The following is a 130,848-nucleotide window of genomic DNA, read 5'->3' on the forward strand; positions in this document are numbered from 1 at the left end:
TTTAATAGAGATGAATGTCAAGTCTTACACTTGAGTTTAAAAAATCAACTTCTCAAGTACAAGACGGGCAGCCATTGCCTATAATCTAACAAAATATTAGACAGCAAGCAATTTGTCTGAAAAATATCTTACAGAGGAAAATTTAGACCTGATATAAGGGAATCTTTCCTAGCTATGAGAGCTATCCAAAAGTGGAATGAGCTGCCTTGAGAGATAATGAGTTCTCCTCCACAGGTAGTCTTCAAGTAAAGGCTGGATGACCACTTTTCAAGTGTGTTGTAGTGAGAATGTATATTTAAAGGGATATAAATTTTTATTTTAGCTATATCCTGGAAATTAGGTATGTTTTCTCACTGTTTTTTTCTTTTGCATTATTAATTATTTCTCTGATTTGTTCTTTGATCACTTAGGTCAGGATTTCATTTGTAAGTCTACGTTTAGGTTGCATCTTTTGTTTGTGTTCCCTAAATTGAATACTATTTAAATTTCATTATACTCTATAAAGGATGTGTTTAGTATTTCTGGTTTTTTTTTTACATTTGAAATTTTTTTTGCTCCCCAATAAATGGTCTATTTTTTAAAATGTCATAGCACTAATCTAATCTAATCTAATATAATGTAGTAAGTATATACTATCTAGTGATCCTATTTAGAATATGCCATCTTTTGTTAGTTCTAAATTCCCCAACACTTGGTTCAATGCTATATTTTTCCATTTTGTTTAGCTTTCTGTTAGATTTGTCCAACTCTGGAAGAAGAAGATTAAAGTCTCCTACTATTATTGTGTTACTTTATTTTTTAAAAATTCAGTTAATTTTTCCTTTATTAATTTAGATGTTATGCCAAGAATGGGGATGGGAATTAGGATGGGGATGCAATTGCAGATTAAAATGAAGATAGGGATGAAGGAAGGCTGGAAGCATTGTGTAATGAGAAGAGCACTGAATAATGAGTCAGAAGACCTAGGTTTAAATGCTGTCTCTTCTGCTTACTACATTTATGACTTTGGGCAAGCTAATTAATCTTTCTGTGCCCTAGTTTCCTCATCTATAAAATGTGTGAGTTGCAGAAGATGGTTTCTAAGATCTCTTCCACCTCTAAGTCTATGATCCAGGACGGGATTGAGATGCAGGATAGAAAGAAGGATGGGGATGGGGATGGCAAGTGGAGGTAGAGACGGATATAAAGAGAGGGGTATGGGGATGGAGATGGAGGATAAGAAAAGAGTTATGGAGATAGGTTTGGGCTTGGGCCTAGGGATAAAGATGAGAATGGAGATCTGAAGGGGATAGGGAGGAAGACATGAATGGGATGCCAATTATAATGGGCTTCCAATGAGTGAGAAACAGAGATGAAAGAAGAGTGGGTATTGGACATAACTGGGAGGAACTGATGGAGAAAGAAGCCTGGGTGCCTCCCGGGATCAGAGACCCTCCTGAGAGTCATTGGTTGCCTCTTCCATCTCTTCCTCTACACTGTCCTTCCTCCTCCAACTCCATGACTCTTCCTAGAACATGACAGCCACTCAGAATTAGGGTCAACCTGGGACACAGCCCCACTTAAGTGGGGGCACCTAACCTAGTACAACCAACTTAGGGCCCAAGACCCCGCCCCCAGACCACAAGCCCCGCCCCCCTCTGTGCTCCCCATCCCCCACCCCTTCTCCCAGACCCCGCAGTCACTTCCGCCGCTGCGCTGCTGGGGCAGATTAGGGTGAGGATGGCGGCGGAGAAGGAGGCGAGCCAGGAGAGCGCCTTGGGCGCGTACTCGCCGGTGGACTACATGAGCATCACGAGCTTCCCGCGGCTGCCGGAGGACGAGCCAGCTCCTGCCGTCCCTCTGCGCTGCCGCAAGGACGAGGACGCGTTCTTGGGGGACCCAGACACAGGTGAGGGAGGGCCCCGCGGAGCCAGGACTGACCACGACCCACCGCGGCTGACCTGGACCGACTGCAGCACCGCGGGCCCATCTCTGCATCCCTTCCCTGGTTCCATCCATCCTCCCACCATTCGCTCTCCCCTAACCCTCTCTCTCCGTCTTGTACCTCTGTGTCCCTTCCTCTCGGCTTCTCCTTCATCCTCTCTGCTTCCATACCTATCCTCGATCTGCCCCTCCATCCCTATCCGCATCCCCTCCCTGTCTCCCTCTGATCCAACCCTCCCATCTCCCTTCCCCTCCTCCTCCCCACATCTCCTCCCATCCCCCTGCCTCCACACTTCTATTATGTATCCAAGAGCAGAGAATTGCAATGTTGGAGGGGGGAGTGCAAGGGGAGAAGTATGTTTCTACCGTCAGAGATAAGCTAAGGAGAGTGCCCAGATTTTTATCTTACCCCAGGACAGAGCAGAGCAGGGGAAGGAAGGAAGGGACCAGAACTGTAGCAGGAGAAAATAAGGGCTGGGAAAATTAGGTCTGGGAAAATTTGACAGCAGGTTGTGAGTGGAGATGGGGGGAAATAGAATAGGGTACCTTGAAGGGAAGGGGAAATTGATTGGGTTCTCATAGGTCTCCAGTGGCTTACTGGAAAACAGGGGGATGCATTCAATGACCTCTCAAGGTCCTTGGAGTGTTCTTTCCTCTCTGGATTCCTCAGTATTCCATGGGCAGCCTAGCACCCTCTCCCCCAAACTGTCTCCCATATTTTTTCATCAGATAATTATTTTGAATGAAATCAACATAGTTTTCTAATGGGTTGCCATTGTCATTCCATTATCTAGTGCCTGTTTTGGGGTTCAGGAGAAAGCAGGTCCCTGAACTCTCCTGCTCACTCAACACAAGACTGATCACCAGACAGGATTCTTCTATTCCCACAAAACTTAAGGGGGTAGAGGGCAGGGAAAGCACAGAGAGGATCTCAAAGAATTGGGGAGATCTGGGAAGAGAGGAAGGGCATCTGCTGTCATGGTAGCCCTCTCTCTGGTCTCCTCCACCTTTCCATATGGCTCAGCTGTCTCTCCATCCTTCCCCCATTTCCTATTACCCCTTAATCAAGAGCATCACTTCCTGTCTGTGAGGCATCCTTCCAGTAGTAGGCCTTACCTTTGGGACCCACTTGCACTACCAGACACCCAAATGTTCTTCCCATCTTGACCCAGTAAGCCTCACTGGGCCCTCCCGCTCTCCTGTTTCTTCATTCTTAGCTGTCTTTATCCTTGCCCCTAGCTCCAGACCTTTGCATCCCTCATTCCCTCATCTACTGTCTTAGCTTTTCCAATTCCTGCCCTTCAAACACAAACTTCTGCATCCCACCCTCCTCTGTCTTAACCTCCCAATTCAAGTTCTCTCTGTTTCAACCTTCCCAGTTTCAGCTTTCTAGTCCCCAGTGCCCATCATCCCCAGCCCTCTGTGTAACCCTGAATCTCTGGCCTGATCTGTCTCAACCTTCCCAGTACTGGCTTTTCAAGCATCAACTTTGCCATCCCAGCTACCTCCGTCCCATCCTCTCCATCCCAAACCTCTTTGTCTCGGTCACCAAGTTCAGGCTTCTGACCTCAGCCTTCTAATCCCAAACCCCTTGAGTCCCTAGATATCTAGTCCACTTTGTCACTGATTGGCCAGCTCCTTCTACCTCAGCCTTTCTGACCCAAGACCCTCTGAGCCTCTCCAGTTCCAGTCCTTCACTGCCCAGTTTTTTTATATCCTCTCCCACAACACCTCTGGTCCCTAGGGTCCTGACTCTCCAGCTTCCTGTATTCCCGTCTCTGCCCCTTGAGTCACCACCTCCAGACCTTCTTTGCTCCTGCTCCCTTTCCCAAGTCCAAAAGTTCTCTCAGATCTATATTTATCTCCTTAGGCAAGAGACTTAGGTTAGATGGCCCCCCTCAGTCTACACCTTTCCTACCAGTAGATGTTAGTATTGCTTTCAGAACCAAATCTCATCCCACCACCCTGCCTCTTATGGCTTGTAGGAAGGAGGTTGGGGTGCTAGCCCTGCAAAGGGCTAGGAGGTTAGGAGTCAGTGCCTGAGTCTCCAGACTCAGACCTTCTTCCCAGTAGTCTTACCCACTGAATGTGTTGGATTAGAGGAAAACTTCAAGTGGCAACACAGTGCCTGAAAGTTTCAGGGATTTGAATGGGTTGCAAGTTCATTGCGATATTGTGGTCCAAACAGATAATGTCATTTTAAGCTGCATTAAGAGAGGCGGAGTGCCCACCAGGCCTAGGAAGATGTCTCCTAACCTAGTCAGACCACATCTAGGGGATTGTGGTTAGTTCTGGGTGTTGTATTTTAAGGGCATTCATAAACTAGAGACCATCCACAAGAGGGCAGCTAGAATGGGTGAAAGACTTCAATACCAGGACATATGAAAATCTGTTGAAGGAATTGGGAATGTTTATCCTGGAGGAAAGAAAACTTTGGTGGGTGGGAAGAGAGACATGATAACTGTCTTCAAGTATTTGAAGGGCTATCATGTGAAAGTGGGATCAGACCTGTTCTTCTTGACCTCAGAAGGCAAAACTAGGAGCACAACAGTTGAAAACTGCAGAGAAGCAGATTTAAGGTTTGATATAAAGGAAGAACATTCTAACAGAGCTGTTCAATGAATGGGCTGTCCTGGGAGCACCAGTTGCTAATGATGTAGAGAAAATTATTTTTCAGGAAAGCATTGGACTAGGCAACCTCTGAGGTCCCATCTAACTCTGAGAATCTCTGATCCTATGAATGAGGAAGGAAGGAGGTTTTCAGAGCCAAGCAGCCATGTGGGTGGTGCCAAAGGACAGAGGAAGAAATTCAGCACCAACTGCTGACCTCTCGTCCTGAATATTGGACATCTGGTTTCCCTAAGGTGCTCTAGTATCTTTAAGCAGAATGGTCCCCTTGGTTCCCAAGTCTTTAGAGGAGCTTCAGGATGGAGACCCAAGCCCCAAACCCCTCCAAATACTTGTAAAAATGGCTCTAAACAAATTCTAATGCAGAATGGAGACCCAAGTTGTAGTGCGTGTATTTTGCATGATGGCCAACAAGTGTAAGTCTCCTGGCCAGGAATTAGTGAAGCATAGATGGCCTAATGTAAAAAACTCTAATTGGGTGTCAACTCTAGGCACTGAGGAATCTACTCAGGGTTTCTCAGTATGACTATAGGTCAGAACCTGTTTCCTTGGTTATTAGATCCCTGGTTCTCAGGCTTTGTTCCCCAGTGGCCAGGGCAATACCCTCTGAGGCTAGGAGAAGATATGGTCCCCTCTTTAGGGGTTCCCCTTTTTTCTAAAGGAAAGGAATGGCCCTGCCCTCAAGGAGTCCTGAGTCCAAGGGGAAAGAAATACTTCCTGCCTTTGAGGGCATCCTAGTCAAAATGTCCTAGCTCTGGAGTGGAAGAGAAATGTTCAGAACAATTTCAGAAAAGCATTAAGGAGGATGAGGTTATAAAGGCTTTCAGGGCAGGAATTGGGCTCTGTACTTCTGTAATCCTATAGGACTTTGTACATAGCCTTGTCCTCTCTACTGGTGACTAGTGAATGCTTACCCAGTGAATGAATGAGAGTCTGATATCGTGCCATATACCCATCCATATCTTGAGTGGATGCAGTGCCAGTGCCAGATGGGCACCCTGATAGGGTAGGAGGAGGGTAATTTTAAGCAGAGTTTTGAAGGCTATCAGAGATGCACTGTACCCTGTCCATATTGACCCAGACATGGAAACATTGACTTCTTCCACTGACAGATTTAAAGGAGTGATTTTACCAAGCCACTAAAGGTAAACAGCACAGTAATGACAGTCTGAAAGATGACACAGTAGATAGAAGGAGGTACAAGTAGAAAATCTTTGTTGAACTCAAGTGCCTGAATAGCTATGGATACTAAACAATGGTATATGTCTTATTACATTATGAAAAGGAAGCCTCTACTAAAGCAGCTAAGGATGCCATTTACTAACCATTAATTATTCCATTTTCTTTAGAATAGATTTCATGGATATCTTTTGTTTTGACATCACCTAGATTTCCCCCCATGTCTCTCCCAGAGAGTCACCCCTTCTAACAAAGATTTTTTTTAAAAAGAAGAAGAGAAAACATCAGCAAAATCAATAAACACAAAAAATCTGATGTTGTATACAATAATTGTATTTTCAAGATGGTTTACAATTTAGAACAAGATTGAAAGAGGTACCTTTAAATAACCCTTAACTGTTCTCAATCACAGCTCAATAAGCCTAGTCTGCTCCCAATAGCATGTAGATTTTTTTACTTAATAGTATTTTTTCAACTACATGTAAAGATAATTTTCAACATTCATTTTTATAAGATTTTGAGTACCAAATTTTTCTCCCTTCCCTCCCCACTGCCCAAGACAGCAAGCAATCTGATATAGGTTATACCTGTACAAATATGATTTAGATTTTATTAATTTATTCTGCATCCCCACATTTGAAGGTAGAAACTCCGTTGGGCTGGTTCATGGCTCTGGCCCATTTAGGGGCTTCAGGACAATTTTCCACCAAAAGTCCTCTTTTAGGCAGCTTCCATCAAGATGTCACTCTCTTAATAACAGGAAATACTTTTAGCTGCTTGCTTACTTCCAAGAAGAAAACTCTCTTCCATTTTCCCTGCTTTTTCTTCTCCACACAGTTCTGTGAGGAAATTCACACAGATTTGTGATATGCTTACCCTGAGAAACCATCACAAACTTTGTCCACACAGAAGGTAAACTGAGAGCCCACCAGATTTTCCCTCCATAACTTCTCTTCCCTCCTGTGATTCATTTTGGATCTATAGACTCATCATTTTATAAAAGAGGAAACTGAGGTCCTGAGAGAAGGAACTTGCTCAAGGTCACGTAATGATTTAGTATCTGAACCTAGACTGTTGACCTAGGGTTATCCCCACTACACCATACACTTTTTCCGTGTGGTACAGGGTAAAGACATTTGAATAGGGATGTCTGGGTTTCCACCTTGGCTGTGCTTTGAACGTCCCTTCTCTGAGTGTCAATTTCCTCATCTCTAAGATGGGCATAAGAATATATGGAGCAGCTCTGTCACAGGATTGTTGTGAGGCTTGAAGGAGAAAACAGATCTAAAGCACTTTGTAAGCTGCAAAACGCCATCTAAGTGTAAGCTATTATGATTTCTAAAATTTTGTCCTCCCATAAAAAGATTGGCACAGAACTCAAATGAGCCCCATATCCTAAAAACATTCAAGGATGAAACAAATAGATGGAAAATGGGATAAATTTGTCCACATTTCTGTACTGATCTATTTTCATCATCAACGTCAAAGGAACAGCTACATTTGGACTCTAATGCCTCTGTCCCTGAACTACGATACCGAGAAGCAGAAATGCCTGTTAGGAAAATGAACTTGGCAAGAGTAATCAGACCAGACCATGTACACACTAAGGAAGGCTATACTGCTGGCAACAAAACATGAAGGGATCCCTTAACAAGATATCTCAAAGATACTAAAAGAATGGAAAAAATAATAATGTAGAGCCATGTGTAGTAGCATATACCTAGAATCCCTTCTACTAGGGAAGCCGAGGCTGGGAGATTGCTTGAGTTCAGGAGTTTTGAGCTGTAGTAGGGCTAAGCTGATTAGGTGTCTGCACTAAGACCAGCACCAATATGGTGAGCCCCCAGGAGTCTGGAGTCACCAGGATGCCTACAGAGAGGCAGACCTACCCAGGTCAGAAAGGGAGCAGTTCAAAGCTCTTGTGTTGGATTTGTCCGACTGGCCACTGCCTTTCTAGTCTAAATAACACGATGAGACCTAGTTTCAACAACAGCAATAAAAAATAAACGCATTATAATAATAAAAATAGCTAACATTTTTATAGTGCTTACTATGTGCCAGGCACTTTGCTAAGCACTTTATAATTATTATCTCATTTGAACCTCACAACACTGGGAAGTAGGTGCTATTATAATCCTCATTTTATAGATGAGGGAACTGATGGAAACAGAAGTTAAATTACTTGTCCAGGGTAATACAGTTAGTGTCTGAGTTTAGATTTGAATTTAGATCTTCCTGGCACTCTATCCACTGCACCACCTCATTACTTCATGTGTAATATTAATACATAAAAAAGGCTATTGAGAGTACATAAACAACAAACACATATGCTTACTTTGCCATCTTTAAAAAATCTTTAGAATGATATACATACGTATCAAAGATATTCTTGGTGGAAATAGCAGAAGGGAAGGGGCATGCTTTTTCCAAAGGACTCTCTACATCAGACCACATTTTTATAATTACACATTTGACTGAAAAATGGAGAAAATATAAGTTACCATGCAGTGGTATTGTTTGTTGTTTACAAAAAAAGATTTGACTCATTAAGAGAACCTTAAAGCCTTTCTTCCAGTAAGGAGTCTCTCCAGCATATGCTCTCTTCTTATTTTTTTTTTCATCTCTTTCATTTCCCACCAACTCACTTCATCCACCTACTCCAAAAGAAGTCTTCCCTTCTGACAAATAAATGTACTTCAAGAAAACAAATCAACATTTTTGGCTGTGTCTGAAAACGTGTGCCTTATTCTCATCCATCACCTCTCTTCCAAGAGGTGGGAGGCCCGCTTCATCAGACTTCTGAAGCCATTGGTCATGCATTGATTAGCATTCTAAAATCTTTGAGAGTGGTTTTCCTTCACATTGTCATCATCATGTAATTTGTTCTCTTGGTTCTGCTTATTTCACTCTGCATCAGTTCATTTGAATATTCCCAAGATTCTCTGAATTCTTAATATTTGGGTTTTTTTTTTTTGCTTTTTCTTTGGTGAGGCAATCAGGGTTAAATGACTTGCCCAGGGTCAAACTGCTAGTGAGATATTTGTTATTTCTTATGGAGCAATAATACTTGATTATATTTGGTTTATTTTATTTTTAAATTAATAAGCATTTACTTTCTTTCCTTCCTATCTTCCATCCAACTTAAAAGAAAAAAATGAAAAACAAAACCTCTTATAACATATGTAGTTAGTTAAAACAAATTCCAACATTGTTCATGTTCAGAAATGTGTGTCTAATTCTGCATTATGAATCTGTCATTTCTCTGTCAGAAAGTTGGGAGAATGGTTCATCATCAGTCTTTTAGAATCATGGGTGATCATGGCATTGGTCAGAGTTTTTAAATTTTTAAAAGTTTGTCTGTACAATATCATTATTGGATAAACTGTTCTACTTCTAAGCACTTCACTCTGCATTAGTTTATACAAGTCTTCACAGGTTTCTCTGAAGCCAACCCTCATTTCTCATGGCACAAAAGCATTCCATCACATTTATATACTAAAATTTGTTCGGTCCATTCCCCAGTTGATAGGCTCCCTATTACTTTCCATTTCTTTGCTCTATTACATTTACATATCCCATTTTTATCATCCACTCTCCAATTGATAGGCATCTAGTTTGTTTCCAATCCTTTCTCTCATACATATGTTAGGATCATACATGATGCTTTGTTTTTATTTTTAAATCATGTTTTTATTTATTTTGTTAAATATTTCTCAATTATAATTTTTTGTTTTTAAAATTCATTTAAAAAAAGTTTTGAGCTCCAAATTCTCTCCCTCCCTCCTGCTCCCACCCCACCCGTTGAGAAGGCAAGCAATATGATATCAATTATACTTGTGAAGCTATGCAAAACATTTCCATGTTACTCATGTTGCAAAAAAATGCAAAAAAGCAAGAAAAATAAACTGAAAAAGTATGCTTCAATCGGCACTCAGAATTTCAGTTCATTCTTTCTCTCTCTGTCTCTCTCAATAGCATTTTTCATCATGGGTCCTTTGGAATTGTATTGGATCATTGTCTTGATCAAAGTATCTGTCATTCACAGTTGATCATTGTACAATATTACTATTACTTTGTACAGTGTTCTTCTGGCTCTGCTCCTTTCACTTTGTATCAGTTCATATAAGTCTTTCCAGGTTTTTTTTTTTCTGAAGCCACCTTGCTCTTGATTTCCTGGAGCATAATAGTATTCCATCACAACCATTTACCACCACTTGTTCAGCCATTCCCCCGTTGATGGGTATCCCCTCAATTTCCAGTTCTTTGCCACCACAAAAAGACCTGCTATAAATATTTTTGTACAAATAGGTCCTTTTCCCTTTTCTTTTATGTCTTTGGAATACTGACCTAGTAGTGTTATTGTTGGGTCAAAGGGTATGCACAATTTTATAGTCCTTTGGGCACAGTTCCAAATTGTTCTTTGGAATGGTTCACAACTCCACCAGCAGTACATTAGTGTCTCTATTTCTCCATATCCCCTCCAGCATTTGTCCTTTTCCTTTTCTGTCATGTTAACCAATCTGATAGGTATGAGATGGTACCTCAGAGTTGTTTTAATTTACATTTGTCAAATCAATAGTGTTTTAGAGCATTTTTTCATATGACTATAAATGGTTTCGGTTTCTTCTGAAAACTGCCTATTCATATCATTTGACAATTTATCAATTGGGAAATGGCTCTTATTTTTATAAATTTGACTTGGCTCTCTATTTTTTTGAGAAATGAGTACTTCATCAGAGAAATTTGCTATAAAGTTTCTTGCTTTCCTTCTAATTTTGGTTGCATTGGTTTTGTATATGCAAAAACTTTTTAATTTCATGTAATAAAAGTTATCCATTTTACTTCCCATATGTATCATGCATGATACTTTGTTAAATACAAACACAGAGATAACAATATCCAATCTCCCTCCTGATTGATATAAAGTAATACCTAAATTCATGCTTATCAAAGTTGTTTGCCACTGATATAGAGGATATTTTGTGCAAAATTCAAATGGAAGATTTCTTTATAGACGGTGAGGTCCCATAGATGTTCCTTTTTTGCAGATGATAATGGGCTGATTACATCAAGTTATAGAACATCACAAGGCCTCCTTAATGAGATTTCTGATGTTTCAAAAGTGATCATACTAAAAATCCATACAGGAAAAACTACATGGATGAAAAATTCTTGTTGTCCAGATTGTGACAGGTAGATCCATTAAACTATCTGGAAGAGGCACTGTAAATGGAAAATGGATTTGCCTAGATAGGAGGAAGAGAGTAGGATGGATTGCATTTGGGAAATTCCTCAGTTTTTAATACTCCTAATTTGCTCCCTGGTGCAAAGTTGCATCTGTTTAACCTAAACATTCTATGGCTATGTATCTTGAACACACACTCTTTGAGAAAGATACATTGAGACAAAAAATGAGATATAGAAGTCTCATTGACTTCTCCAAGCCCCTTGTGATTTTCCATCACAGCTTCTGGTATAGGCTACATATACTGGTTTAAAGAAGCTTGAAGCTTCTAAAATCTCAGTTGTCTTGATTTGTTAACTTAGATTTCTGCTATCGAAAGCAACCATCAGTCTCGCCTTCAAATCCCCAAAACATTTATGAGGGACTTGAAAACATAGCCATATATACACATGCTTGAATGATTTAACACGAATGACTTTGCTATATGACCTAATTATTAACATCAAAAGAGGCCTAAAACAGGGAGGTGTTTGTGCACCAAAGGTGTTTGCCAGAATCATGGAGTATGGTCAGCACAAAGTCTAAATGGAAAATGGATGCCCCATGGATAGTGAGGTCCCTTAGATGCTCCTGTGTGAAGGTGACATTTTCTGCTTGCATCAAAGCCTGGAACATTGCACAGCTTCCTAAATGAATTCCATAGTCATGCCAAAGAGTTCAACTTAATTATCCACACAGAAAAAGCCAAGTTAATGATAAGTGCTCATTGTCTAAATTATAATATACATTTAGATGGACAGTCCATAAAGGTGATTCATCAGTTCACAATATTATATATAGATGCCATGTGTGGACAACAAAATGAGCTCCGAGTGGGACAAGAGGAGGAAAATGGGCTGTATTGCCTTTGGGAGATGACAGTGTTTTTAAGTATGTGAAGCTTCTCTCTGAGACGATGGCCAATCTTTTTAACAGCAATATTTTTCTCATGATGCTGTATGACTGAGTCTAGGATGCCACAGTTTCTGAAGAACTAAAGTGGAGGGTCATCCAAAGGTCAACAGAGAGGAACATGATGGACACGAGGAGTATATTGTGATATAGAGGATATCATGAGAGAATTGTATAGGAAAAAAAAAGAAAAACAGAGAAAAAAAAAGATAGGCTAGTCACACAAGAACCAGGCGATGACAGAGGGTCAACTCTTGTACTCCAGTGGTATCCACACAATGTCAAAATATCTAGAAGAAGTTCTCCAGTATGTTGGGTGGAATCTTGTAGAAGATGAAATAATATATATAAAGACCTTTACAAACAAAGTGCTATATAAGTATCAGTTGTTATTATTAAGAGAGGCCATGGAGAAGAACCAGGATGGGCAAGCCATGGATAAGGATCTAGATTCAAAATCTAGCCCCTCCACTTACTGCCTGAGTGACTTTGAGCAAGACACTTAACCTTTGTGGGACTCAGTTTCTTCATCTGTAAAATCAATATATTGGACATGGTGACTTCTGAAGTTCCTTCTGACTAATTATATGAGCCTCTGATTTATAATCTATCATTAAATGGAGTACTGACATCAAAAAGAGCAAAGCATGTTTGTGCATGTGTATGTATGTGTGTTGTTCAAATGTTATTAGAAAGTTATCAATATAGGAAGGACACCATTTATGTGGCTTTGTAAGGTTGGGTGCTCTTCCTTATGGCTGGATGAGTTATCAGGCATTTCTCAAGGGGGAGTCTTGAACTTCCATTTGCCCATCAGCTTGATATGTTATTTTTTAGTGAGGCAATTGGGGTTAAGTGACTTGCCTAGAGTCACACAGCTAGTGAGTGTTATGTTTTTGAGGTCGGATTTGAACTCAGGTTCTCCTGACTCTAGGGCTGGTGCTCTATCCAAGCTGCGCCACCTAGCTGCCCCTGCCCTTCAGCTTGAGTAGAATCAGACAGGCCAATGACCACTGGCTCAACAGCTTGGTACAGCTAGGTAACACAGTGGCTAGAGCACAGGACTTGAAGTTTAGAAAAACTGAATTCAAATCCAGCCTTACACACTTACTAGCTGTGTGATCCTGGGGAAGTCATTTAACCTCTGTTTGCCTCAGTTTCCTTATCTATAAAGGGGGATAATAATAGCACCTAGTTCCTAGGGTGGTTGTAAGAATAAAATGAGATAGTATTTGTAAAGCATTTTGCACAGTACCTGGCACACAGTAGGTTCTATATAAATGCTAACTATTATTATTAGGTTTTCCTGACTCCAGGTCCAATCGTCTGTCCATTGCACCACCCGGCTGCCTCTGATTAGGTTGCTCCATTAGGCAAGTTGACTATTTAAATCTTATAAGCAAAAGTAATAACTGACTGGATATGAAAAGCCCTGGGCTAATTGTACACTCATCTAATTTATGTACCTTATACATTCCACCCCTTACTTATAATCATCTATCACTATGGACCATTAAGAACATTGGAAAGTAAAATAATCAAACATAACATGAATATAGCAATACCAATTAATCCTTAGTATTATATACACATATAAACTTAGCACTCTGAATTGTTGTGGACCCAGATATCCTTCATATTCTCTCTTTTCTTCCCTATGAGACATAGGCAATGGTCGTGTGGAGAGCCATCAGTCCTTCTCCTATCCCTACCTGCCTAGTCTACACAAGAAGTGACTGGTATGCATTCAGTCATACACAGCAGCTTTCAGTCAGTACTTTTGCCTCTATTAGGCTGCTTTCACTCTAGTCCTCTCAGAACTCTCCAGGTCTTTCCTCAAGCATTTTGTCTGAAGAACTGCTTTTTTGCCTCTGGTCCTCTCAGAACCATCTATGGTTTTGGTTTTTTTTTCTTTGTATCCCTTGTGCCTAGCATAGTGTTTAACACTTAGTTGGCGTGGGGATAGGGAAAGGAACTGGACATTGATATAGAGAACTGCCAGATGGAAAAATTCTCTCTACCAATGCAGGTCAGAACCTTCTCTGCATTTTACATAGTCTTAGAGGCTAAGGGACTTGCCAATATGTATCAAAGATAGGACTTGAATTCAGATTTTCCTGGCTCAGTGCTCATTAAGTTTTTTTTTCATTACCTCTCCCAACTGCAAATACTGTTTCCCGAATGCCATAAGGAAATCCCAGTATCGGAAATGACTCATTAGGTCTTTTAGGACCTGGCAGCTGCTCCAGACCCCCATACATACAAACAGTGGCAGAAAATGGAACCCAATTGGTGTCATTCCATTTAGATTGGCCATGTTGATGTTCATAGTGCCTATACCAGTCAGGTACAATGGTCAGCATTGTAGGCACCTATCCATCATGTTAAATACTCTGCAAAATTTAAGATATTGGCCTCTATTTTAACAAACTTAATTCTTAACATACAATATCATAGGAGCATACCACAATAAGTATGTATAGTAGGATTCTCTTACTGGCCAAATTAAATCTGATAATCAAAACTAATTCCCAAATGTCTAAATTGGAATATTAAAGAAAAGGGGTAATTAAATCATTGCATTAAAATCTTGGACATAGTAGCTCCTACAGAACTCTATTCCACAGTAATAGGATCAAGAATGATCCTATGGATTCCCCAGGATATCCCTCATTGATTCCTATTATATACCAGGCACCATACTAGGCTCTAGTCACTAGAGTCTAGTGATTAAAAACAAAAATAGCCCCTGCCATCAGAGAGCTTCCATTCTACTGGGGAGAAACTATGTATATGCAAATAAATACAAAGTAATATTGGGAAAGGCAGAGACAGCCTAGACAACTATGGCCTCCTGTACAGCTCTCCTATAAAGACCATTACAGTCTCCAGCTTCGGATCCCATACTGGGGAGTATACTTCCAACCTGGTTTCTGCTGCTGTCAGGGAAAGAATGGTAAACTAATGTTGCAGGAAAATTCCACAACTGGGAAGGCACTAAGGTGGTAATGTTTTTACGTTACAATTTTTAGAGGGCAGCGCAAGCCCTTCCAACTCTTACTTTGCCCAGTCAATCAGGATTAGTTTTAATATTCTAGGTTGGGAGACCAGTTTAAGGTTTGTGGCACTCCCAGGGCTCAGCATCTGCTCCAGCCCACTGCAGCTTGAAACTCCGGAGCTCAGGAGATTCTCCAGCCTCAGCATCCAAACACTGGGATTTTAGGTGTACACCACTATGTTCAGCTGCTTGTTAACTTCCCTATGCAAAAAGAAATATGCTCCCTGAATTTAGAGTCGGAGCCTTTTTTGGGAGGAGTCTCAGTCCATTTTCCCAATCCCTCCAAGGATTCTTGAAAAATTGACTTCTATGCCTGTGGTTCTCCTTAGTATTTGCTAAAATTGGGAAGTAATCACCAACTCACCCCATAATACCCACCCTCTGAATTTCTCTTAGCTTATTATTGCTGTGACAACTTTCCATTCCAGTTCGTCCCCAAACATGGAACAACTTCTTGATTTCATAGGATCACAGGGATGAATTGTGACTCTGGATTCTCTGGTGCTTCTACCCCCGATCTGGGAGATTAAAACTGTCTGCTGTACCTGACTTAGTCTTATACCATATCCCTGGTTATTTTCTGTTCCAAGAACTGCCCTCCTTGTTTTCAGATTGTCTTAGTTCATTAACAAGGTTCTGTTATTATGGCAAATGAACTTACCTTCAAATCACTCGTGTGGGGGGGGGCAGCTAGGTGGCACAGTGGATAGAGCAGCAGCCCTGAAGTCAGGAAGACCTGAGTTCAAATACAGCCTCAGACCAAACACTTGACACTTACTAGCTGTGTGACCCTGGGCAAGTCATTTAACCCCAATTGCCTAGAAAAAAAAAAAAAGAAAAATCACCCGTGTGAAGGCTATCAGTACAGCAAGCATACTGTAAGATTGGGCTGATGCTTTCTCAAATGCTCTTTGGCTGTGATTCCTGTAAAACCTTCCTCTGAGCTTCAGTTTACTTCAATCTGGAAGCTTTGGATCCATCAGGTCTCAAGGCAAGGTACCACACGGGCCAGTGACTGCTGGCTAATGTCTTTACTAGGCTGTTGGGGAGATGAAGTCTTATAGTCCTCCAAAAGGCTGTGGCAGTATGCAGTGGGTCATTTCAAATTTTTTTTATCCTTTTGTTGATACCATTCATGCTACTCTTGTGGAATATGCTTGCAGAGGCAAGAGCCAGTCAGTCATGATGGGCCCCATCTCCTGAGTAGAATTCTCCTACTGGCCAAACTGAATATTCAGATATTGTAAGCATAACAGTAGCAGAATATGTGTAATAAGCATTGACAATATTGCAAAACCATTTAGTTTATCTGCTTGATATACCAATTTATATTTCTTCTGTTTCTAAAATACATATAAACAGAATTTAACATGCTTAATGGGCAGCTGGATGGTATAGTAGATAGAGTGCCAAGCCTGGAGACAGGAAGCCTCCTCTTCCTGAGTTCAAATCCAGCCTTAGACACTTACTAGCTGTGTGCCCTAGACTTAATCCTGTTTGCCTCAGTTTCGACGTCTGTAAAATGAGCTGGAGAAGGGAATGGCAAACCACTCCAGTATCTTTGCCAAGAAAACCCCAATAAGGGGGTCATAATGAGTCAGATACAACTAAAAAATGACTGAACAATAAATAACAATGCTTTTCATTAACAAAGCTTATCTTTTAATCCAAGATACAAAGTGATATCTCCATTGACCCCAACACCTCCATTTTTTTTAAGGCAGTTGGGGGTTAAGTGGCTTGCCCAGGGTCACACAACTAGGAAGTGTCTGAGGCCAGATTTGAACTCGGGTCCTCCTGACTCCAGGGCTGGTGCTGTGTCCACTGTGCCACTTAGCTGCCCCCAACACCTCCATTTTTAAAGAGATGGGGGAGGGGGGAAGATTGACATTCCCCAGAGGAAAACCCCTTTGCTAATTTTTTTTTGAGGCAATTAACTTGCCCAGGGTCACACAGGTAGTAAGTGTCTGAGGCCAGATTTGAACTGAGATCCTTCAGACTCTAGGGTCAGTGCTCTATACACTTTACCACCTAGCTAGCTGCCCCTAATCACTTTGCTTATTGATCCACTGTGAACATCTCTCAGATCCCTTCTAATTCCTAGATTCTCCAAGTCTGGTTTTAGAATCAGAGGGCCTAAATTTTAGTGCTGGCTCTGCCAATTACCCATGTGACATTGAGCAAGCCATATTCATTCTCATTCTCTCTCCCTATCCCTCCTTCCCTTCATCTCAGTTTCCTTCCTTAGTAAAATAGGGTTGAAGGAGATTTGTTCTGTGAAGTTTGGATTCAATCAAATGGCCACACTTAAGGAACTAGAGAGATACATGTGGCCTCAAGACCACAGGTTCCCCACCCCAGAACTAGATGATCTCTATAGAGCAGATGTGTGGCTTCAAATACTTACTAGCTGTATGACCCTGGGCAAATCACTTAACCTTGTTTGCCTCAGTTTCCTCATCTGTAAAGAGCTGGAGAAGTAAATGGCAAACCAGTCCTGTACCTCTGTCAAGAAAACCCCAAATGGGGTCACAAAGAGTCAAACACAATTGAAATGATTGAACAATAAGGCACCTTCCAGATTTAAATGATCCTATGACTGGCTATCTTGGGACCTTAGCCCTAGACTCAAGTTGTGAAGACAGCCTTGTCTTTGACAGAGATGGGCACAAACAAGGCTGGAGAAATCAGCAAAGATAACAAAAGATGGAAATAGTCAATGTTGAAAGGTCTATAAAAAGACAGGTACAAGACATAATATATGATTGGTGGCCTTGTGAATTGGTGCAGTCATTCCAGAAAATCATTTGGATTCGTGTTAGAAAAGTCACTAAAGTGCTTATACCTTCTGACCCAAAGATCTTCTGTTAAGTGTATACCTCAAGGAGGGCAAAGACAGAAAGTTTCTACATGCAGAGGATCCCGAAAGTCTTAATGCAAGCTAAGACTTTTGTTTTAATAGCTGAGATTTCTGGGACACTCTATATATGTGGAAATTTTGTCTTTGCTCTCCTTGAGGCATATGTTCATCAGAAAGATCTCTGGGTCAAAAGATATAAACAGAAGAGTTTGCCACAATATTTAGCAATTATTGAGGCAGCCAAAAACTGGAAACAAAATAGGTACTTCACAACTGAGAGAATGAATGACTGAACAAATTATGGCAAATAAATGTAATGAAATATTATTGCCCTGTAAAAAAGAAGGACTATGAGGAATTCATAGAAACATTGGAAGATTTGTATTAACTGATACAGAATGAAATACAAACAGAACCCAAAAACAAAGATCATTAAAATTACACAGAGTTAGGCTTCTTTTTAGTATTCTTTTAATTTCTACTGTTATAGTTATTGTATATAATTTTGGCTCTAGAATAGATAAGGAAATGCAGACATACATCTTCTTTCTTTAGAGTATGAGAAAAGATTGTGGGTACAGAATGCCACATACACTGTCAAAAAAAAAACCAACCAAACAAACAAAAAATGATCAGAGTGGGGCTGGAGGTTTGCCCTTGAAGACTCTCAAGGTCCTCCCTTTCTGTTCCCTGCCAATTACTGGCTATGACCATTGCCCCCTAAGGATCTTCTTTTTCCAAGTCAACTGTGGTCATAGAGAAGAACAGTATCTGGCCTGTCAGCCTTACCCTTTGCTACCTTCCTTCATTTTTCTGCCACTTCTAGGAAATTGGAGTTTTCCCTGTGTTGGGTTTGGGCAGGCAGAGACTGGGGGAGCCAAGGGATTGAGGAGAAGGACTTGTGTAACCTTGGGCTGATCATTTCTCTCTGACCCTCAGTTTCCTCATTTGTAAAATGAGGCAGCTAGTTGACACAGTAGATACAACAATGGGCCTAGAGTCAGAAGACCTGGATTCCAGCCTCACACAGACATTTACTAGCTGTGTGACCCTGGGCAAAGTCCCTTTATCTCTGCCTGCCTCGGTTTCTTTAACTGTAAAATGGGGGTCGTAATAGCACCACCTCCTAGGGTCAGTGTAAGGCTCAAATGAGATAATATTTGTAAAGTGCTTAGTACGGTGCCTGGCACACAGTAGGTGCTAAATAAATGCTTGTTCCCTTTCAGCTCAAAACAGTTCTATCAGCTGATAACTGGAGCTGGGGAAGGGGAGGGAGAACCCAGACTCCGCTTCCCAGAGGGAGGAAGGAGGTGGTGGTCTGTAGAACTTCTTAGCCCAGGGGCCAATCCTGATCCCCACCCATCTTAGAACAGAGTGCGTCAGAAAAAGACTGAAAGATGATACAGGTTAGGGATTAAAGAGCTGGGGGAACAGGGGCTGGGGGAGGAAAAGAGTCTGGAGGAAGCAGGAAAGGCAGTTGCCAGGAGGTAGGTGGAAGTATCACCCCAAAGCTGCTTGTTTGATGTAAACAAGTCCAGCCCAGGGGCTGGAGGGGATTTTTTTTGGGGGGGAAGGGTCAACAGTTGGTATGAGGACTTCTAATATTTCCTCCTTTCCCTTCCCCCATTGGCTGTCCCATAGATCCTGACTCTTTCCTGAAGTCTGCCCGGCTACAGCAACTACCCTCTTCCTCTTCGGAGATGGGCAGCCAGGATGGGTCACCTCTAAGGGAGACCAGCAAGGATCCCTTTGCAGCTGCAGCAGAGTGTTCCTGCCGCCAAGATGGACTCACAGTCATCGTCACAGCCTGTCTCACTTTTGCCACTGGGGTGACAGTGGCCCTTGTCATGCAGATTTACTTTGGGGATCCTCAGGTGAGACTGGGAAGGGGCAGATTGGGAGAAAATCCAGGGATGTCTGAAGGGGAAAGAAAAATGTGGAAGTGAAGGGGAGGGTACCGGGGCTTGGGGTGGGGTGGTGCCTAGGGATCTAAATAGAGATAGGGAGTTCAGTAGGAGACTGGAGGGAAAGAAGGAAGTAAGTTAGAAGAGAAGCCATGGTTAGGAGAGAGAGAGAGAGGACCAAGGACTAGCAGTTCAACAGACAATTGTTAAACACCTACTATGTGCTCAGCCCAACTCTGTGCTCAGTAATGGAAGGAGTTTAGGGGAAGAGAAACTTACCTTGGTGGGTAGGGGGTTGTGATCATCCTTGGACCCTAACAGGTGAGTGTTTTTGTTTGCTCCGCCCCCTGCTTCAGAGTTTTGCTACCTAGAACAGAGGGTTAGTGTGAGGGAGAGATGTTTCATGGGAGCAGACAGCAAGCCTTTGCGCTGTCCCCCCTTAAATCTCCTCTTCCCCATTCTCTCCCCCAGATCTTCCACCAGGGAGCAGTTGTCACAGATGCTGCCCATTGCACAGCTCTGGGCATCGAGGTGCTGAGTAAAGGTGGCTCTTCTGTGGATGCCGCTGTGGCTGCTGCCCTGTGTGCTGGCATCGTGGCTCCTCATAGCTCTGGCCTGGGTGGGTGAGTGGCCTTCTATCTCGAGCTCCCTAAATCCATGCTTCAGCCTCTCCCAATTTTCCCTTCCCAGTTCCTCCACTCAACGGGGACCCAATTGGTCTCCCAAGAGTCTCTTAATCCTTCCCTCAGGTCCTTCCAATCATCCCTCATTAGGTTCTCCAAATAAGCCCCTCTGGACTCTCCCAATTTTCTGCCCCAGATTCCTCTATCAGCAGCTTCCATTTTCTTAATTAGCACCCCCACAGTCCTCCGTTTGCCTCCCCCAGACTCTTTCAGTTGATCTGTTCTAGGGCATTCCCTTCCCTCTACACAAGCCCTGTTCAGATTCCTGGGAAAGAGGGTGGACAGGTAGGCCTTAGCTACTCCTCAGCCCTTCGTAATTTGAACTTGGTGTAAGGGCTTGGTCAGTTGAGAGCTTATGTCCAGGGCCTAAAGTCTTCTCCCTTACATAAGCCAGCCCCAGGGGGTGGGAGCTAGCTGCCACTTCTTTAAGACAGGTGCAGGAAACTGGCAGGCACCCAGCCTATGGCCCCCTAGGATTGGCCCAGTGCCCTCCTCTGGCCGGTTCCTGCTAATCTGGGATTAAAATATTGGGTGACTTGGTGGGGAGAGCCTCTTCAGGCCTGCTTTGGAGAGAGCCAACACCCTTCTCCCCCACCTCCCCCATTAGTCTAGCCACCTCCTCCCTTCCCCCAACCCCTAGAAGAGGTTTATCTCAACAGGGGGGCTGGGAGAGAGTACAGTACAGTAGTTTTGTGTGTGTGTGTGGGGGGGTGTAATCTTGTGCTTTCTCCTAGTTCTCCAATACTATGTGCCCTTGTCTCTCCCTGTTTCCACATGCTGCCCTCCCAATGCTCCCTTTTCTCCCTACCCAGGGGAGGAGTGATGCTTGTCCATGACATTCGGAGGAATGAGAGCCGCCTGATTGACTTCCGGGAGACTGCTCCTGGTGCCCTTCGGGAGGAAGCCCTGCAAAGATCCTGGGAGACCAAGGTGGGGGCCGCAGGGGAGGGGCTCCTCTCCCCTTCCCTTCTGTCACTGAAATCCATTTCTGAGCACCCTTTATGTGCCAGGATGCTCTGCTTCTACAATGTGCCACGCTACTGTCCACCTGTAGTACACAAGGCTCGTGTGAGCTAAGCCCATCCGTCTTCCTGTTCAATTCACATCATTCAGACACTTTCCCCCACTATGTTCTGCTTTGCTCCGGTCTCAGATGAAGAAGTAGCCCTTCTCTATGCAAAAGTCAGTTTCTTTACATGTGCCCTTAATGCCCTCTTCTCACTGACTTCTCTTGCAAATTGTTCCCATTTTCTCTCTCTCATATTCAGTCTATCTACTGGCACCTTTCCTTTCATCCGCTAACATACGCGTGTCTCCCCCATCCCTAAAAAAAACCTCTCACTTGATCCTATCACCCCCACCAGCTCCTGTCCCATATCTGTCCTTCCTTATGGCTAAATTTGAGAAATTTATCTACATTTGGTGCCTCCACTTCCTCTTCTCTCCCTTTCTTCTAAACACTCTGTAATCTGGATTCTGACTTCATTCATCTGGACTCATGCTCTCCAAAGCTACCTACCAATAATCTCTTAATTGCCGAATCTGTTGGCCTTTTCTCCATCCTGATTTTCTTTTCTTTTTTTTTTGTACCTCTCAGCAGCATTTGACACTTTTTTCCTTTTTTTTTTTTTTGCTTTTTTGTTGAGGCAATTGGGATTAAGTGACTTGCACAGGGTCACACAGCTAGTAACTGTTAAGTGTCTGAGGCCAGATTTGAACTCAGGTTCTCCTGACTCCAAGACCAGAGCTTTATTCACTGTGCCACCTAGCTGCCCCAGCATTTGACACTAATTGATTACCTTTTCCTCCTGGGTGCTTTTTCCTTTCTTTTTTTTTTTTTTTTTTTTTGGTGAGGCAGTCAGGGTTAAGTGACTTGCCTAGGGTCACACAGCTAGTAAGTGTCAAGTGTCTGAGGCCAGATTTGAACTCAGGTCCTCCTGACTCCAAAGCTGGAGCTCTATCCACTGTGCCGTCTAGCTGCCCCTGCTTTTACCTTTTTAAGTTTTTGTGAAATTGCTCCCTCCTGGTTCTCCTCCTATCTGTCCAATTGCTCTTTCTCAGCCTCCTTTGTTGGTGTCCTGGGTCATTTTCTCTTTTCCATTTATACTATCTCACTTGATTTAGTTAGCATCTCTGTGTACATGTTTCTCAGATCTACATACCCAGCCCTCATCTCTTTCCTGAGCTACAGTCACACACCTCCAGCTGCCTCTTGCATAACTTGAATTGGATGTCCCAGAGACATATCAAACTCAACATGTCTAAAATGGAACTTTATCCTTTCCCTTCTTCTGAATTTTCCTATTATTGTTGAGGGCACTACCATGTTCCCAGGCTCCCACGCTTACAAACTTGATGTCACCTTCATCTCCTCGCTCATATGTACCCCCATATCCAATCCAGTGTCAAATCTTGTCATTTCTACCCTCATTACATTTCTCCTCTGTGTCCCCTTCTCTCAGCTCATATAGCCATAACACTAGTTCAGGCCATCATCACTTGGACTATTGGAATAGCCTTCTGCTAGATTTTCCTTTCTCAACAATCTCCTCAGTCCAGTCTATTCCTATTGAGTTACCCAAGTGATTTTTTTTCTAAAATTATTATTTTTGTTTTTTTCTCAATTACATGTAAACAAAATAACATTAAAAATTTTTTTTAACATTTAAAAAAATTTTGAGCTCCAAATTATCTCCTCCCCCCTCCACCAGAAGACAAGTAATTTAATATGGATTCTATGTGAGCAGTCATACAAAATATTTACATAATAGTCGTATTGCAAAAGAAAATGCAGACCAAAAAAACCAAAAACCAGGAATAATTAAGAAAGTTTAAAAAAAAAGGTATGCTTCTATCTGCATTTAGATTACATCATTTATTTCTCTGGAGGTGGATAGCATTTTTCATCATAAGTCCTTCAGAATTATCATTGTATTGCTGAGAATAGCTAAGTTGATCATTGCACAATGTTGCTGTTACTGTGTACAATGTTCTTCCAGTTCTGCTCACTTCACTTTGTATCAGTTCATGTAAGTCTTTCCAGATTTTTCTGAAACAATCCTACTCTTCATTTATTAGAGCACAATAATATTTCATCACAATTATATACCACCACTTGTTCAGCCCATTCCCCAATTGATGGGCATCCCTTCAATTTCCAAAACTTTGTCAACACAAAAAGAGCTGCTACAAATATTTTTGTACACATAGGTCCTTTTCCTTTTTTTTTTTTAATCTCTTTGGGATACAGACCTAATAGTGGTATTGCTGGGTCAAAGGATGTGCACAGTTTCATAACCCTTTGGGCATAGTTCCAAATTTTTCTCCAGAAAGGTTGGACTAGTTCACAACTCTACCAATAGTGCATTAGTGTCCCATATCCTCTCCAACGTTTTTCTTTTTTTGTTTCTGTCATGTTAGCCAATCAGATTGGTGTGAAGTGGTACCTTAGAGTTGTTTTAATTTGCATTTCTCTAATCAGTAGTGCTTTAGAGCATTTTTTCATATCAGTATAGATAGCTTTGGTTTCTCATTATGAAAAAATACCTGTTCATATCCTTTAAGTGATTCTTTCTACAGCACAGGTCTGACCATGTTACTCCCTGCTCAATAACCTCCTGTGGATTCCTGTTACCATCAGAATCAAATATAAGCTCTATTAGGCATTTAAAGCTCTTCATAATCGGGCTCCTTTCCAGTCTTCTTAGATTTTACAATCACTCTGTGATCTAACTACACCGGCCTCCTTGCAATTCCTCAAAAGTGACATACCTCTTGCCTCTATATCTTTGCACTGACTGACCCCATTCCTGGGGTCCTCTGCCTCTCACCTCTGCCTTAGTCTCCCCAGCTTCCTTCATGACTCAGCCCAAATCCCACCTTTTGCTAGAAGTCCCTTCAGCTGCTTATGTCTCCACTCCCAGATTACCTTACATCTTTGTTGTTGTTCAGTCATTTCAGTCATGTCTGATTCTTTGTGACCCCATCTAGGGTGTTCCTTGACAGAGATACCGGAGTGGTTTGCCATTTCCTTCTGCAGCTCATTTTATGGATGAGGAAACTGAGGCAAACAGGGTTAAGTGACTTGCCCAGGGTCACACAGTTAGTAAGTGTCTGAGGCCAGATTTGAACTCAGAAAGATGATGAGTCTTCCTGACTCCAGGTCCAGCGCTCCATGTACTATGACGCCACTTAGCTGCCCCCTACCTTCCATCTACTCTATATGTAGTTTCTTCATACCTAGTAATTTACATGTTGTCTTTCCCATTAGATGGTGAGCTCCTTGAGGGTGGGGACTGTTTTTTGCCCATCTTTGTATCCCTAGTGCTTAGCAAAGTGCCTGGCACATAGGAGGCACTTAATAAATGCTTCTTGATTGCCTGTATGTCTGGCTGCAATGTACCTTCTGTATGTGTTTACCATGTGGCCAGTATAGGATGAGCATTGGCCAGGAACGTGTGTCTGTTATGTACCAAATATATACAAGGCTACTGTAGGATTATGATGTACCAACGAACCTTGGGGGGTTCTCTCTACCCTGGGGCTGTGGGCCCTTTAGAGCTCAGCCTAGCCCCTCCCCTTCTAGTGACTTGGTCTCCTCTTTCCCTTGACTGCTTCACCTGACCCAGCCCGGTCTCCTTGTGGGGATCCCAGGAATGGCCAAGGGGCTGTATGAAGCTCATCAACTCTATGGAAGGTAAGGGGGAGGGTGACACCAGGGACTTCACCACCCCTTCACCTTTCCCCACCCCACCCCCTCACCAAATTTTTCATTCTCCTTCCCAGGCATTCTCCTGACTTGGGTTTCCTCTTCCCATATTCCTCTCTCTCCTCAGGTTCCCACTTCCTAGTTTTGTTGCCACTTTCTCTTTCCCCACTCACATGTCTCATCTCCCCAGATTTCTTCTCCTTCAGCTTCGGCTCCACCATCCTTGGAGTCCCCTCTCTTCTACCTCCTTTCAGTTCTCTTTCCTTTTGGTATAACTCCCTCATCCATTTTCTTCCCCTGCCCTGAGGGTCTCTTCCCCCTCTAGCTCCCTCACCATGTTCTCCATCTTCTCTCCCTCAGGCTGCCCTGGTCCAAGATTCTGGCATTCGCCTCAGCTGTAGCTCAGGATGGTTTCAATGTGACCCATGATCTTGGTCAGTTAAGGGCCCTGGAGGTGGGTGGTGGGGCTGCAAAGACAAAGCAACAGCCTGAAGGGCTGGAAAGTCCCTTCACCATATTGATTGGCAAGGGTGGTAAAGGGGAGGGGCAGGGTAGGAAAGGCTTAAGTCTGAGGTATCTTCCCTGTGTCTTTCCAGCCCAGGCCATCCTAGAACAACCTGTGCCCAATGCTTCAGAGCGTTTCCGGGAGATCTTCTTTCCTGAAGGCCGGCCGCTGGTACCTGGCACGTTTGTGCGGAGGCCAGACCTGGCAGCTGTTCTGTCTTCTCTGGGCTCTGCAGGGGCCATAGCTTTTTATGGGGGTGGCAACCTCACCCAGGAGATGGTGTCAGAGGTGAGCACGGGTGGACTGAGAAGCATAGACCAACAAAGTTGTGAGGGACTTTAAAGAGTACTTTATGAGTCCAACCATTTTACTGATGGCTAAATTGAAGCTTGGAGAAAGAAGGGGACTTCTTCCAGTTTGGAGCAAGTTAGTGGCAGAATCAGGACTAGAACCCAGGGTACCTAACACCTATTCCAGGGATCTTTCCACTTCCATACTCTCAGGATCAACAGAAATCCCAGACATTTTTAAAGACTTTAAGAGTCCTAGGGAAAAAGATCAGAGAGCCCTTGGGGAGAGAGATGTGGTCCTCACCAAGGTGGGGAGTGAGAGAAGAAGAAATGATCGCCTAGGAATTATAAATCTGGAGCCGAAAGGAACCTCAGAGACCATCTAGTTCAACCCCCACATTTTATAGATGAGGAAACTTAGGCCCTTGCCTAAGGTCTCATGGATAGTACAAAGGCAAGATTTGAACTTGGGTCCTCTGGCTCGGAGTCGGGGCTTTTTCTGCTGTTTCTAGGGCTTTGGAGTGTTATTGGGGATGGGGAGAGACTGCAGCTACCAACCCCTTCCTTGTGGTGCCCTAGGGGTGGGCAGAGTGGGGGCTGATGCCATCTTCCTTTCTCTCTCTCTTGCTCCTCCCCTCTAGGTGCAGCACCATGGTGGAGTCTTGACCGAGGAGGATTTCAGTAACTACAGTGTATTAGTGGAGAAGCCTGTGCGTGGCGTGTACCGAGGTGACCCTGCCCTCCATTCAGCAGCCTCTCTCACCCTCCCTCTATGCTGTCCTGCCCACTATAGAAGAAAAAATAAAAACTCTGAAACCCTGAGTGGGCCAGTGGCTTCCTGAGGAGCCAGGGTCTAAAGCAGGGACTAGAGTTTAACCCAGTTTCTCAAGTGCCCAGAATGTCAGGATTTAGGGGGCAGGTGTGAAGTCTAGTCTTGCCAAGGAGCCTAGTTTCCCTATTCATGCCCTTTTTTTCTCTCCTATCTTCCCAGTACCACTTGTTGTTGTCATTTCAGTCATGTTCAACTCTTCCATGACCCCATTTGTGTCAAAGATACTGAAGTAGTTTGCCATTTCCTTCTCCAGCTAATTTTACAGATGAGGAAGCTGAGGCAAACAGGGTTAAGTGACTTGCCCAGGGTCACTCAGCTAAAATAAGTGTCTGAGGCAGGTTTTGAACTTAGTCTTCCTGATTCCAAACTCGGTCTTCTGTCCACTGTGCCACCTAGCTGCCCCTTCCTAATGCCATGGTCTCAGCCTAAGGAACCACAGAATGTCAGAGCAAAAAGGGACTTGAGAACATAGTCTGTCACAGCTGGAAGAGAGCTGAGAGAGAAACTAGGCCAACTCTCTCAATTTTATAGAGGAGAAAACTGAAAAACAGGGAGTGGAAGAGATTTGCCTAAGGTTACATAGCTAATATCCTGATTCCTATGCCAGGGCTTTGGGCTCTCTGGACTCAGGGTGAGACTTTGGTAAGATTGTGAAGTTTGTCTCCATCATTCTCAACCTAACTTCTCTGTGTCAGCCTCTTCCTTCTCTTCCCTCTCCACCCCTCCCCTCTTCCTCTTTAAGTACTCATAAAAACCTGGTTTCTGTGATATTCTTGGCCATGTAATTTCCTGGAGATCAATCATTGAGCAATCTTTATTAAGCATCTACTATGTTTGCTACAGGATAAAAAGACAAAAATTTAACAGTCTGCTTTCACAGAGCATATTTTCTATTGTGAGATATACATATATTCATACATATGCATATGCAAAACAGATTCAAGATAGTTTTTTTGGGGGGAGACACTAGCATCTGGGGAATCAGGAAAGGCTTTGTTGTAGGAAGTAGTACTTGAGCTGAGTTCTTTTTTTCCCCACAAATACATTTTTAAAAGGTATTATTTATTCATTCATGCCATCAGAGTAGATCTCAGATGAAACTATTTAAATTCAGATTTTTAAGACCAGTGGGTTTTGATAAAAATGAAATTGTCCAGATTGTCTTGCCCACATTTCTTAGCATTCATCTGAGTTTTGAAGAAAACTAGGAATTGTAATAAGTAGAGAGGAAGTAGAAAGTGTGAAGAAAAGGAAGCTGGCCAGTTTGGCTGGACTGAAGAATGGAAGAGTGATGAAAGGGCATTATTTATTTATTTATTTTCCAGCCAAATACAAGGTTTATTAGGACGCCTATCATATTGAGCAGACTCTTAAGGAGTCTGAACATTAGTAAGCTGTTTGCCAGATTATAAGAATCTGAGCAGTGGCTACATTTTAAGAATCTAAGCATCTAAATGGAGACAAGATGGATGAAAGGGTATAATTTATAATAAGGCTGGAAAAGTAGGTTGGAGCCAGATTGTGAAGGGCTTTAAAGTTTATTGAATAGAGATGTGAATGATGTGGTCAGAGCTATGCTCTAGTAAGAATATCATTTTGGCAGCTATGTGGAGGATGTATTGGAGGGGGGAGAGTGATTTGAGACAGAGAGACCAATTGAAAGGTTTGGAATATAGTGACAGGTGGGTGAGAGGATAAGGGTAATAATCTGTGATCTCTGATAAGGAAACTGAGAAGGATTGGTCAGACATGTAGGAGGATAGCCAAGAGCAATGACATGAAAACTCAGAGACGAAAGACTCTGGGAAAGGGTGATAAGAAGTTTCAAATGCTTCAGAGATGCATTTCAGAGACATCAAGAAAGATGAAGCTTGATACTGAAAAAAGGCTATCAGTCTTGACAGTTAAAACATCATTAATAACATTGGAGAGTACAATTTCAGTTGCATGATCAGAGCAGAAAACCCAACTGCAAACATTGAGAAGTGAGAAGACAAAGAATAGAGGTAGTGATTGTAGATAACTTTGCTTTTTCTAGTATTCTGGCTATAAAAGGAAGGTAAGACATTAGATCATAGCTTGAGTGGATCACAGGGTCAAATGAGAGTTTTTTAATATATCAAAGACCTGGGAATGTTTTTAGGCAGCAGGGAGGTAAGCAGTAACAGAGGGAAGGGTAAAAGATTAGAGACAGAGAGGTTGAATAATCGTGAGGATAATTTGCAGAAGGATCCAGAAAGGGATGCTGGGAATGAGGGTACAAGTAGAGGTGTTGGCCTTGTAAGGAGAATGGGGAGATGATGACAAGGAGTTTTGAAATATAGAGTAAGGGAGCAGGAGCTTGTGGTGGATGGCTTCTATTTTCTCAATAACATATGAGATGAGGCCTTCTGCTGAGAGGGAGGGGAAGAGGGGTATACAGGAGGAGAAATAAAGGTTTGAAATAATAGAAAGTCAATTATAGAGGAGTAAAAGGATTGCCTTGCTATAGTGAGGCCCTAATGGGATTACTCATATCGGTCATGTAGGTTTGGATCTTCTCAATGTCTGCCATCTTGTATAACTCTTGGCCATCTCTTCCCATGAGTCTGCTAGTCTTCACCAAATAGCCAATGGCTTTCCTCAGTTTCTCCTGATATTTCAAGGAAAGCAATAGAGCACATGACTGCCCACCTATAATCCCATGACACATAAGCAGCCCATCTTTTCCTATCATCTCTTTCTCCAGTGACATCTTAATCTCCAGCTCTTCTTTGAAATTCCTCATTGGTTACATATTGCATGTACCTCTCCATAGGGTTCTCTGTGGTTCATGTTCACTTCCTCAGAGACCATTGTGCTACTTGTCTCACAGCTATACAGCCCCTAAAATGATGATTTAGAAAAGATGAACCTTTGTTTCTGGGAAAAGCTTGGGTTCCTTAAAAGAACTTTGTAGTTTCCCAAAAGCAGCCCTGATTTTTCTCCTCTTCCAATTTAATCCTGAAACACCTCATTGTCTATTGTCTGTCCCAGATACGTATACTGATGGATAGGTTCTATAGTAGAAGTTAGATAACGTAAAGGTGTAATAGACCCAGTCAGCATGGGGTCAGCAGGGTCAGCCTTATCTCACTGGGCATAAAATACTTTGCCTTTGTTAGAGACATTTTTGGCTTTGGCAAGTACAGTGGTAGGGAAGGTTAGGAGTGGGGCAGGGCAGGGATTGGAATGGGTCATTGTACAAGCTTGAGGCCAGCCCTGAATGAACAAATATCTTGGATCCTTGTTTTTGAAGGTCTCAAAGCCTAGGGCTGAAATGCAGGAGGCCTCCTAAGCTCTAGCCTCTGCTTTGCCACTGACTAACTGTGTGATCTTCAGCAAGTCCCTTTTTGACTCTGGGCTTCAATTTCCTCATTTATAAAATGAGGACTTCAGTTTCTAAGAGTTTGGTTTTAGTTTCTTTACCTCAGTAAAAGTTCTTTGCCCTTTTGTCCTTATACTGAGATCTGTTTCCCCTCCCCTCCTTAACTTGGCCTCTCCCCTTCTCAAAGGCCACTTGGTGCTCAGTCCCCCACCCCCTCATACGGGACCTGCCCTCATTGCTGCCCTGAACATCCTAGAGGGCTTCAACCTTACCAGCCTGGTGTCCAGGGAGCAGGCTCTGCACTGGGTGGCTGAGGTATGGCTCCCCTTCCCTTTCCCACCATTCTCCTTATCAACTTCTTGGCTTCCTTGTCCTATTTTGTGTTCCTGCTTTCCAGGGAACTGGGGTCAGTGCCAACCTGCCCCCTCCCTGGTCTCTCTCCCTCTGGGTACTGGGGGATACTAAGCAGTCCTTGGAAAGAGGGTTGGGTGTAGGGCAAGCCTGTGGGACATGGTATCAATAAAGATATTTTGGGGATAGGGGAAGGGAAAGTCTTTGGAATTCTGAGGGGTGGGGCATAGATGTTTTAGAGCTTGGGGGTCACAGGCCAAGAAGAGGTCCTGATGTGCCTGGTGTCTCCTGCATGCCTTTGTAAACACAGACCCTGAAGATTGCTCTGGCCTTGGCTAGCAGACTGGGAGATCCCTTCTATGATTCAACCATCTCTGAGAGCACAGAAGACATGCTCAGGTAGGGCCAGGAGATAGGAAGGGATTGGGGGGGTAGGAGGGTAGTATGGAGATATCTAAGAAAGGCATTTATCTGAGGCTTTTGCTTCCTTCTGATTTCCCAGAAACACACACACACACACACACAGAGTATATTTGCATATGTTTATTTATATATATGTGTGTATTGATCTGTAAAATTCAGTCTATTTCTAAATCTTATAAGACTATTTGTGCATACATGTGGAGTCCCAAAAGTCTTAGTTCAGTTTTAAGCTATTAAAACTTAAACTTTATTAAACTCTATTAAAGCTTAAGCTTGAAAGCTTTGAGTCCCTCTGTATATATATGAACACATGTACACATAATTAATTACTAAGAATTATGCTAGGTCCTAGGGATACAAAGTCAAAATAGGAAACAATCCTGCTCTCAAAGAATTTACATTCTATTAAGGGAGATAATATGTACATATGTAAGTATATAGAGAATAAATGCAAAACAAATACAAGATAGGGAGGGAGGACATTAGTAGATAGGGGAATAAAGAAGGGTTTCCTGTAGGAGGTGATGTTTGAGTTGTATTGAATTTATGTCTTATTATTGTCTTTATTTCTTGCATTATGATGTTCAGATTTTTTGGCTTGTCATGTTCTTCTGGGAGACTTATAATCCTTAAGTCGTCTCTACGTATCCTGTCTTCAAGATCAATATGTTTTGCTTGAATGAATGTCATGTTTTCTTTTAACACTATTGCATTTTGCTTCTCTTCTTCTAGATTGTCTTTCAGTTCTGTATGTTTGCATTCCTAATGGGTTATGCTCTCTTTTGTTTCTTCGGGGAGATTTGCCACCTTGGGTTCAAGTTTTTTTCCATTCTGCCAATTATTTTTGCTGTGCAGGCCATATATTCTATTTCACAATTCTTATTTTTCTTTTAAACCATTCAGGAATATCCTACTGTGGTTCCGTGCCCTCTTGAGAAACCATAGGGTCCTCAGCCTCATTGGATGTTGATTTATTTTCCTTTGTCTTACAATACTTATGCATACATGTCTGGTGGTTTAGCTGATTTGGAGGCCATATTCCTTTCTGCTATTAATATATTCCTTGTTTGTTTATCTGCTTATCTGGAAGTCTTTAATTGAGTTTTCTTCCTCCTGGGATCTTTGACAATTTCAGTCTTTTTTCCTCTATTGTTCACTTTCTGACTCCTTCCCCTTTGACTGCAGTTTCTTTGGGAGTTGTACCTTAAAGCTATTTTAGCTTCTTCCCATGCTGGGAAATTCAAGTTTACCAGTCTGTCTTTGCCCCAGGTGGCTTCTGGGGGTGCAGAACTGGCCCCAACTCAAAGCTGGGCTCTTTCCCTCAGGCTTAGTGGAGTGGCACACATGTGTCCTGCCCTAGTTTCCTTTGTTGCTTAGTTGTCTAGTTGAGCTCTGTGGCAGCACAGAGTTCTGAGCTGCTGTTGCAGCCTAAGCAAGCTTTTGACTTTTGGTTTTCCATAGCACTGTGAGGAGACAGTGGGTTTGCTTTAGTTCTGTTACAAGCCCACGTGTTTGCTTGTGAAGCCCTGCTATTAGATCATGTTGAGCAGTGAGGGTGTGGATGCTGAGTGGGTTAGGGGTTAGGGATTAGCCTTCTGTTCTGCTTATTAAGATTTTTGGTGTCCTAGACTGTGGAGAGAGCTGAAATTGCTTTGTCTTTTGCTCATACTTCCTGTGGTCTTTCATCTTGTTGGCATGTGACTCAACTTGTCCTATTACTGTCAAGGTACCACTATCCTCACAATTGCCTAGGCTTACAACCTAGGTGGCATCTTTAATTCCTCACTCTCTCTCGTACCCATATCCAATCCAGTCCCCCAGAGTCCTGTTATTTCTACCTTTGTAAAATCTCTCACACATACCCCCTTCTCTCCTCTGTCACTGCTACTACTCTGGTGTAGACTCTTATTATCTCAGGTATGGACTATTGTAATAGCCCTCTGGTTATTCTCCCTGCTTCAAATCTCTCCCAACCCCTGTCTATCCTCTACTCAGCCAACAAAAGTGATCTTAAAGTGCAGCTCTGACTACGTCACCCCTTCCCCCATTCAATACACTCTAGTGGCTCCCTATTATCTCCAGAATCAAATCCAGACTTTTAAAGCCTTTCATAACTTGTCCCATATATTTCCAGTCTTTTTATACCCTACACTCCCCCCCCCCCGGGTACTCTGCAATCCAGTGTCACTAGCTTCCTTGTGGCTCCTCACACTATCTCCCAACTCTGTGCATTTTCGTTGATTGTCTCCCATACTTGTAATGTTCTCCCTCATGGTCTCTGCCTCCTGGCTTCCCTAGATTTCTTCAAATCTCAGCTAAAATCCCACCTTCTGTAAGAAGCTTTTGCCAGTCCTTCTTTTGCCTTTCTTCTGAGATTATCTCCAATTTATCTGTATCTGTCTTATTTGTACCTAATTGTATGTTGATTCCCTCACTAGATTGTGAGCTTCTTGAGGACAGGGACTGTTTTTGCCTTTCTTTGTATCCCTAGCACTTAGCATAGTGCCCGGAACACAGTAAGTGCTTAATAAATGCTTATTGACTTGACCTGATTTGACTTGAAGTGAGCAAATTTATGAGCCAGAGAATCTATGGTTAGTGCAAAAGCTTGGAGATGGGAAATGGAGGATTTGCATGAGGAAAAAAGAAAAGACTGGTCTGGACCATACAATAAAGGAAAAGAACTAATGGATAAGGACATTTAAAAGATAGATTGGAACTAGGTTATGAAAGGCTTTAACTAGAAGAGTCTATAATTTTACCTTAGAGGCAATAGGAAACCACTGGAGTTTATTGAATAAGAGAATGACATGCTCAGAGCTACATTTAAGGAAAAATCACTGTGACTGCTGCGTGGAGGATACAGTGGAGTGGGGAAAGACTTAAGGGAGGGAGACCAATTGAGAGATCATTATAACAGTGCAAGCAACAGGTGATAGGGGCCTGATCGAAGGTTGTAGCTGCATGAATAGAGAAAAGGGGCCAGATATGAAAAATGTTGTAGTCATAGAAATAGAAAAATTTGGTAACTGATTGGATATCTAGGGTAAAGGAAAGAGAAGAGTCAAGGATAACCAACCTGGGAGATTGGAAAAGGTGTAAGTTTTAGGGGAAAGATCACAAGTTCTGTTTTGGACATGTTGAAGTTGAGATGTCTTATGACATCTAGCTTTATGTGTCCAGCAGGCATTTGTTGTGGCAGAAATGGAGCTCAGGAGAGACTGGGGCTGAATATGTATATTTGTGAATCATTTGCATAGAGATGATAATTAAACCTATGGGAGCTAACAAGCTCATCAAAGCAGAGAGAAGAAAACAACAGGTCCCAGCACAGCTTTGGGAATTATCCATAGTTGAGGGGCATGATAGGGAGGAGAAGCCATCAAAGAGCACTGAGGAGTGGTCAGACCAGTCATGTATGCATGTATCTATCTATATGTGTGAACATATGAATATACATGCATGAATATATATATATATGTACATGTGTGTGATGATACACTTTGCATGTGTATGAGTGCATATAAACTTCATACACACAGTGTATTGTGAGCATGGGTATATATGTATGTGAGATGTTGTTCAGTCACTTTTCAGTTGTGTTTGATTCTTTATAACCCTATTTTAGGTTTTCTTGGCAAAGATACTGGAGTGGTTTACCATTTCCTTCTCTAGCTCATTTTACAGATGTGGAAACTGAGGCAGACAGGGTTAAATCACTTACCCAGGGTAACGCAGCTAGTAAGTGTCTGATGCCAGATTTGAACTCGGATCTTTCTGACTCTAGGCCTGGCGCTATATGCACTGCACCACCTAGCTGCCCAATGTGAGAGATAGTACAAGGCTATCTCTCTCCCTCATAACCCCTGACAACCCTTACACACTTTTCACCTCTTTCTTCTTTTTCTTTTGCCTTTCCTGGGAGTATGGAAATTGTGATTAAAGTGGTCACTATCTAAGTGCTGCTTGGCCCTTCGAAGACTTCTACTTGACACTCCCCTCTCAGTCCTATCTATTGTGTTCCCACAGCAAGCTGGAGGCTGGATACCTTCGGGGCCATATCAATGATTCACAGGCAGACCCTGGCTCACTGCTGCCTGCCTATGAGCTGGATGGTGGTGCCACAGCTGCACAGGTGCTGGTGATGGGGCCTGATGACTTCATTGTAGCTGTGGTCAGGTACAGTTCAGTGTCCAGAGTTTTGGAACCCAGAGTTCAGAGCCCATCTAGGCTGGGGAGGTGGAGCAAGGATTGCCCATGACAAGCATCTTCTCCTTCCTTTGTTGGAACAGGGTACTGGGTTTGGGTGTGAGGAGGGCAATACTGATCCTGTGGGCATACCCCATGGAGAACAGCCAGGAAAGATGGGGTCTCATCTGTGTCTCCTGTTACTCTGCAGCTCACTGAACCGCCCTTTTGGCAGTGGCCTCATCACACCCTCTGGGATCCTGCTAAACAGCCAGATGCTGGACTTCTCCTGGCCCAATAAAACTGCAAACCATTCAGCACCCAGCCTGGTACTTCCTAGGCTGGTCTAGCTGCGCTGCCCTCCTCTGCCTCCACTCCCTTCTTTTTCCCTTGCACTTTGGGATAATCCCCTAAACCACCCCAATCCCCATTCCCAACCTCCCTATCAAACACATTGTTCCTAAGTCCCCATTCTGTCCCTACTTATTCACTTCCTTCTTCCCTTCCATCTCCATTCCTCACCCCATGTCCTGAAGTATGTTGCTCTGATCCCTGTGTTTGTTGAATGAATGAGCCAACTGTATGTCAAGTCCTGTGCCAGGTGCTATGGGCTCATCGAGGAACTTCCACTAGCTGGGGAGACATAGCATTTCATATATGTGTAAACTTAACTAACATGATTTATCCCTAAATCTGGGGAAGGAGAGACTTCACTGGGGGTTGGATAGTCAAGAAAGGCTCCCTGAAGAGAGGGCCCTGTTCTTTGAGATGCTTCCTTCTGTTCCCTTGTCCCATATGTGTTCTCTCTGTCTCTCTGTCTCTCTGTCTCTCTGTCTCTCTCTCTCTCTCTCTGTCTCTCTGTCTCTCTCTCTCTCTCTCTCTGTCTCTCTCTCTCTCTCTCACACACACACACACACACACACACACACACACACACACACACAGAGAGTTTCTTTTCTAATCCTTCTATCCCCAGTTCATTTCAAAGACACTACACTGAGGCCCCGGGAGATAAGGTTACTGGCAAAGCAGGGCTTTTGAAGCTCCCTGCTCCAGATTTCCTTGAGCATGGAAGAAACTGGGGACAAAGGGAGTCAGTTCAGGTTCCCTATCCTTCACCCATGAGATCTATGTTACTATGACAGGAGAATGCCATTCATCCTGGAAAGAGACCACTGTCCTTCCTGCTGCCCACGGTGGTGAGGCCAGCTGAAGGTCTTTGCGGGACTTACCTGGCACTGGGGGCCAATGGTGCTGCCCGAGGACTTAGCAGCCTCACCCAGGTGAGCCCTTCCCTTTGTCCCTTCTGACAGAGAAGTATGGGAGCTGAGCCCTTAGAGTCCTTGGCCCAGGGACCTTGTTATTCATGAGAGATGGGAGAGGGGAGGGGGCTGCAGTTCCTCCCTTACCCCTTCTCAGGTCTACTTCCTTATTCACAGTTTTTTTAAAAGAACTTTAAGGCTGTCTTCCTGTTTTCCTAGGAAGCATGAGAGGCAATGTAGTAGGGCAGCTAGGTGGTGTGGTGGATACAGTGCTAGGCCTAGAGGCAGAAAGATCTGAGTTCAAATCCAGCCTCAGACACTTACTAGCTATGTGACCCTGGACAAGTCACTTAACCTTTGTTAGCCTTTATTTTCCCAACTATAAAATGGGAATAATAATAGCACTTCCCTCTGGGGTTATTGTGAGGATTAAATGAAATAATATTTGTAAAGTGCTTAGCACAGTGCCTGGCACATAGTAAATGCTACATAAATGTTAGCTATTACTATTACTACTACTACTACTACTACTACTACTACTACTACCACCACCACCACCACCACTACCACTAATAATAATAGTATAGTATAAAAAAAAGAAATAGTATAGTGCAAAGAGCAATGAAAAGGTAGTCAAGAGACCTAGAATCCAACTGTAGTTCTGATACCGGCTATGTGAGTAAGTGCAAATCATTTAACTTCTCTAAGCCTCAGTTTCATCATCTGTGAAGTAGGCAGAGTAAAACTTGCCCTGTTTATCTTGCAGGGCTATTTTGTGTAAAGTGTCTCGTATGTCTTAAAATGTGATGGAAATGTGAGCTATTATTAGACAGTGTAAAAAGCAGCATGGTATAATGAAAGGAATGTTGGACAGGGAGTCAGACCAGGGTTCTAGTCCCGATCTGCCACTAACTCTTTCTGTGGCTAATAGACAAGTTACTTTCCTTCCTTGGGTTTCAGTTTTCCCTTTTGTCAAATCAGAACAATAATCTCTGGCTTTCCTGACTCCAATGGGCTGTTATTAGTGTCTGAGGTAGTGGGTGAGGAAGTGCTTTGATAAGTATTACTAATAATAGCATTTATATAGTGCTTTAAGGTTGGCAAAGTGCTATACAAATATTTCATTTTGAACTCACAACCATCCTGGGAGGTAGGTGATATTATTATCCACATTTTACAGTTGGAGAAACTGAGGCAAACAGAGGTTAAGCATTTGCCCAGGGTCAGACAGTAGATGTCTGAGGCAAGATTTGAATTTAGCCATAGGAGTGTGCTGGTAAATGTTTAACAGGCTCTCAGGGAAGAAAAAATTGTGCCCATGACACTTTTAAATTTGGTCTGTGTTAACATTTTCTCCATTTCTTTCTTAAGGCTAGACAATCAACAAAACAATAAATCAAGCTCTGAGTTATAGTATTTGCCAATGTCTAAGGTGTACACACTCACGCTGACATTTTAACCACTGTTACTTGTGAGCCAGTTCAAGCTGGTTCCAGCACACCCCTGTTACTAAAAGTATACGATGCTTTGCAGCTATGAGGGTTGATTTACCTGGGCTTCTTGGGGATACTTCCTGGCTATATGCACCTCTTACCTCTGTGGCATCCTACAGGTCCTGGTGAATGTGCTGACAATGAACAGAAATCTGAGTGACAGTCTGTCCCTAGGGCGCCTCCACCCTGAGCTCCAATCCAACATCCTCCAGGTGGACAGTGAGTACAGGGAGAAGAGCAGGCTGGTGGGGTCCTGATTATGGAGCCTAGGTGGGCCATACCAACAGTAGGTACAACCCCCAGGTGCCTCCCGAGAAGGAGACTTTTAGCTTTCTCTTTCCTTTTGATGTGTCAGGTGCCCCCCACCCCCCACCCCTACCTGGGAATTTATGGGAACTCTTGTGTTTGTATCCCTACTCATTAACACTGTGCTTGGCACATGGTAAGTGCTTAATAAATGCTTGTTAATTGACTTATTACTTAGTCATTCTCCCCCCTGTCCTGGATGCTTAGTGAACTTTGCTGAGATAATAATCCTTTCATTATCTACTCAGAGCCTTTATGAGGAAAAAAGCTATAGACTGGAGTTGCTATCATCATCATTATTTATTATTTAGGGGCATGATTTCTCTGAACACTCTTTAAAATTTTTGAATTTATATATTTTATTTTTGTTTTGTGTTCATTTCCAATTATATCCTTCCTCTCCCCTCCCCAGAGAGTTTGTAGTCAAGAATATGGGTACAGGTAGGGACTGAACCTGTGATTTCATTGGTATAAGGAACTCCTAGGTGAGAAAATTTCTTTCTCTGCTACTATTTGTCTTAGGGTTATCTAGGACACAGGTGTCAAACTCAGGACCAGTAGGCCACATGTAGTCCTCAACACTTCAGAGTGCACCGAAATTAGATCACAGTGCCATTGGGAAATGTTTGACAAATAAAATAAAAATGCAATAGAGCATAGATAATGTTAACATGTGGCTTTCAAAGTCAACATGAGGGCAGTAGGTGGCCCAGTGGATAGAATGTTAGACCTGGAGTCAGGAAGGGTTAGAGGACTCACCCCTATAATCCAGTTTAGCTCTGGAGGTGCTCCTGGGCAGGTTCTCTGAAGAGCTTTAAGCTATGGCTGGACAGATGAAGGCAGCCAGTTTATGGCAGAGTTGCTGTTAGTAAAGTTTGTCCCAGACACCAAGAGCTACCTGTTTCTCTGCCCTTTTCCCACCTCAGTGGTGCTTCTTTCTCTCTTAACCTCCCAGTGCCCTGTTGCCTCCTACCTACCCAAGGACTGTTCTTGGAAAGTGCTTTGAGATTTAAGATAATAGTGATAATTAATAATCACTAAGCTGTCAGAGTAGCTTTCAGCCACTTCCCCCTTTGTGGGCCTTAGTTTCCCTACCTTTAAAATGAGGAAGGTTGGATTAGACTCTCCCCTCCTAATACTAATTTATCTATGACAGTAGTCATGTGACTTTAGGCCAATCTCTTTACCTCTCTAGACCTCATTCCCTCCTTATTTTCCCCTGGGCCTGGACTAGTTCTATAGCCTTCTAGTTGGTCTCCCAGCCTCCAGTCCATCTCTCTTCCAGTTTATCCTTCTTACAGCTGCCAAAGAAATATTCCCAAAACACCTCAATTAGTGCTCACTGATTGATCTGTAAAATGGAGAAGCTGGACTAGTGCTGGTGACTGATAACTCCATAACAAACTACTTGTGTGGCCTTGGGCAAGTCCCATAGGTCAACTGTCTGGGGATTGTTTCACGTGTTAAATGTGAGGAGTAGAGTAGATCTCTACAATCCCTTCCTACTCTGACAATTTATAATTCTGTCAAAGGAATTTACTCTACCAATCTGATCTCAGGAGAGTGTTGGGATTTGTCTCTATTAAAGGGTTTTTGGGGGACTGGAGAGAAATTTGGGAAGTAACGAGGATTTTCTTGGGGGTACTGAAATTGTGTCTACAGGGGCAGCTAGGTGTTGAAATGGATAGAGCACCAGCCCTGGGTTCAGGAGGACCCGAGTTCAAATCTGGCATCAGACACATAACATTTACTAGCTTTGTGACCCTGGGCAAGTCACTTAACCCCACTGCCTGGCTCCCCCCCCAAAAAAAAAATTGATTGTCTACAACTTGCGCTAGACAGACAAGCCTGTCTAGTCCTGAAAAATAAATCCCGTTGGCCAGTGCTTGTGGGTTTCTATGAGTTTACTGAACCACCCAGAAGAGGGTTCTGTACAGGAGAGATACTTAATAAATATTTGAATTGATTTTGTTGCATGTGATTTCTTTCAGGTGAATTCACAGAGGAAGAGGTTGAGTTCTTGGAAGCTAGGGGCCATCGGGTTGAGAAGGTAGACGTTCTGTCCTGGGTCCATGGAGGTCGGAGAACCAACAATTTCATCATTGGGGTGAAGGACCCTCGTAGCCCTGATGGAGCGGGTGCCACCATCTTGTAGGCCTGGTGGGTGGGGTAGGGGCAGGCACTGCAGCACAAAATACCCCTTTGCATGTTCCAAGAGCCCCGTGGAGTCTTGCCTCCCCCTGGGCAAGGGAGGGAGGGAGGGGGGACAGGCACAGAAAGGGTCTGAAGACCAGAGGCTCCCAGTTGGTGCCTTCGAGCTCTGCCCAGGGCCTGGGGACCAGAGGAGATTTACATCAAACTCAATTCCAGAATAATTGACAAATTCCAGAGTGGATGGGAGTGGCCTGACACACCTCAGGCAAGAAGACCAGAAGAATGGTTCTGCCTCCTTCCAATACTTCCCACCCTGAGAGGCTTAGGGAAATGCTTGCTTAAAAACAAAAAAAAAAAACCACCCAGGTGGCCCTAATTGTCCTTCCTTCCACTCACCCTCAGCATCTTTCCCCTTCCCTTTCCTCAGTCTCATTTCTTAAATGACTTTTTTTTTTTAAACTGACCATCCAGAAGCAAGGGGCCCTCTTTCTCTTTCTCTCTGTCCCAGAAGTAGTGAGGATCTGAGGGAGAGGTGCAGGGAGAAGGGGCCACATAAGGGTGGGGGGGGAGGGCAGGGCAGGGCGGGTAACAGCTCAGGGGCTTCCACTTCCCAAGAGGAATTAAAGAGAAAGTTGCTTAAGAAATCTATCTCTGGCTTGGTCTGTTAGCTGGTCTCCAGGTCAAAGTTGGGACAGATGGCTGAATTTTGGGGAGAAGTCTCCTCACCTAAGCTTCTAATACGAGCACTTTAGGCTATCTGCAACCTTGGAGGCAGTTTAGACTATCTCTCTACCTCTGGAAAATGTCACCCCTAACTCACCCCATAAACAATTCCAGTCCCATGAAGGTCATCAAGAAATGACCCTAGGGAGGGAAAGTGGATCTTCCCAACCTCTCTTTAAGTTTCCTTAGTCTCTGTGTCTTGGAAGTGGGGTGGAGTGGGGCATGTCATCTGGCACTTTTTTTCCCCTTATAACTCATTGAATACTAATGCTGGAAACTTTTACTGACCCTCTAGCTGTACTGAGATGGAAACTGAGGCCCACAGAAGGGAGAGTACATGCCTAAGGTCCTCAGCCTTGAGTTAATAGAGATGGCACTCAAAGCGCAGAATCCAAGAGCTGAAAGGAACCCCAGAGGTCATCTAGTCTGACTGGAAACTTAACAAAAATTCCTTTTTCTTCAAGGACCCTGACAGGTGGAGCTCTCCACATTAGCAAGCTTTTTCTTTTATTGACCCCCAAATCTCCTTCCCTATAACTCCTACCTGCCATTGCTTCTACTTTTGTTCTCTGCAGCCAAAAGAACAAAGCTACAACCTCTTCCATATGACAGCTCTTCAAATACCTGAAGACACTGATCATGTTTCCCCTAAGTCTTTTCTTCTCCTGGTTAAACAATCTGGGCTCCTTCAACTTGTGTCATCTTGTACATCAAAGCCTCCTGACTCCCAATCTAGTAGATACATAACCCTGCTCTTGTGTGTCAACAGTAACCTCGGATCTGTGTCGTTTTTTAGGCCATTCTTGCTGGTCTCCCACCTGCCTGAGATCATTTAGATGACTCCTCTTCCCAGCCCCCACCTCTCTCCCTAATTTCAGTTCCCTGTCTCTCTAGCTTCTCAATGGGTCACTCCACCTCTTAAGTCTTATGATCTTGTAACTCTACCGATACCCCACTCGTCCCCCAAATTTAACAGGATATGTAGGACATAGAATAGGATTTTAAACCTGGAATGGAATTGAGACCATCCAGGCTCAGAAGTGAAGGTACCTGGGCTAGTCATTCCGAATGTAAGTGCCAGAGCTGAGGATAGAAACCCCCGAAGCCACAAGTCCATAGGAGTGAGAAGATTTTGGACTGGTTCTGTCACTGCTTCCTCAGCATATCTGAAGGGCAGACTATGGGCCAAGAGCAGAGGGCTTAGGTTCTCAAGAACCAACCGGCCAGGCAGAATAAGAAGACCAATTCCTGGCTACCATTTCCTTGAGAGGGCAAACCAGAGGGGACACTGTCCACTCAAGCTGGAGATCGCGAAGAGGGAGGGTACTGTGGGCTCTGGACTACGGGTGGTCGGGGCATGCGGAATCCTGCCTGGAGAAAAGAGACCAAGGGTTCAAGGCTACCAAGGAGTAACTTGGGGCACGGGAAAGAAAAAACTGCTGAATATCGGGGAAGAAAAATCCGGGCTCCATCCAGTAGGGACCAGGGCGGGGTGGGGTGGGGCGGGCCCGGGCGCGCGTGCGTGCGGCCGCCCCGAGCTCCCGGGGACGTTCGCTCCGGTCACGTGCCTGAGGCCCCCGCCTGCCCGGCCCCGCCCCGCTCCTCCCCCTCCCTCTCCCCCTCCCCTCCCCCTCCCGGGCCCCGGTCCCCTCCCCTCCCCCTCCCCGCCGGGTCTGAGGCCGCTGCCGGGTCCGGGAGTCCCGGTGTCCCGCTGTCCGGCTCTCCGGGCCGCGGGGACGGACAGAGTGGCGTTCGCAGGCCACGGGCCAGAGTGGGCCGCCGTCGGAGGCCCCTGGCAGGGCCGCAGGTGAGGCAGAGGCTGGAGCTCGGGCTGGGTCCTGGGGGGTGGGGTGGGACGGGACGGGACGCGAATGGGACCAGCCTTGTCTCTGGCCCCGGGAAAATGGCGCCGCCGCGCGGGGCGGATGACAGGCCCGGCAGGGCTGGGAGCCCTCCGCCCGCCTGCCGCCCGCCGCCGGGCTCGCTCGTGTCTCCGCCGCCGCCGCCATGTTGGGGAGCTGGCCCCGGCCTGCGGGGGGCCGGGGATGGGGGGTCGGCCGGGGCCAGGCCTGAGGCAGGGAGGGGGGGGGCCTCCCCGCGGTGCCCAAGCCCGAGCTCCGCCTCCCAAACCGCCAGCGGGGCCGGGGGAGGCAGGTGTCCAAGCCCGGACCCGGGAGGGCGTGCGGAGCAGGCCCACCTCATTGTGTGCCGGGGTTGCCGGGCCGGGTGTGTGTACGCCAATGTGCTGGGGGCGGGGAGGCAGGGGGCGAGGGCAGAGAAGGACACCGGAGGGCCACCGAGGCAGAGCCCCTGCCGGGGACTTTGACAGCGGGCGCTAGCTACAAAGGAGCAGGCTTCTCCCTCCCGGAGGTTTCAGAATCCCTTAAGGTGGGAGAAGAAATGAAGCCTCGAGATGCTCGGGGCCTGGCCGTGTGTTGTATGTGCAAAAGAGCTGTGGCATTGTGTGGGGGCAGTGACCCAAGGGAGGACCACCTTGCCCGCATCCGAGTAGGGGTCACACGGGGACGTCGTCATTGTGGGGGGTGAGGAAGCAAGGTGTAGAGCTAGCGATGTGGAACTCCAGAGTTTGGAGTCGGGAATAATGACAGTGAAGGTAGCCCACCGCAAGGCTTAATGTGATTTAAACGTGTACTCTAGTTGTGCACAGCACTGTGCAAGGTCCTGGGAATACAAATAAGAAAAGGGCCCTGTCCTCAGAGAGCTTGAAATCTAGCTTTAAACTGCACACAGACTTTTGGGACACCTTGTTACAAGGATATACATAAGCAATAAAAAGAAACAAGGTAGGGAAGGAGGGCTACGGTTGGGGCTTATCAGGAAAGGTTGGGTAGAAGGTCTTGACTGACCTGCTTTTTGGAGGAAATGAGGCTTTTATTCCAGGCATAGGGAAAGGCCAGTACAAAGGCACAAATGGCAAGTGGAGGTGCAATGTACGAAGAACAGAAAGAAATCCAGTTTGGGTGTACTATAGACTAGGAAGGCCAGGTTGTGAAGGTCTTTAAAAGCCAGAGAGAGGAGTTATTAGTGTAGCAAATAAGGAGAAGGGTTTTGAGTGGATGAATAACTTGGGTTATTAAACCTGTGCGTTAGGAAAACTTATCAGCTGTGTGAAGCAGTGTAGTGGTGTTGGAAAGGCTTTGGACTATAGGTGATTCAGGCTCTGCCACTACCTATGTGATTTAAAACAGTTAACTTTAATTTCATATAGGTCTCAGTTTCCCAATCTGTAAAATTAGAGGGTTGGAGTAATGCTCTCTGAAATTTTATTAACTCCCCTTCCCCAGAGTCACTGGTTCTGAGCTTTTCTTTTCTTACCCTTCTATCCTTAAACTAAAAAAACCTCCTTTCTTGCCTTTCAAATTCCTCACAATCTATCTTCATCCCTCCAGTAAGATATTCTGACTTTTTAATAGGGTTAATCCTTTTACCTGATCTCTTTTCCTTCTTTGAAGACCTTGCTTAAGAAGTCAGCTTCTCTGAGTCACTCATCTCTTCAGTCTCTCCTCCACTGGTATCTCATCAGTTCTCAGATACATTCGTTTTGACACATCCACTTTTATATAGCTGCCATCCTGTCTTTTCCCCTTATGCTGCTAAACACTGAAAAATTGTCAATACCAGATTCCTACACATGCTCATTACCCATTCTCTCCTTTAAGATGGGATTTTAGTTCCCATTTATCTGCTGAAACTTTCCCCACTGTAATCACCAAATCCAGTGGTTTCCAACCCCCTTGACCTGTTAGTGTCTTTTGATACCATTGACCACCCTCTTCTATTGAATATTCTTTTCTGTTGGCTTCACAGATACCATACTCCAGAGGTTTTCTTACTTTTCAAACCTTTTTCTGTGCGCTTCACCAAGTCCTCAGCTTGGTCTCTCTCCTTTAATGAATATTCCCTAACTATCTGTATCCAGCCCTTTTTTCCTCTCTCTACATTTTCTATTGACAAATGAGCATTCACTCCCACTATTTCAACTATTGCCTCTATCTGTACAGATAACTCCCAAATTATCTTCAATTGTGACCTATGTTCTGACCTCTAGACCTGCTTATCCAAACGCTTTGTGCAAGAAAGCTTCACCTAGATGTCTTCTTGATACTTCAATGTAACATATTCAAAACCAAGCTTATTTCTTTTCTTTGGACTCTCCTCCTGCCTCCCCTATTTTTGTCTGATAAACCACCATTCACTGTGCCTCCTGTATTTGAAACTTTGGGGTTATCTATTAGTCTTTACTTTTCCTCCTCTCTCGTATCCAACTAGGTACCAAGTTCTGCCCATTTCTCTGCAACATCTCATTCATCCATTCCCTCCTCATTCTTCCTAGTGATACCACCCTAGTATAGGTCCTCATTTCTATTCACTAGTTCTATTTTAGGGGCCTCCTACCTTCTCAAATCCATCCTTCATATTACTGCCAGAGTACGCTTTCTGTTGTATAGATTATGTTTCTCTTCTCAAAAAACTTTAATGGTTCTTTATTACCTACCAAGTAAAGTGCAGATTTCTTTGCCAGGAGTTCTAGGTCTTCTATAGTTTGGGGCTTCTTACCTTTTCAGCCTTTTTTCTTTTTGTTTCCTTCTGTGCATACCGTGCTTAAACCAAACTGTGTTACTCAAACACAGATTGTCTTCATTAACCTCCTCTTCTGTTGAATCCTTACTAGTCCTTTAGTTCTCAACTCATTTGTCACCTCATCCATTAAGTTTTCCCTGATCAGTAACAGTTTTCAGATCTCACACCATTTTTGCACCTAACTCACATTTATCCTGGCACATTAAGGTTTGCATAGTGCTTTACACATATTGTCTCATTTGATGACACTGTGAACTTTGTGCCATTACTATCCCTATTTTACAGATGAGAAAACTAAGGCAGATGGAGATTGTGACTTGCCCAGAGTCACACAACTAATAAATAAGACAGGATTCGATTTGGTGATTTTCCTTATTGCAAGTCCAGTTCACTATCCTTTATACCAGGCTGTCTCTCTTGTTTGGGAAGATGTAAAATGTCTTGCTTACTCTCATCATTTAAAAAATTCACTTTCTCAGAAAGTATCTTAAATATTTCCTTTATGTAGGGCTGCTGTCATGTATTTTAGCAGCAATTCTCCCAGAATAAGGAGAAACATATATTATTTTGCTTTGAAATATTTTACTTAAATGAATTTAAATTTCATTTTTCTCTTCTTGAAATATTCAAAATCAGTGCCTCAAATACATTATAGCCTTCGTAATTTTCCTCTGCAGTTGTAATCCCTTTTGATGGTGATGTGATTATTTCCAAGCCGCTTTGATTTGATTTGATTTGATAAAAATTACAGTTTATGGAGTAGAAAAAGAAGTTAATTTGGAGCCAGAAGGTCTGACCCCAAGTATCCAGGTTCTGCCAGTTAAAACCTATAAGAACTTGGGTGAGCCACTTAACCTCTCTGAGCCTCAGCTTCCATATCTGTAAAATGAGCTAGTTGAACTACTACATATCTGTAATGCACTTATTGTGTAATATTGTATATATATTTATTCCTCTGCTAAAATGTAAGTTTCATGAGGAAAATTATACAGACTTGCTTTATCTAAACTATATTTTTCCAGCACCTAACATAGTGTTCTCTACATAGTAAATGCTTAATAAGTGTTCATTGAATGAGTGAATGAAGAAGTGAATTCAGTTTTTAAAAAATATCTAGTAAGTGCCTATAATATCTAAGGCATTATATTCGATGCTAAAGATATAAAGATAAAAAATGATATCATGACCATCTTTGCTGACAAATAGGCTACCACTTCCCTATATAGGTTGTCTCCCTGATTAGAGAATGTGAGCTATTTGAGGACAGAGACTGTGTTGTGTTTTTTTTTTTGTTTGTTTGTTTTTGTTGTATATGTATCCCCAATGCCTTAACATAGTGCCTAGCACATACTAAGTACTTAATAAATGCTTTTTCATTCATTCAAGAAGCTTACAATCTGTTGGGTGATATGACATACACAAATAAGTACAATATGTGGTAAAGGAGAGATCCAGGAAAGATGCCATAAGAAAATTAGAGGAGGAAAAGAAGACTTTCACCTAGAATGGGGGAATTAGAGGTCAGTGGAATCTGGAAAGGCATCTGAATTTGAACCATCAAGGATTCTGAAAGGCAGAAATTAAGAGGGGAATTAAATCCAGGCTTGGAGGGCAGATTGCATGGAGGAAGGAGATGGCAGTTTGGAATGTAGAGTTCAGGGAATGGGGGTAACGTGAAATTCAGAAAAGGTGGAGGATGTAGAAGGGCTTGGGTATCAAGTTAAGGAGTTTATATTTTATTCTCAGGCCAGGAGTTCTTAACCTTTTTTTGTGCCAAATTCTCCTCACAATCATGTTAAATGCATAAAATAAAATATACATAATTAATTACAAAGGAAATAAATTGCATTGAAGTTCAGTTATCAAATTTTTTTTTTAATAACCTTGGGTTAAGAACCTCTGAACTAGTTGATGTCGAAGAGCTCTTTTAGGTCCTGCAGTCTGGAACTCTGGAATCAGAAAAAGGGCAATGAAAACAAGGTGAGGAGGGAATGAAAGTATGTGATCTTGCCTTGAATGCCTAAATGCAGGATCTGGGCCACTAGGTTGGATAAATGAGAGTTACCTGTCCTTTTTACTATTGAGAGGATCTTGGTTACTTCTGTTATTCTGGCTGGCAGTGCCTCCTTCACCTAGTTTCCAGGCATTTTTTGGGCTCTTTGACTTGAAATAGATGCATATGTGATATGGGCTGTGTCTCTTGCTTTTGGACTACCTCTGCTGTGCTGTACTAGAGCCAGTTGGGTCTCACTTAGCAGCTGTCTTTACCATGATAGGACTTTTTGAAGCCAGATGACCCAACAGAACTGCTAATTTGCTCCCAGTTAGCAGCTTCTTTGCATTGTTAATATTCAGACTGACCTGCATCACTTTCACAGGGGCAGAGAGGAAGAAGAAATGTACTAAAGTGAGAAAGAAGGTGGTTATGGTTGTAGAATTAGGAAACCTGAGTTTTCATCTTTGCTTTCTAGATGTGTGAACTTGGGCTAGTCATTTCACCTTTCAATGCCTCAGTTTCCTCATCTGTAAGATGGTGATGATAATGCTCACATTACCTGCTTCATGGGCTTGTTGTGAGGAGAGTAATCTTGTAAATCTTAAAGCACTAGAGAAATGTTAGATTGATATTTCTTTAGTGGTTCTTTAATCACATTTGTGTAATGATACAGCTCACAACTCATCTACAGCTTGTCCTTTTGTGTGATTTTTGTCCCTGTCCTCCCCTAAATGTACCCAGTGGACTGGACACCATCCTTTAGGGCTTTTTACATTAGACAGGTAAAAGTGGCCATCTTATGACTGACCCACCCCTGGTTGATATCTTCTATACTACTTCTTGTACACAAGTCATGATTGTTAATAAGTGGTAGCCTACTTTTGACTACCTTGTTTTTCTCTTTCAAAATGTTTTTTAAAATTTATTTTCAACATTCTTTTTTATAAAACTTTTGAGTTCTAAATTCTCACCTTCCCTCCAATCCCTCCCCCACCCATGGAGAAGGCAAGCAACATGATATCAGTTACACATATGAATCATGCAAAACATATTTCCATATTAGCCATGCTGCCACCGGGGGGAAAAAAAATATAAAGAGTGGGGAAAAAAAGGATGCTTCAATCTGTACTCAGAAATCATCAGTCTCTCTTTGGAGATGAATAGCATTTTTTGTCATGGGTCCTTTGGAATTGTTGATTATCACTAAAATATTGTTGTTACTATGTACAGTCTTCTAGTTCTGCTCATTTCACTTTTCATCAGTTCATATAAATCTTCCCAGATTTTTCTGGAACCATCCTGCTCTTGATTTCTTAGAGCACAATAGCATTCCATCACAATCATATACCACCACTTGTTCAGCCATTCCCCAATTGATAGATATCTCCTCAGTTTCCAGTTCTTTGCCACCACAAAAAGAAGTGCTATAAATATTTTTGAACAAATAGGCCATTTCCCCATATTTTTGATCTCATTGGCATACAGACCTAGTAGTGGTTTTGCTGGGTCACAGCTTTATAGTCCTTTGGGCACAGTTCCAAATTGCTCTCCAGAATGGTTGGATCAGTTCACAATTTCACCAATAGTGCATTACTGTCCCAATTTTTCCACTTCTCCTTCAGCGTTTGTCTTTTTTCCTTTTCTGTCATGTTAGCTAATCTGATAGGTGTGAAGTGGTACTTTAGAGTGTTTTAATTTGCTTTCACTAATCACTAGTCATTTTGAGCATTTTTTCATGTGATTGTTGATAGCTTTGATTTCCTCTTCTGAAAACTTCCTGTCCATATCTTTTGACCATTTATCAATTGGGGAATGACTTGTATTCTTGTAAGTTTAGTTCACTTTCCTATGTATTTGAGAAATGAGGCCTTTGTCAGAGAAACTTGCTGTACATTTTTTTCTCCGGTTTCCTGCTTTTCTAATCTTGGTTGCATTGGTTTTGTTTCTGCAAACCCTTTTTAATTTTATGTAATCAAAATTATCCATTTTACTTCCCCAGATCCTCGCTATGTCTTGTTGGTCATAAACTTTTCCCTTATCCATAGAATTGACAAGTAAAATTCTCCATGCTCCCTAATTTACTTATGATATTACCTTTTATGTCTTAATCATTTACCCATTTTGACCTTATTTTGGTATACAGCATGAGAAGTTGGTTTCTGCCTAATTTCTGCTAAATTACTTTCTAGTTTTCCCAGAAGTTTTTATCAAATGGTGAGTTCTTGCCTGCAGATCTTGGATCTTTGAGTTTATCAAACAGTTGATTACTATCATGCATCTCTCAGTGACCCTTTAGGTTACCAGAAACTTCTATTTTTTTGGACATTGTGGTATTTATTGCATGATTTCCAGCCACATTGGTGTTCAAAAGATGGTTTTTTTTTAGTGCTATCAGAGAGGCAGATGTGCTATACAATTTCCCAAAGACAGTCCAGTTCTTTCTTCCTCCCACTTAATTTTGAGCCTAGTTTATTGTTCATTGACAGGTCCATAAATACATCTTGGACAAATTCAGTGGACTGCCCATCCAACAGCAGGCATTTTTCACTTTTTTTTTTGTCTCAGGTGAATCTTGAGATCTTTTTTGACTGTCCCTGAATCTCAGTGAAGAGGCCCAGAAGCACAGTGCAGTCAGTGCAGTGTTACCTGGAAGCAGAAACTTTTGGAGTACCTCACCATTTATTAAAAAATCCATTTTTCATTGGGATTTTGCCAGAAAATCCTGCGTAACAAGAGCTAATACTTTGGTCAATATGTGTCTTCCTGTTTTATGCCACTTTGAGACCAATAGAGGATTGAAGAAGTTATTTCTGTGATTTTTGTCAGTTTAATAATCTTATGTATTTTTTACATATGCATGGAGACACCTTGGAGGATAGCTTATAGGGTTGCTTTTTTGTTCTACCTAGTCAAATGCTTTAAAAACAACAAATAAACAGAAGAAATCTGGCAGCTAGGCGTCACAGTAGATAAAGTGCCTGACTTAAAATCAGGAAGACCAAATTTAAATTTGACCTCAGATGTTTACTAGCTATGTGACCCTGGACAAGTCACTTAACTTCTGTTTGCCTCAGTCTCCTCTTCTGTAAAACGGGGATAATAATAGCCTCTACCTCCTAGCATTGTTATAAGGCTCAAATGAGATAATATTTGTAAAGTGCTTAATGCAGTGCCTGGCACATAGTAGATACTATATGAATGTTAGCCATCATCATCAATTTTTTTTTTTAGTATTATACTTTTCAGCCACTTTTGTGATTATGAAGATGTGGTCCACTATAGAAAATCTTAATTGAAAGCCTGCCTGTTCCATTCTCGTATTCATCAAGGTTATCCTTGTGTACATTATTTTCATAATATTTTATAGTGGTCTGCAGGTAGGCAAATGAATTAGTAGTTGCTGATGTCTTCTCAGTTGCCTTTTTTGGAGAGTGATACTGTCCGTGATTTTTTTTTCTCATCATTTGGTATCTTACCTTCTTTAAAATATCTGGAAAATGTATCCTTCAGTGCTTCTAAAATTGTGTGTCCATAGCCAGGATTTCCTTAGGGTGTAGTTAGTCATTTTTCCAACTTTATTTTCTTGATTTCGATTTCAGCTTCTTCGTTATGGTACATCTGGTTGGTACTCGATGCTAGAATCAAAATGTAATCACAGTGATAAGAACAGCTCTATAGAAACTCTATTCCATTTTCTGGCTAGTTGTTGTCCTCCTTAACAGTTTTCATGTATGAATGTGGATGATCTAGGTTAGCTGGGTTTCACATTAAGCATTTTGCAGACTTATTTTCTTCTGCTTTGCAGCTGCAGAACTTCCCCATTCCCCACTCTCCTGGCCTGCTGCAGAGATCTTCAGGGTTTAGAATGTCTTCTCTGGCCAACTTGTGGCACATAGGGATGAAGGAAGGTGGCCCTACCAGAAAATTGGAGATTGTGGAGGTAGAGAACTGCCAGGTGAGTTTGGAGGTGTTTAAAAACTTACTTATTTATAAGCTTAATTCTGAAATATTGTCAAGCATAATTTGCTAAATAAAGTGGTTCATGAGATTAAAAGATAATAGTTTACATTTATATAGTGCTTTAATGTTTGCAAAGCACTTTATATGCATTGTCATTTTATCCTTAGACAACAACCCTGAGTGTACTACTATTATTTCCATTTTACAGATAATGAAACTTAGTTTTGGGGTTATATGACTTGCTGACTTCCCCAGGGTCACATTGGTATTATGTATCAAAAGTAACATTTGATTGAAGGTGCTCCTGACACCGGTCCGTGATTATTTCCACAATACCGTGCTGCTTAGCATTATGGGACACAATGAAGGAGGGCTTTTTTACTATTGTAGAGTTCTTTGTAGTAAAAATAATTTGGAAAAAGTAGGCAATAGGAAAGATCCTTAAGGGTGAAGGATAGTGAGAGGTTAGGAACTATGTTGTCTCATCTCAAGGGCTGTGGAAAAAGCAGTAGAAGAAAATGTGAAAACAGTTTTTAAATATCTGATGGTACATTTTCATAAAAAATAAGTCTTGAACTTGGTTTCCTGATCTTTCAACCTTTCTCATTGTCTGATTTGTGAGATGGGGTTGGTTTTACCACCCTGACATATTCACGGACCGGGTAAGATAAAGTCCTTTTTAACTGTTTGTGCAGGGTACTGTACGAATGTAGATATTTTTATTGTAGATATTTTAAGAGAGATGGGTTATATTTAAATGTCAGGAAGAGCAGTATGGAAATTAAACAAATCTATAAGTGGAATGGGAATGCTTCCTGTGTAGAAAATATTCAAATAGAAGTTCGCACAGAGTCTGGATTCCCATGTCTACTATGAAAGGATTTTAGAGATCAGAGAAAAACTCTTAAGAAAAACTTAGAAATCATAGAGCTTTCTTTTTGCCAGTGGGGAAAGTGAGGCATAGAGAGGTCATAGGATCCCAAATCATAGATCCAGATGTAGAAGGGCTCTTTAGGCCAACCTCAATTTAAAGATGAGGAAATTAGGGCCTAGGGAGGCTAAATGATTTGCCTAAAGTCACAAAGGTAAGCAGTATTTGAACCCCCAGCAGTGTTCTTTCTGCTATACTAAGTAAAGTGACTTTTCCCAATACAGGCAGTTCTCATTTTATGTAAATTTGCATTACACAAATTTGACTTTACATAAAAGAATTCTGAAAGAAATCCTCATTCCAAAAAAAAAAATCACCTCTGTTAACTTTATTGTACAGTATTGTGCGCGCTCTCTCTGCTCCTACCCTAAATGATCCACGGTCTCCCCCACTCTTGTCCATCTTCTCCTGTCTCTGGCCCCCACCTGTCCCTCCCTTCAAAATAAATTCATAAATTCACATTAAATCACCTTATGTAGAGGCCTGCAGAAAAGCCAGAACTGTCTGTGTCTTGTGGAATTGAACATTCTAAGTACTGAGTGTGTGGCAATTGGGATTAAGTGACTTGCCCCAAGTCACATAGCTAGTAAGTGTTGTGTGTCTGAGGTCAAATTTGAACTCATGTCCCCTTGACTGCAAGGCCGGTGCTCTCTCCGCTGCGCCACCAAGCTGCCATTGGAGTTTATGTTCTAATGAAGGAAGGCAACAAACAAAAATGAGTTGAAAAATGGTGGTTGGGGGAGGGGTATTAAAGAAGAGTTTCCTTCATTGAGTGATAAGTTAGATAAGTGACCTCTAGGAGTACTTGCAACTATAGTAATAAAAATAATAACTCGCATTCATATGCTGTGTTAAAATTTTGTCTTTATGAGAGAATGCCTCATGATGTAGTACATAGGGATCTTACCTCTGAGACTCGGAGGCCTGAACTCAAGTCCTGCCTCCCACACTTGGCTTTGTGGCCCTGGGCTAGTCATATTTTCTCTCAGTCAGTGCCTCAGGCAACTCTTAAGTTCTGAAATTGTGTAATTGTTGCTGACTTGCTTTTTTGTAGAGGGGAAATCACTGGGGGTGGGAGGGGTGGGAAATGGTTCTGTAAGAATTTGTATTCAGGAAGCAGTAAAAGTGTTTACTGTGAAGAACAGCTTCTCTGTGTGAAACATAAGGAAACGTCATAATTGATTAATATATTTTGAATTCCTATTGAGTGCATGGCACTGTAGAGTTTACAGAGCATACATAGTAGAGCATTGACAAGAGGCCAGAGGCACTTGCTTGCATTCCCCAGTCATCTGTGTGCCTTGCTGGCATTGCCTGTTGGCTGAGGAGAAATGGAATCTATAAAGACTGTGGAGGGCTTTGTGTTTCAGGTAATGATTGAATAGATAATTGCATTAAGGTCTCTAGAATTTCTAAGCTTCTCAATCAAAAGAATTCTGATGCAAGATCCTCATTCTTCCCTTATATCTCTGATGGGCTAAAAGACACTTACATTTGATGGTTAGGCTCTTCCTTGGGATGATAAGGCCAGTAAATTCCCCAGGCCATGAAATTAGATAAAATTTTTCCGGCAGTAAGAATGATGTAAGGTGACAAGGGGATAGCTACTATTGTACTCTGATTTCAACCCATGAGAAGGAACTTCATGAGGAAGAATGTTTAGATTTGTCTTCCGTGGATATATCCTAATATATGGCAAAAGTTATAGGGAAGTAGATCACAACTCAGTAAGGAAGAATTTTCTTTCTTTTTTTTATAGGCAGTTGGGGTTAAGTGACTTGCCCAGGGTCACACAGCTAGTAAGTGTCAAGTGTTTGGTCTGAGGCCACATTTGAACTCAGATCCTCCTGACTTTAGGGACGGTGCTTTATCCACTGTGCCACCTAGCTGCCCCAAGAATTTTCTAACAATGAAGAGTTATTTAAAAATGGAGTAGGCTGCCTCTGAAGTTTGAGGTCCTGTTATCAAAGGTACTTCAACATATGCTCAGAGACTGGCTAGGGAGGTTGTAGAGGAGATTTTTGGTTCTGTAACCCTTAGACAGGATACCCTCTGATGTCTCTTCTAACATTAGAGCTTTGTGATTTTATCCCTGATTCTCCTGTATTCCTTTCTTTTTCTGAGGGTTGGAGCAATGAATTCTGTGGCAGTTCTCAACAAACAGATGGAGGTTGAACTTATTTACAGTCTATATGATCACTCAAAGATATGTCCATGTTGTTCAGTAGCCCTAATTACATTGTTACGATCTATGTTGGATGTAGGCCTTATAGATTTTGAACTCTAGAAATTCTGTGCTTAAAGGAGGATAACAGCTGAGGAATATGATCAAAGAGATTGTTTCTATGTACAATTAATTCTTAGTAATTATTGTTAGAGAAAGAAGGTGGTATCCACAGGGCAGGATCTGAGTGTTATTGAGCTTAGCACTAAGCATAGGGCTTTACCCTGCCTTTCCAGTCAGTGCCACCCTGCCTTTCTAGACCAGTCTCAAGTCTCAAACTCTCTTTCTATGATCCAACCAACTGAACTAGTCCTTATTCTGTTTTTATGTCCTGTGCTTTCCCCAGGCTTTTACTAACTCAGCTATCTGTGTTTGAAATGCCCTCTATTAACTCCTGCCTTCCCTAATCTGGCTATCTTTTGAAAGCCTTCCCATTGTTCAAGACCCACACCTTCCTTTAAGTCTTTCCTAATTCCCCTGGTGAGAAATAAAGTCTTTCATTTCCCTCCATGGAGCTGATGTAACACTTGGTTTATACCTGTCATGCACTTACCTTATTCTGTTTTGCATTATGGTTATTTGTGTAAGCGTCATCTCCCCTGCCAAGACTATAAGGTCTGTGAAGACAGAGAGGTCAGTGTCTAATTTACCTTTGTACTTTCCTAGCCTAGCAAAGTGCTCTCTGTATCGTAGATACTTAGTATTTGTTGAATTTCACTCAATTTATGTAGAGGTTTTTATTGTTTAGTTGGTAAGAATTTTTTATTATGTTGAGAGGCAGCATGGCATAGTGCAGGCCTGCAGCCCGCCAAAGGATTTTGGGTAGCCCGAGAAAAAAGTAAAGGAAAACCTCCTCTACAGGTTGTATAGGCCTGGCGTTTTGGGTAGAGAGCTGACCTCAGAGTCAAAAAGACCATTGTTCAGTTCCTGCCAGACATACTGGCGTTGTGCAAATGATTGAACTTTTCAGTGTCCTAGGCAACTCTCTAACACTATAACTTACTGAGCAGTTGAAAGGAATTTCTCCAATAGGTGTTCCCTATGAAAATGAAATCATTGGTCCAGTTAAGAAAAAAAGAATAAAGAGATGGTGCCTAGAACTCACACTATATTTTTGATACTTTTTGATGATACATTAAAAATATCTTGGTTTTTTTGTTACTGGGCCATAAAGGATAAAAATTCTAAGCTCACTGTAAATTTTGTTTAGAGATCTGGAAGATTGTAACATTTGTTATACTTCAGGATATTTATCCTTCTAATATGGCATCTAGTATGAGGGGGATAATTAATGCCTTTGAGCTTTTGATTTTGTCTTTCGGCCTAATGTGCCATGGTCAAGTTCTTCACCACATATGTCAATCTGTGTTAAGATGGAGGTTTAATAGGTCAGTTTCTTAATTCTTTCTTTAGCTAAGGTGATAAGATTGTCAGTCTTAAAAGTTCATTGTTCCCTGAGCCATTTTTTTTGATCAGTTTGATTCAACATATAATTATTAATTATTTAATATATACACAGCCCCATGTATTACAAGGGTACCGTATTAGAAAGAGATGAATTTGGCATTGCCCCCCTTTCATGGAGCATGGTAATAATATCTTATACTTACATCATACTTTATAATTTGCAGAGAACTTTCCTCACAAAAAGCTTGTGAAGTAGATAGTATAATTATTATTACTCCCATTATACAGGTGAAGAAAGTGAGGCTCCAACAGATGAAGTCAATTTGCTGATAGTAAGAGGGTTAGCTGAAGCTTTTAACTTAAGTCTTCTGATTCCAAGCCCAGTGTTCTTTTACAATATGCCAGGTATAAAGTGATAGTACATAAGAAATGTGTAAATTATTATGGCAACTCAGAAAGAGAAAACTTCAAAGCTTGGAGGTGAAAATCAAGAAAGGAGAAATCTACTATTTTCACTATGTGTGACCATCCCACTGTTAAAATTCTGATTTCTTGACCAGGCATTTTGTCAGCTATTCAGAACACTAACTTTCTCTATTTTGGTCGGTGGTTTGCCTAAGTTGGTCCCTGAGACCTCTAGACTAGAACTAGAAATACATAATAATGTTTAAGAAGCTTATGAAAGGGGTTGGAAGGAGAGGATCTGTCTCATATTAAATCTCTTATGGCTATGTCCTTTGAACAATTCATATTAATTATTCTCCCAGATACTTTCTATGTACCTCATAAATTAAACTGAAACATTAAAATTTGGTGGTTAGAATATGTATTTCAGTTCTTAAGTGACAGACACTGCCATTTATTTGTTAGGCTACTGCGTGGTTTTTTTTTTATGTATTTATCCTATGATCTAGAAGTTTCTATACTTAGTGAAAGGAGCCAGAATTTAAATGTCCCCAGATTAGGTGAAAGTATCCATATTACATTGATACTGAATTAAGAGAGAATTCTCTCCTTATGTGTTTCTTCACCACATTGAGATCTTAGTAACAGATCTTTTCTCAAACTTAATGAAAATCAGATTTTTTGTATCTTTTAAGAGCTTGTTTACTTCACATTGATTCCTGCGGCAAATAATAGATCACCTTTGTAGCAGTTATTTATGTAACATTGTGATTTTATTTTTCTCTCTTTTTTTTTTTTTCTGGATTTCTTTCCTCAACTGTTACTAAAATACAGGTCCCCAAATGCCTGTTTGTTTGGAGTTAAAGGCAGTGGTCTGGCTAAATGATAAGACAAGACATCATTTTGGTAAGTGAAACCATATCAATGTGAGACTTTGGGTGAGTGTTTAGGAGGCAGTGGCTATTCTCTTCATCTCTCTATTTTGCCCTGACTGAAGAGGATTGTAACAGTAATACCTGTTTGAAAGGATTTCGAGGCTTAATTTACTCTCCTTGGTATCTGTAAGTGTTCTTTCTTTGTTTTGCTAAATAGGGTTTCTAGAGACTATTGTGAACCTTTTTTTTTTTAAATTATTATTACCTTGTCTGGAGAGGCCTCTTAATGCCCTGGAAGGGACAGTCTTTTGAGTCAGAGGACCTTACACCAGTAGTCTTATACCTTACTTCCTACTTTTCTCTTCAATCCAGTGATACTGGTGTTTCATGAACAAAACATTCCATCTCTTGGCTCCAGTCATTTATTTTGCTTGTCCCCAATGCCTGCAATGTTCTCCCTCCTCTGCTCTGCCTCCTGGCTTCCTTCAAGTCCCAACTAAAATCTCATCCTCTACAGGAAACCTTTTCCAACTCTACTTAGCTCTAGTGCCATCCCTCTCTTACTTATTTCTTACTTATCCTGTATGTAGCTTGTTTATGTATATTTTGTTTGATTGTGGGCTCCTTGAGGGCAGGCACTGTCTTCTGCTTCTTTTTGTATTTCCTGGGGCTTAGTACAGTATCTGACCCATGGTAAGTACTTAATAAATGTTTATTGACTATTTTCTTGAGTGCAAATTCTGGCTCTGCTACCTACTACTTGTATAACTTTGGTAACACCACTTAACCTTTCTGGGACTCATCTACAAAAGAAGGAAGTTTGGACTTAAAATTATCACTGAGCTCTAAATTCTGTGAACCGTAAGTGACTTCATTTTTTCATTGTCTGTGGCTCTAGAACATCAAGATGGGAGCTAAATTAATGATTTTGATTATTGGCTAAGACTAATAAGACAGTGTCTTCATGAGGTAATGGGAAAAGACCTAGACTTGGAGTCAGAAGACCTTGATTTGATTTGAATCTTGGGTTTTCCACTTATGTGTATGACCCTAGAAATTTAACCTTTTTGAACCCATTTCCTCATTTGTAGAAGGGGGAATAATTATCCTTGCCCTGCTTATCTCTCCAGGGATGTAATGAAGATAGTTGAAAGTGAATTCAAAAGTGCTTAATAAATTGTAAAGCACTAGATAGAAATATAAGAAATAACTGTAGGTTTTGAGGGCCAGCAAAGAAACATGCACTAGTTCCTATAGGGAATTACATCTAGTTATTGTTATTGCTGGGACAGGTAACTGAAAAATCATGCTTCCCTAGTTGTTGAGCAGTACTTCATCTGCCAGCATGACCTAAACCATGAGCCATGCCCCTACCACCCTCTGAATCTCTAAGTCCAAGTACTGAGGGGCTGTACTTTTGTAAAGTTTGGTGAGTAAGATCTATCCTTTCTGGAATGCTTCAAGGTGAGTGAAGTGAATTCAACCATAGCCTCTTCAAGAGTAAGGAAATCCGTTTTTAGAAAAATAATCTTTAAAAGCTGGCAGGAAATATATACTTAAAAGACACGATTAAGCCATTCACTTTTTTTGTGTGTTCTTTCATTCATTCATTGAACATTTATTAAATACCCACCTGTGCTAGGTGCTGCCTTCTTTAGATGATACACTGTCCTTGCTTTCATATTGCTAACAGGTCTAATAGAGGATTGGTAATACACAAACATTGGTAACTATGATATAAACATTACATGATGTATGTTAAAGAGTTACCCCCAAAAAAGTAAATACCTTTGTAAGACCCAATCACATGTTCTTTTTATTGAGGGAGATTTCTTTTTCCTTTTTCTTGATTATATCCAAATAACTGAAAGCATGTAGTAAATTAGCAAATTTATGGTATTAAAGATTTATCTGGTAAAACCTGGTACATTCTAATTTTATATTTAATTTTATTATATGTTTGAGTGTTATTCAGTGCATACAGTAATCATATACAGTAGTTGTGGGCATCTTTTGATTAATGATGGTTGCTAATGTAATATCCAAATCTTAATGCTTTGAGGGTCCACTGTTCTAGAACAAGGTCATCATCAGCACCTGGCATGACTGCTAAGTGTGACATACTAGGTAACTTTTTTTTGCATTCTAAAGTAAATTTTTATTAATATCTTCTGTTTTTTCATCACTTACATTTCCTAGCATATCTCTTTCTCTCCCAAAGAGCAATACTTTATAACAAAGAATAAAAGTTAAGCAAAACTAATCAACATATTTAAAAATCTTGACCTTTAGTCCCTTCGCTTTTCAAAGAAGTAGGAGAGAATACCTTCTTGTTTGTTTCTCTTTTGGAGCCAAATGTGGTCATATAATTTTGAAGCATTGAGTTTCAATTTTTTCCCCTTTTGCACTGTTGTAAATAACATGAATATCGTTTTCTTAGTTGTTTACGTCATTTTGCATCCATTCATATAAGTTTTCCCATGCTTCACTGTGTTCATCGTATTCATTGTTTCTTTTAAAATTTTTTCAACGATCAAGCAGTTATTTTTTTTTCTCCCTCCCACACAATTCCCAGGTAGAGAAAGGTATTTTAAAGACATTTTAAAATGTACTGCAGATTTTGTTTTTGTCCTGTGGATGTCCTTCACGCAAGGAAACAAAAATCACACCAGTACTACCCAAAGTAACTTTTGAGACTTAACCCCTTGCAGATAGCTCATTATGTTTTTGAATCACCTCTAGCCATTCTTCAGTAAATAATATTTCTCTTTCTGGTATAATTTATGGACGTAGCACAAGGGAGATGGATTGGTTTTCCAGATATGTGTCTGTGTGTGTATTCCCTAGATAAGATATATACAGTGCTAGACACATGATCAGTATTGAATAAATATTTATGGAGTTGACTTTAGTTCTTTTTTTGCATTTACCCTCTTACTACTCCTTCCTCCCCTCCCCCATGTCCCATATGTTTATGACAGTAACATGAAATGGAATGAAAGGAAATATTCTTATTAAATTTAAAGCACTTTTTAAAAAAAAGTTTCATTGATGCCTTTTGCTTTTTACAACTGCTCATTTGCCAATATGCCACCCATCCTGGTCCAGGGCCCTTCTTTATAACAAAGAAAATCTGTTAAGTAAAACTTAGTAAACTGACAGTAGGTGTAATCAACATTCCATACCCGTAGTCCTGTTACCGTTTATTGATAGAGAGGGATTAAATATTCCTGTCTCTAAATCTGTTACTTTTATGCTTACTGGGACATCCCAATTAAATAATTTTTTTTAAATTCCTTTTTTTGGGACAGAGGGCTGCTGCCTTGACAAATAAATTACAGCTTTCACAGTACAATGGAATACAGCTGAAATACATAACCATACATTGTAATATATGCACAATGAGAAATTTTGTTCTTTTTCTCTCTTCTAAAAGATTGCCTCACTGTCTGCTTGGTGTGTTTGTATTGAATAATCATCACCATGGTTTTGGATGACCTTCCAAACTTAGAAGATATTTATACTTCCTTGTGCTCACCAACAATGGAAGACTCAGAAGTGGATTTTGACTCTGGACTGGAAGATGATGACTCAAAACATGACAGTATTTTGGGGGATTCTACGATCTTTATGGCTTTCAAAGGAAATATAGATGATACAGACTTGAAATTGAAATTGGACACCATATTGGAGAATGTTCCCAGTCTTTTGCATATGGGTAATCTGCTTTAAATGTCTTTTCTGGTGTTTATGTGGTTGTCTTAAATTATATATAGTCAAACTCCATTGGCAGGAATATGGGAGTGGCTGAGCTTAGGGCACTGTAAAAAAAATCTGAATTGTAGAAATTTAAAAAGAAATTAAGATATGTTATTTTCAAATAGGAGCTCCTAACTAGGCCTAATGTCTCTAGAATATATTTTACCAGATAAGAATGATTAGCAATTAGCTTATATACATATAATTACACATAAGTACTAAAGAAGACTAGAAGACTGTCCTCTTAACAACTTAAAATTTTCCCAGAAGTTTTGTGCTTACCATTAACACCCTAGTGTTAAGGCAGACTTTAGTGTAGGTTCTCTCAGAATTACCCCAAAGTTCTATTCCTTGTAGTCTGAATTAATTAACTTTTCTGTAGTGTAATTGTTTTCTATGGAGAAGAAAGCTTTTTTCAAGGAATTTGAATGCTTTAAACCGACTTCTTCAGCAGTTACTTAGCACATGTATTCAGAACCTTATATTTGTAAGTTACATTTATCAACATAGTATATTATACTAAGAACCTTTTTATTCATGAAGCAGCTGTTAGAAATGTTAAGTTGGTGCATGTGGCATTGCTTTGCTGACTTATTAAGATATAGAATCCCTGGTTTTTTTGGTGATTTTAAGAAATATTACAAAGTGGTTAAATTTAAAATGGTAGCATTAGGTCTGAGTGCTTGTTCTAAAATAGAAAATGTTTTTAGGCAATCCCATACTTCTGAATGACCCTTACATTTGCATAAATGTATGCTATCTCTGAAAACCTTTGATCCTATTCTCAAGAGAGTTGGATTAGTGCTTTCTGAAGGGGTTTATGTTCTTAAAGCCTTTCCTGGAGCCAGTAACAGGAGGGTCATTTCCCCTTCTGCCTAAGATTTTATCTTGCCCCAGCGGACTCAATGACAGACATTCCAAGAGCCCCCATCAGTCTCTTCAATTAGCTCCACTAGAGTTCTCCTCAAAGAGTCATAGAATTCTAGTGTTGGAAGCAACCTTAGAAATTGTCAAGCTCAACACTTAACCTCAAATGTGATTACCCATTATAATACACTGTCCTTATTAGAGCCCCTGTTGGACCAGCTGTCGTGGGGCTCCGGGTAGGATGGTTTTCTTCCATTCACAGTTGAAACTTAGAGTCTGATAGTGATAGAACTTAAAACCTGGAAGGAACCTCTGGACCCATTTAATCCAATGCCTGCATTTTATAGAAAGGAAGAAACTGAGGTCCAAGGAAAGGATGTCATTTGTCAAAATCCTGCAGTGAGGTAGTGGAGAGTCTGAACTAGAATCCAGGTTTCCAGACTCCTGATCTTGTGTTGTTTCCCTTACACCATGATGGCATTTTCATCCATCACTTCCCACTCAAGAACCTAGAGTTATTCCTTGTATTGAATCTAAATTCATGAACCTAGCATTCTGGGACTCCTACCAATATGTTTCATCTTGCCAACCTTAGTTCTCATTACTGCCTGGGTAAAGCCTTTATTCTTTTTTTTCAATTCTGCTTTTGCACTGTCACTTCAAACTAATATTCACATGCTCTTGCTTGTTTCTACCTTCCCTTTTCCAACCTTCTCTTTTAGAATTCACTTTTTTTCCTTCACCATCTGTGTCTCTTACTCCCTTTAAAATTTATTTCTTCTTGTAAGCCTCTCATTATTACTCTTTCACCCACTATCCTCAATTTGTGTATTCAATTTGAACTGTTAATTTTCATTAGTAATAACACATATTTATGTAATGCTTTACAGTAGGCAAAGAGATTTCCTGTCAAAACTGTAAAGTAGGCAGTATAGTCATGATTATCCCCCTTTTACCAGTTAGAAAACTAAGACTTAAAAGGTTACATCACTAGCCCAGGGTCTTATTATTGTACAGTAGAAAAAGTACTGGATTAAGCGTTGGAGGACCTGGATTTTAATCCCAGCTTTGTTACTTGGTATCTGTGTGACCTTGGGAAGGTCACTTGACTTCTGTGTGTCTCAGTTTCCTCATCTACTAGATGACAGTTGAATTACCTGACATCTAAGACCCTTTTCAGCTCAAAATCAGAAACAATAACAATATTGCTATTGTAATTGATAAGTGGCAGAGCCAAGACTCAAACCCTCTTCTTCCTTTTCCTAAGTCTTGAGCTAATGCTATGTTATGTTGTTATGTAGCCTACTTCTCCAGGCTTCATTACAATGAAACTTCCCAAATCTGGAATAATTCACAGTTTCCTCAACTCCTGTGGGTTTAATCTTATAGTCAGGTGATTCTTAGATTTGTATATTCAGACCTAGTTTCTCCCTGAATGCTAGTGGCACATAACTAGTTACCTATTGGACATCTCTAACATGGGCACCTCAACCTCAGTGTATCCAAAGTAAGATTTATTTTTTAATACCCTCCTCTGCCTCACTGCCCTATATCTAAACCATCCTTTTAGTCACCCAGTTTTGTAACTGAGTCGTCTTCAATTCTTCTGTCTCATGCCTTGTTTCCAGTTAGTTGCCAAGTCTTGTTGTTTCTTTCTCCACAATATCTTTGACATCTCTTCCCTTCCCTCTACTCACGCATGGTCACCCCTCAAATTCAATCCCATCTCACCTATTGTCTAGACTATTTTAGTATCTTCCTACTTGGTCTTCTTGCCTCCACTCTTTTTTCTTATCCATCTTGCATATCACTGCTTTGCCCAAGAAGCACAGTAGCTCTCTCTTGCCTCTAGAATAAAAAAATATGAACAACTCTGTTTGGCACTTAATGTCCTTCTGCATTCAACCACCATTCTGTACTTTTTGTACATTGTTCTTTTACACATTTTGTTGCAGCCAAACCTGTTATTCCCTATTTGGGATATTTCATCTATTCTAATACCTCTTCCATGAAGTGTGCTTGCTTTTCACCTCTCACTCTGAGTTCATAGCTTCTACAAGGCTCAACTTCAATGAGCTTACAAAGGGCCTGTCTTGATTCCCGCTTGTACTTGATCCCCAGTAATCCACTGAATATTACTCTTTATTTACTTTGTATGGAGTTTTATATTTTCCCCCAATAGAGTGTAAGTTCCTTGCAATCAGAGGTTGTTTTGTTCTTTTTATGCATACATATATATATATATATATCCTTGTTGCCTATTATAGTGCCTGGCACATTTAAGTGTTTAATAAATGCTTTTATGAATGAATGAATAATTGGAGAGATTGGGAGTTCAAATGAATGATATCTGAATTACAGACTGTTTTGCATGTAATAACTTGAAATATTTGGTGTTTATCTGTATTGAGAAATGCATTATTCATTCATCCATTTATTAAATGCCTACCAGGTACAGAGCACTGTGTTTGGTGTTGGAGGAAATACAAAAAACAAATAAGTAATGGTCCTGTTGTTGTCAGCTCACAGTCTAATGGGGAAAGAGCATGTATATAACTCTGTGATAACCATGAAGTATAATAGAATATGATGAGTACACAAGAAGTGCAAAGTGCTATGTGATGTCCCAGGAAGGAAGTAGTACTTCTCACTTGAAGGATGAGGAAAGACTCAATGAAGAAGGTTGCACTTAAGAAATGTGAAGTCAGACCCTCCAGTAACAAAGCTTTCTTACAGGTTGTTGGGACAGTCCCTTCTTTCAGCCTTACTTTTTCTACTTTGAGTATTGTAATGCTTTAATCTTTCTTGCCCCTGAAGTTTTCTGTACTGCTGTGAAGTTTTTTTTATGGTGAAGCTTGGCAGAAAAGGATTAGATCTTAATGGAAGAGGTGTCATGATCTTTCTTACTTACCCAGATTGACAGACAAAACATGTATTTCTGTGTGCCAGGCACTGTGTTAACACTGGGGTTACAAATACAAGCAAACGAGATGCTCCTCGATCTCAAGGAGTTTACATTCTAATGGGGAAAGATAACCCAAAAAAGGGAACTAGAAAGGGAGGGCTGGATGTATGTATAAGGCAGCATCGTGTGGAGGCTTCATTCCAGTCAGGTGGGCAGACTTTCACCTCTTAGGGTCAAGAGAGTGAGGGGTCCAGGGTTGCAGTGGGAAGCCAAGGATGATTATGACTAAAATGTAGGCATCCCTATGAGGAGGTGGCTGGGAAGAGCATATTGAGCTCCTTTCCATGGCTGACACATTTTTTTTTCTATTTCTCTTTTAACCAAGAATCCAACAAGCTCAAAGTACAGAAGGTGGAACCTTGGAACAGTGTCCGTGTTACATTTAGCATTCCCCGGGAAGCTGCAGAGCGGTTACGAATTCTGGCTCAGAACAACAATCAGCAACTCCGGGACTTAGGAATTCTCTCCGTTCAGATTGAAGGTATCTCTGCCATTTGCTCATGTTGGTAGTTTCAAATATGGCAGTGGTAGGAATCACCAGGAATAGAAAGCCTGCGTTGTGTATTGGAGCAGCTTTATAGATATTTTTAAGTTATATAATTGTCAGACCTGTTGAATGATGGCCAGATCATAAACCAATCTGTGTTTCCTGTTTTAGCAGCTAAGAGTGGAAGATGGGTTGAGGTTGGTGCTGTCTTGTCACTCTGCTACCCAGTCCCCTTTGTGATCCAACTGTACTGCATTTGTGAGTGATAAAATTCATGGATATAACAGTGGTTGTCATGATATAAACATAGCTTTCTAACTTTAGGGTACGTGTACAGCAGGTCTTAGGCCACTTGCTCCCCCTTCTCTCTGCCCTATGATCCCCAAGGGTACAAACAAATAGTAGAGATGGTGGTGGCCACTTTTGCTGTGCTAATAGGAGGAGCTGCTGCCATCATATTGGCTATGGCTGGGGGACAGTCCTCTCCTTCGAGCCATCACTTCCTATCCTCCTTAATCCATGTTTGGAGTAACAATAGGGAACAGTCTTTTTCTAAGGATCATTCATAACCTTGCTGTAGATTCTTGGCAGCCTGACTTTGAGTTATGACCCAAGATTGGGAAGTAGTGCTTTAATAACTTTGTTAGGGCACTTTGGGATTTTACTAAATTGAAGACTCTAGCTTTAGCATACTTAATATGTTCATGAAGTTTTTTCCTTTTAATTCACTTACTGAAGTGAATACTCTCTAATTCAAAGCAATTTCAGACAGTCTTTACTAAAAGGGTTGCTCCTATAGTAGTAGCAAGAAGTCTTCAATAGACAAGTCACAGTGTCTCTCTAGCAGCCCCTAGTAAACATGTACCTTCTTGGATACACAAAATTAATACTACTGATTATGTCATCAGTGTGGTGTGAACATTCAGTTTTTTAGTAGTGGAGGATGAATTTGTACTGGTTATTCTACTCACTTTCTCTCTGTCCTCCTTGTAATTAAGAGCCTTAGATTGACTCACAAAAATTTTAGAGCTACATGGAACCTTAGAGATCATCTGATCCAAACCTTTTTATTTTATAGTAGAGGAACCTGAGTCTCAGAGAGTTAACACAATTGGCTACAGTCACACAGCTAGTTAGTAGCCCAAAGACCAACACAGGTTAGACTGCAGAACAGAGCAAAGTAACTTATTTGGCTTTGTTAACACTATATTTTAATCAGCTGGTTACATAGCCGCAGAGGAAGTCAAAAAGTCCTCACTGCCACACGTTTTTAAATTCTAGTCATGTGTGCTTCTGTCTGTCCACAAGATGGGGCTATTTTCCTGGAAAGAAATTTTGGTTAAACTACCACATGGTTTATTCTTTGGAACTCCTCTGTTTCATGTATGGGCCATTTGTCCTTCTACAAAAGTCAGTAAATATTGCTTTGGTAAATGGATTTTTTTTCCTTTCTGGATCTTTTTAAATAATTGCTATATCCAGTTCAAACTTGAGGGTTAAAATTGCTTCAACATTGAGTATCTAATTAAATCTTTTCAGTTCATAAAATGATATCTGGCACCAGGTTTGGTAGAGGGAGGCAAATCCCATCTGGATATTGGCTTTCACTGCAATGATTATCTAGAATTTTAGAACTGAGAGAGACTTGAAAGGTCATATAGTTCAACTCGTTTGCCTTGGGATAGTCCCTTCTATACCATCCCTTGATAAGAAGTTGACCATTTTTGGGTTGAGTTCTTTTTGCATTGTCTCTGCTAGAAATGAACAAAGAAGAAGAAGGTGGAGGTTGGCCTTTTTGATATTTTTCCTTGGGGACTCAGAATTCAAACTTTTGCCAGAGGATTATGTGGAATTTTCCAACTTCAAAAAAAACCAACTATGACACATTTGTGAAATTGTAAGGAACAATGGGAAACAGTCATCTGTTTACCTACACTTGTCACCGCAACCACTTTATATGTATACCTACTTGGTGCCAGTCCTGACACTCTCCAGCCTATTCCATGCTTCCACCTTATTTATTCATCAAAGTATCCCATTGATTGGGAAGCAGTACATTAGTGCCCAACATGGAAAGATTATGAAAGGCCTCAGGATACTTCGTATCTGTTAATGTCATAGGGAGGGACTGATTTATCCATGGGGCTTGTCCAATTCGTAGAAGAAACTTAGCAGCTAGAAAATTAATTAATTTCTTCTGAAGACATTAAGTAAATGACTATCAAGAATATTACAAAGGTAATTCCTATATTGGGAAGGAAGTTGGACTACATAATACTTGAGGTCCCTTCTAATTTTATTGGGAAGCTTTTAAGTTTGGAAATTTGGCATTCTAATGCTCTCAGAGCAGTTTCTGCTTAGTGGCTTTACCTGTTACTTATCATTAATTTTATTTCATTTTAAAATTTGTTAGTGATAGTTTTATTTATATCATCTTTATTTCCAAATATATTCCCTGTACCCCATCCCCACAGTGGGCTAAGCAGTCTTTGTAACAAAGAATAAAAAAGAAAGGAGGAAAAAGCAAACCTAACAATGTATCAGTACATCCAATAATATGTACAGTGTTCCATACCCATGGTACCCCATATCTACAAAGAAAAGAGGGAAATACATTTTCTTATCTCTTCTCTGGAGCCAAGCTTAGTTCAGCTTCATTTTTTTCTTTTTGTTCTTTCTATTTACATTGTTAGTATGTAAGTTATTTTCCAGGTTCTGTCTATTTCGCTGAATCATTTCAGCAGTCTGAATTCTTGTGACATAATATTCCATGACATGCATATGCCATAATTGGTTTAACTCTTCCCCATTTGTTGAGCATCTACTTTATTTTCAGTCTTTGCAGCATGTACAGTGCTACTCTGACTATTTTGGTATATATGAAACTTTTCTAACTGACTTCCTTGGCATATATATGCAGCCAAAGGGTCTAGACAGTTTTAGTGACTTTTCTTGCATGATTACAAATTGTTTTCCAGAATGGTTGGACCAGTTCACAATTCTAAAAATATATGAATATGTTTATTTTTCTATAATACTTCTAAGACTTTTCCTGTCTTTTGACATGATCTCCAATTTGTTTGGTATGAGGTGAAACCTTAGATTTTTTTTTATTTGTATTTCTTATTGGTATTTTGGAGCAGTCTTTCATAAGGTTGTTAATAGTCTGCACTTCTTTTGAGAACTATTCATTCATATCCTTTGACCACAATCATTGAGGAAAGGCCCTTAGTCTTACATATTTGTGTTAGTTCTGTATATACTGTGGATATCATATCCTCATCAGAGTTGTCACTAATTTTAAAAGCCATTTTTAAAAAATTGCTGGACCTAATGTTTTGCCTTTTATGTTTAATAAAAGCCGTCATTTAACACTGTACTGAGCTGTTGAAATGCTTTGCTTAGCTGACTGGTCTATTTGGTAGATAGTAAATTAAGTCTTTTTTTTGGAAAAGTTTTATGGTATCTATATTTATGTAACCTTTTCAGGTTTCGATTTTTGGTTGTTGAGTTCCCTTTTAATTTCAGCATATACTGCTTTGGACAATTACAAGGACTGTAGTGCTACATAGCCATCCTATATTCATGTGAGGACTCTTTCTAACATTGTCCTGGGCTGAATGTATTTAGCATTAGCAATATTGAAGTATCACTTTAGCTTTAACTGCCTATCTTTGGTATCTGCTGTTGGCTGTATTACAATGAGCCTTTGTTATGTGATCTTTCTGTAACAATAACAAATATTTTATAAGTGGTTTTTGTGTACAGGGCAACATGCTAGACTGTAGGAGAGAGTTTAGATAAGACATGGTTTCATCCGTTTGGGAGAGGGCTAAGATAAATAGCTTTACTATACAACAGTACTTCTGGTAAGTAACCCCCTTTGGTTAGGGTTCCAGAAGGAGCCATATGATACTGAATTCTAGGCTATATATTTTTCCTTCTATATAAAACTAACTTGTGTAAAGGCAAGATGGTAGAGTGGATGGAGAGCCAACCTCAAAGCCAGGAAGACCTGGCTTCAAGTCCTACCTCTGTCACATAGTGGCTGTGTCATCCTAGGCAAATTACTTACCCTGTCATTGCCCTTGGCAACTCTGTGAGACTGTAAGTTGCCCAGAAGTTGCTAAGCTGCGTTGGGATAGAAAGTTTTCTCACCCAGGAATTCCTTGTATCAATGAAGTAACAGTTACAGCCCTTGTCCCTAATACTACCTTATATAGTTATCATTTTGTTGTTTTTTAGTTATGTCCAACTCTTTGTGGTCCTATTTGTTTTTTTCTTGACAAAGATATTAGAGTGGTTTTTCATTTCCTTCTCCAGTTCATTTTATGGATGAGGAAACTGAGGCAAACAGAGTTAAGTGACCTGCCCAGGATCACATAGCTAGTAAGTGTCTGAGGCCAGATTTGAATTCAGGAAGATGAGTCTTCCTAATTACAGGCCCAGAACTCTATCCACTTCATTATCTAGCTGCCCAAGTATCATATCCTGTAGAAATGATTGACATCTAGCCCGTTAGGACTGTATATTTAAGTCTGTTGGGAAAAATCCAGGTCATTTTCAGAATTGACCTTGGAAGCTTGATTATTCTTATTGAAGTAGTTTCCTTTTTTCAACCTGACTGCTCTTTTCAGGTGAAGGTGCAATCAACCTGGCTCTGGCTCAGAATCGAAGCCAAGATGTTCGAATGAATGGCCCCATGGGAGCTGGGAATTCTGTTAGGATGGAGACAGGATTTCCCATGGCAAGTGGTCCAGGTAAGAATTAACTTATCACTATTAAGTATTTCTGTTAGTAACCACTTGAACTCTCTAGGACTCGTTTTTGGTCAGCTGTGTCGTTTATGGGAGGAAAAGAATGGCAATATATTATTTGATATTTAATATAATACTGTTGACATATAATATATGTGTAATATATTGTCAATATATTTATTTAAGAAACAGCCAGTTGTCAGTTTTCAGCATCCACAGTGAATTTGTTCAACATCCTTATTAAATGTGTTCAGCATTCTCAGTGAAATGCAAACTATATATAATATTGACCTAAGTCAGACAGAAACAGACAAGTCTTTAGTGGCGGAAAGAAAATAAATCAAGTCTGTAGTTCAGCTGAATGACTTGCAGTGAAGTTTATGTTTTTTGGGGAGTTTTCTGCTGCTACTTTTCTTCCATTAGCAACTGGTAACTGACTAATGAAATTTCCCATTCCTCTTAAACCTTAATCTTCATCTCCAAAGTGTATGCATTAGTATATATTACACACATGTGAATATGTGAAAGGTCTGTGATTTTCAAAAAAAAAAATTATTGGTATATTTTATTTTTAAACATTAAAATTTTTCCTATTATCCTTCCTTCCCATATAACAAATAATCTCTCTGTGTAATATTTTTCTTTCCTTTTAAAATAAATTTTATTCGTATCTTTTGTTTCTTTAGATTACCAAAAATTTCCCCAGTATGCCATTCCTGTCTTAGAGAGATCCCACATAATAAATAATAACTTTTTTAAAAAGAGAGAAAAAAATCAACAGAACTGATCAATACATTGAAAAAGTCTGAAAATATTTGCAGTGTACCACATCCATGGGCCTTTCATCTCTCTGCAAAGGAATGGGGTGTGTGTGGTGGGGTATCCTCATAGCTCTTCTTTGGAGCCATACATGTTCTATGTAATTTTGCAGCATTTGCGTATAAGTCTTTCTGTAGTCATTGTCATTGTATATATTGTTTTCTTGGTGCTGCAATTTGCATAATATTATGTAAATCTTTTCATGGTTCTTTTTGGAGCCTGTGAAACAGTTTTACCTGTTTATTCTTGAGGGATTATTATAGCAAATAAGAGAAGTTAACAAGCAGTTATTAAGCAACTTCTGTATGCAGTGCAATATGTTAAGCACTGGGATACAGTTGCTGAGTCTTGCAGATTCTACTTCTGTCATGTTTCTTGCATCTGTCATATTCCTTCAACTCACATGACCACCACCCTGCTCTTCTAGCCTTATTTCATACTACTCCCTATTCACCCTTTTATGTTCTATTCATACCTTGTCTCCAAACTTGACTCTGTCATTTTCTGTCTCTGTATTTGCACAAGCCATCTACTATATCTAGAATGTACTCCCTTCTAATTTATACCTCTTGAAATCCTTTTATTCCATCAAGACTCATCACAGGTGTCCTTGTCCATGAAATTTTTCTTGACCTCTCACACTACCCCCTAAGTTATTAGTGCTTTTTTCCTTTTTAGTTTTCTGTGTGTACTTTATTTGTATATCTTTTGTATCCTCTTAGTAGAGTGTAGGCTTTTTAAGAGCAAGGATTGGGTTTGGTTTTGTTTTCTTTTTGTCTTTGCATCCCTAGAACAGTACATAGTAGTAGCTTATAGTATATAATGCATAATTTAATAAATATTTATTGAATTAAATGAGGCAGCATGGTATATTGGAATCCAGAGACTTGTGTTCAAATCCTAACTCTGACACTTATTAGCTGTGTGCCCCTTGGCAAGTCACTTTATCTCTCCGATCTTCAATTTTCTCTTCAGTAAAAGGTGGATTATAATACTTACATTGCCTATCTCACAGGGTTGTTTTTAAAAAACGACACTTGGTTAACCTTAAAGTGCTATGGAAATGTGCATTTTGAGGATGATTCTAAGTTATTACTCTGTTCTAAGAAAAACTAATGGCTTATTAGCTGTGTGACCCTGGGCAAGTCACTTAACCCCAATTGCCTCGCCAAAAAAAACCAAACAAACAAAAACTAATGGATTGCGAATTTTTTTTATAGGATTAATAAGGATGAATAATCCTGCAGCTGTTATGATGTCCCAGGGTGGAAATGTATCTTCTTCCATGATAGCAGCTGGTGCTAACCCAGAGCTGCAGACCAGAGCACCTCGACCTGCTTCACAGTCAGGTAATGGACTCAGGTGTAACGTTCATTGTAAAGTACAGGATGGCATCAAGTGGTAGTATGCAGTTACTTATCAACTCTTTGGTGTGCTAAGCTCTCACCCTCTTGTTTAGGTTAAGAGCATGTTGAGAAATGAAAAGGAAAAAAATAAGCCAAAATGAGTGCATCATAGATGCATAGATTTAGAGGTAGAAGGAATCCAGCAAGCCATTGAGTCTTTCCTGTTCATTTTACAGATGAGGCCCAGAGAGATTGTGATTTATTAGTCTGTTTATACTTTGTATATTTTGGGGGAAGGGAACACTGTGGTATTTGTCTTTTTGAAACATTGATTACACATTTTTATGCCTTTGAATAGGTAATTGTAGTAGTTGACAGAATCCTGCAGCTCATCATTTCACAATTCAAGATTTCTTTTTTAAAGAATAAATTATTAATATCTATATCCCACTATATCCCTGCTCCCCCTCTCCCCCCCCAAAAATCTATCTTATAATAAGGAATACAAAAGAGAAAAGAAAAATTCAGCAAAATTAAGCAGCATATTGAAAAAGACATTATATATTGTTTTCCTTACCCATTGCCCCCTATTTCTGCAAAAAAGAGGAAGATGTTCTTTTTTCTGCCTTTTCCCTGGGGCCATTGTCAACAAACATTTTTTTTTTAGGCAGTTGGGGTTAAATGACTTGGCCAGGGTCACACAGCTAGTCAAGTGTTTGGCCTGAGGCCGAATTTTCCCTCAGGTCCTCCTGACTTCAAGGCCTATGCTTTAGCCACTGCGATACCTAGCTGCCCCCAAACATTTCTTAAGTACATATTATTTTTGTGTGTGTGTGTGTGTGTGTTAATAGCTTTCATTTCCTTAAAATGACAGAATAATTGGGGTAAAAAGGGGGAATATTTCTAGGTTATCTCTGAGAGTTATCCCTTTAACACATTCATAGAATGTGAGAGCTATGATGAATGAACAAGCATTTCTTTTTTCTTTTTCTTTTGGCAATTGGGGTTAAGTGACTTGCCCAGGGTCACACAGCTAGTAAGTATCAAGTGTTTGGTCTGAGGCCAGATTTGAACTCAGGTTCTCCTGACTCCAGGGCCAGTGCTCTATCCACTGGGCCACCTAGCTGCCCCCTGAACAAGCATTTCTTATGCACTTACTATGTGGAAAGCACCTAGGATACAGATAGAAAAGCAAGACAGTACCTTCTTTCAAGGAGCTCATGTTATTACTTTTTTTTTCTTTTTTGGTGAGGCAATCAGGGTTAAGTGACTTGCCCAGTAGCTAGTGTCAAGTGTCTAAGGATGGATTTGAACTCAGGTCCTCCTGACTCCAAGGCTGGAGCTTTATTCACTGTGCCGTCTAGATGCCCCATGGAGCTCATATTCTTATAAGGGGATATAACACACATAGAAGGCTTGAACATACAGTCAGATAGTAAGGACCCCTAACCCTTAGTTTTGCTTTAGCAACAAAGCAGATGGTGATGCATCTTCTTTAATATTGTTTCCACTGATAACACCATATCCATTTCTGATATTGAATCATTTGACAGTGCTTTAGTAGGCATCAGTGACAAGAACTTTCCCCAGTGTTTTGTAATTGTGGCTGCAGATGCTGCAGAAGCAGTTGTTAGGTCTTACCTCCACAAGAACTGATTCTCTGAATGATAGCTACAGGAATTATGCTAGAAGCTTGGAAAATACTATTTAACTACCATGTTTGACAAAGGAGGAATCAGATCCAAAAAGATTTAGATGCTTAACCATTTTTATCTGGGATTTTTTAATCTTTTGCCTGTGTAAGCATGCTAGCAATTAGCTATTTTGAGGGACCTTATTATTAGCTCATGTTTATACAGTACAAGATTTGCAGAGCCTTTTCCTTATAACAACCCCCTGAGGTAGAAAGTGTGTTATTATTTCTGTTTTTACAGAAAAAGAAACTAAGGCTCATAGAGGTGACGTGACTAGCCATAGTCTCTAATGAATGTTGGAGCCAAAATTTGAACCTAAGATTTGTGACTGAATCTAGTTCTCCTGTTGTTCTGTCCTGCCTATTATTTCATAGTTTGGTTTGGCTTTTTTTTTTTGGCAATTATTAAATTATTTTATTTCCTTAATCTTGTCAAGCAAAAAAAGTATTGTTTTTCCTATTTGAAGATCATGTATCTTCATAGAATCTCAGAGATGGAAGAAATATGAAAGGCTTTCTATTCCAATCTAAGATCCCATTTATAATAGGATACAAATTTTGAACTGCTTTTCATAATCTGGATTAGATTTATTCTGTTTTACCTTACTTAATGCCTTTATTTGGTCCCCTTTGCAACCAGTTATACAAATTCCCAGACAGCTGGTCCAAATTAGGCATGCAGATTGTAGCTGTGGAAAAGAGCAGAGCTAACTAGACAACACAGGGATTGGACCTTGTTTGTCCTTCATTCTTGAAGAGAACCGTGACATCAGGGAGGTGATGCCATGGCATACACATGAATTGGATTTAAGTGAGGGAGTGCTGTACAAAGTCACCAGCCTCACTTTCTCTTTCGGAGCCATTTGGGTTCAGTGGTGAGATATAAATCAGGGTGACTGGAGATGGCCCTGGATGCAGTGGGAGACCTTGGCCTTTTTAAGCTACAGTCTTCAATAGGCCTCAGTTTGACTGAGGCAGCACCCATTCAGTGATTAAGGCTAGGTAAGAAATGAGGCAGAGAATGGCCTTTTTACCTAGTCAAAAAAAAATTAATTTGGGAAGGGAAGACTCTCTGGGTTTCTGACCAAAACAGAAACAATTGCTATTTACATTCACTCTGAGCCAATCAGGGCCTAAACACTGACCAAGTGGGTCTTAGTCTGGGACCGATTATTGGCCAATCAATGAGAGCCTGAGTGATTTGGGTTTAAGGCGTGGTCCTTAAGGGGGAAAAATAAGATTTCAGCTATGAAAATGTACATTCCTTTGGGTAGAGCACCTGCAGGTAAGGCTATGATACCCTATGTGGACAGAGGAAATGGAAAGAAAGAAGGAAGGAAAGAAGGAAAAAAAGAGAGAGAGAGCTGTATTGCCCACCTGTCTAGTTCCAGTTGGGTCCCCTGTGGGACAGCTCCTATTTTCTACTCACAGAAGTTGAACCTTGGCTTCATTATCGAACTATGCTCTAATTAAGGGGTGGGCCACATGTGGCCTCATCCGCAGGTCCCCCACCCCTATGGAAGTCAATTCTTACTACATCTACAGTCATCAGAGAGGAAAGCTTGATTATATCAAGCTTCTCAGTGTTTATCTTCTCTTTAGTTCTTGAATTCTTTAGATTATGAAGTAGCTTGTGTGATTTAATCATTTTCCATTAGGGCTTATCTCCTCCTATGGCAAAAAGCACTAACAAATTATTTTTAACTTTTTTTTCCAAACAGTAGAAACTTGCCTCCCATCCTTCCTACATTGAGAATGAAAATAAAATCTCTGTTACAAAGTAATCAAGCAAAACAGATTTCCACATTGACCATATTCTCACATACACATATACATGTACATATACATATGTGCATATGACTTGTTAGTACCAATATTTCTCTTTGAGCCTTGAGAAGCCATCAAAGGCATTGACTCTAGATAACATTGATCTTGTTATCTTAGGTATTTGTTCACCATTTTGTGCCTTGTTTGACTATTTTTCTCTTTGATAGCATTAGCCACTTCAAGTGCTTTAGTCTGTCTAAGCACCAACCATGTTTGTTTTCCACCAGATCTGTGATTTCATTGGTATAGAGAACTCCTAGTAAGGAAATTCCCTCTTTTTGGGACCTACTGTACCATTTACAATCCATTGCCTGGGGCACTGAGGTTAAATGATTTGCCCAGAGTCACACAGCCCTTGTAAGTCAGAGGCAGAACTCTACTGATTCCAAGGCTAGCTGATTGATCGTCCACTATGCCATGCTGCTTCTTGCTTGAGCGCTTTCATATTGAAACTTTTGTTTCTTTTAAAGCCTATGAGTAGGCCTTTCCTTTAGGCTTCCATTAATTTGTTTAGACTTTGCAGAAGGCATTTATGATGTGATTAGATAGGCACACTCTGATTTTCTTGCTCTGTTCATTTGATACTGCATGGTAAATACCTATACTTTCTTTTTTACTGCGTTTATGTAATTCTTTTAACAATTTCCATTCATATCAAATACAATAGCACATGTACGTGTGCTCAGTTTGCTTTACAACAATCCTTTTAGAGCAATTTCTAGTCCAGTCAAATTAACAGACATTTATTAAGTGCTCATTATGTACCAGACCCTGTGCTAAGTACTGGAGTTACCAAGCAAAAAGTCATCTTTGCCCTCAAAGAGCTGACACTCTAATGAGGGGGATAACACGCAAACAACCAGGTACAGACAAGCTATAGACAAGAGAAATTGGAGGTAATCTAAGAGAGAAGCTGCTAGCCTTAAAGCTCACCAGGAAAGTCCTCTTGCAGAAAAGGTAGGATTTTAGCTGAAAATGGAAGGAAACCAGGAGGCTGAGCATTCCAGGCATGGGAAACAGCCAGTGAAAACACCGGGAGTCAATAGATTGAGTGCCTTGTTTGAGGAACAACAGGCAGGCAGGTGTCACTGGATTCAGTATGCAGAGGGGGAGTAAAGTGCAAGAAAATAAGAAAGATAGGAATAGACCAAGTTATGAAGGGCTTTAAAAAGACATGCACTTTACAAAGAGCACTTTGAAAGCTGAGTGGAGAATGGTCTGGAGTGGGAAGAGATTTGTGGCAGGAACACCCACCGGAAAGCTTATTTCAGTACTCTAGGCTTGAAGTGATGAGGGCCTGCACTGGTGTGATGGTGGGGTCAGAGGAGAAAAAGGAGCACATGTGAGAGATGCTTTGAAGACTGAATAAACAAGACTGGGCAACTGATTAGTTATAGGAGATGAGAGAGTGAGAAATAAGAAGGACACCTATGTTTTAATCCTGGTTCACTAGAAGGATGATGTTGTCCTTGATAGTAAGAAGTTAGGAAGAGGTAAGGGTTTTTGAAGAAAGACAATGAGTTCAATTTTGGACACATCGTCAAAGATGTCTCTTGGACAGGACATTCAGTTCAAGATATACAATAGGCAATTGGATCGGGTGTCAGGAAAGAGTTCAGGGCTGGGTAAATTAATCTGAGAATCATCTGCAGAGATGATAATTGACTCCATGAGACATGTTGTGTCATAAGAGAGCCTGAGACTGAGGATCAGTCCTGGATTTGATTCCCACCTTTGGCACTTAGTGTGTGACTATGGGCAGGTCATTTTATCTTTTTCAGCCTCTCTAAAGTGGGGATAATAGTATTTAAGCTACCTATAACAGTTATTTTGAGGAAAGTGCTTTGTAAGCCTTCAAATGTAATAATGATTTGTAAACCTTAAAGTGCTTGAGAAAAGTGAGCTACTATTACTTTTCAATGGCATTAAGTGAATTATCCCTTTGTTGATTTTCTTCAAAACAGATTCAGTGGATCCACTCCTCTCTGGGCTTCCTCTACAGCAACAGAGTCATACCTCAGGGTCTTTGGCTCCTCAACTCCACCAAATGCAGCCTGTACCAGTTAATAGACAAATAAATCCACCTAATTTTCAGCAGCTTCAGCAGCAGCAGCAGCAGCAACAGCAGATGCAACCTAGACCCCCACAGCAACATCAGCAGCAGCAGCCACAGGGAATTCGGCCTCCTTTTACTGCCCCCACTCAGGTGCCTGTGCCTCCTGGCTGGAACCAGTTGCCTTCTGGAGCTCTTCAACCTCCACCAGCCCAGGGTGCTCTGGGTACATTGACAGCAAATCAGGGGTGGAAAAAAGCCCCCCTTCCTGGTCCTATGCAGCAACAGCTTCAGGCAAGGCCATCTCTAGCCACAGTACAGACTCCTTCCCACCCTCCACCTCCTTATCCCTTTGGTAGCCAGCAAGCCTCACAGTCCCACACAAACTTTCCTCCAATGAGCAACCCAGGTCAATTTACTGCTCCTCAAATGAAGAGCCTTCAAGGGGGACCTTCCCGGGTTCCTACCCCACTTCAGCAGCCTCACCTAACGAACAAGTCTCCTGCGTCATCTCCTTCCTCCTTTCAGCAGGGATCTCCTGCATCATCTCCAACAGTTAACCAAACACAGCAGCAGATGGGACCAAGGCCACCTCAAAATAACCCTCTTCCCCAAGGATTTCAGCAGCCTGTCACTTCTCCTGGTCGAAATCCTATGGTTCAACAGGGAAATGTGCCACCCAACTTCATGGTGATGCAACAGCAAAATCAGGGTCCACAGGGTTTACATCCAGGTCTAGGAGGTGAGCTGGACTGAACATATTTTTGCCATTCAGTTTCTTAGAAAAATTGCTAGAACTTCATGTGGCTTTTTCAATTGGCATGGGAAAAACTGTAATTTAAGGAGCTTATTCATGTTTTACACTGCATGGTTAGTGTTGTCACATTAACTTAGCTACTTTGATGTATCATATGGTATCTTGGTAACTGAGCCAACCATCTTTGTGCAAATACAGGTAACCAGGTTAGATGTGTTCATTTTGTTTTTTGAAATCTTTTGGCTTGTCAGCTAAGAAAATGTGTCAAGAAAAGCACATTTTCCCTTCATGATCTGTCTATTAAATTTAGTACGTTGTTGTTATTTAGTAGTTTAAATTGTGTTTGACTCTTTGTGACCCCATTTGGGGTTTTCTCAGCAAAGACACTGGGTTTTCTTGGCAATGATACCAGAATGGTTTGCCATTTTCTTCTCCAGAGATGAGGAAACTGAGGCAAACTGAGTTAAGTGACTTGCCCAGGGTCACACAGCTAGTAAGTGTCAGAGGCTGGATTTGAACTCAGGAAGGTGAGTCCTTCTGAGTCCAGGCCAAGGTCTCTATCCACTTCATCACCTAGCTGCCCCTTTTAGTACACCAGCTGCTGGTAAAATAGTAAACATGATCTTTTGATAGATTTGGTAAAACTTTGTTCAAATGCAAAAGATAAGTTCAGAACACATTAACTTTTACAGTATTATAATGCAGATAGCTGCTCCTTAGAGAGGGAGCTCCACTAGTTATACCTAAAGGAGATTTATTTATTAATTTTTAAGGTGTCTCTCGTATGAAGAAAAAGCAATGGAGCTTAATGTGTGAGAGGTAAAACGATTACAGTAAAACTTATCCATCTCCATGTTTATTATTATTTATTGTTATTGATCATTTATCTAGTGCACAAGAATGTGCTTGGAGCTTTTCAATAAGACATAGAAAGCACGGTTACAATTATCATCTGATAAACATGCTCAGAAAAGAAAGTGACTTCCCCACCCCCAATATACTCCTTAAAGCTCTAGTACAGCATAGTAAAGGCATGTTCTCATAGTTTCTGGTGAACTTGAGTTGCTCATCAATCTTTTCACTGGCTTGCAATTTATTTTATTGACATGGGCTATAGTTATGGCTTTAATATTTGCATCTCTTGGAGAAAAGGGCCCTACCAAATTCATGTTTTCCGGAAAAGAAAAATGATTTCAACCCCAAACTTCAGCGTCTGTCCTCCCCAACACTGTGGACATTCTGATACAGATCATCAGCCAGGTTTTGTCTGGGTCCCACTCTACGGATTTGATTACTGTCTTTTCGGGTACCATCAAATGGTACAGGGGGACACGCTATTAAACAGATGCATAATTGTATGCAGAAAATGTCTTTTAAGGAGGAAGGGATTGAAAACATAACACTTTTAAAGCGAGAAATTTGTTTAACACAAGTAAATTTGAAAGAAGATTTTTGAGTCAAATACCTTTCATTGAGTCCTTCATGGGTTCACCTAGATGATCTGACCACATCCAGTCCTCTATTACTTACTCTTCTTCTAAATTAATTCTCAGACATCAAACATTGTTATAAAAGAGAAGCAAGATTTCAGCCACTTCATATTATAGTGATTCTTTGTATCATCAGAGGATGGAGCAGAGAACCTTAGGGAAGGTTCTGTGTTAAACTGATGATATCCTCATTTTGAAGCTTCTGTCCACCACCCATTATAAGGAGACCAACACTATAATATTCAAGGGGGAGAGAGGGATGGAGGAATATTGTCATTTATCTCCTTAGATGGGATTGAAGCTGCTTATCTATTTTTAACATCAGGACTCAACTGTTCACTCTGATATGTTGCATATCAACCTGTTGCCATGCTTTTTTGCACATTTCAGGGTTTAGCATGTTCCCTTGTTTCAGATGCTCCTTTGGGGTCTGTGCTGAGGAAATTCGGATTTTCCGGATTTGGTAGGCTACATACAGAACAGTGTGAGCACGTGAACCTAGCTGTGCCAGTGAGCTCTGGTCACTTCTAGGTAGCAAGTTGCCCTCTTTTCCTTGGCATGTTCTGAGTATAAATTTTTTAAATATTTTCTTTTTATTTTGACAATGCTCATGTGAGAGACTGTTGTTTTTTTAACCATCTTTTCTGAATTTAACATAAAGATATAGCCACTGTGACTAAAAAACTAAGTAAGCGGACTCCTCATACTGTTCATCCTTCCTTTTTCATTCCATGCTTGAGCACAAGTGCAAATTTGCTAGGTAACTGCCTTACTCATTGTTTTCTATTAAGGAATGCCTAAACGGCTCCCACCTGGCTTCTCGACAGGACAGGCCAATCAGAATTTTATGCAAGGCCAAGTGCCTTCAACAGCCTCTGGAACCCCTGGGAACACAGGAGCCCCTCAGTTACAAGGAAACCAGAGTGTACAGCACACAGGTTGGTGTCTCTCCCCCTGTATCTGTGGACAGGAGCCTTTCCTCTTACCTATTTTATTTCTCTTATGCCAAATTTGAACAAAGGAGACTAGAGGCTGGTGGGGTCAATAAAACAGGCACAATTACTGTCTTAAGATATCTTAAGGATTGTCATGTGGAAGAGGGATTAAACTTATCCTCTTGTCCCACAGAGGGGATGACTTGGCCTAATAGGTGGAAGTTAAAAAGAGGCAGATTTCAGCTACCTGTAAGGGAAAAACTGCTTAACAGAGATATTTCCCAGTGGTCTAGACTACTCAAGTGTCCCTTTTGCTGGAGGTGTTTAAACAGAGGCCAGATAAATCACTTGTCCAGGATATTGGAGAAGGAATTCATCCTTTGAGATAGAGATTAAACTAATTGAGCTTTATGGTTCCTTCTAAATCCTAGGATTGTGTGATGCATATACATCGCAATAAATGTCAATGAAACAAGCAGTTTGTCTTTTGGGAACAAGTTGGGGAAGTTAGTAACTTTAGCCTTCAAATTAGTTAGGGAAGAGTTTCCAAGAAAGGACTTCAGGTCAGTGACTCCCTTCCTTGGCTAGAGCTTCAAGCCTCCAGTAAAGTGTTCCTATAATTAAGATGTTTCTATGCTTATTCCTCACTTTAACCTTTTCTCAATTGAAATAAGGATAAATGGAATTTGTCCACGTCTGGGCCAGGTTAACTGGCAGCCAGTGCACTTGAGAGGCTGAGTGTAATGCTACCATCAACAGCAGCTGACCATGTGTTCTGGGAAGAGTGAGTACAGCTAGATTGAAGATAGGTGAAAATAAAGGTCAAGGAGATCTGTAATGGCTTATCCCTTTAGCCAGGGATTTTTCTCCACAATCTATTTGAGAAGTGTCAGGTCCTGTGCATAACTGTTTTAGAAATCAGTAAATAAAATGTATACTATACGTTAACTTGACTCACACAGAGAGTAGCTACTGGTTCCCTATGTATTGGTCACAGAAACAAGAAAACATCCTAGTGCAGTTAATCCCCATAGTATACACACTTACAGGAAACATATTGGGAGAGGCTGAATCTGATTACTCCAGGAATGAGTCAAGAAGTGCTCAATGGCCTGCGTTTCATCTCTCTGATTGTATATGTACCAAGTGACTCTTTCTATTCCTGTCTCACCCCTTTATGTCAAGGCATCATTTAAATTGGAACATTGGTCTGATGCCATCAAAAATATGTTGATAGCCCTATGTTCTTATTTGGGGTTAATTTGATCATTTGGTCCCAGTTTTAATTGCATATTAAGGAAGGATTAGAAAGGCCTTGTTTACAGCTGGTGAAAATTTATATGACTTCTTGAGAAGAGAAGGCAATTTCTTTGACCTTTCTTATTACATATGTAACAAATAGCGTTTGCCCAGGTAGCTAAAGAGTAAAGTCCAGATGACCTTCTCAAGGAACCTTGTAGGCCTCTCCAACTTCTTCAGAATGTGCTTGGTAGAAAGGAAGCATCTTATCTTAAAAGTCTCTGCACTTGCATCTTACATTTCCCCAGCTGCTCTTGAGGCAAAGTTTAGTTCACTGACCAAAAGTGTTTTTAATTTTCTTCATCTTACAGGTAGCAACAATCATCTTATTCAGTATTGACAATGAGATTATGTCCTCTTCCCTTTGTAATCTGAGAGAATGTAAGCTTGATTATCCAGCAAAAAATTTGTATCATTGAGTTGCCAGGCAGGAGTGGGGAGAACTTGTTTACCTCTATCCCCGTTGTGCAGTAAGATCTCAATGTAGATGATTATACAGCGTCACACCTTTATGACCCAGAAAACCCACCAAAAGCACTCTCAAGTGTGTTGACAGGTAATGGTATTTAAATTGGTCACTCAGAGTGGTGGGGAGTGGGGTATCTTTATAGTTAAGGTAATTGGAATATACTAATGCCAGATGATTCATAAGAATTTCTTTTTAAGGCCTTGCTTTTTCTTTTAAAGGTGGCCAAGGAACTGGTCCTCCCCAGAACCAGATGCAAGTATCACATGGGCCACCAAATATGATGCAGCCCAGTATGATGGGACTTCATAGCAATATAACCAGTCAACAAACTAGTAACAATGGAGTTCCTCAGGTGAACATGGGCAACATGCAAGGTCAGCCTCAGCAAGGACCCCCATCTCAAATGATGGGCATGCATCAACAGATTGTGTCCTCCCAAGGACAGATGGTGAACTCTCAGGCTCAAGGAGCCCTGAACCCTCAAAACCCAATGATCCTTTCTCGTGCCCAACTTATGCCACAAGGCCAAATGATGGTAGCCCCTCAAAACCAAAACCTTGGGCCTTCACCGCAAAGAATGACCCCTCCCAAACAAATGATTCCCCAACAGGGCCAGCAGATGATGGCACCACATAATCAAATGATGGGACCTCAAGGCCAGGTCTTGCTACAGCAGAACCCAATGATAGAACAAATAATGACCAATCAGATGCAAGGAAATAAGCAGCCATTTAATGGTCAGAACCAATCCAATGTTATGACGGGACCAGCTCAAATAATGAGAGGACCAACTCCAAACATGCAAGGAAATATAATTCAGTTTACAGGACAGATGGCAGGACAAATGATGGCCCAGCAAGGCCCTGTGAACAGCAATCCATCTCAGGTTATGGGAATTCAGGGACAGGTTCTAAGACCACCAGGACCTGGCTCACATATGTCCCAGCAGCATAATGATGCCACTACCCCCACAAATAATGAAGTCAACATTTCCCAGATGATGCCTGATGTTTCCATGCAGCCATCCAATATGGTGCCACCCCACATGCAGGCAATGCAAGGAAACAGCACCTCAGGGAACCACTTTTCAGGGCATGGGATGCCTTTTAATGCACCCTTCAGTGGAGCACCAAATGGAAATCAGATCTCCTGTGGTCAGAATCCTGGTTTCCCTGTCAATAAAGACGTTACTCTAACAAGTCCTTTATTAGTGAATTTACTACAAAGTGACATATCTGCAGGCCACTTTGGGGTGAACAATAAGCAAAATAATACAAATGCAAATAAACCCAAGAAGAAGAAACCAGCAAGGAAGAAGAAAAGCAATCAGCAAGGAGAACTTAAGTAGGTTGAAATGATCTTGCCTAAATGTTATTTATTTGTTTCTGTGTCAAGGGGAACCCTGTAGTAAAGAGATCACTAGCCTAGGAGTCAAGAGCACTGAATTCTAATCCAAGCTCTGCCACCAACTTGTGTAATTTGTAGATATATCCCTTCTCTCTGGGTCTTAGGGTCCTGTATACAATGAGAGGGTTGGAATCGATGATTTCTTTGGACTCTTCAGCTTTAACATTTTATGATTCCAAGTTGTCTTAATTAGTCAGACCTCTAGACATTGAAATCACCTGCTGACTAGTAAAGACTAGTCCTAGGGAGCCCATGGTTCATCCCCCTTGGGAAGTCACCAGGGCCACTGTAATAAAAGAAATAGATCTTCAGCTGCTATTGACTATGTTCTCAGGCTTAATTATGGCTAGTGAACCAGAATGGGTAAGTATGTTTTGAAAAATAGCCTATGCGACAGATAAAGCAAAACCTGCTTAAGAAAGCTCCTTGCTGTTTCACAGAAATGGTTTTTTTGACAGGTGTCTTCATAGAATATTGGTTCTTAATCATTTCTAGAGGCTTAAAATCTATGTTAAGAAGATTAGACACTTCAAATCAGGCCCTCTTTCTATCCCTGACAGATGGGTGCCTTGCATGTTCACAGAAGGCAGAATGATTAACAAATTCATTTATACTCTATTTCCAAAGGCTGATGTTAGTTTTACTTGTTTTGTGCCTTGATGATAAGTGTTTTCAAGGAAACTTTAACTGTTTCTCTCTGCTTCAAAACATGAGACAGAAATGTAATAGTTAGAATTTACTAAGACACTAATTGCTTCAGTAAAGGTAGAAAAGATTAATTCAAATGTATAATTAGAATTGACAATAGAAGTATAAACAGGACCCTAATTAACAAATGGCTAACTCTTCTTCCTTATGTCTGGTCTGGGCTTTAGTAACAAAAATATGTGATAGATATTAGGCTACAGAGCAAAGGCTTTAGCTATTGCAGATTTCCCCTGTGACAACTGCAGCTAAATTAAAAATATCATATCTGATAAACCACCTTTCACTTGTAAGAAGTACATTTTTAAAGACTCGATTTATAGGTGAGATTTGGCAGAAACTAATTTGTCAGATGAACTGCCTCAGAAGGTCCATTGGGTTCCCTCTCCTTGGAAATATTTGAAAAGAGGCTGAATAATCACTTGATGGATATGTTATGAGGGTTCCTTCTGTGTGTTGGTTGAATTAGATGGCTGCTAAAATCTCTTCCAACTCTCCTTCTGTGATTCTGTTAATTGAGGAGGGGTTACCTTGCATGTGTTTTTATTTAATCATCTGGCACAAGAACCATGCTGTTTGAAAGTTACTTGTTGGTGAAGTCAAAAGTAAATATTTGGTTCCTAGCTTCACTGCCAACCTTATAAAGGGCTTTACTATGATTATACTTCTTTAAGATTAGTGAGCAAAGAAGAGAACAAAGTAGAATTTATTCATTACTTGGTGGCAGCATTAGGACTGAATCTAAAGTAGAAAGCACCTGCTTTATGTACAGTAAGAATCCTTTGAAAGATCTGTGATTTCATCAGCATAGGTACTCCCCACACTGATGCAGATTATAATCTGTTAAAGAGTTCCTATAGCAAAGAAGAAATGTTCCCGGTAGCTGTGCCTCCACACCAAACTAGGCTGGTTCTTTGGTGACAGAAACATAATCGGTTGCTTGGTCTTTACTCAAAACTTGATTGCTTATATGCTTAACCCAAGTTTTTACTCTTTTAGTCTCTTCTTTGAGAACTCAGAGCCCCTTCCACACGATAATGAGACCTTCAAAGAAGACAATAAACCACCAAAAACGGGTTGAAAAAGATAAAATTAGTTGAATGGCCTGTTAGTTTTACAGATAGAAGTTTTCCCAAGTACATTTCCCCGTGAACTTATTAATGGTCTTTTTATGCCAAGATGGATATATTTGTTGAGATTTACTTAGAATATAATGTCAGGTGGTTACAGAGTAGCACTGTATTTCAAAGACTCATGTTAAGAAATATAGCATGCAACTAGCAAAACCATTTCTTGCTTTAAATAAATTTTATAGATGATTTCATTTGGTTTCCTTAAGCCATAAGGATGTTTTGAATCAAACACCCTAAAAACTCAGTATTTTGGCTTGTACAAAGGCTCACTTTGTGAAGGGTGAGGTTGGCAGGACATGAATCTTTATCATTTCTGGGATAGTAAAATGGCTGTTTGTATCATACTTCCTTTTTTTTTTCTTTTGCTAGGCAGTTGGGTTAAGTGATTTGCCCAGGGTCACACAGCTAGTGAGTGTCATGTGTCTGAGTTCACATTTGAACTCGGGTCCTCCTGACTCCAGGGCTGGTGCTCTAACCACTGCACCACTTTGCTGCCCTAGCAGCATACTTCTTTAAGGTTGGTCTGATGTCTGCAGTTTTTGAATTTTCCTGGGTTGGCCATGTGAATGTAGGCAAGCCACTTAACCTTTTAGTTCCCCAAGGCAAATCTTGAAGATTGAATTGCAGAATAGGTGCTGATATGCATTGATAAAAGGAAGTTATTAGGAATGTTATCTAGAGGACAGGTTATCAACAGTTTATAGAGACATAGTTTTTGTTGTTATTTTTGTAACTATGTTTTGTGCAAATTTGCTGAGTTTCTGAAAGGTTTCAGAATGTTACATAGTAATATCTGTGTTTAGAATAAGAATTCAGTAAGACTTGTCTAGGCTTGACATTTTTCCCCAGAGGAAAAAGGACAAGACTTCCTGTTAATGAAATCCCACTGTATATATTCTCTTGTTCTTAAGACAGATGTGTCCAGTTGTGATCTTTAACACTGGAAGTTTTGACTGTTTTCCATTATTTTAATCATTAATACAGATCATAAATTAAATGTTAGAATCTATGCAGAGGAATTAACATTTTTCCTCCCTGGCTGTCTAAACTTTGCTTATTTGGTGCAGAAGTTGAGGGTGGGGGGAAAAAAAAGATGTAGGAAACTTTCTTTCCTAAAGAGGTTGTATGACCTGAGTCAAAACACTTAAGTTTTCTAGACCTTTTTTCCTAAAAAGGTATATAGGGTCGAGATAATTTTTTTTCCTTGCAATTCAGGGACTGGCTAGAGGGGGAAAGCATGTGCTTTCCTCAGCCTTTGACCTCGACCACATAGATTTTGCTATATTAGAAATAGAGCAGATCTCTGGTGATCTTTATGGGCACCTCTAGCATTTCATTTGTTTTTGTACTTTTAAATGTGGTAGATGATAACACCAAGATGGTTTACTTCACATACAGGCAACATCAAGTGCTTTTAGAGTCACAGAGAATCTAGAAGTGTTTTGATTTCTGAAACAGGAAACAATGATTCAACCTCACTCTTGACAGCACTGTTTTCCTTCAATTTGTGCAGAAATGTGTTTTTGAAAAGTTGTATAAAAATCAAATTTTTTGAAAATTTAATACAAAAAACACTAGGAGAGCTCATAATTTAAAGATTACTCAGATTTGTTAATGATCATAAATCCCTAAGTATTGTACATTTTCATACATTGAATGAGTGATAGAACAAAGGCATAATGCTTTTGTTTTCTTTGCCAAGAAGAATGATCTTTTGACTGGGAAAAATAGGTCACAAATGTTTAATGAGGAATTGGAACCTAAGATAAATAATGAGATAATAAAAGAATACCTAGGTCCCCTCATCAGACCTAGCCAGATTGCTTCCCAGAATTCTGCAAAAACTGGCAGATGTGATTACTGAAGCACTGTCAGTAATTTTTTTCTTTTTAGTTTTTATTTTTATTAATAAGTTTTTTGCATTCTCACAATTGAATACCCCATGAATACAATCCCCCAAAGCACTTAAGCTTAATTTTAACTGATATTGAATATACCTTTACACTTCAGTGGTTTTTCAGTTTGTTTAAAGAAAGGATGGGTATATACTTTATAAGTTAAACTCAGTAAAAGTCAAATTTTATTTGCATTTTGTTGCTGTTTAAGTTGTCTTCAGTTAGATATCTGTAGTAATTTTCATGTTATACTCTGTTTTACTCACCCTGTATCATTTCATGTAGGTTTTCTCTTAGTTCTTTGGATTCTTCATAGACAGTGCTCCTCATGGAGCAATAATATTTCATTACATTCATATACCGCAGTTTTTTTCAACCATTCTCTACTCAGTAGGCACACAGTTTACTTTTAACTTTATTGCTGTTACAAATAATGCTTCTATGAATATTTCTATGCATATAGTTCTTTTCTTGTTATTAATAACTTCTTTGGAGTATGAACCCAAGAATGAGATCAAAGTATGAGGTCAAAGAATACAAACGGTTTTGTAAGTTTTCTTACCTAATTTCAAATTGTTTTTCAGAATAGTTGAAATAAGTCATAGCTCTTTACCAGGTAGTCTGCCTGTTCTGCATTCCCACCAACATTGCCCTTTTCTAACTTTTGCTTTCTTAGCCAATTTGATAGGTGTAAAGTGATACCTTAGAATTGTTTAGATTTTTATTTCTCTTATTAATGATTTTGAGCTTTTTAAAAGATAGTTCTTAATAGTTTGCATTTTAAAAAAACTGTTTGTTCATATCTTTTGATCACTTACTTATTGGGAATGACCTTTTATCTTAGAGATTTGTATTGATTCCCAATGGAGTTTGAATGCCATACTTGAATCAGAAATGTTTCATGAAGTTTTTTTTTTCATTAGTCCTTATCATAGGATGCCTATATTTTAACAAAGCCTCTCATTGCATCTCTATGGATAAGATGGAGAGAAGTGGTGTGGTTGATTGTCCAGTTAGGTGGATTCATGTCTGTAGTAGAAAGGCATAGGTATCTGTCTTTGACCCTATGCTGTTCCATACAATAATCAAACTTGCAGGTAACACAGACCTACAAAACTGGTAGGTACAGCTAATATGTTAGGTAAAAATCAGGCTCCAAAGAGATTTTAGCAGGCTTGAATGAGCCAAATTTAAGAACAAATGTAATAGGGATAAACAGTACTATTGAGAGGCATAGTGTCCAGAAGAGAGGTGACAGTCCTACCTGGAATCTGTCCTCGTCAGACCATGCCTAAAGTATTGTGTTCAGGTCTGAGAGCCGTATTTTAGGAAATCTATTGCCAGACTGGAACAGGAACTTAATAAATGCTTGTTGACTGATACCCAGATGAAATTGACCAGGATGGTGAGGGGACTGGACACCTCAGAATATGGGAATTAATTGAAGGAATTAATCATGTTTAGCCAGGAAAAGAGAAAGGGGACATATATGATAACTGTTTTCAGATATTTGAAAGAATGTCAGCTGAAAGACGGATTAAACTTGTTTTATTTAGTTTCTTAAAGGCATATATAGGAACAAATTCACAGAATTTCCATTGGAAGGGACATTTGTACTTGAACAGGAATCCCCTACAGCATCCTTGGCAAATAGTCATCTTGCTTTCTCTTGAAGATCTCTAGTGATGAAAAATCTACTACCCCTCAATGCAATCCATTCCACTTTTCAACATCTCAAATTTCTGGGAGGCTTTTAACTGCATAAAATTTACGTTTTCGTTTCTTCAACTTTAACCTGTTACCCCATGGCAGTCTAGTAACCCTTTCAACAAAGAAAGTGAGGTTAATCAGGAGTGATTAATTCTAGATGAAACCATACTGATTCTTGGTCACTGCTTCCCTTCTTTAAAAAAGAAAAAAAAATCTATCAGTTTCTTTTATTTCCAAATATTTTCTACAGGGGAGAAGAGCAGTTCAACAAAACTAACCATCACATCACTGCTTCCCTTTCTAAATGTTCTTTAATTAGCCTTTTAATAGTCTAGAATTTTTCTCACTTCTCAGTTTATTAGCCTATAGTTTGGAGATGTTACTTTTCCCTTTTTGAAAATCAGTTCAAATTCACATGCTGCTGTGGTCCCGGTTCACCTCTTCTATTCTCCGTAATTTTTGAAATGTCATTGATAGGACCCTAGAATGTAATTTGTCTGGGCTTCAGAACTTTAATTCATTGAGGGCTGTTAAATGCCCTCTTACTATTACCCCGCTTGAATTTTAGTTCTCTTTTAGCCATTAAAAAAAAATGTGATCCTTAGCCATAATCTCAAAAGGGATTTATTTTCTTGAATACTAACTTCATATATACTTTATTTTCTGTAAAAGTGTCTGATAATTTCTTTAGTACTATCTTCCTTTTCTCTCTTGAGAGGGTTATTCTCTTCCCAATAGTCTGAATGTTAAAGACTGAAAGGTATAGTTATGTATTTGCTATTGGCATATTCTTATATTTTTGCTCTGTCTCCTTCAGTCCTCAGGGAGGTATGCCTCACCTCAGCATCTAGAAGCTGCCTCCATTAATATACTACACACTGCTATTGGGATCAGTCTAAGTCAGTCAATGACTGGCAACTCTCTAAAATAATCTAGCCGTGAAGTTACAGTAGGTTATAGTGATAAAACTCTGAGATGGAGAATTAAGAGTCCTACTACCAGCCTTGCCTCTGATTTACTTGTGGCCTTGGGCAAGTTCCTGCTTCTATTTGGTCCTCATGTGTAGTCTTTGAGGTTCCTTTCAGCCCTAACCTGCTGTGATTCTAAAAAGGATGGTAGACTCCTCCAATTCAGCTTATTGGCAGTTGTTAAATTTTATATGACCTTGGAAAACAGGCAAATGGGAATATTGGTAGATTATAATCTAGTCCTAATAGTCCTAAGGTAGGTAGTACAAGTATTATCATTTTATGATAAACTGGACTGTCCCATAGTCATAGAGCTAGTAAATGTCAGCTAGATTTTTTTGGTTATAGTTTTCCCATCATATCTTCTACTCCTATTCCACCACCCCCTTTTAAGTACTTACTGAATTGTTTGGAGCCAGAGTTAAGGAACTGCTCACTAACAAGTGCTAAGCCCCTTGTTACATTTTTCAGCTTCTGAAGTTGTGGTCTTGCAGATGTTAATATTTCAGAGTCAGCACCTTCAAACCCATTCTTGTCCTATGCTGATTGTCCAGAACTTCTTTGAAGTCTTGAACTATTCCTTCTGCCTGTGACTCTTAGGGAGGCAGGTTGGTATAGTAGAAAGGGAACCAGGAGACCTGGGTTCTAGCTCCAGCTCTGTCACTGACTTTGCTGTTGGACCTTTGGCAGTCAGTTAGCTATCTTGGTCTCTTAATTTCCTCATCTCTAAAACTAGGGAGTTTGAATAAATCTTTAACTAAGGCAGCATGATGCAGTGAAAAGAACACTGGATTTAGAAGCCGAGGAATGAATTCAAATCCTGCTTCTGTTACTACCTGTGTAATCTTGGGCAAGTCACTTGACCTTTCTGGGCCCTAGCTTCCTTATCTGTAAAACGAATTAGTCACCAATCAGCAGACATTTATTGAGCACTTACTGTGTGCCAGCCACTAGGGACACAATGACAGGAGCTGCCCTTTAGAAGCTCATGGGAGAGACAATTTACAAACAACTTATGTATGTACAAGGCATATATGGTGTAAATGGGAGATGGTCTCAGAGACAAGGCACTAATAGGAGTAGGACTAGGGAAGGAGGGGAGGCATTTCAGGCTTAAGACAGCCAGTGAAAAGACTCAGGAGCTGGAGTGACCCTGGATCACTTAGGTACAAAGTGTAAGAAAACTGGAAAGGTAGGAAGTGCCAGGTTATGAAAGGCTTTAAAAATCAAACAGGTTTTTAAATTTGATACTAGAGGTAATAGGGAGCCATTAGAGTTTATTGCTCAGACCTGAGCTTTAAAAAGATCACTTTAACAGTAGAGGGGAGGATTGATGAGAGTGGGGAAAGACTTTAGAGTTGAACCTCTAAGTCTGTGAATCATTCTTTCCACCTCCAAAATTCTTTGATTCTGGGTGGTTATATTACAATAAAAATTGTAGTTGTGCAAAAATTACTTGGAAAAATATGATTTTTAACTTGGTGGCCTGTAATATTTCACCCAATTACCAGATTACATAGACTATTTAAATCATAAGAAACATCATAATTCCTGTAAATGTAGGCTTATAAAAAAGGGTAGCTTAAGGCCAAATTAATTTTGCTTATTAACTTTCAAATGCTTTCCTTTTATTTCTTCTTTTTTCAACCTAGTACCCCAGATACACGCCCAGCTGGCCTTGAAGAGTCCGACCAACAACCACTGTCTGGAGAACAAGGAATTAACTTGGACAGCACAGGCCCTAAACTCTCAGATTTTGCAAGTAGGCCACCAGGTGATAAAGCATAATGATGTCACTTGTCTTGTCTATGACCTATGAAAGGGGGCTTTGTTGGTGTTCCTCCTTCCCCTCAAGGAAGAAGCAACACTTATTTTGTCCGTTGTGACCCATTTGTATTTCCTGAACATTTTGGCGTGTGTTATGTTTGAGAATTTTGTTGTGTTGTTGAATAATAAATCTTTAAAATAATAATAAAACCTATCCGAAGGTACATGTACCTTTGGACTCACCTCCACTTGGACCTTTCAGCTTCTTCCAAAGGAAGACTGAAATGGGATGGACCTCCCTGATCCTGACAGTATACAGCCAAGTCCCAGCCATATTCAGAGAAGCCAAGTTTAAATGAGGAGTTTTCACTACTATCTGATCTGATATGTTGAGCTGCCCTTTCTGCATTGTAAGCTGTGGATTTCCAAGAAATAAATGATATATTTATTCAGTATTGGAAAGTTTGATGTCAAAAAGAAGTGCTGGTCTTAGGTACTGTCACTTTAGCATCTAGGAATGTGGTAGGGCCCATTTCAGATGAAATATTGTCTATACCTATAAATGGTAGGGTTCACTAAGATGTCTGTTCACCCACCTGTGACAGGTAGAGCCAAGAGGGATACAGGCTCTGTCCATAGCAGTAACTAACCTAGGAGGGTGTTGGGTGCTCCTGCCTAATCTTCCTTAGGATCTTCCCACATAAACCATCTGTCTGTTCACCTTCTACACTGTTAGGAACTTGGTGACTCCTCAGCTGCTGCCTGTCCCTGGACCTTTCAGGACATCCATATCCAGGATTGTAATTTCCGCTAGATGATGCTACAGTGTTCCCTGCTACACTCTGGATGGGTGCTCTATTTCCTGTTTCAGGGCAGATGTACCAGCTGCTGAAGCAGCAGTTTGATAGAGGGTCTTTCTCACCTGTATCATGGCACTAGCATCAGGGAGCTTATGGAGAAACCATAACTGCTTTGGTGCATGATATTAAGTAATGCACATTGTAGAATCTGTGCCTCACGTAGAAAAGAATGTTATATTCATCACATGATATGAATATGCTTGATTGTGTTAGTAGGTATCTTCCTCATTTATTTTGAGAGAAATGCCTCAAGGACAAGAATTAAATATATAACAATACTGTATTTTACCTTGGGGAACAGTTTATTTAAAAGAAAAGTTATATTGCGTTTTAAAAAACGTGAATAAGACCGTCCAAATCTAGATTCTCTAGCATTTACCATTAGGTGCCAAACAAATCTTAGCTCAGAAGAAACTATCGTTTATTCTGTTCTTAGATGACACTTCTCCGTAAGGGTCAAAATAACGCTTGAGTCCTGTGTGTAATTAAGCTAATATCCATTCAGTTTTGCCAAGTCAAAAAAACCAAAAACACTTCTGCAAAGCTTTTAAACCTGCAGTGCCTGATTGTTGTACAGTTTTAACAATTTCTGTTACAAAAGCTGTATCTCAGCCCCGTGCCCCTCTCCCTCCAACCCACGTACCTTCATTGTTGATGTCAGTGTCCTTTTTAGTAGTTGTTTTCAGTGCTGTAATCAGTAATGCTTCTTTGTAAGCAATGAGGCAGCTATTTAAGCCTTGTCTTTATGAAGCTCCATGTGGTTATGTCCCCAGCATCTCTTTTCCATTTGTTGTCCAGTGGGTCAAATAGTTATGTCTTTGGTCTTGACGTTTTCTAATGGTATGAGTTACTGAGAAATCTTTCTGCAAGTGGAAAAAATAAAGAAGTATAAGTAAATAAGGGGGTAAGGGACAATTTTAAAAGATGGACTTATGAATAAATACATAAAGGTCCCTTTCCTGAGTTTGTATATGTATCTATCTCCTTGTGGTTTATAGTTCATTCAACTGATAAATGTCCTGGGGAGCCAGGGCAGCCAAGTTGCCAATAAGATTTATTTTCTTAATGAAGTAAATCCTAGACTTGTTTTAAAACTAGCTCAACTTTACAAGTCATAAAGCTATCTGTTCCTTTACAGTTGTCAACAAAACCATGAGAACACGAGAAACACAAGAAAATTAGTTAATTCTTACAATGGAGGGAATCACTTCATTTATATGTATAGTGAAAGTCAGATGGCATCTATATGACACAGAATTTCTAGATGGTAAAAAGCATCCATGTGATTAGATTTGGGCACCTTAATCCACGTTTTTGGCAGATATGTCACCTGGACTTTACCTCTTGCAATGAATAGCTGTATGGTTGTCAGAACCTGGAATCACTAGCACCTCATTCATATCCCAGGGACTCAGGAGTACTAGTGATTTTGCCCTGTCCTAAGCTTCTTTTACATTTTCTTAAACTATATGTGTGCCTGATGCCAAAAGACTGCATCCTGGAAAAATGATTGTGCTTGCACTGTTTGTATAGATTCAATGTGGCCTTCCTCAGAAGTATCACTGAATGTTTGTGAAAATGCTTTACAGATTCCTGAACTTGTTGGAAATCTAACTTCCCTGATTTGGGGGGCTCGTTCTAGGTTATTCATCTCAACAAGTTGAACAAAGGCCACTACAACAGATGCCTCCTCAACTCATGCAGCATGTGCCGCCATCCCAGCAGCCACCTCCACAGCAACCACCACCACAGCCACCTCAGCCACAGCCCCCACCACCACCCCCTACTCAGGCACAGTCACAGCAACAGCAGCAACAAATGATGATGATGCTGATGATGCAGCAAGATCCCAAATCAGTCAGACTGCCTGTGTCCCAAAATGTTCACCCCACAAGGGGTCCCCTAAACCCAGATGCACAGAGAATGCCCGTGCAGCAGAGTGGTGGCATGTCAGTAATGGTCAGCCTGCAAGGTCCTGGCTCAGTACCACCATCTCCCGATAAGCAAAGAATGCCATTGCCAGTAAATCCTCCCTTGGGGAATAATGCAAGAAAAATGGTATACCCAGATAATATACAGAATCCTTCCAATTCACCTCTGGGAGAAGTGGCATCACTTCCTGAAGGAAGTGGAAATGAAGTTCCTCCAGTCTCAGGAGCTTCAAATAACCTGGCTTCACATTTAGTAGTTTCTCAAAATCAGTTAATGATAGCAGGGCCAAAACCAGGACCATCTCCCCTTTCTGCTAATCAAGGTACAAGTCCACAGCAACCACCAGTTAATTCTTTATCTAGTTCTCATGGTCACCATTTTCCAAATGTTGCCACGCCTACACAGACATCCAGGCCTAAAACACCAAATAGGGCCAGCCCGAGGCCCTATTACCCTCAGACACCAAACAATCGCCCACCTAGCACAGAACCTTCAGAAATAAGTTTGTCACCAGAACGGCTCAATGCTTCTATAGCAGGTCTTTTTCCTCCTCAGATTAATATTCCTTTGCCTCCCAGGCCTAATCTGAATAGAGGATTTGATCAGCAGGGTCTTAATCCAACTACTTTGAAGGCCATTGGACAAGCCCCTTCAAATCTCACTATTAACAATCCATCGAACTTTGCTCCTCCACAGACTCATAAGTTGGATTCTGTTGTAGTTAATTCTGGAAAGCAGGCTAATGCTGGAGGAACAAAGCGAGCTAGTCCAAGCAGTAGTCGTAGGTCTAGTCCCGGTTCAAGTAGGAAAACTACACCAAGTCCAGGCAGACAAAACTCAAAAACACCTAAGTTGTCTCTGACATCCCAGACAAATCCAGCTCTAATGCAGGGTGCAGAATTGCAAAGAAATGTGTTGGCCAGTCCTACTTCTTTACCCACACCTGTACCTGGGAATTTTCCTAATAACAACATGCTGAATCCACCAAACCCAACTGTGCCTATGGCTGTAGTAGCTAGTATCACGGAGGATAACAAAGACAGTCTTAACGTTCCCCAGGACAGTGACTGCCAGACTGCCCTGGGTAATAAAGAGCAGGCAAATGTTGAGCTGAAAGCCATTCCTATCCAAGAAATGAAGATGATGGTTTCTGAAGACCAGCAAAAGAAGGAGATGCAACCTTTAGACACTAGCAAGCTTCCTATTGTAGAAGAGAACAAATCTATGCTCTCTTCTGCTATGAGAGAAGCCCCAACATCTTTAAGTCAACTTCTTGATAATTCTGGAGCTCCTAATGTTACCATTAAGCCCCCTGGACTTACCAGTCTTGAAGTGTCACCTACAGTGTCATCAGGGGAGGAACTAAAAAAGATAGCTGTCATTCCTCCACTGCAGGATCCACCTTCTGGTAAGGAATCTTCTAATCCCTTAAACTTGCCTCACAGTAATGAGCCTTGTTCAGCCCAAATGCACCAAGAATTGGGTGAGGTCAACTCCAGTGTCACACCAAATGTACCCCCAATAATGTCCAGGCCTGTCAGCTCCTCTATTTCTACTCCTTTGCCACCAAACCAAATAACTGTCTTTGTAACTTCAAACCCCATTACTACTTCTTCTAATACATCAACACCTCTGCCATCTCACCTGCAGCCTACATTAATGTCGACAGTAGTCACAATGCCCAATGTGGGAAACAAAGTTATGGTTTCTGAGGGGCAGTCATCAGCTCAGTCCAGTGCTCGACCTCAGTTCATTACACCTGTATTTATAAATTCGTCCTCGATAATTCAGGTTATGAAAGGATCTCAGTCAAGCACAATTCCTGCAGCCCCATTGACCTCTAACTCCAATTTAATGCCACAGCCTGTGGCAGTGGTTGGCCCTTTGCACATACCCCAGAGCATAAAGTTTTCTTCTGCTCCTGCACCTCCTAGTGCACCATCCAGTAGTCCTGCCCCAAGCATACCGACCAACAGGTCTTTGGTTCTTAACTCACGGGCAGCACCCATGCAACTTCCTTCTCCCCCATCCACAGCTTCTTCAGGTGTTCCTACACAGACCCCTGTCCAGCAAGTTAAAGAGTTTAGTCCAGATGAGGCTAGTCCTCAAGTTAGTGTTTCATCAGATCAGTGCCCTGTAGCAGCTGCGCAATCAGCAGTGATGGTTTCACCTCTTCTTACCAGTAGTCCAGGTTCCTCTGGCAACCGAAGAAGCCCAGTTTCATCTAGTAAGGGCAAGGGGAAAGTGGACAAGATTGGTCAGATTTTGTTGACCAAGGCATGCAAGAAGGTAACAGGATCTCTTGAAAAAGGGGAGGAACAGTATTCTGTGGATGGAGATGCTGAAGGCCAGGGCCTGGAAATGCCAGCCTTGTGTAATGTGGGAACTGAGCAGATAACTACAGAACCGGACAATAAGGCCACCACACCCCCGGCACCCACTCTGCTAAAGATAAGCACTCCTGGGCCTGGCACACAAAGTGTTAGCACCATGGCTATTTCTTCTTCCTCAGTATCAGTGGCGCCAAGCTTATTGAGCAGTGCTTCTTCTGCCAGCGCACCATCCATGGTAAATGCCCCAGTGATTTCAGAGCTTGCTTCCACAACCCCAAATACTAAAAGTAATCATGGTGGCATAGTGACTGAACAGCTTGGAATTGGCCTAGTGGAAGAGAAAGCAGGAACCCACCCAGAGCTTCTGCAGAATATAGGTATGTACTCCGAGCCTTGTGGTTTTTCTCATGCAGTGAGTTAGCAATTTAACAGTGAATTTAAGAAGTTTGGGCCGTGGCTGGAGGAAAGGAAGTTGATTTCAGACCCTCCTGATGTCTTATCCTGAAGGACAAAAAACATAAGGGCTTTCTTCCACTGAAGCGATTTATATAGGCAGACTGGTTAATAGTGTATTAAAATTAAGATAGGCTTATATAAATTGTTTTTCATTAACATTATAAATTTGTAGAACTTTAGAGTTGGAAGAGACATTAGAGATCATCAAGCCCAGGCCTCTCATTTTATAAGGGAGGCCCAGAGAGAATGGGAGTCCTACTGCAAGGTTCCTCAATCATGAGCATTTATTAAGTGCTTACTATGTGCCAGGCATTATGCTAATATGCTTTAGGGATACAAAAAAGAAAGACTAGTTTGTCTTTAAGCAGTGGAACCAGCATTAGAACCCAAATCCCTGGACTGTTACTGTAGTGCTCTTTCCATTATGCCACATTGTGATGTTGCCAAGTCCTGCCAAGATGTACAGACAGACTGTCCTGGAGACACCAGATTTAAAATATGCCTTATATATGAAGAGTTGGAACTCGATATTTAAGACAAAGCAGCAGCTAGTATTTAAAAAGTGATACCCATATTTGTTTTTCAAACAGCATTCTACTGATACATATGAAACCTAAAAATGATGTGGAAGCCAGATGTTGCTTAAAGTTGTGTTTTTGCATTTCTTCCCTTCAGTGAACATTATTGCTTCACATGCCAAGAAACTAATGATATTTACAATCGCATCAGGAAGACTGAGATGATTGGATGGCATTCAGAACTATTGAAACAAACAAGCAGGGAAATCTTTGCATCTGAAATTATCCAGAAGAATTTGGAAAACTCTAGCGAGCATTTGCTTTAATTTCCAAATACCTTCTGTGTAATTCCTTGTGATAAGGGAGCATTACTGTAGTAGAAAAGGTTGACAGTATAGTATTAAACTTTGTCAGAGGAAATAAAATGTCACATTAATAAAAATCCAGGTGAATGACCGCATCATTGAAGAAAAAGGGGATTCTACCAATTTGTAGTTTCTAGGAAAGAACGAAACATATTTCAGGGCTCTTACAGTCAGCATCACCGCCTAATCTTTGAATTGAATTGAAACATTTGTTTGATGTTCATTCTAGTCCATCATACCAAGTAGATATATGAAGATAAAATATCAAAGACCCTGTATGGCTGTGGAATTTCTACTATTGAGTACAGCTTCATCTCTGCTATTTATTGTACCCTAGCTGAGAGAGAAAGAAATGCCTCAGTAGATACCAGTCAAGCCTGGGGTTAATTTATCATTCCAGCTGTTCTTTGAATGACTTGTACTGATTCAGATTCTTCACTTAGTCTACTTCTACAACCTACAAACAACCACAGCTATGGGGTCTTTCTAGACACCACCACCATCACTTGGTTATTTTTAGAAAATACTCATCCCCTCTGGTTCCAATCACATGGACAAAAGCCTGTGGGAACCATTCAGCTATCCAGTAAGAGAATAGAACCTGATACAACAATGGGCTTTGATTTAAAATATGGGTCCTGGAAACTTCAGCTTCAAATTCGTATCACCCTTCCTAAACTGCCCTGGGATGATGCTTCTACATATTCTCTTTCAGATCCACTTTTTGAGATCTCACAGCTAGTGGATTGTCGTACTACCCTTTATATGTATGCCCCCTTCCCCCTCCTCTTCTCCCCCAGGCTTGTAATTATTGACAGCTGTCCCCAGAGTAGTGATAAGCATTTCTTAGTGCCTCTATCTCATAATAACAGCTCCGATCCTGGGATGTAGGGGCTGCCTGCCCTGATTCTTTATAATGCTGTTTACTAAAAGACACTACATTTTTGTTTTTGTTTTGCATTTTGGGATATGATCTCAGAATTTTGAACTAATTAAACTTGTACAAATTAAGTACTTATTTCCTGTCCAGCATTGGTAGGTACTATGATGGTTACAGAGAAATATATGAGGTGATTCTTGCCCTTAGCTTATAAACTCATTAGGGAATAGGACAAAAATAAGATTTAACTGTAGACTATAAATCCTGTGGAAGTGATTGAATTTCCTGCCAAGACCTTCATTCAGGATTCTTAAAGTATCTTTGAATAGCTGACTCCCAAGAACAAAAACACAGAGCTGTAAAAAGGCAGTTGTCCTGGGGAGGAGGGGAACTAGCATTCTTGCATGTACGTATACACACACTTCCAAGTGCTGGTCTTTGCCAGTGAGTAAAGATGAGCTTCTTAATAAGGCTTGGAATTTATTTGTAAATTCAAGCCTTCCTTACCTCCTCCATACTTCATTTAGGACTGTAAGAAAAGCGGCTTAAAAGTTCTTTCTGTTATCAAGCCATACACTGCAACATTACATTTTATTTTGCTTTGAAAAAGAAAGTTAGATCACCCTGCTTTCCTCACTTATTTTAGCACCTTCACCAAATCTGGCCCAGAAGGAGATCCCAGCTGTACCACCTCAGGGACCTGCACACAGACCAGGTAGAGTATACTTTGGAAAAGCTTCTCTTTGGGTTACAATGGACTGGGGGGTGATAGGCTTAGCTTTAGGCCTCTTATTGGGTCTTACCTTGCTTTCATTTTCATACATTCTTACCCTGTTGAGGAAAAAATATCAGCTCAAGGAAGGAAACCATTAAAAACTTTTATATGTCCTTTTAGAAACCAACTTTGCTGTAAGATGACAGGCTTTTGATTGACTCCATTCTTGCATTCAGATACTCTAGCCTTCCTGCCTTCTCCCTATTTGTAGTAGTAATTAACCAGTTAACTGACAAAAGACACTTTAATTCTTTCAAGTCACAAGGTCATGGATTCTAAGAGAAGTCCATTTAAGTCATCTAGTCCAACTCCCTTCTTTTACTGAGGATTGTATTGCATGATCATGTCACATGCATTCAAGCAGGTCTCTCATCCAGTTTAATCTCTGCCTCCTTTAATCCATCTTCCACATAGCCACCAGATTATCAGTTCCCTATGCAAAAATATTCACTGTTAATGGCTCTTCTCTTGGCCATCATACGACTAGAACAGTGTCCTTGCTCCTAACCTAGTACCGTGTTCTGTAAACCAATAGAACTCTTAGTATTCTTTTGTTGCTCATCTATGGCCCCATTGCTTCAGCATTCCCAGGGACCTTGGGGAATTGCTAGCTGCTGTAAAACAGAAATGAAAATGCTGTTAAATAGTGCTCACATTAGTTATGACTAAAGTCAGGACTTTGTATAGCAGATCTCTGATTACATTATAAAACAGTTCCAGTAAATGAAAGTCATTTCAGCCATGTCTGTGTAGGTTTTTGTTTGTCCCCTAAGGCTAGGATGCTTCACATAGTCCTGGAGTAGTATTTTCTAGAGGAAGGAAACCAGAGTGATCTGACAGATAACTATAGGACACACTTGTTAGGGTCTAAGTTTGTATACATATCCTGCCTAAATCATTTTAATCCGGCCTTCCCATGAATTTTACTGATAATTGAAGAAGTCTTTTTGTCATGGCTTAATCTACCTTAGATGGGGGGGGGGGCGTGTTTTAAGTAATCAGGGCTTTTTTTTTTTTAAACTGAGAGTTGCCAGGAAGAGTGTTGTCATAATAATAACAAGCTTTACATGCTTGAAGATCAGACTTGAGAAACACCATTTTTCTTATCCTGTTTCATTCCTAGTACACAGTATATTCTTAAGACCTTCAAATATAAGTAAAAAAAAATGTGTTATGTAATCATGATAAATAATATGCATCTTAGCTTATTTCTCTCCAATCCATTTGTCATTCCCCTGTGCAAAAAAAATCCATGTGTTTGATGACTTTTCATCTTCATGCAAAATAAAGAAGCCACTAGTAGTATTTTAGCCTAGTATTTTAGGCCTCCCACAATCTGGCTTTAACCTGCTCAACTTTCTGCTCCAGCCAGATTGTTCTTTTAGCTTTCTCCTAAGCATGCATGTGCTCACAGCAGTTCTCTGGCCATCAAAATGCCACCTGTCCTTCAAAGGCCAGCTCAAATCCTGCCTTCCTCTTTGAGATTGTACCCAACTATTCCAGTCCAAAATTGCAAAGTTTTTGTTTTCTATCAAGCTAGATTTTAAGCTCCTTGAGGACAAGGATCATGCAATTAATTTCTTTGTATCTCCCATAGTGCAATGCATGGGACCTGTAAGCACTCAATATTAATACTTATTGATTGAATTAATTTGGAAGTTATTAATTAAACTCAGTAGACATGTATTAAGCTTGCGCAGCGTCTTGGGCATGGAGCTGGAATATTCAGAGACAATTGAGAGACAAAGTCTTACAGGAAGTTATTACATACACAGCTACCATACCAACTGGAAAGTACTCTGAAGATTCATGGGAGAAAAATATCACTTTGGCTTAATAGAGGAGGGTCACGTTTAAACTGGGTCTTCAAGAATGTGTGTGTGTCTGTGTGTGTGTGTGTGTGTGTGTGTGTGTGTGTATGTATGTGCACACAAACAAAAGAAAAAGGTTATACAGAAAACTGATTTACAGACTGACTGAAGAGGTCACATAGTCAGCCCAAGGGTGTGTTTCTATCTCTAAAACGCTCCCTCTATTGCTTATGAAATAGGCAGCCTTCGTTCCTCAGCCTAGCATTTGAGGTGCTCCACGAATGGATGTTAGCCTACATTTCCAGCTTTATGTTTCACTACTCACCCCCTACTCTGTGTTGGTTTATGTTGATGGCTGTTGTTCAGAATTTTTTATAAGAAAACATAAAGCTAGTCCTTGCCCATAAAGTGTTTTCCAATCAGTAAACATTTATTAGGTGCCTGCTATATGCTGGGCACTATTCTAAGCCTCATTGTAAGGGTAAAATGTAGATAATATGAAACAATTAATGAATGAGATGATAAATCTAATTTTATAGTATGAGTTAAAGTATGAAACCCTATGTGATGAGGTGCTAGTTGTGATTTTTATAACATTGCTTAATTGACAATGTCATGTTAATATAAATGGAGAAATAGAAAATGTTCCCAGTTAGCAATTTAAAAAAAAGTTTAAATCAGCATTCCTTTTTGATGTGAGTGATCTGTTGTCAAGTCTTGGAATGAAGTTGTGTTTCTCTGAGGAATGTGTTTGTCAGCAAGAATTTGCTCCAGCCCAGCTGACTTTCTCAAGTGACCACAAGATGGCAGACAAAAGCAGGGAGGGGTGGAAACATTACCCAGAACCCTGTATTCATCCCATATCTCCTAAATCTGTCCTTGTCTTATAGTGTTCATTGACTGTCAGAATTAAAGGGGACTTACTTTAGTCCTAAAGCATAAAAGCATTAAAGTGAATAATTCTTAGGTAGCACTGATTTTAAATGTCTTGTTTATAGCATAGAGTTGTTGAAAAAATAGACCAGGTTTCATACAGTCCATATTCATTGTGCAGTATAAATACTAGCCATGACTCTCTACCATCTGCCACGAGTGTCCTTGGGCAAGGAGGCTTGAGACGTCTGTATTTTTGGTTGTGGCCATGTCACAACAGCTTCTGCAAAGGAGGTCTTCTTAGTCTCCTTTTATGTTTCTTGCAGAACTGGAAGCAAATGCTGCTGTAGTCTCCAGTCAGAGGTAAGATGATAGTTCCTGCAAATTTGGCAGGAATATAAGTCTCTTTGAAGAGTGTCAGCTTTCTCAGTTTCTAAATGGCTTCTTCTCTCGTTGTCTGTCCTTTTTCTTCACTTCATTCACGTATTTTCCCTCTAAATTGGCTAGCTGTCACTGTCATTAACTACAGATTAACTCTAGCCCCTAGAGCTGGGGTTTCTCCTAATAAAGCTTGGTGATTGCTATTTTATTATGGGTATAAGTATGCCTATCTGCTTTTTGTGCACACAAGAATGTGGGCCTCATCTCCTCACCATTGGAAGTGAATGACATTATACAGTTAAACCAATTATTTATACCAATGGAAAGACAGCTTTTTGAGGTAATAGATTTCTTGAATATTGGAATGAAGAAAGAGCCTTAGAATATATCTAATCCATCCTCATCATTGTACAGGTAGGGTAACTAAGCCCCAGAGGTAAATTAATTGCCCAAGGTCACACGATAAATTAGTAGCAGAGATATGTCTAAGGCTAGTTTTGACTTTTAGTTCAGGGTTTTTTCCATCATACTGCTATTTTCAATGTGTGGGATATATAGAGTCACAGGATTTTATAGCTGGAAGAGACCTAAGAAATCTCCAGTCCAACCTTGTACCCACTATAAAGAATCCTTTTTATAAAATCTCCCTGATAATGTGGTCATTCAGTGTCTGCTTGAAGACTGTCATGAAGGGCTGTTGTGAAAATTCAGTTAGATGTTTTTTACCCCAGAAAGCTGAATTGGATGCAAATTGCACAGGAGCAGATTTCAGCTCAATTTAAGAAACAAACTTCCTAACAATTAAAACTATCCAAAAATGGGACTTTGGGGAAAGCAACCAACAGAAGAATTCCTAATCGTGGTACTAGAAGGAAGATGGAGGATTTTTGCAAGAGGAAAATGAAGAGAGGAACTTCATTTGGTACTAGCCGTTGGTGGTGATTGACTCTAGCAGAAGGGTGGGAAAGTGCTGCAGTGGAACAAGGCTTTTCTCTTGGGCAGTTAAATAGAGAACAGCCTGTCCACCCTGGTGAGGCAGATATAAATGAGAAGCAACTGGATAGAGGTGAGGGAAGAAGACTAATGTACCTGGGGACAGGTATAATGCAGCAGGGTGTTGGCTAGAAAAAGTCTACATTTATACAGATACTCATTAGTTTTTTGTTGACATTTTAATGAGCTAATGGGAAGCTCAAAGATGCTTGCTGGGAAGATTTAAGGCCTTCATTCTATTTCTTGTCATGAGTGGTTCATATTTGGAGATCCAAGTAACTGGTATACAAATTAATATGTTAGCCTCACAGCCCAATGCTTGCCGTGCTCCCTCATGACAGTGTTTTAAAGGTACAGTATAATGTACATGTGCATTTAAATAAAGAGTGAAAGAGCAAGCTTTGAAGTGTAAATAGTGGTTAGTTCAGACAACAGGCAGTTTAGGGGCACGTTTCTAAGACTGGACGTATTAATAAGATAGGGCCATTTCTGCCTAAGGGATCTGATTATTAGGAATGACCCTGAAATGTGAATAAAACAATTCCTTGTGAGATCATGTGCTGCTTTCTGAATTTTGAGAGTCCTGTCTTTTAACAGCTACTGCTTTACCCTTCTTGTGTAAAATAGCGTACCCTTCTGCCACCTAACCTCTAGTATGCCAACACCTGCCCCCTGTTTCTAACTTCTGCTTGTTGTGCCCTTCCCTTATTCTGTAGCTGAATATGTGTCCCTCACTAGAAATTCTGTGCTTTTATCCTTCCTTTAGTAATGAGCCCAAGGAGACAGGGGAGAAGTCTAAAACTCCAAGCCGGAGAAACTCAAGAGCTGAGGAGCCCACCACTGCCCCAGAGAGTGGGGAAAATGGGCAGCGCAAGCGGTCCTCCCGGCCGGCATCAGCTTCTAGCACTTCAAAAGGTGGGCCCTATTGTGTACCTACATAGAGGAAAGGACAGGAAAAAGAGTAGCCTCACTACAACCAAGGTGTTTTAACTGTTAGGCACCCCTAAGAGTGAAATGAAAGGTACATGAATTTGGAAGTCTCACCATAAGGTAGCTTATTGTTTAGAGGTAGACAAGATCACACCGAGCTATTGATAGAAACTGTAGTGCAAGAAGAGAGGGGACAAGAACATTTTGTAGTTGGGTAGAAACTCATACCTCTTTCTGTATAGCTTGAAGAGTCTTCCCTTCCTATAATAATTATCCCTGAACTAGATTTTGAACATAAAATAGCTGGCCTTGAAGAGAAGACACTGCAATTAAATTTTTAAAATATTTGCTAAGTACTTAACATGTGCTAAGCGTTATGTTATGCCCTAGGGAGATATAAGAGAAATAAGACTTAGACCTCAGTCTCATTGTGCTTACGTTATAGTAACAAGCCCAAATAACTAATAATGCATATTAGACTATGTAAGTGTATAAGAGCAACATAAGCAAAATGGTACATAAAGTCAAAGAAAGAAACGATCATTTCCAATTTGAAGGTTTCCAAAATAGCTTCATATCTGAGGCTATATTTGTAGGATAGATAGGATATCAACAGGGTTCATGGAGGTAGAAGGGGTTCTAAAATAGGAAGTGGTATGAAAAAAGCATGTGTGTAGTGGCCAGTCAAGCAAGTACCCCTTATAAGCAAGAGCTGCCGTTCTTGATGAACTTTCTTAACTTACTAAGAGATTCAGCCTCATTAAGGCCAGTCCGGGCTTGACAGGCGTGTTATAGGTCAACAGTGTTTCTTGGCTTTAGTGTGTCTGAGTGCTCCCATAGGTGAGCACAGAATCCAAGAGACTTCCCCCACCAAAATGTGTACCCTATGTTTGCAACCCTGCCTTAGTTTGATCTGGTCTTTACCTGGCTGGGTAGCTCTCAAATGGTTAGAAATAGAAGCAAGGTGCCAGCCTCTGACATCAGAGAATTGTGCAGATGTAGGTAGGTTGGATTCCTGTGCCTTCAGTTCACCTAATATGAACTAAAAACCTGTGGCCTTAGCATATCATGTTCCTGAGAGGGGATGACATGTGTGGCATGCATTGGGGCACATTCTTTAGCCAGTGACTTTACAATAGAGAAAAAAGGAACTAATAACCACAGGCAGGAGATTGAAGGGAGTGGACGTTTAAGGCGACCTAATCCTACATCTTCTCTCCAACTGCCATTTTCATTTTCCCAGAATCTGTGCCATAGGCACTTGAGACTGAGGGGACACAAAATTCTTTGCACCATAACCCTAGTTAACGGAGGAGAACACTGTAGACAGCTATATTTCAGGCAGGAAAGAAGGAGCAAGAGATTGCTGAGTGTCTGAGGATTTCCTTTCTTACTTAAAATTGTCTTGTCAGCAGAAACCATTTTGTAGTTAACACTACTCAGTATTTCAAAGGACTAAATCTAGATCGAGGACAGAAAGGTTCTGAAACACCTTTCCCTTTTTCCTTTCCCCATTGTTAGCCCTTACTCACATGCTTGAAGTCTCTGGGCTATGTCTGCTTCAGACACCTCTAAGGCCAGAAGAAAGATAAACATTGGAAGCCACGTTGGGTTGTTGAGGTCTTCCTGGTCTTTGCTCACTTAGACCATCAGAAAATCCAGAAGTGTAAGAAAAGCAGCAAGTTAGGCTGCTTGATAGGAGAGTGGGATCCAAAGTAGTCTGCAGCAAGGAATGCTACACAGAATGTGTTGTGTTTGTTAGAAGGATGCTGCTTTCTTCTTTTTCAGTTTGGAGATTAGGGAAGTAGGAGTAGGAGGAAAACTAGGGACAGGGTAGACAAGAAAAAGAAGAAAGTGGGGCAGCTAGGTGGCACCTGAGTTCAAATCCAGCTTCAGACACATAATACTTACTAGCTGTGTGACCATGGGCAAGTCACTTAACCCCATTGCCTAGCCAAAAGAAAAAGAAAAAGAATAAATATATTGACAATATATTACACATATATTATGTGTCAATAATATTATATTAAATGTTAAATAATATAGCGCCATTAACCCCATTGCCTAGCCCAAATAAAAGTAAGAAAAGTGAAGTAAAGAAAGAAAAATGGATCATTAAATGCACAGAAGGGGCTTGAAAAAATCACAGACAGGCAGGACAGTTTTGAAAGTTACAGGGTGACTTTATATTTAATTTATATTTAAAAAAGAAAAGCAAGCTGTACATAATAGATTTGTAATTTCATGTACAATAATTTTTGTTTCTACTACATAAATGGAAGTGCATATTTTATTTGGTGATTAAATTCAGAATTTTACAAAAGAACCCTGCCAGGCTCCCTTCAGGCATTAGTCAGCTGAGAGGAGTGGGGCTGGCCTGAGACTGCTGCAGGGTTTGGAAACAGATGCCACTTAGCTAACTCTGTAGAGGTAATGATACCTGTAGCTACTGCTGTTCCTGCTAGGGCCTTTTATGAATCTGTAGGCAGGTCACTCAGCCAACCAGATAATCCTCTGGGACTCCAGGAGGAGAACTCAGTGTTTCTCCTGAGGGTCTGTGCTGCTGGGTGTATGTGCTTCCCCAGAGGCACACATACCAGGTACTGCCTCAACAACAGCCAGCAGCTGCAGAGAATATGCTGTCTTAGTCACCTCTTCCATATCGGTGAACTTTTTTGCTCCCTTCCATCACTCTCCCACCCAGCGGAAATATAGTGTGCATGTCATATTGCCCTCGTTAGAATGTAGCCTCCATAAAGGTACAGACTATCATTTTTTCAGAATCTTTCTACCCCCAGCACCTAAGCAATAGTTTGTGCCCAGTAGATGCATAATTGTTAATGTTAAATTGAATTGAGTCTCTGATCCTGTTGCCTACTCCTCTGCTGGCCGACCAGTACTTTGCCCTGAGAATTGTGGTATAATGATACAGCCCAAGGAGATCCTACTTTGCAGCTCAGCTCTAGCTCTCATGGGATCCCCAGTGAGGAAGGTTTATCACTGCAGCACTTGCCAAAGATTAGTAGAAAAATGGAGCCAGGGAGTAGATGTCCTAAGCTGTACATATTTTTCCTTTCTTCCCCACAGAGCCCGCAGCCAGCGTGATGCAGTCCAAACGAAGGAAATCCAAGTAAATTGTTTGAGGCAACTTGAGACTTGTAAATGTGTGTGAATTTTACAAAAAGCAATTTTGAGCTGTGATTTTTAAAAACAAACACAACACTTTCTGTACAGTTAATCATTTTAATAATGCTGCCCATCTCTCAAACCACGTGGCCTCTTTATTAATGAACAGCAAGAGAGGCAGGGTTGATGATCCATTTGTTGTGGCAAGATGAAGTTCAGGTTTTCCAAAAAGAGTTGTTGTCTCTTGTAAGAAATGACAACCTACTGTTGTAAATGTCTAATTTCACATTTGTTTCCTAAGCAAATTAGCAGGCACAGTGGCCATTCTTAGGTAGCTGGTGATGTTTTGTGCAGTGGAAGTACTCTGTGAATAGCTGTATTGGGGGCAGAAATAATCCCTCTCCTTTGGAAATGTTGTAAATAATTTTATTATAGATGATTTCAGACATATTTGTTGTAGAAAAATGGACCAGTGAATAAAGAGAATCTAAGGGTTTGTATAATGTGGAATTCCAAATGCTCTAAATAAATGTCATTGTTTTAGACCATGAAGGGTATTGTTAGCAATAGTGGAGCCTCCTCTGAGGAAAGGACAAGGTTTTCTCACCTGTAAAATGAGAGATCAGAGTTGCAGAACTGGAAGGAACCTCAATCCTCTCATTTTACAGATAAGAAAACAGGCCCAGAGAGGTGAAGTGATACTTACCAAAGGTTAAACAGGAAAAAGTGGTAGAACCAGGATTCAAAACCAGCTCCTGACTGCAAATTCAGGACTAAGTGACCTTGAAGATCCAGTTCTAAATCTATCACCCTAGGTATAGAAGGAAGCTTTTATTCATTGAAGATGCTGAGCATCAGCCATTCTGTTCACAAATTCTTAGCTGTTCTTTGGGCAGCTAGGTAGCCCAGTGGATAGAATACCAGGCCTGGAATCAGGAAGACCTGAGTTCAGATCCAGTCTCAGACCCTAGCTCTGTGGCCCTGGGCAAGTCACTTCACCTCTTTGTCTCAGTTTCCTCATCTGTAAAATGGGGATGATAATAATAGTACCAACCTCCCAGGGTTGTTGAGGATCAAATGAGATAATGGTAAAACACTTATCACAGTGCCTGGAACATAGCTGGCACTATATAAATATTAGCTATTATCCCTTACTCTTGTCTCTCCCAGCTGAGGTAAGAGGAGCTTTGAGCCCTGAGGCTGGGATCCTTGATGTAGGTGCACACTGGCTTCTTGGAGCCCTTGGAGGCTCAAGATGGCTGTGCATTGCTTTCTCTTTCCTCCCTTGCTCTATCCCTGGGTCTTCAGCTTCAGGCTGTGCTGTCATCTTTCCCATTAGGTCAGTAGGCCTTTTCATTTGTGGTCCTTCCTCTCTTGGCACTTGACAGTCACTGTTCATAGAGAGTATCCTGACCAGCATCCTGTCCAGGGGGTAATCTGAGCCACATCTGAAGGCCCAGTGGGGCTCCACACCTGCCCACCCCAGCTAGACCTTCTAGGCCCTGAGCAAGAAGGGTGGCTTGCTGTACCTTAGCTCCTCCTCAGAGATGGTGCTCCATTTATATGCTCTTATTTCCTTCTATTCAAGCCTTCTGCCTGTGGATCCTGTGACTCTCAGGCTCATGGCATTTAGAGCAGAGCAGCCCAGAATGAAGATGGTCTTTTTAGCACTGGGCTGGCTGCCATTCTTGAGTTTGCCTCAGACCTTTCTCTTAAGATGCCAGCATCCCCCATCATCATCACCCATCAGGAAGCAAAAGGGGACCAGGAATGTGGCCTTATCCCATTGTATGCCCACACATCCCTTTTCCTGCTCAGTGTCCCATAAGCATGGGATTTCTGGCACACCCCAAACCAAGATAATTCAACTTCAGTATATGCTTTAAATAGATTTTTATTTCTTGTGTTTTCTTTTATATTAATTTTTTCCCCCACAGAGGAATAGCGTTACAGTCTAACACTCAAGAGTCCTGTTACTTACACACACACACACACACACACACACACACACACACACACACACACACACACACACACACACACACACACACCATGACAGCGTCAAGGTGGTTGCATCCTTGAGTCCACCAATACACATTTTAAACATCCTAAGGAAGGTTCCTTCTACAGTCTGGGCTCAGCATATGACAGAGACACAGCTTGTTAGCTTTGTTTGGAACCAGGTGGCAGGGCTACAGTCATAGGTATCAGAAAGTGGGTGGTTTGTCTGCATTAAGCCCCCTAGTTCAAAGCCATGTGGATTTAGTAAGGCATTCGAGATCTGGAGCACCGGGGGGGGGGCAGTGATGCCCTCTAAGAGAGGAGAGGAGGCGCTCTGTCTAAGGGGTGGATTGGTGGATTCCTGGTTGCACATGTATGCTTAAAACCGGTCACAACCGTACAGGTAAATACACACACACAATGGCCCTTGTGGGATAAAGAGTGGGGAGCAGGGGACCAGGAAGTGATACTTGGGGCAAGGGAAGGGCAGGTTCATGCTCTCAAGACTCAACAGGGAAAGAGTGATGCTGCCCTTGTGAACAGTGCTTACCCTTTAAAAACAAATTCTTAGAACAAAAAGATGGGCATCTCCCCCAACACACGCACACTCACACACGCACACAATTTTGTGGAAGTGCTGGTTATACTGATGTCTAGCTAATACTCCACAAACTGGTCATTTCCTCAATGTCTCTGACAGTTGTCACTGCAAACTCTGACTCCCTGTCTTAGGTTGCATAGGACTTCATGAATACACTGGTTCCTTAATTTGTTCAAGTTCTGTGGTTTGAAAAACCTTGAACCATGCTAAGGGTGAAAGGCACATACACAGTCCGTATAGTATGAGAAGATCTGGTGGCTCTGTAGTCGAACAAACAGGGGACGGAGCGGTGTCAGGTCTTAAAAATCTAGACATAAAATATTGCCACACTCAGATGCGACAGTGTCTGTGGGATGATAGAAAAGTCTCATGATCAGCTTGTGTTGATCCTTGGGTATAAAGACTTGAAGGAATTGTGAGGGGAGGCATTAACAGGAGGCAAACAAGGTTTAGGATCGTAGGCTCCTGTTCTCCAGGCTTCCTTCGCTCCAGTCCCCATTAAACAGTTACTAGGTATCAAACTCAGCTCCTCAGCACTGGGACATGGAAGATGGGAACTCTGGAAATCTCAGGTGTTGGGAAGCCGCAGCGTAGCTGGGCGTGAGGCCACTGAAGTGGGGTTTAGGGAAAGACTCCTGAAAAAGGGTTGAGGGACAAGGTGCGATATTAGTCACTGACTTCTGAGTGAGCTGAACGTATTTTTAAAATGTCATCTTGTTTTAATTTTTAAAAAATAATTTCGTTTACTCCTTGGGGGTGGGGGCCTCTGCCCACGTGGCAACGAAGCTATAGGCACCTGGATGCAGGAAGCCAGCCCTGTTGTACTCTGGCTATAAAGCCAGGGCCAAGTAATGGGAAAAGGACTATGTGGACAGAGTGACTCGTGTTAGAGGAAAAATCCTTGAAAGTTTCAAGAGACAGAACTATCGTAAGAAATAAATCAAGATGAAGAGACAGGAAAAAAGAATGACATCTAGAAAAACTGACAGGGGCAATTCAGGGCATTGCAAGGGGACAGTTGCTGGTATCTAAGCCCAGAATTCACAGCCCACAGCATCAAAAGGGGCAGCTACTTCTTAAGTCTGAGGCTGGCCATGGTTTTGGGACCTTCTCTCCCTGTCCCACACACCTCAGGAAAAAATAAAGAACAGCCACCTGGTTTCTGCAGGTGGAAAGACAGTAGGGAACCTCAGTAAAGGTTGATACTAACTCTAGTTTCCTAGGGGCGAGAACCTCAGAACAGGTGGGCAGTAAAAGGGCCAGAAGAGGTGCTTCTCTGCCCTTCTTCCGAGGCCTGGATCTAAACAGCAGTCAACACGGGAAAGGGGACCACCAGAAGATCTGCCCATCCTGGAGCAAAGAGGATTCTCCCTAGCTCTAGGGTGGGGGAGACATTTATAATGCAAAGCACAGAACTCTGGTGTTGAGGCAGGAAGTAAATTGAGCAGCCTAGTCATTTAGAGCCATCAGGCTGAGGTCAGAAGTTATCCTTTTCACTGCCCTCAACCCAGTCCCTAGAGAGCCCCCACCCCCAGCCCCAGGAAAACTGCTAGTCCAGGCTTCACAGGGTCTCCTGAATCTCCCCAACTCCAAAAGTTTGGGGCAGGGTGGGAGAGGGAGGAATCACCTGGACCAGAAGTGGGTGTGTGGTAGCATCAGACTGAAGAAACCACCTATTTACTCCATAAAAGCAGTTTTCTAAGCCAGGGTTGTGGGTCCCTCTCAGCTAGTAAAAATCCAGGGGTTCCCTCCTCCAAAGCTGCTTCTCCTGACTCACTGTCTTTCTCAAGTCTGTCTCTGACTTTCTGTTCCTGTCTGAATCCCTCCATTCTTTCACTCTCAAGTTTCACATCTCACAGCCCTCTCCAACATACTTCACCTTCAAAGACCTGGGCCAGCTCTAAGGATTCTGTCCTAGAGTAAAGACAATAGGAACTGGGCCTTAGGGCATTGCAACCTAGTTGCCAAGGCTTGTCAGGGAGCCTTAGAAAAGAGACTTCTGTCACTCACTGACAAGATATCCTCAGAGAGAGGTTAGGGAAGGACAGAGTTGTGATGGAACCAGTGTTTTGTATGTGTGCAGGTGGAGTCAGATGTAGGGAAATGGGGATCAAGGATGAAGAGGGGGATCAGGATTTAGAGGTAGGGAGTGGGAGGAATCAGTTGGGGAATGCAGAGATCCAAAGTAAGGGACTGGCATCTGGACAGGGAAATGAACAGAGGGAGGCAGCTACCCCACAGGGATGGCTAGCTACACCTCTCCCTCTCCTTGGGTAGAGGCTCCCTTGGGGAAGCAGGGCCTTGGGCAACAGGTCCATGGAGCATGTGGGAGTCACCACTTAGGTCCAGAATAGGTGGCAGGAGCAGGCTGGTGAGAATAAGTGGGTAAGGGGTAGTTGTCAGCGGGGGGGGGGGGGCGGGGGAGGGAGGGAGGCTGGTGAGAGGTTTATTTGAGAGCAGTGTAGATTGGAGCAGCCCAGAGTGGGCAGACAGGTGACCTCGGGGGCGTCAGTAATTGAACTGGCGCTGGCACGGTTGGTGGAGAAAGCTGCCCTGGTGCTTAGACCGGCGGGGGTGGCGCTCTCGAACACGGTTCTGCCGCTGGACAATTTTTGGGCTCAGCCTCTGTCTGTCAGCCCTCTGGCGGGCCCGCTGCACCCACCGGGCCTGACTGGCCTTTTCCAGCACTGCTGTCCGAGGGGGCATCGAGGCTGTGTGGTGCCTGGGGCCTGGATCCCTTTGTACTTGCATGACCTCCCTTGGGGAGAGGAGACATATAGTAGACTCAGAGCTGGGTTTGGAGGAGGCCCATCTCCACTGCCCAGACCCCAGTAACACCTAAACTCCCCATCCTGCCTGACCCCTAATTCCAGGCTTTGATTCACAGTGTCCTTTCCACTGCCAATCTAGAGATTGGCTTCATCATTTCCTGCTTGGACTCTTAGCGACCTAACTTCTCTGCCTCCATTTTCTTCTTCCCCCAGTCCATCCTACAAGGAACATGCCAGTTCCTTGTCTTTAAAGAGCATTCCTAGTCCTCCCCAAAGGATATCATCCTCTTTTGATTCTTCCAGCCTTACTTTCTGGCTCCTCTCTGGCTACACTATTCAGGAACACTCCCCTCCCTATCAAGCTGGGCTAACTGAAGGACCAGAGTCCTGCTCAGGCCAGGAGTTCTCAACCTGAGGTCTGTGAACTTTAAAAAAAAAAGACACATCCATAGGCTTCATGGACTAAAAAGGTCTATTGTCACACACATAAGCACACACACAGACACACAGGTTAACCCCTGGCTTAGGCTACTTATCCTTACCTTCCACATCACCAGGGAATCTATTATTCTTGGCCTTTCCAGGCATAACCAAGCCCTACCTTGTACAGAATTTTTCTCTAGCCTAGTGATCTGGGACAAAAGGACAGCAGTGCATCCTAGCTTGACACCTCCCTTTCCACCCTTTGATCTCCCAGGGACAGTCATGATTCTAACCATCACCACAGCTCCAGAGCAGAAATGCCATTGGGAACCCCCCACCCCTTCCACACACAAACACACATACAGTAGCCCCCTTTTCTAACACTAAAGGTCTCTATAAAACCTAAGTGACCCAATCTCAGGTGACACTAGCCCATTAAAGAATGCTGCCCTGGTGCTTAGACCAGCAGAAGTGGCACTTTCAGACATGGTTCTGCCTCTGGACAACCTTAGGACTCAGCCTCTGTAGGCTGTCTGGTAGAAGGCTGCACTTATCAGGCCCCACTGGCCTTTTCCATCAGTGTTCTCAGATCCCCTCTGTGCCCTAGACCTTTGCCCTGCCCCTTACCCTGGTCTCATTCTAGCTTCTTCCTTCCCTATACCCCTGTCCCTGGGGCTCACCGGTAGCCAGCTCTGGCTGGGGGCGGGCTCTGGGGTGGGGTCACCGTGGGGTCAGGCTCAGGCTCCAGGACGATGGTACTGCCAGTGACGTAGACAGACATACTGGGGTGCTCGATGAGCAGGTCCTCCAAGGGGCTGCTTTCCAAGTGGGCAGGCCCCAGCTCAGGCCCCTCTGCAGTGAAACAGGCGGGAGGGGTAACAAACCAGCTCTCATCCAGCAAGCAGGAGGGGGCTGGTTTGGGGCTTGGTTGGGCAGCAAAACTATCTGAGGGGAGGGGAGTGGGGCAGCAGCAGGGGCAGGGCACCACACACACAGGGACACAGGATAGGGAAAAGAAGGGAATAATTAGTCAGACCCAAAGCCCACTGGCATTAGGGTATCCTTTCCCCCCAGCTGGTACCCTTCTTCTCTGGTTAAGTCTTCTTTCCTCCTCCCCCAGGCCAGGCCCACTGCTATTCTCCTAGGACAAGAGCAAAGACCAACCCTTGTAGAAGCAGCTGCTGCCCCAGGGGGAAGAGAGCTGTGAAAGACCCTTCTGGCCTCAGCAACAATCCCCTCCTGCTCAGCCAGTCAGAGGCCTAGTATCCCCCTCTGGATACTTCCCTCAGGTTCCAGATCTGTCCCCCTCCCTAGGATCTTCTACCTCAAGAATCAACACTCCCTTCTCTGGGCTGATCCTCCCCCCCTCCCCCTACCCCCCCCCCGCCCCAACCCTTTCAATAGAAGTCATTCTCTTGGACCTCCACATACTCCAATACTTTCAATACTTGAATACTTTCAAATGGGCCTTGAAAGAGAATTTTGGCATATCTCCTAGCCATCATCCCCTCCCAATTTGGGGGATATGAGGACCCAGGAATTCTATCCTTACTCCCATCCCCAGCTCTCTGAGCCCAGAGACCTTTGTATGGACTCTTAACTGGAGCTGTGACTGGGACAGGGGATGTGCTGGACCAGGCACCCAAGGTATTCTCCAGCCACTTACCAGGCAGGTCAATAATGAGCCATCCATCCACTTCTTCCTCATCCTCAGGGCAGATGAAGGCTGTTGGAGAGGGAGGCTCCTCAGAGGGTGGGCTGGTGCTAAAGAAGAGGCTGGTGAGGCGCTGGAACATGGTGCACAAGTAGGGGTGGGGGAGGTAGCAGTGGAAGACCCAGCTTCAATGGCCCTACAGAGACCTGAGGAAAAGGAAGCTAAAAATCAGTCAGGTCTTGGCTCCCACTCCCATATCTGTACTCAAGCTGGGCATAGGAAAGACCCTTCTGTCCACCCAGGGATGCTCCCCAAGACCTGGAATAGGAGGTAGCAATGTCCCAGATCCCAGTGGGGACAGTTTTGGAGGAAGGGGTGTAGGATTAGGGTAATGAACCTTCAACCCTGGCAGGAAAGGGAAACTCCCTGGAGGGAGTAGGAGAAAGACAACAGAGAAATTCATCCCCTCCCCTCTATTAAAAGCTGAGCAAGATTTCCTGCACCAGAGAGGACTCCTCAGACACAAAGTGTGGACCCAGGGAGGCAGTCTTTCCCATAAGTACTGAATATTTTCCTCTTTCTACCACTCCCTCCCATACCTCCTTATCCCCCAAGGACAGCAGGCTAAATAAATATTCTCATCTATTTGATCTGAGACAATTCAGAGCCTTGGGCCCAGATATTCCAGGCCTGAGACTGGGCATCAAGTCACTTAGGTTTTCTGTCCAGTGCATCCTGTATTCCCATCTGTCCTAAAAGAGTCTGAATGGTGGCCTGTCTTAGGGGATTAAAATAAGCCTAGACAGTGGATAGAGAATCCGGCTTTGGGGTCAAAAAGACCCAGGCTTAGGTTCTACTTCTGACACTGGATTACATGATTCTGAGCAAGTCAGTTCCCCAGGCAAGTAAAACTATAAATTGCTGGAGAGTTTCTGATATGTATCGGTACAGGCAGTTCCCTCACCATGTATTCCCTGTACCAGACCTCTCTCACTTCCAAGAAAAGGGATAGCTCAGCCTATGAAAGGGGGCTTGGCACCATAGGGAGAGTGATGAGTAGGGGAGAAGAGCTCTGAGGTCCAAGGGGCTGCAAAATATGATGGAAAGAGCACTGGATTTGGAGTCAGGAGACCCGAGTTCCAGTTCCGGTTATGATACTTATTACTTGTGTGACCTTAGGCAAACCATTCCCTTTTGTAAAATGAGAAGATTGGACATTGTAGTCTCTAAGGTCACATTTAGCTTTGACATCCTAGGATATTGTGGCTTAGTTGAAGATCAAGGCAGATTTGGTTCATGAACTGAGCATTCCACACAACTGTCAGGAATTGGGATCCTTACACACCTGGTTACCTTCACTCAGTCCCATCCCACCACTTTCAGGGGTGCATCAGAGCCCAAGCAGGTTCCTACTAGCCAAGCAGCTTCCTTGTTTTTAACTTCCCCAAATAGCCCTTGGGAGGACAAATCCCTTTAGTCACTGCAAGAGGTGCCCAAAATAGATTCTATGGCTCCCAAGTGAGTCAGTGGTACAGCTAGGAATGGGACCCCAGAACCTCAGCTCTGAAAACTAGGCCTCTCAACCAAATGCTCGCCTGGTCTCCTCCAGGTACAACTGCTTCAACAGGAAAGGGGATCATCATCATCATCGTAGCAGCAGCTCACATTTCTATAGTGCTTTGTGGGTGCTTACCCTGCTTCAGCCTGGTGAGGTGGGCAGTCTTACTGTCCCCATTTACAGATGGGGAAACTTGACAGTTGGAAAGCGAGAAAAAATTACCAAGAAGCCCATCTTAGCTCAGCCTGGCTTGGGATCTAAGTAATCTGACCCCAAATTCAGTGCTTTTTATACTGCATCAAGCAGGATGGACAGGCCAAGTACTATGCACATTTACCACTAGCACCACTCCCACCCTACCCCTCCAGAAGGATAACTGCCTTATTCTCTGCCTGCCCACTCAACCTAGCTCCTCTTCAAGGGCAAGGAGAGCAGCAGAAAAGCAGACAGGCCAGCAGAGAAAAGTAATACAAACCTCACCAGCTCCAACTGGACCACAGACAGGCAATGTTGCCCCACAGGTCATAAGCTCCAGGATTGTATTACCTGCCACTGGTGCCTCACTTCCCTCATTCCCAGGGTAGTCTTTCACTATGGAGTGAAAGTCAGAGCTAGGTAGGCTAAGGGGAAACAGCATCAGCATCAGCCTTCCAACTCTTGGAGTCCCTGAGCTTGTGTTTCTCTAATCGCACAGAAAGGTCTCAGTTTCCCAGGAGTTTTAAAGTCTAATGCATATCATCATTACTTGCCCTCGGTGGCCTTATGGAGAGACCAGACCCACTAAACCTAGATGTCAGGCTTCAGGTTAGTAATTGTCATTTCCTCGAACTCTAACCCCCGCCCCCCAACCCTCCCGGGTCCCTCCAGTCCAGCCACAGGCCTCTCCCCATCAGGCCTCTATCCAGCTCCAACCCGGCCGGGTCACCAGAGGACAGTCAGAGTTGGGGGAGCTGAGGGTGGCGGGGAGGAGCTGGCCTTGGTGACGACTCAATGTCATATGCAAATATGATGATGTAACCGCATTGGACAACCCCAGGGAGCCAATGGGCAGAGGGCAGTAGGGCTCCAGGCTCCTGCGCTTGGTGAAGCGGCGAAGCCAAGAGACAAAGGCCCAGGAGTGAAGCCCGATCTCTAGCGAGGGAGGGAGGGCAGCCCCGCGGGAGGAAGGGTCCAGCGGTCCCGGGCAAGCCTAGCCCAGCCTCCGCAGCCATGGGGTCGCCGCGTTCAGAAGAGGCAGGGTTTGCACCCAGGCCTCTAAGCCGCGATCCCTGGAGCCCCCGAGCATCCTCCAATCCGCTCAGTCCCCTCCGCAGTAGCATCTGCGTAGCTTCAGGAGCGTCCTCTCTTTCCTGAAGCCGGGTCCCCCGAGCAGCCCCCGGTCCGACAGAGAGCCGCAAGCCCCCTTCCTCGCCCACTTCGACCTCCAACGGCTGCTCTTCCCGCCCACACCTCCGCGCCGTTCCCCGGGGGCCGGGAGTCGGAGCCATAAACGGCCCCCCGAAGTCCCTGAGCGGTGCGGGTCCCTGAGCAGCCACAAAAATAGCCCCGAGCCCCCCACCACGCTCCGACTCTGACAGCCCTCAGGTCATCCCGGGTCAGAGCTGCAGAGAGAGGCCCAGTCCGGACTGCACTGACCTGGGGCTGCTTCCACTCGCCGGCCACGTCCTGGGGCAGCGAGCGCGGAGCTGGCCGGGCCGGAGCTGGGGAGCAGGCGACGGGAGAAGGGGGAGGGAGCCTGCTGTGTGGCAGAGTGTCCCAGGGCAGGAGGCTCCTTAGAGGTACAGCAGCATGGCTGGGGGCTGGCTCTGGGGCTAGCTGGCTGCGGGGATGCGAGCTTTGCTTCCAGCGCTCCCGGCGGGGGTTGGTGTATTGGCAGCAGATCCACCGGGGCTCACGGCACAAATTGGAACGCTCAAACAGCTGATTGTGACGTCACAAAGGGGCCCGCCCGCCTTCACGTCACTGCCCGGGCGGCCCAAAGTCAATCAAGAATTGTGTGTCCCCAGGTCCCCTACCCCCAACCCGGTGATCCAGCCACAACAGGGCACATATACACTTTAGGTTCCGACCAGCCTTCATTAGTCCTGCGCCAGCCCGGTAGGTTAAGGCTGCTTGACCCACTTGGGTGGGCCCAGCTTATCCTCTAGTCTGGTGCTCCCCCTGACTTCCTTCCACCATGGGCTCCGGGGTCGGGTTGTTGCCTCCTCAATTCTTCCTGACCCTATCGTCCTCCAACCCCTCCCCTATCCTCTGGAGAAGAGGGAGGTGAGAGAAGAGATCCGGTAATACTGGCCTCTCGGGTCTTAGTAGCTGTAGGGGAGATTGCTCTGCATGGAAGGGCCCCTTGCTCGTTCTCAAGAATGAGGCAATCAGATTTTTCCTGAGGGATCCCAGGGAGACCTGGGGGACGTCAGGAAGACACAGAGTGCCCAAAGACTTGCGAGGAAAGAAACAAAGTGCTAAATTGGTCTTCAGGGCTCCTGGAAAAGCTCTTGTGATAGAGCTCTGGACAAGAGGTCCACTTATTATGTGTCCTTAGGCATATTCGTGCTCCTCTCAGCCTCAGTTTATTCATCTATAACATAAGGCAGTTGGACTCAATCAGGTGTTCTTAACCTTTGCCAATCTGGTGAAGCCCATGGTCACCTCAATATTTTTTAAAGCACAAAATAAAATACGGGGGAAATCAAATATGTCGAGGTAGTTACCGATTTTGTAAACCTAGCTCACATACCCCAGGTTAAGAACTCCTGGTCTAGATGATCTCCAATGCCCCTTTAAGCTCTGAGGTTCTTTCTACGGTCTATAACCTCTGACTTCTCAACTCCAAAATTTGACTCCTCAAGTTGGCCTATGGCACTTCCTTGTGTCTCCCACTTTATCTATCCCCTGGGATTTGAGGCTAGAAGCAATGGAAACCAAACCTGCAACCACTCACATCTGAACCATCCTGGATCACTTAGGTTCAGTGGTCTCAGAGATTCCAGAGCTTTAGGATATGGAACAGGGACCTTAAATAATGGTTAAGGTCTAGCTGGGTACTTCTCAAGGCAGGGTGGAGGTTAAAGTTCAGAAGCTTCTGGCTTCCAGGATCTTTGTGGAGTAGTAAGTGCAGGGAAAAGTGAGACCGGCAGATCTCAAGGGGGTAAGGAGCTGCTAGGGTGATTTGGAGGAAAGGAGAGACTTCCTAATCAAGAGAAAGTGGAGAATGGAGAGGGCCTCTAGGTTTCAGGAATAAGGGAATCCCTCACACTTGAGTCTGGGTGGAATTTGAACTCATTCCCCAGCAGTCCAATTCTGCAACCTACAAGCCTAGCACTTCAAAACTGGAGACAGAATAGAAAACAAGTTCCATAACTATAGAGACTCTTTCATTTTTGTCTTTGTGTTGTCAACACTTAGCACCTAGTGGGTGCTTGGTAATTGATGGGAAGGCATCTTAGAGACTGTGGTCCAATTCTCTTATTATGGAGAAACAAACTGAAGACCACAAAAAGGAGGACACTAAGGACTCCAAATCACACAGAGGACCCAGGTCTCCTGATACTTTAAGTCCTATGATTTTTCACTGGGTTCCTTCAGAGCCAGCTCTGCCATTAACTTACTATGTGACTTTAGGCAAATGCTGTCTTGTCTGAGCCTTATATCTTCCCCACTTGTACAATGAAAGGATGGGACTTGATCTCTATAGACTTTTTCTACTCAGAATTCTATGCTTCCAGTCTGTCTAGGAATCCACAGCCCCACACCCTAATACTTCTAGTTCCTCACTTGCTATAGGATTTCCCTGCCTTTGCCACTCCCAGGGTCTTACACCTGTGCTCCCCTTCCCCCAGGATGAGGAGATATTGGAGGGGAGAAAGTAAGGTCTGAGTCTTCTCCATGCTACAAAAGGGGTCAGTAGGCGGGAGCTGGGTTGACTCATGAGCCTCTTTGGGGACCATGTTTGTCCGTCTACCTTGGCACAACAGGAAGCTGTGGACTTGGGAGTCCTAGGGAACCTTGGGCTAGATTTGGGGTTAGGCCAGGTACATGCCTCATTGCTTTGTCACTGACCACACCAAGCCTGGCCCCAGGACATAGGGAAGGAGCCCCACATGACTGGCTCACCCAGAAGGGTGAGGCCCAGGATGCCTGAATCTGGCAGAGTAATGACTCAATCTTCCTGTTGGCTAGCCCTTGCTAAGAGCCCAGGCACCAGGACTACGTAGGCACCAGCCGCTAAGCCGCAAAAGAGCTGTGAACTCCTTGCCCTCACCCTGACCTCTTGACCAATATTTGGTTTCTAAATCTTCCACAAAAGACAACAAATGTGTATAGGAAAGAGTGCTGGATTTGGAGTCCTACCTTAGACCCTTAATAGCTATGACTGACTATGGCTAAGCCACTTAGTTTCTCCCACCCTAATAGCACCTTCATGGGGTTGTTGTAAGATCAAATGAGATGATATACACATAATCCCCCTTGCAAACCTTAAAATGCTGTACAAATTAGAATTCTGACCACATCTCTCCCCTGCTCAGGAAGCTTCAATGGCTCCTATTGTCCAGAGGAGAAAGTCACAGGATTACAATGTGATTTAGAGCTGGATGGGACCTAAGAGATCATCTTGTCCAGCCTCCTTATGTTAAAGATGAGAACTCAGGCTCTAGAAAGCCTGGAGCTGGAATTTGAATCTAGGTCTTCATATTACAAAAGCAGTACTATTTATTTAGCCTGGCATTCAAGTCCCAGGCACCTCCCTACCTTGCCCAATTTATCATCCATAATTCCCCAGATTAGATTATCTCCTGTGGGCTCCCACACAGGCCCCCTTCCTTTGATCATACTTACTCCTTGCCTAGAATGTCCTTCTCCTCTGCAAGCCTTAAAATGCTTCAAGGCCTAGCCCAACTCATGCTTCCTTCAGAAAATCAAATCATAGGGAGCTATTGGTTGTTTTTCAGTTAATGTGGAACCCCAGAAGGGCAGGGGCAGAATCTTACTCGGCTGTCTGCCTTTCAGCCCTTGTGCATAACAAGATGCTCAATAAATATTTCTGGATTGGCTGCCTGAGGGGGAGGAGTTTAGGCTCAGAGAAATCGAAGGGTCAGAATTCTTAGCTTAGAGTCCAGAAAGGGCAAATGTGGTCACTGCCTTGGGCTTTGCTCCAAGACCCCAATCAATCCCTGAGATCACAGGGGTAGGGTTTGACTACAGCTCTGACCTGGTCAAAGTTTGGAATTTGAAGGACCCTATGGAACAGATGGATAGCATCCCAGAACTTCCCCTAATTGGGGAGGGAGAAACTATCATTTTGGGGCCTCTCAGGTTTTAGGAGCCACAGATCATAACTTAGTTTCATTCAACAAACACTATGTATCTATTATATGCAAGATACCTCCATGCTAGACTAGGGATATCTCAGTTACCTCAGAAAATAACCCCTAGAAGTTATCATTGTACTTGATGGATACAAGAGATATATACAGAAGTATGATACAAGGTAATTTGAGGAGGAAAGGGCATTAGCAACAGGGGTGTGTTTGTATGTATGTGGGGAGAGGGAGAGGGCATGGAGAGCTTAGAATCAAGGAAGGTCTCAAGGAGAGTTTGTAGCTGGGGCAAACCTTGAAAGAAGGTAAGGATCCTGAGAAGTAATAATGAGGGAGTGAATTCCAAGCATTGGAGACTTCTCCTAGGATTCACAAACACACCTGTCCTAGGATCACAGATTTAGAGCTACATAGGCCTTCAGAGATCACCTTCTTATTCTCCTCCTCCTCTCTTCACAGATATCTAAGAGTAGGAAACAGGGACCTGGCCCCTTCTACATCCCAGCCCAGATTTAGTGGCACTACGTCTTTGATGGGAGAGCACTATATCAGCCATGGTCACTAATCTTGACTGGATTAGAATATAGAAGACAATCCAGACCAGGTGCCCACTGAAAGGCAATTTAGAGTCTTTCCCTCAGGTAGATAAGTAGACAAATGCTCCCCTTTCCCTTATGAAAATACTCAGTATATATTTTCACGCATACACAGGCGTGCACGCGCACACACACACACACACACACACACACTCACATAAATGTATAAAGGTCGAAGAAGGCCTTGGAATGAGAAGATCTGAGTACAAGTCTAGGCTCTGATACCTACTAGCTGTGTAATTCTGGGGAAGTAAATTCATCTGCCTGACCCTCAGTTTCTCCATCTGTAAAATGAGAATAATCACTTGCACCTACAGATTTCACAGAACTATTGTAAGGAAAAGCATCTTAGGGTAGGGGCAAGTTCTAGATCTGAGTTTAAATCCTACCTCTGACTCATTTGCTCTTGTGACCATGGCAAATTATTTAACCTATCTTAGTCTGAGTTTCCTTGTTTGTAAAGCAAGGATAATAGTGCCTTTACCTTCCTCATAGGGTTGTTTAAAACAGTGATTTTCAAGTTTTTTGATCTCAAGACCCCTTTACACTCTTAAAATTATTGAGGATCCTCTGCAAAGAGCTTTTGTTTACATAGGTTATACCTATCCATATATACCATATTAGAAACTATAATATCTTAATATTATTATAAAAATAGTTTTGACCCCAGGGGCCTCCTGAAAGAATCTCTGGGACCCCCAGAAGCCTCCAGACCACACTGTGAAAACTACTGGTTTAGATAATCAAATAAGCCAATGTATTCTTTGCAAGCTGATGTGCACTTTTCAATCCTTAAAGCATTAGAGAAATGTCAGCTAATAGCACTCTAGAAATGTGAGTTCTAGCTACTGCACCCATTCACATACATGTACACGGGCATATTCAGTTACAGACGTGTGCCCACATATCTGGTAATGTTGAGGTTTTGTGGGCACTTTTACCCAGTGTTGTGACAAACCTTCAAGTACCATGGGTGAACATGAAGCTTTTGCTGATCTACCCACCCCCTATCTGTTAGGGCTACCCCCTTCCAAATTACCAGAGTGTCCCAAAAGTTTTATCTAAGCAACTAAAGCGATTATTAGACCTTAAAACTATACTAAGATTTTTGGAACACACTGTAATATATATACATATATTATATATATATATATATATATATATATATATATATATACACATACATACTTAGCTGTGTACATAAGTATGTACTGTTTCCCCTGTTACTATGTATAATATAGAAATTGGCCAGCGAGAGCCATGCCCTAATGATCTTGCACAGCACGTTCAGCCTGATGTAATCCCTCATGTGAACATCAAAGCATGCACAAGTATAACTGTTTCTGGTCCTCATGGTGAAGAAAGACTTTTCAGTCGGCCTCTGAGCTGGAACAGAATGTGAATACAAAAGGTTCTTGTTTTCTTTGCTGTCTTGATGCCTGGGAGTGAGTCTCCTGGTTGGGAGAGAGTGAACTAAGAGTCCAAGAATGGAAGCACAATGTCCGAGTTTACAAGCAGCCAAGGCCAGTGGAGAGTGAAGCTTCCAAGTTATCTTCTTGATTCAGGCCAGTACTGAATAGACCCTGAGATACTGGTTTCTTCAAGCAAAGAAACAACTCATGCAGTGGAAAATAATCTTGGTGGGGCAAAGCTTTGATAATTTTAAAACTTTTTTAAAGCTTTATAGCTTGAGGTTTGAGTTCACTCTTCCCAGAGACAAGTGGTAGAGGAGAGTGGATCCCTGCTGTTCTTAAATGTATCTCTTCAATAAATAACCCCTTTGGGGCAGCTAGGTGGTACAGTGGATAGAGCACCGGCCCTGGCAGAGGGTGGCTGGACAGAAGCTTTGCAAATTGATTCAATTAGTTCTCAAAACCCTAAGGAACAAAGCTAACAATATCCAGTAAGTCAGAAAACACTGCATTATGGAAGTGGGGCCTGGGTTAGGGTTGGTTTAAGCAAGGGGAACAGAAAGGAGAGGGCAACCAGGTGAGGGAAATGGATATTGGGCAGCGTTTCATACAATCAAATCTTGGTTGTGCCAAAGGGCCCTTTCCCAGGTCTGGGGCCTACCCTGCCTCTTCATTCATGAAGACCTGCCTGCCTTTCCATCTCCTCCCCTTCTTTCACTTGTCCCCATCTGTTGCCCTTTTTTCTTCTATGTGGACCTCAGTTTTCTCACCAGTAAAATGAGATGTCCTACAGCTCTGACTTTTCCCCTCGTCCCCCATCTCCTTCCTTCTCCTTTCTCTTTCTTCCACCCCTGGCAGCTGTAATCAGTCCTGCAATGGAAAGAGTCCTCAGCTAGAAGTCAGGAAGCTAGAATTTTAGTCTGGGCTGGGTCGTACATTGATTCTTTGGTGTAACTTTATGCAAGGTAGTCTTCCTTTCTGGGCCTGTAACATGTTAGGGTTGGAGTAATTTAGGGATTATTAACCTAGGTTCTGAAGACCCCTATGAGATAGATTTCAGGAGGTCCTTGAACTTGAACAGGAAAAAAATTACATCTTTATTTTCACTAAATAAATTAATTTCTTTTATTTATTTAAAGATGTGATTCTGAGAAGAGATTATAACCTTCACCAGACTGCCAAAGGGGCCTGTGACACAAAAAAAGGTCAAGAACTCCCATAACAGATGGCACTGAGATCCCTAACAGCTCTGTGGCCTATATCCTAAGGTGCTTTCCAGCTTGGAGATTCTATGTTCTATGTACTAAGATCCCTCCTAAGACCGACATTCCTTGTTCTATGTTCTATGATCCCTTCCAGCTCCGATGTTCTATGATCTATTTAATGACAGGACTCAGGTGGTTTTTTTTCATCCTATTAGTAGCATTTATGAAACTCACTGCTGTCAGAGGAGACAAGGCCCTGCCAGGAAAAATTGGAAAATGAGACCAGAATGACAGCATGATTCATGGAGCATTGGGATAGAAGGGGGTTGGGGCAGGGAAAGGCAAGGTGATGCAACAGCAACAGACAGACCCAGAAATCCGTAGATAAATATTGACAATCTGGCTGGGCCTCTGCCCTCAGAAGGTAACTCTGCTAAAGGTTATTCTCTCAGGGAAATTTTGCTTGAGAGCAAAGGGGTGAGTAAGTCAAGGACAACTGCATAAGAAGGGAGAGTTTAAAAACCCTATGGAAGGAGAGCTGAGGGATGTAGCTGAAGTGAAGTGGGAATGGGGCAGAGGTGCTACAGACAGCAGCTTTGAGCCTGGGATGAGAGAAGTTAGCAGCAAGATAGAGCTGAACGTACACCGGTGTCAAAAAATGTGAGTTTTGGGGCAGCTTGGTGGCTCAGTAGGTAGAGCTCCAGCCTTGGAGTCAGGAGGATGTGAGTTCAAATATGGCCTCAGACACTTGACACTTGCTAGCTGTGTGACCCTGGGCAAGTCACTTAACCCTGATTGCCTCACCAAAAAAAAAAATGTGAGTTTGGACCCCAGCTCTGTCATTTGCTAGATGTGGGACCTTGGGCAAATACCTTCTGTTCTCTGAGTTCAGTTTCCTCAGCTTTAAGATCAGGGAATTGGATTAAATGATATCAAAGGTAACTTCCAACTCTAAGTCCTATGAGCCTATAAGTGAGTGTTGGGAAAGCTTAAGAGTTCTTTGTTGTTGATAGATGGTACACTGGATAGAGTGTTGGCTCAGAGTCAGGAAGACCTGAGTTCAAATCCTGCCTCAAACACTTATTAGCTGTGTGACTTGGGACAAGTCATTCAACCTCTTGAACTCAGTCTCCCTTGGTAAAATGGGGGACAATAATAGCATCTACTTTACAGGGTTATTGGTGAAGATCAAATGAGATAATATATATAAAGTGCTTTGCAAACCTTAAAGTGCTATATAAATGCTAGCTCTTGTTGTTGTTGGAGGTATATGAGCAGAGGCTAGACCGATACCTTCCGAGGATCTCCTCCAGGGGCTTCCTGAATAGGGCAAGCAGTTGGACTAGGCTTCTGAGGCCTCTCAGAGGCAGCTCACTGGCTCAGTGGACAGATAGAGTGCTGGGCCTTACAAGTGTCCTTACAAGGACATGCTCAAGATCTCTCCAAAGCACTCTGGAATTGATTGCATGCATGACATAGGAAACACTGGCACAGGACTGCCCCTCAAGGCCTGCCCGCGTCAAAGAAGGTACTGTGTTCTAGGAGAAAAGCAGAATTGCAGTAGCTCAAAAGAAATGCGAGATGTGCAAATTTAGAGATATCCTCGCTCCAAATGTTCATACAGATTATTTATGCCCAATCTGCGGTAAAGCCTTCCAAGCTCATATTGGTCTGATCAGCCATAGTTGGACACACTGTACTTTGACCCCAACATAGTGATGTCATTTTGGTCTTTGAGAATGAAGCACAATAACCAACCAACCAAGAGTGCTGGGCTTCCTCAGACACCTGCTGGCTGTGTGACTCTGGGCAAGTCACTTAACCTCTGGTTGCTTTAATCCACTGGAGAAGAAAGTGCAAACCAGTCCAGTGTCTCTGCCAAGAAAACCCCATGGACAGTATGAAGAATCATGAAGAGTCAGACATGACTGAACGAAGGAACAACAATCTGAGGTCCCTTACAACTCTCCTATTCTGTAGAGGTTGGGAGGGGAAGGATATATATGGACAAAGAACAGAGAGGAAGTGGGCAATAAGGGCCAGGGCAGAGAGCACAAGAAAGGGGAAATTAGGGCTTTAGGTTTACAGACCCATACTGAATGCATTAATTTGCCAGCACCTACCTTGCCCAACTGTCAGAGGACTGGGCACCAAGTATATGTTACTTCTTCCTGTTAGGAAGTGACCCAGGAAGACCCAGGAAAGCTATAGTTCAGACTGGGAGTGGGTAAGAGGTCATTGGAGAATGGTATGGGGACACTTCCATCTCTAGGGGACTAGGCTTTTTTCATTCATACATTTTTATTCATTCAAAGATTGGACCCTCCTTCCCCAGATAGATTCCTTCAGTGCTTATTATATGCCTGGGTCCAGGGGTAGTTTCTTGACCCCAACTTTGAAAGTGTTTGTCAGGTTAAATTGATTACTTGGGCCTGGGTCTGAAAGAGAAAGAGAGAAGTTCAGGAAAAATAGCTCTGAATGAGCCGGGAATAGGAAGCCTGGACTTGAGTATTGGCTCTGACATTTATTAGTTACTCGACCCAGGGGAAGTCACTTAACGTCTTTCAACCCCTACTTCTTCATTTGTAAGATGAAGATATTTTTATAACCTGCTTTAGAACTATTGCAAGTAAAGTGTTTTGTAAACTGTGAATTGCTTTAAAAGTGCTATGACCTACTAAGATATATTTAAGATATATAAATACAAATACTAAATACTTTATAGAAATAAAGGAAGACAAATAATGGGAGGGGTATTAACTTTTTTTTAAATTTTATTTTCAGTTCTAAATTCTTCTTATCTCCCTCCCCTTCCTCCACCAAACAAAACCCATTATAAATATGTATAGTCATGCAAAACAATTTTCCACATTAGCCATGTTTCTCCCCCCTCAAAAAAAAGCAAGAGAAAGAAAATATGCTTCAATCTGTTCTTTAAATCTATCAGCTCTCCATCTAGAGGTGGATAGCATATTTCATCATGAGTCCTGTGGAACTGTGGCTGGTCATTATGATGAGCAATTTTGAAGTCTTTCAAAGTTGATTATCTTTACAACATTGCTATAACTATATAAATTGTTCTCTTGGTTCTACTCACTTCACTTTGTATCAGTTCATACAAATCTTCCCAGGTTTTTTCTGAAACCATCTCCTTCATCATTTCTTATATCACAATAGTATTCCATAAAATTCATGTACTATAACTTGTTTAGCCATTGATGGGGAGAGAAGTATTAATTTCTTTTGGCCATTGCCCAGCCTAGGCTGCCAATGATAAGGCCATGCCTCTGTAGTAATAATGATGAGAAATTCTAAATTAATTTCTAAATGAGATGTTTGTAAAACCCTGCCTTGTGCCTGAGGTTTCTGAGTTCTACTTTCCTTAAGTTTTCATTAAGACAGCATGTCACTATATTAATCATCCAGCAAGGGAATGCAAAATCTAAGTTGCCTACCAATTAGTACTTGACTTCAACCACTAATCCAATAATCTTATTAGTTTCTTCTTCTAATACAAGCAGTATAGCCTCCCTAAAAGGCTAGTGTCCCCAGTGGCTACCAGAGGATACTCAGTCTATAAATATCTAGACTGCTCCCCACACTTCCAAGCCCATGTTTAGGTGGAGGCATTAAACAATGTGGATTAATCCTTGCTAGTCAGGTCCAAAATTAATATAAGGGACATAGAATATTATTAAAAAATTTAAAATATGAGATCTGCTGTCCATACCTAATGAGCCTCCATTTCATAGTACCATAGATATAGAGCCAGAAAGTTAAGTGACTTACTCAAGGTCACCAAGCTATAAAATGTTAGATTTGAGATTTGAACCCAGGTCTTCTTTTTTTACTTTTTATTTTTAGGCAATTGAGGTTAAGTGACTCACCCAGGGTCACACAGCTAATAAGTATCAAGTGTTTGGTCTCAGGCCAGATTTGAACTCAGGTCCTCCTGATTTCAGGGCCAGTGCTCTATCCACTGCGCCATCTAGTTGCCCCCCTGAACCCAGGTCTTCTGACTCCAGAATCACCTGATTGCATTCCTAACTCTATGCCCCTTTAGACTTGCCCATATCTGAATATTTATTAAACTGAATTGAACAACCATTTCAGGCAGTAACAACTTGCTGTGTGCAAAGCCTAGTGATCCTGATGGATGTGAGTAGTAGTCATCAGAGCTGATGGAAATAAATAATGAAATCTTGGACCCTGCCCTTGCAAAGGTGTCTTGTCAGGGAGGGAGGAAGTATATCTAGAAACCCCTGCAATTCTATAGTAAGTACAAAGTAGATTAAAACTCATAAAGGTCCAAGGCATAGAGTTAATTTGAGAGCTCTGAGGAGGGAAAGGTCATTTCTGCTGGACAAGAATGAGAGCTGCTAGGCAAGTCTTTGTGGCAGAGGTGGCAACAACTGGTTAAGTTTGCAATTATGCCATGGGTTTTTCACAAGTCCCAGACTTGTTTACACGTCTGTACTGGACAGGAAGGAAGGAAGTGGAGGAGCCCTCGGGGCCCAACCAGTTAGTGAAGTAAAGTCCTTATGGCCCCATCTTTCCTGCAGCCTCAGCCCCTGTCAAACTCCAAGGCCAAGAGTAGGTCTTCCCTCATTGGGATAGAG

General features: G+C 41.9%; 3 protein-coding genes across 8 annotated transcripts; 2 read left to right on the forward strand and 1 right to left on the reverse strand.

Moving 5' to 3' along the window:
- The first annotated feature begins 1,679 nt into the window (after positions 1–1,679).
- On the forward strand, positions 1,680–40,798 carry GGT7 (gamma-glutamyltransferase 7). Its single transcript, XM_020998848.2, has 15 exons — positions 1,680–1,888; positions 19,426–19,658; positions 20,160–20,311; positions 21,184–21,301; positions 25,000–25,067; positions 25,440–25,513; positions 25,676–25,872; positions 26,516–26,603; positions 30,240–30,367; positions 30,714–30,802; positions 34,856–35,005; positions 35,226–35,343; positions 36,160–36,297; positions 37,889–37,988; positions 40,067–40,798. The coding sequence occupies exons 1-15, from the start codon at positions 1,720–1,722 to the stop codon at positions 40,228–40,230; spliced, it is 1,986 nt and encodes a 661-aa protein (XP_020854507.1). The 5' UTR covers positions 1,680–1,719; the 3' UTR covers positions 40,231–40,798.
- A 1,789-nt stretch (positions 40,799–42,587) lies between these two features.
- NCOA6 (nuclear receptor coactivator 6) lies at positions 42,588–109,196 on the forward strand. 4 transcript variants are annotated; one of them, XM_078150265.1, is made up of 17 exons: positions 42,588–42,759; positions 51,356–51,505; positions 57,312–57,383; positions 60,789–61,070; positions 65,269–65,424; positions 65,602–65,688; positions 70,068–70,190; positions 72,227–72,355; positions 77,837–78,667; positions 80,964–81,110; positions 83,094–84,219; positions 92,346–92,467; positions 94,963–97,962; positions 100,451–100,519; positions 103,590–103,626; positions 105,404–105,552; positions 108,655–109,196. In XM_078150265.1, exons 4-17 carry the CDS (start codon positions 60,836–60,838, stop codon positions 108,699–108,701), a joined length of 6,258 nt encoding a protein of 2,085 aa, XP_078006391.1. In that variant the 5' UTR covers positions 42,588–42,759; positions 51,356–51,505; positions 57,312–57,383; positions 60,789–60,835; the 3' UTR covers positions 108,702–109,196. The 4 variants fall into 4 exon arrangements, with proteins under 4 accessions (XP_078006391.1, XP_078006393.1, XP_020854203.1 ...); XM_078150267.1 differs by having other exon boundaries at positions 94,963–96,660; XM_020998544.2 differs by lacking the exon at positions 65,602–65,688.
- A 1,373-nt stretch (positions 109,197–110,569) lies between these two features.
- TP53INP2 (tumor protein p53 inducible nuclear protein 2) lies at positions 110,570–119,624 on the reverse strand. Of its 3 annotated transcripts, none has more exons than XM_020998771.2 (4): positions 119,337–119,624; positions 116,156–116,349; positions 115,170–115,341; positions 110,570–114,053 (listed from the first exon to the last, which is right to left on the reverse strand). In XM_020998771.2, exons 2-4 carry the CDS (start codon positions 116,283–116,285, stop codon positions 113,804–113,806), a joined length of 552 nt encoding a protein of 183 aa, XP_020854430.1. In that variant the 5' UTR covers positions 116,286–116,349; positions 119,337–119,624; the 3' UTR covers positions 110,570–113,803. The 3 variants fall into 3 exon arrangements, with proteins under 3 accessions (XP_020854430.1, XP_020854428.1, XP_020854429.1); XM_020998769.2 differs by having other exon boundaries at positions 115,170–115,434; XM_020998770.2 differs by lacking the exon at positions 119,337–119,624 and adding an exon at positions 118,177–118,264 and having other exon boundaries at positions 115,170–115,434.
- Positions 119,625–130,848: the final 11,224 nt, after the last annotated feature.

The sequence above is a fragment of the Phascolarctos cinereus genome, unplaced genomic scaffold (assembly GCF_003287225.1).
Source record: "Phascolarctos cinereus isolate Bilbo 61053 unplaced genomic scaffold, phaCin_HiC Scaffold_2;HRSCAF=192, whole genome shotgun sequence".
NCBI lineage: Eukaryota > Metazoa > Chordata > Mammalia > Diprotodontia > Phascolarctidae > Phascolarctos > Phascolarctos cinereus.

Coding starts and splice junctions, on each gene's coding strand:
- NCOA6 (XM_078150265.1), top strand. CDS start 60,836: ATGGTTTTGGATGACCTTCCAAACTTAGAAGATATTTATACTTCCTTG. Junction 70,191..72,226: donor TCCCATGGCAAGTGGTCCAG/GTAAGAATTAAC, acceptor TTTTTTTTATAG/GATTAATAAGGATGAATAAT. Junction 78,668..80,963: donor TTTACATCCAGGTCTAGGAG/GTGAGCTGGACT, acceptor TTTTCTATTAAG/GAATGCCTAAACGGCTCCCA.
- TP53INP2 (XM_020998769.2), bottom strand. CDS start 116,285: ATGTTCCAGCGCCTCACCAGCCTCTTCTTTAGCACCAGCCCACCCTCT. Junction 115,435..116,155: donor GCTCATTATTGACCTGCCTG/GTAAGTGGCTGG, acceptor CCCTCCCCTCAG/ATAGTTTTGCTGCCCAACCA. Junction 114,054..115,169: donor CCAGCCAGAGCTGGCTACCG/GTGAGCCCCAGG, acceptor CCTCTCCCCAAG/GGAGGTCATGCAAGTACAAA.
- GGT7 (XM_020998848.2), top strand. CDS start 1,720: ATGGCGGCGGAGAAGGAGGCGAGCCAGGAGAGCGCCTTGGGCGCGTAC. Junction 19,659..20,159: donor TTTACTTTGGGGATCCTCAG/GTGAGACTGGGA, acceptor TCTCTCCCCCAG/ATCTTCCACCAGGGAGCAGT. Junction 25,068..25,439: donor GCTCATCAACTCTATGGAAG/GTAAGGGGGAGG, acceptor TCTCTCCCTCAG/GCTGCCCTGGTCCAAGATTC.